Genomic DNA, 142,254 nt, shown 5'->3' with positions numbered 1-142,254 from the left:
TGGGACCTCTTGGCAAGCAGAGTTCCCATGCCCAAGCCCAGGCAGTCAGGAATGGATGAGCATCTTTCCTGCCCTGTCTGCACACCTGATGGAAAGAATCTCCCAAATCTCCAGCAGGAGCTCTTTGGGCACAGCACAGGACCATGTCGGAGCCCACACAGCTCAACCAGTACTACTGTGGCTCATGGTTCAGCGCTGACCCAGCTCACAGTGTCCCATCTTTTAGGGCCTCAACTCAGAGGTCTCTGTAGCTTCACAGGCATTTCAGAAAAGCTTGGAGCACAGGTCATTTTATCACTGTTTCCCTAGATTTCAGGGAAACAGCAGCAAGAATGTAAGGTAGAAGCAGCCCCAAAGAAAGCCCATAAACAATTCTGCAGTCAAAAGCTTTTATGGGAAAAGCGACTTCAAGTTCCTCATTTGCTGGTTTTACGTAAAAAGAGGCAAAATATGCTGAGCAAATAAAAGGCATAATTGTAGAGCCTCACCCCCAGCCTGTTTCCGGCCGTATGCAACAGCACCATGAACTTCTTAAAGAGCAGCGTTTCCTGAACCTCAAGTGCTCGCAGATGGTGTTGTCCTGGAGCACTTTCTGCTGATGTTCCTCGGTTCCCTTTGCCTTGCGTGACTACTCTGCAGCTTTGGTTTATTTATTCCACTTTTTCCTGCTCTTTAGTTACGAGCTAAGGAAGGGAACCAGCCACTTTTGCTAGTTTAATCACTTGCTGGTGCCAGTGCGTGTCCACGGGGATGATTAATGGGGTGTGTCACTACTATTCATGTGAGCAAAGATTGCAAAATCGGGTCCCTTCAGCTTGAGCGCAGGGATGGATGTACCATTGTCAGGGATGAGTCTGTAAATCTTTCGGTCTGAGTGCTTTGGGTTCTGCATGATGAGAAGGGTGAGGATCTGTTATCTGCCTAGGAGTAGGACCAGGCATAGCCAGACTTGGTAGGACACCCTGTCCAGCCAGACCCACAGCCTGGACTCTGAGGTTGCACCTCCAAGCTGGAAGCCGCATCATCACTCGAGCCTATCCGATGTCCAAAGCCACAAACACCACTGACAGCATTGCTAGAACACACACCATGTTGGGTACAGGGATTAGGATGCCTACAGCTTGCAGCAAAAGGATGCGTCTTGCCCAGTATTTTAAAATCAGCCTTAATTATAAAGTCACAAATGCTGTCACAGTTATCATGATACTTCACCTTTCTTCAGAGCCGTCCTCCAGCTCTTCATGGAGGTTGGTAACTCCAGAAGTGCTGCATGTACAAAGGTAGTGTTGTAAAACTTGGGGGTTATGTGGGATTTCCACCTAACGGTGGCTGAAAAAGGTCACTTATCCCAATTGTAAACTTTGAAACAAAGGCAGAGAGCTAGACAAGCTACACAGAAGTGCTGGTGGAAATCCTGAAATTCATTAATTCATCCTCCCGCCTTCACAAAACTAGAAATTCAACAAATGCCCTCAGAATGCCTCCAGCTTCTGCACAATTCTTTTCGAAATAGGAGATCTTGATTATTCTCCCAGAAGTAGCAGTTAAAATATAACTTTGCATTTGTCTGATGCACAAGCTGCACATGAAAAAAAATGAAGGTGTGACTTCAGAAGTCAGGTGAAGTCCCACTGGAAAGGTAGACTGAACAGAGAAAGAAGAGACAGGTGGCAAGTCAAAAGGCTAAAAGGCACTCAAGCTCTCTGAAAAGCTGCAGAAAAGTCAAGGGTAATTGTACCAGGACAGAGACGTGCCTGGGCCAACTCACAACAATTCTGTAAAGAATTTTTCAGTATTGTGAATGGCAGCAGCCAACAAACAGACCCTTCTTGTCACCTTCCTTTCCAGGAGGTAATAACTGATCCTTAGGAAAGTTATTCTACCTTAGCAAGAGGATGCCTTCATGCAGCAGTGTGCTGCACGACTCACTGGACACTTGATACCCCTCTGCTCTCGCACCAAATGACTTCTCCTAGGAAAAGTGCTGAGCTTTTGCAAAGTATTTAATCATAAAAAAATATTAAGAAACAGTAAGGCATCATTCATTGTTGGAAAGAAAGTCCCCCTAAATATTTTTCTTTGGGGGATTTACCGATTTCTGCAAAATCTCTCAAATGTGTCACTGAAAAGGACTTGGAAGAAAAAAAAAATGCAAGAGTTGCCTGATCCACAGCTGGATGCCTCCAATTCAGATTGCTCCTTTGAGCCTATCTTTCACCAGCACTAATATTACCCTTAGTTTTTCTTTCTGCTCCTCCTGAGACAACAGCTAACAGGTGCAATGACTTTCCAATAAATCACATGCAGAAGCAAGAATGTGTGTACAGCAGAAAAGCAGGGAGTACAATTTCTTCCAGTGGTGGCACGTGGGTGGCTTCACCCCTGCCTTCAGGTTTGACTTTCAGGGGTCACCCTTCTGCAGCACATCTGGCTGCGATGCCTTGGCTTCATTCAAGCCTCTGCCTGGCCTTTGACACACACCAAGGCTTTTGCCTTTCCACTTTTCACGTAACGAGGCACAGGGAGCTGCCATCACCCACCTCGCAGCCCTCCCAGCCTGACTCCCCTCCCAAGCCCCAGCACTTGGGGCAGGTCAACTCCCAATCTCTTTCATAAGCCAAGCAAAGAGTGCTCCGAGATTTCCACGATGCTGGAAGAGCACATGTTTTCCAGTACGGCGCTACATGTGTCATCTCTCCTGGGACAAAGCACAGCCCTGCTTTTTCTCTTGCTTTAAATATATTTGCAGAAGGCCACTGGAAAGTAAAAGAATTTTCTAGAAAAGCATCTCTGGCTCTTGTCTTAAGATGTAAATGAGAAAAACCACCACATTAAGCTTCCCGAAACGCAGTATTTCACATTCGACATTTGCTTTTCCAGGCCTTCAGAGGTGCTGCTTTCTTTTTACTGCTCCAACCCAGGAGAGCACTAGTGCTCAGCCGGCACAGGAGCTACCCACCAGCATCAACCCGGCCATGGTCACTAGGCGTCGGTGGGATTTCAGGACTTAGAACACACACTTAGAAGCTGTATTTTTCCTAAATGGATTTCTGCATACATTTAATTATTTTGTTGAACTGCAGCCACTGCAAGTGAAGGAATCATTATTCTAAAAGAGTAAACAAGGGCGGCTGCACATTCCTGCAAATTTTCAATAGAAAAATACTCTTGACTCCAAAGGAGGAAAAAAGCAATATTCTCTTCCAAAAGGCTCTTCTTTGCTCTCAGTTTGGCTCTTTTTGCCCCAGCCCTGAAGAGATTTCCTGCAGAGGACAGCCCAGTTGGAGCTCGTGGTGGCATGCACCCCCACACTCTTGGTTTCAGGTGGAAATCCTCTGACAACGTGAAAAACCAAAAACCACTGGTGCAATATGGTTATGTGCTGAAGACCTCGGTGGTATTTGCCACAAGAAAGCTAATCCTAAACGCTGCTTGTCCCAGGGCTGCCCCAGGTTGTCCACAGCAGCCCAGACCCTCACCCAGCAGCACCTTAATCAGGTTTTGCTCCTTCCTCACCCCCAGCGTGTTGCTGTCTGGAGACTCCTGGAGCTGTGGGGTGGGATGGGGTGGGTACCCAGGGGACCCCCAGCTTCTCCATCCCACCACAGCCCTCAGCTGGGACATCCCTCGGGTTCCCACATCCAGCCAGGCTCGCGGGAGCTCTCAGCCCCTCGGCCAGCACTTCCCCACGGGAGTTATGTTTCTCCTCAGCAACAGCAACTTCCTTCTTCCTTTCACTTCCACCTTCTGTCAAATAAAAAAAACCCTTAAAAAATATTTCTTTAGAAAGTGTCAGACAAGTTTTATATTCCCATCATCTCAGCACTCCTCATTTCCCCATCTTTCAGCTGCTCTCCTCTTGCTTCCTCTGTTTGCTCCCCTTGAAAGCTGAAGCATAACATCTCGCTCCCCTTGGTGGGATGACTGCCAGCACCCACGCTCACTCACTTCACAGGAGTAAGGTACAGGAATGAATATCCAGGAGGGAAAACATCCCCAAAGCATCACTGAATCAAAGCGAGAGATGCAGTCCCTGCTGATCAACTAAAGCAGCTCAACCATTGCCGTTAATCTAAGCCATCTGGGTAACCCTCCCTGAGCACGGTATGGTGAGAAACCAACTTGGAGCAGGGAAAGGGAGGGAATTAAGTCATCTCAAGAGCTTCCACCAACATGAACTGTCATCTGGAGACATCAAAGCTCTGGGGAGCTTCCAAGCAGAGAGCCCATGGGAAGGCGTCCTGGGATGGCTTCCTCGGATGTGGGATCCTGGGGAAATTAGAGAGGCAACACAACAGGGACACCAGCCCTGCATCCGCAGCAGCTCGGAGGATGGAGCAGGCAGCAGGAGGAGCGTGGGAGGGAGCACTGCCAGAGGGCCAGGGAGGATAAGCAATGGGATAAAGCAAAAAGGGAATTGGATTGAGAGGCTAACACGCCTCTATTTGCTGGGACTCGTAAACCTGACGTCCCCATCAAAGCAAGCCTGGCAAAGTCAGGCCATATGCAAAACGCAAAGGAGACCATCGCTGGTCACCACCAGCCCCAGCACCTGCCCATAAACCACACAGTGGAAAGCCAGGCTGTATTCCCAGGGGATGAAACTGGTGCTCTCAACAGATGGGACTTCTTGTAGTTACTAAGCACATCTAAACAAAGTTTCCCCTACTCCCATCTAAAACGGTTTCATTTTGCAAAGAAACACTTAGTCACCTCGCCAGACACCAAGAAGGTACCAGAAAGGGGCACTCACCTAGGTGAGGATCAGATCTACTTTCCACCTTCCCAAGTTGTGAAGGACTTTCTATCACTTAGTAATGAAGCATCAAGGAAAACAAAACAAAACAAAAAAACAAAACCAAAAAAAACCCAGCAAAGCAAAACAAAAAAAGGCAGGCCTCTGCCCTTGCAATTGCACGTGCTACTACTAAGCAAGATGCAAGGGGCTTCCTTCTCTCTCAGGCTTTTGTAGGAGGTACTAATTAATTATTCTAATTACAAAAAGCTGAGCCCCCCCACAGGAGCCAGTCCCCTGATACAACTCCTCTTCCTTAGGCTGCTGGGAATAGGTGGCTCAAAGGGTTCCCCATCACCACTCCAGCCTTAAATAACAGGACTGCATCATGCCAGAAAAATAAAAAGATGAGATGGGAGGTTGGGGAATGGAAATAAAAGAAGAGCTTGATTATTTTTCGCACATTTCTGTTATGCAGATGGCTCAGAGCAACGGGATTTCAATTTGGGCTTTCAAGAGGAGAAAAACTACCAGCATATTTCTCGGCCAGAGCAACCAAAACAACTGGGGTTTTTTGTATTCTGCACTTGAGACACTTTTTCTTTTTTTTTTTTTGCCTCATAATTCTGGGTGCCACCAAGGTAATAACTGCCCAGGGAGTGAGTATAAAGCCCTGATGGGGTGAATAAGTGCTGTCAGCATCATGGCATGGAGCGCTGAGCTCCAGCTGTCGGCGAAGGTGGCTGAGCATCCAGCTGGAAGGATGCGCATGGCTGCCCTGTGCTCCCTGAAGTGCCTGACAGTGACTGCTCGTGAAAGCACAGCTGAAAAATTATGTCAGGCCAGGCTCAGAGAGGAGAAACGCTTTGCCATTCCACTCTTGTAACCATTAGACCTGTTAATACTGATCCGGCCAAATCTGACCTCCCTCCATCCCAGTGCTCAGGTGGTTAAACTGTGCCATCAGGCAATTCAAACCAAAAAAACCCCAAACAAGCATTATCATCACTTGTCATATTTATATTTTTGATTTTATTTTTAATTTTTATTAAAAAAAACAACCATTATTAAAAATGAATCATTTACTGGAAGGCTTCAGCCAGGGAGAACTCTCATTTCAATCTCGTGAACAAAACGCAGCACAGTTAAAACCCAAAGGCATAAACAAAACCCAATAAAAAAAAAAAAAAAAAGAGAACAGTTCAAACCATAGCTTATAATTATGCAGTTTCTTCAATGTCAATAGAGAGGCTTTTGTTCAAAGCCTTCAATTCAGAATTTCATGGAAGACTTTTAAAACAGGGGAAGAAGGAAGCACATGCTTGTTTAAAAAAAAAGCAGGAAAAACAATTGCTTGGGTGATAGTTAATTAATTCAACAAATTTACTTCCTCCAAAGTAATCGCTGTTCGCCCAGCCATACAGTTGGCCCTGGGTGATGTATTTGCTCAGAAAGCTGAACATATCCAATTCCTGCCAAGTCTTTCTGGCCAAAATTTCCCAATTCTGGCACTGGTTTTGAGGGGGTTTTCAGTGAGATCATACCTGGCTCCCTGCTTTGGGAGCCTGGAGTTTGCAGTGCCAGTAGGTACCACTGGGAGCCTGGAAAAGAGGTTTTAATTCAGCCCCTTTCAGTCTCCCCCAGTGAGACAGCACCAAGGTGAGCTCTAAGCATCTCTCTGAGCTCCTGAACCAGGGCGGAATACAGCACCTGCCCTGGTACGTATGTATCAAGCCCAAAACTGGCTATGTTAAAAATTGCAAATTAGTGACTACTTTGTAAAAAACAAAACAAAACAAAACCAAAACCTATCCTTAGTGTGGGAACTTTAAGGTCAAACCCAAATAAAAAATGGTATTAAAATATATACATATATCTATGGCTTTTCCTTTTTCCTATCCATTTCGTTGGAAACAAAAATAAATTTAAGGGTGATATTTGGTTTTTAAAAACAATTCTGTCCTTCTCTTTAGCGGTCAGCCAGAGCGGATGGGATGGAGGCGCTGACTGCGGTTGCTCACGATGCAGCTCAGAATCCACCCGAGTTCTCCTTCATCCTTGCTAGTAACCGGGAGTAGACGGGTGCTGCAAGGAGAAGACCGAGTTGGGTGGGACAGACACACAGCATCTCCCTGTCCCTTCCCCTCCCAGTTATGCTACATCTTGCTTGCAGCAAGACAACAGAATAAACCTCTCCTTAAGGGACAGGGACACACAATGGAGATTAGAAACAAGCTAGAGAAGTTATTTACCTAGTCGAGGATTTCTCTGAGAAACCTGCATGGAAAGAAAATATAAGGTTTGCATAAATGCAACAAATCTCCAACAGCTATAAGGACAGTTTGCATGCCGATATATTTATCCTAGTCTCCAAAAACTATGGATGAATGACTCCTCAGTACCATATACATTATTGGAGGTTGACATATATCGTACCGTGCCAAGGGTACATTCACAGTGCGCTGCAAACTGTAGGCTTCATGTTGTAAAATCTATTACTTCTTATACAATTAAATCATGTAAGAAGAGAGGATTGGTCATTCCATGACACACATACACTCACTCTCTTTGGAAGTAAAAATCTGAATGTGACATTTTCTTCTAGTCATTATTACCAAAATATAATTTCAGTAGTTCTACAGGGAGAGATTTTTTGTCTTTTACCTTGGATAACGCAGATGCCTGTTTGAAGATTTCTAATGCGGGATCTGCAGGCTCGTCACCTCTTTCTTGCGGCCTTGAAGCTAAGGGTGGGACATAGATAGCATTGAAATACTCTTCAAAGCACACAGGCTGCTTCCTTCCATTATTTTGTGTAGAAAATCCCATAACAGACTAATCTTCCTCCTCCTCAAGCAACTGCCATGTGTCACCACTCCCTCCCAAAGCAGCTCTGCTGTAATGGTGTGGCTCTAGGTATTTCTAACCACAGACCTACCCTGCGGCTGTAAGACAGAGTTCACGGCGTAAATCACGCCATTCGTGGCCATGATATCGCTTTCAGCAACAGGCTCCTTGTTGACGTGTATTACGTTGTTTTTCTGTTCAGGAAAAGAAAAAATTTAAAAAAGTAGGAAATGAGAAACTTTTGTCATCAGTGGTTTCTAATTTTATTTAAAAAGCCCTCACTCTGCATTCGTTCATTCATTTACTGGATGGCTGTAGGTGTTTTCATCCCTCTTGCCAATTAAGGAGAACATAAAAACAAATTATAGCCTGAGCAGTTTGTCCTGGAGTGGCTGGCAGGCTTTGGAGCACGGAATTTCTCGCTGCGCTGGCTGGGAACGCCGTCCCGCGGCAGCAGAGCACATCCACCAGCTCGCTGGAGGCAGCGGGCGCTGCTGCTTGTGCCAAGAGGGACGGCTGCGGAGGTGGCATCAGGAGAGGGCAGGTCAGGACTGGACACGGGAAGAGTCTAGCACACAAGTTGGCCAACTCAATGCCCTTGGAAACACTGGCCTTTCCATTTGTGTCCTGCATTTTCGTCCTTATGCACAGAGTGGGTCTTGAGTTATTCATTTTCTGAAATATATCTTTTTCATCAATAAAAGATCCTACCTTTTCTTAATGTAGCGCAGAATTTTTTAAATGAAATTATACATCTAAATAAATCCTGCTGTGTTAAGGGAGCCCATGCAGAGATCATTTTCGTTACACTAAAAAAGATGTGTTAGCTGAACAAGCTATTAATTTAATTTATTTATGCTTTTTCTCCCATGACTCAGGGTTAAATTTATAACAGCTCCTGGAATTCGTTTACAATTGCTGTGGGGAGAAAGCTGAAGCAAACCACATTTCAAGACTGCCAGCTCGTTGAATTGAACGCATGGCAACAGTCCCTCCGCTACAGCCCAGGAAACACTGTTTGGTGGGTCCGTGCGCACATTTAGAAGAGGTTCCCACACCATCCAAATGAGCGAAGACATACTTTGGTCCTCGACATGGACAGCTAAACCCAGCCCACAGCCCTGATGACCGCGAAACCCCATCCAAGGTGACTCACCGTGCTGACTTCCAGTTTATCTCCCTGCATGGACTTCAGCCTCACAAGGGCACTGACTGCGCCGCTCACCAGGATCTCATCAGCCACATGGAACTTGAGGATGTTGGCAAGCTCCTTGGCATTACCTGGGGGAAGAAAACATTTGCAGTTGCAAAACAGCAGCAGCGCTTGCTTCCCGTATTTCATGCGCTGGAATGAAATTACATGGAAAATACCATAATTTCCTGAAAGTGCAAGGAAACAATGTAAAATTGAAAAGACCCAGCAGAAGGAACTTGGTTGGAGCTGGTTAGGACATTGAGGCCATTCCTGCCCAGGCTGGTCAGGGTCCCAGCAAGTCCAGAAGGACACTCTCCCAGTGTCCCACCTTGGTACATACCAATAAATCCCTATCTCTTGGTTTTTCAGTCCCTCATTCTCTCACTGTGCACAGCATGAACCTGCTTCTGTTGCTGCTTTCACTTCCCAAGGAAGTCTGGTGTGGGGGGGAAGACCTATGTGAAATAAGGAAGCAAACAGAGCACTCCGATATTTGCAAATGTCAAAACTTTCGCCAACGCCAGTGTCACTTGGCAATAATCTTCACGGCTGAAACTGCAGGATTCCTGGGTGGGAAGGGGAAAAGTGCAGGAGAAATGTCACTAATGGCTCACAGATTGCTGGCCTGATCCCCACCCCACTGAGTCTCTACTCATCTAGCCATGCTTTGAAACAGATTTTAGGAAGGTAAGAAGCTTCCCCTTCACCATCTATTTTCCAGAAGAGGCAGTGACATGCGCAGCACGGGCCAGCAGCCCCTCTCCATCTTCTCCTTTAGAGGATGCAGTGTCACTGCCAAAACCCACAGAGAACCGATGGGGAACTGCTAGTGCAAAAGATGGCCTCCATCTACAAAACCAGAGCAGCTCCTTCAGCAAGGGTGACTTTTTCTTTCAATGCTCGTATCTGAATACACTGTGAGCTTTTTTTCCATTACAGTTTTTCTAGGGTAGCCACAGTTCACACTGCACGTCCTCACCAGCATGATTCACTTCTTCAACAGGAGCATAAGCTAAATATTTGCGTGAAAAAAGAAGAACATCTGAAGTGTCCACATCTGGGATACTTCATTCCTGCAGCCGTTTACAATAGCTGCAAAACAGTTCTGAAATATTTATATATTAAGCACTAGACTGGATGTGCAGTCTGATATTACCAGTTCCTCATCCCTGCACTTAAAAGGATAACCAGCTACCATGGGCACATGCTTCCCAAATTATGATGTCAATGTTTGGTTGGACTTTAATGACGAGAAGACATTACACTCAAATACCTGACATTGTTTCCAACCACAGCCGGTTTTCGACATGAACAAAATAAAAGATCGTGCTGCTTATCCAGAAGAGCGTTATTAAACATTCCCATGCTTTTTTCCACACCCAGCCTGCACGCCTGTGCTTTTCAGGATATTGGTCTCCGTCTGTGCTAGACTGGAATATTTGTTGTCTTCTCAGAATCAGGCTGGACTTCCTGCTTTGTTCATGTACACATAGATGGAGCAACAGCTCCATCCTTTTACTTCTTAAATTTCATACAGTGTAACTTGAGGCTGAATGTAGACCATGTTTTCTATTTGCAGAACTTACTTTAGACACCCTGATCCTATGTGATTGACAGCCACATTCTCATTTCTTTTGTCCCTGAGAAAGGCAGAGACCTCATTGGTTTCTCTAGAAACACCTTGGAGTTATCTTGCTTACACCAGCCAGCACAGCCAAATTAAAGTCATAGTAAGTTTGTAGCACACACTACAAACAAGTCTTCCAAGCACAAGGAAAGTATAAACCCATGCCCACGCTTTGTGTGAGAGTTCAGTGCCACACTCTGCATCCTCAGCTTTCTGCTGGATAGGACTTAATCCAAACCAGTTGTGTAGGAAGCTTGTGCTTCCAACAGACAGGGTCAAGGAATGAGATATGGCAAAGAAACTTAGCCATTCCTTCCTGTATTATACCAATAACACACAGCAGCTGTTCATCTAAACGCTCTAAAAATGCTCACCCATTAGTTTGTTCAGTTCCCCTTGGGGCATGGCTCGGAAAGCTTCGTTTGTTGGAGCAAACACTGTGAAGGTACCTGGCCTGTTCAAGTTCTCCGTTAGACCTGCAGACTGGATTGCAGCTACCAATGTACTGCAAAACAAACGTACATAAAATGCTTCATTATAAACTACTTCTGCTGGCCTTTGAGCAACTGCATGTTGCGTTCAAAAGACAGCTGTGGAGTTACAATTGCAAAATCCTGCTGGGGTCCAGCAAATCAGTTAACCAAAAAGTTGATTAGGTAGGAAATGAGCTTGTGAGGTCCAACCAGAACATCTGAGAAATGGCAAAGCAACCTGGGCTTGCTGACTCCTTGGGTACCAAATAGTAGTGAGGAGACAGAGAGGTCTGGCCACAGCAGCTCTGCTGGGCAGAGATGGCTTCAGAGCCAGCTTCTTACTGTGTTAAGGGGGACCACACACTCTTGGCTCACAATTCATTGAAGGGTTTTTTGAAGTCTCATTCCCTATAATTTAGGGATGAGACCATGGTTTTGGATGCTCTTTCTATGTTAAAAAAATTATATATAGTCATGACTACAACCCATAACAAATAGAAACTGCTTTGGCAGCTCTTCTGCTCCTAACTAGCACTTAGGAAGAGCAGAAAGGTCACCTGAAGCGATGGTCTGCCTTGAGAACATCCATCACCGAGCCAGACGGTGGAGTCAACATTTTGTCCATGCTAAACAGGGTCCCAAACCGTCCTCTCTTGTCATGGGCAGCAATGCAGGCATTTTCAATGCAAAGGTTCTGCAAACAAAATTGCAGAAAAAAAGACTTTATTAGCATGTGCTTCAAAAAAGAGATTTTTATACTTTCCACAATGTTCGGTTACACTTTTTACATGATAGCCATAACATTACAGACATCGAGCATCATTCAGCCATAGAGAGCACTGCACACTGCAAGAACTTACATTGCGGTACACAAAAACTCTCAATTCCTTGTCACCCAGAGTCTGTAGTTTCTGTCCATGGTAAAGATATTTAGAGGAGAGCTGGTCTCTAACAATGTGGTTCAGAAGCAAGTTTTTCATGTTGCTGTCAACCACGGGGAGTCCATCTGCAGCAAAAAGTATGGAAAGAACCAGTGATTCACTTAAAATGACCACTGAGACACTAAAGAGTCCAAATACAGAGTGTCACGCACTCCGGTTTTTAATGGTAAAGCTAGATGCCACTGCCTATAGCTGAGGCATTTGAGAGAGGATTTGCATACTTGTGCACTGAAACTTGGCTGAAGACTGTTTGAAGGAGATGTGTGGCCCAAACTGATGGAAGAAAGGGATTTACTCCCCAGTTTACCTTTGAAGACATCATTCACTGGGGCAAGGAGGGTCACTCGCTCACTGCCAGTTAGATGAGAACTGAGACCAGCTTGTCTGAAAAAGTCCATAGACTTGGAAACTTCAGATTCTTGTGCCAACTCAAACAGAGTCTTAGCTGAAAAGAAAAGCAACACATAGTAACCTTGCGTTAAAGGCAATCCACCCATCACCACAAAATACCTACACCCTCTAAATCCAGTATTTGCTTGGCAAAACAGACAAAAGAAAGGCAACAGAATGAAAGATGCAGAGAGGCACCAGCACCTGAGTCTGGGATCAGCAGCTCATTAACAAAATGTACAACGCCGTTGGTCGCCAGGACATCCTTGTTGGCAATGATGGGCTTTCCGTTGAGGGTCAGCTCTTCCCCACTGCAGCCCACGTCCAGGGTGGTTCCTTCCAGAGTCTCCATCGTCAGGCCAGCGATGATGGCCTCGGCACACATGGCTGACTTCAGGATGTGGTGGTTCAGCAGGTCTGTAAGAGAGGCAAACGTCTTAGTGAGCTGCAAAAATCAGCTATGAAATTATTGCAGCTTTTAGGGATCCTGGTCACTGGCAAGGGCCTCCTGTACTGTACTGTATGGAGCTCCACTCTAAAAGACGCGCGGTCATTCTAAACCGTGCTGATTTTAATTCAGCAGCCTGTGAAATGAAGTGCCTAAAAAGAGTTATTTTTATACACCTTTGCCAACTTCAAAAGGTTTCAAGTGGTTATTTGACTCATTTGTCAGGGCAAGTTACATCGATTAGATACTAGTTTTCTTGCATCTTGCTGGACTGATAGAAATCACCATCGCATACAGGAGTGCTAAAGGAAAACTCGGAATAGGGACTGCTTCAGCTCCCTCCTCCATATCTGGGTACTGCTGTCTCTGCCACGTCTACATCCAAAGAAGTCTGGGCTGTCCAGCTTAAAAAGCTGGAGTCTGTCAAATCTGTTTACTGCAGCTGTTGTCAGAGTGTATCAAGGAGCCATTCAGACGCCCTTGAGAAGGAATTTAGATGAACTGAAAAATACCCTTCAGTCTCTCAATGGGCTCAGTAAACAAGCACTTACCCCTCAGGGCTTCTGGATCCCCCAGGATCCTGTTCAGTGTTTCTCGTGGGATCTTCTCAAAGGCTTCGTTGGTTGGAGCCAAGAGCGTGTACTGGCCTTCGCTTTCCAGCAAGCTGTTGAGGTCAGAAGCAGCCACAGCAGCCTTCAGAGAAATGAGGAGAGTGGTAAAACACATCCAGCCAGAATACAAAGGTCAGCAACTTTGTCCAGGCACACACTAAGGGCCAGATTTATTAAGGCTTTTATAATTTCAGAGGACTTACAAAAAATCCTGAATAGCTTCTTTCAGCACTTTGGTCCCTTTATAAATTTGACCCGGCCCGATGGTTCTCTTGTGCTCCAGAAATTTGAGTACAAGAGCCCTTTTTTGGCAAGACTGAGAGCTAGTTTGAATACCCTGATATGCCTGGAAAGGGCCACAGTAGTTCCAGTGAATAATTCAGATCAGAACCCACAGCTGGCTAACTGCAAAACCGCTGTGCTTTTTAAGTTATTCCTTAACTTGGCAAATACCAAGGCAAATAAATTGGTACTCATCACATCTGAACAGTTAATATCTCCTAAGGCTAAGACTCCCACAGAAGAGCGAGGAGACAGACTCAGTCTACGTCTCTTTACCAACAGCAAGAGCAGCGTGACAACTATTCTCATAAAACCCTACTTGTGCTGATATCAAACACTTCTCTTCCTAAAGCAAAATAAGCTATATCGGTAGAAGGATTTTATCAGCAGCTTTAGAGTCACAGCACCTGGGCACTGGCAAGCTCTTCAAGAAAATTCACTGGGAGTGGGATGACTGAACACCTTTAAGGAGCCCTGGAGCACACGTGGGGTGGACTCACCCGAAGAGTTTCCAGGCTTTCCTCAGTCTCAATGATGTGCTGAATGCTGTTTGTAGTGGTGGCGATGACTTTGTCGATGACATGAACCACGCCGTTGGTGGCATGGTGGTCAGCCTTCAATAGCCTGGCACAGTTCACAGTCACAATCTGCAGAGGGAAAGAGCCACGGGGCGTTACGGGCGCTAAAACAAGAAGGTAAAGCAGCCTCTGCCGGTTTTCTATTTCAAACGCAGTGAGCGCTGTAATATTGAATCAGCAGGAACAGAAAAGCGGTTTCCTAAAAAAACACCCAAAGAATGAGAATGCTCTATCAAGAATGTTTGAAAATTCCATGTTTAAAGAACTTTGAAAATAATCAGTGGTTTTGTCTACCCTGAATCATCAAGACTAAGAAAACACGCAAGAACCAATACTTAGGCAAGAATACTGTTATACAGCAATGTGGGCAACTTCTCTGCAACAGCATCGATGAAACTATCTGCTTAGAAATATTCTTTTCAAGCTCCTTCTAAATACATATCCTAACTCAATAGTTGTCAACCTAAGCATTACGGAGTCCTGGAGGTCCAAGGACAGTATAGGAGGTGCAAGGCAGCAGAAAAGCAAGCCCGCTGTGGGTAGGTTTAATACAAATGTCTTACCCCATTGGGATAGTGGTGAATCTGGATAGGCAGGTTCTGGTACATTGAGTTAAGTGTTGTTCCATGTTTCAGATCATCTGTGAGAACCCGTTTGTTCACCATGTGGTAGCGAAGGGCATTGAGCAGCTCAATGTTAACATTACTGACTAAGGAATCCAGAGTTTCCTGAAAATCAGAAAAATTCATTTTTCAGTGCTGAGTGCAATTAAGCTGGTTGTTAGCGAAAGCCAGGAGGTCTGGCTGCATCCAAGGTGCTTCCAAAGTGTGTGTACGTGTGTATTAAGTGATGTATTCAGCCTTAAGCCATCTGTCCAAATTAAGAGCTCTAACTTTCATAAATCTTTAGCTCTTGCCTTACAACAGCAGCTAGCAGCTCTGGCACCCCCATCCTTGGCAGACGAAGGGACCATGGCAGCAAGCTCCAGTGTGGGATCACTGAATCGAAATGAGCAGTAAGGCAACAAAAGGCATCACTCAGGGCCAAGGACAAATACATCAGGAGACCTTCCCCAACAGCATCATCCCTGCAAGGGGCTCTGCTGGTGCAGGTTTGGGGTAGAGGTTTCGTAGTGGGAATGGCCAAAAAGATGCCTCCTCCCTGTCCCAATAGTTGTTCTTACATATTTATGGACAAGTGATTTAAATGTGGGATGTAACTGGATAGGAGTTGTACTGGCAGGACTCTCCCCTCTTCACAGAGATGCTCCATGAGGATGGGAGCACCAGCAGGACAGCAGTGACAATTTCAGGAGTGGAAATGCCACAAGACACAGAGTGAGAAAATCAAAACCAATGTAAAGGAAATTTATATGTAATTGAGCATAGGAACACACTGATGCAGGAAGGCTGAAGATTTAACGAGGCTCCAGTTGGGACTGGCTACTTGTAAAACTTACTGAGAATAACCAGAGCAGTAATGTAATGGTCGACAAGAAAAACCGAAAGGGATGGAAAGTCTCTTGCTGTGGGTCTTAACGCAATCTCCAATGGTAAGGGGCAGGGAAAACTGAATGAGGTGATTTCTACATCCACCTGCTGGAGAGCATCCACATCTCTCTAGTGTTGGGCTCTTTCAGAAACAAAGCTCTGAAGCTGATGGACCAGTACAGTGATTCTCATCTTGGAAATTCAGTCCTTCCTGTATCAGGACTGTGCCTATTCTGCCAGAAGAGCTGGATCTCCACTAAAGAAATCCAGAGGAAGAGGAGAAAGAAGAAGAATTATATCTTACAGCAGGCAAGGACGCCCAGGCCTCATTACTTGGGGCAAAAATCGTAAAACTTCCAGGTCCTTCGATTTCTGGCCTTAGGTTAGACCGGTCGGAGTAGAGCTGCGTGGTGGCAGACCCAACAACTCCCAGGGTTTCATAGATGTTTGAAAGCGGCAGCGCTGAAAGAAGAGAAGGTTATGTTCCCAACACATCATTCATCCTTCCCGCGCTGCACTGAATTAAAGGAGAGCTGCTGGTGAGAACGCTTGGGGAAATGAAGCATGTCAGGGAACCCATAGCTGTTCATTAATTAGATAATAAATAATCATAGCCTGACAGCTCCAGCCTCAATTACAGCAGTGTAATCCAGGATCTACTGCATCTCTGCAGGTTTAAATGGAGTTACTCTGGATTTCCATGGATCTGAATTGAGACAAGCAAAGATATTTGTTGCTTTCACCCAATCCTTGTTTGTACTCAGGCTTTTGGTGCTCGGAGCTGGCAGCTCGCCGCTGCTCTTGGTCTCTGCTGACCCATCTGCACCAGCCCACATGATTAACAGGGTGGCATCAAACTTTTGTGGAAGGAAGCGTTCAGAAAGCAAAAGCAGAATATGTCTTTCTTCAATAAACCCAGTTAATTCCCTCCCAATCCCCACCAGCGGCTGAACTGTATTTTCGCCTAAATGCAATTTTGCTAACCTCATGCTTGCCAAAATAAAAATGAGCAGAGATTGGCAGAGCTGTCCGCTACTCTATCATTCCTTTGTATTGCATTTCCAATACAGCTATATTACTTGTTGGAATAAGTAGTTCCCTATGGCTCTCCCATGCTTGATTAAGTTTAATTATATCCAAGGTTTTGAGTTGTCTGGAACATTTTGCATGCTTTGGAGCTGATCTGGCACTCCGCTGGTGCTCTGCTGAGTCCATTTTTGACTTGTTCATGGCAATATTGTGCACAAATTGCAAAAATCAAATCCACTTTGAGTAATTTTATAACATTTCCCTTTACTAGGCAGCTGTACAATTTTAAGAAGTCTAAAAAATGTCAAACATATTTTTACCAGCTGGGCAGCCTTTTTCTCCAGGAACTTTTTCATATCCAGGACAGCACTCATAACTGATTACTCTGGAATAAGAGATGGATACAGCAGATTAACTGATGGCGTCTCACTGCTTTTTCTCTATTTGCTATAGCTTTGTGTCCATCCATATTTGGTGATGTTTCTAAGCAGACTCTTCATTAGAAATATAGACTTGAACAAAAGACAAACCACAATTTTTATCTCCTTCAGGGCTGCATGTTGCCAATTTCCCCACCAAACAAAAGCAGACACAATTTCTTTTCAAAACCACACTTTCCGGGAGACTTTGTACAAACAGTGGATGGAAACCGATGCCACGGTCCCAACAGATAAACCATGCAAGACACCGCAAGTGCCGGTTCATTTGGGCACATTTCCCATGGGATTTAGGGATCTCCCTGGCTGACTGCTGCTGTCATGTCTGATCACTCTTTGGGCAACACGCTGCAACTCCAGTACGGCTGCTTTGCCAAACCAGCCAAGCATTTCCCCTTCATTTCACCCCATTCTTGTCCACCACCAGAAATGATTTGCTTACCTATGGCAAAATCCACAAGACAAGACTCGGAGGGGAAGGAGCACCCCTGGTCTTGGATGCGCTGGCAGAAGGGCTTGGGATAAGCCCTGCAGAGACAAACTTCACCGGTGGTGGCACGTGCATCCCTGGGCACCCCGGGCTGTACCGCAGCACACCCATCTTTGCTAACACGGGGTACGTCCGTGCGAGCACCCTCAGGGCAGCATATCCTTCTGGCTGGCAGCAAACTGCTGCTCTGATTAACCACTATCCCCCAGTAAAACCAAAGGGGCCAGAGACCCCAGCCTGGGGACTCGGGGCTGTCCTGCAGATTTGCAGACCCTAAATAAGCAAGAGCTGCCTGAACGCTGTGTCCATCATCTGCAGCTCAAGGGGAAATAAAAGTCATCCGATTCTCAGAGCTGGCCATTCGAGGGAACGTGTTTTGATATTAATGGGATGGGCGGGGGGAAGGAAAAAAATCAATCCAGAAGTTGCCCTTTTATTTTTCACAAGGGATTCTTTCACCTATTGCTCTTATGTTTGGCGTGAAAGGAGCAAGGCCATCTGATCGATGGGCTAAGGCAGCGAGGGAATAGGTGTTCCTCCCAAAGACGAGCGTTTCCTCTGTGCTCCTGGTCGGATTCGAGACAAGTCGGATGCTGTATCGCCGAGCCTCAGCACACTCACTCAAAGAGAAAGGAAAATCCTCAAGCTCCAGGTATTTGTCATCATTTTTAACACTGTTAACAAACAGTGGAAATGCCTGGGGTTTAAGAGGGAATTCTTCAGGGTAATTAAGAGCCAGTAAGTGAAACAAATACCTGCTTTTCTGTGACAGAAGCAAATAAATTCTGTGTCACGGTTTCCTAAGAGAATTACAAAGCAAACCCAGACTGATTGTCTAGACATTATATATTCCATGTGGGAAAGAGTTTGCCTAAAGCAATCCCTTCCTTTGACTACTGGAGATCTTAACACCCTGCTGCTCCGCTTTCCCCAGCCCCCCCCCCATCTTGCGTTCATTAGAAACACACACTTTCTCGCCCCGCCGCTTCCCTCCCCTACCTCCGATTTTTCTTTTTTTCACCCTGGAAACTAAATCCAGTCTAGACATTTCCCTTGGTTCAGACCTGTAATCAAAGACGAAGAGCTGATTAAAGAGAAATCATTCCAAAGTTCAGCATAAATAATTCCTGAGTGCTGACGTAGGCCTTAAAAGGCTTATTTATAGATCGATCGGAGATTAATGAGCTGTGACGAAGGGGCAGGACGCTGATGCACACAGCCTGCAGCACGCGGGGCTCGCCGGCTCGGGGCTGCCCCGGCACCAGGCGCCTGCCGGGAGGGGAGGGCACTGGGAAGGGATGGAGGAACCGCGCTGCCTGCTTTTCAGCGGGTTTGTGGGCATCTCCAGCACCACCCCACAAGGGAAGCCAATGGCAAGAAGCACCGAGGCCAGTAATGGGGCCAGCTCCAGCCGTGCAGGGGGTCCTTCAAGCCCCCAGTGTCACTCGCCCGCTGAAGGTGACCTACCAGCATCATCTGGTAGGCATTTTGCATGCCAGCATTTTGAGTCGAGTACCAGAAAACTTCTGCAAAGGGCCAGGTGAACACAAAGCTGCTCAGCCAAGTGTTTGCACCTACAAGGAGTCAGAGACTGGGATTGTAAAAAAAAAAAACTTCAGCTTCAGCCATGTGCCCTCACATGCCTGGTGGACTTGGTGGAAGCACAAGACCACCCAGCCCACCCAAAGGCACCGTTCGAGGGGTCGCTTGGGGCTGGGCACAGGGCATTCTCCCAGCTGGTCCTGCAGCTACCTCCGGCCCTCAGGGACAAGCAGCACAGCCGTGGCTGAAGGCTCACTTGCAGGACTCTGCATCTTGATACTACGGTCCCCTACGCATCCATAAAAGAAGAAGGCTGCTCCTTTGACATGTCCTCTTCCAGTTGGGTGGGAGCCGCAGCCTGCTGCCCGCGGAGGAGTATTTCTCTTACGCCATCAGGGGCAAACAGCTCACGGGAGAAAACACTGAACACCTCCTGGCCACCGCACCGCACGGTGGGTTCTGCACAAAAGCCTTCGGAGTTGCCAAGTCCATCCCTATTCCTGGTGTCCGCTCGGCGGCTACAGACCACTACGCTGGGACACGACGGATGCCAGCGACGTGGGTTAAATAAGCAATACCCTCATACAAAGAGCGTTTGTCATCCACTCTGCAACGCTTCTGACCACAATTTCCTGACCTCCTCATTGAGTAATTTTGAGTCAAATCTATAGGTTTTCAGCCTCTGGTTTTGAAGCACTCTATTTCTTAAATGTCTATCTGCGTCTGACTGCAGAAGCAAGGTCCCTGGCTTTTATTAGTCATTGTTTCACTGCTGTTGCATTCTTAAGATCTGAAATTAAATTTTAAGTGCATTTTTCAAGGTAATAAAAATAAGCTTAGGCATATATTAGTGAATAAAGATGCATTTGTAATAATTTCCTGTAATAAAACCCATATGTTTTGTTTTTGTAAAATAAGTGCCAGAGAGTCATTTTTTTTCTTGAACTGAGGAAAGCACATCAGACAAGAAAAGGAAAGTTAATTTAAAAGGAAAAAAAAGGGAACGTATTAAGGGGCAACTTACTGCCACTAGTTATTTCTCAAAAAAATAATCAAAAACCAAATTTATATAAGTTTTCTTTTCATTCTCAAGACAAAAAGGTGTGTGGGGACACATTCAGTTGCAACCCCAATTCTGGAAGAATGAGTCCAGTGCATAAGGGAGGTAGAAAAATATGAAAAACACAGGCACAGCAATGAGAATATACTCTAAGTAAACTATTTCTTTGGCTTTGGAATAACCAACAGTGGAAAATTACCTAATTACCACAACAATCTTGTTTCAGTACTCATTAAAATCAAAGCAGTGTCAGACTTCTTGCCAACTGTCTTATCTCACTTCATCAGCAATGATAGAAAATGTACATAAATCCTCTATCTAACTTCTCCCTAACTGTGTGAGCCAATACTTTAGCAAAGAGAAGAAAAACAAAGAAAAAAAAAAAAAAGCAAGCAGATAGAGGTAAGAGCCCTCTTCCGATGCATGAGCGGAAACTTCCACTGTGCACATCCAGCCCCAGCAGTGCACTCCAGCCCCGTGGACCAGAAGATGCTGCTCAAGAAGCAAGCCTGCAAAGCCTCACCATCAAGCCTCTGCCTTACAGCCGTGACCTATTTGTTTCTGGTAAGAGCTACGGAGCAACTCAGCACGGGGCCCACCGCACCCCAGCACGACCGAGAGCGCTCTCAGCCACGAGCCTGGAGCAGCGACCGAAAGGCGATGCACCTGGAGGCAAGACGAAAGACCGGGCACATCCACGTTTTTCCAGCTGGCTTTCCTTGCTGCTCCAGTCGCTCTGCGTCTCCCGATGCAGGATGTGATCATCCGAGAAGGAGTGAAGTTATGCTACAGGCTCGCAGCAACTTTTCAGCTTTTCCTCACTCGGGGCTGAATTTCTCTGCTCTGAGTCAGCTCCGCAGGAGCTCAGCTTTGCTTCGTTCCAGTGCCTAGTCTCTCACTGACCTCCCTCCCTACTACCTGTTTGAAAGAGTGCTCAGAGCAGGAGAAGAAAAGAAATCAAAGCAGTCAAAACTTTCTTCCTAAAGCCAGGTATTTATACCCGCAACACACATCTAACTTGTGGCACCACTGACCCTTTAAGCAAATAAGGAGGATAACAGCCAGGTCAAATGCGAGGTAGGTGAGACGGGTCAAGCGTCTCCTATCGCAGGACTGCTCTTCTCACCAGTGGGAAAAACCTTTTAGGAGGAGGAGAGAAATCACCATGCTTATCCAGCTCCACCACCACCCCCGGGCTGATGGAGTGGACCCCCCTGCCAACGGAAGGACCAAGCACACAGCTTCGGGAGAGGACTTCTGACTACGGATCGCAAGCAGAGGCTGGATCCACCAAGTTATGCTGACGAACATGCCAAATCCTGGCTCTTCCTGGGATTTAAAGGTATCTGGTATTCTCAAAACCTCTCAGGGACCAGCTCAGTCCCACGCAACGGACCAGTTTCGAGGGTTCATGCTGAGCACTATTAACTGTGCCTACAGACTGATGCACTGAGTACAGCACAGCATCAGGCCCCTGACACTCGTTTAAGAATTTGACTGCCGCAGCATAATGCATCATGTCCTTTATGGCCCAAATGACTCCTGATTGCTTCCATACGCCAGGAACACCACGTCCAGTGGGAGCCATCACCAGCAAACGTTTGTAATCAGAGCTGTCCCAGGGTCCTCCGGAAAATGTGAGTCAAGGCACGTGTCTTTTGTTCTGCACAAGCACTGCTAAAGGGCAAAGTAGGGCCCGGGCTCAAAAATTACTAGGAAGAGAGAAGAAGACAATAACACCCATTGTGGAGATGATGCAAAGCAAAGAATAGTGAGCAAATTCCGTGTATAATGGAAACATTATCTCATAGGTTAACAAGCAGGTTGATGCTCTGTGTGCTTTTCTCTCAGCGATGCATCATTAGATTAGACACTTGGGTAAAAGCAGAGAAAATGAGGTTAGAAGAGATCACCCCGTCTCCTCAAATGAAATCATGAAATACTGCCAGATGCCAGTTGTTTCACCTCTTTCTGGAGATAAGCGGACGAGTTTGTCTCTGCCAAACACAGCTGCACACTTGGGTTACGTGAGGTTAGCTTCTCATTTGCTTCAGAGCTGAAGAAATCCGTGGCTGGATCGCTTTGCCTTTCAGTGACTATAAGAGCAAAGCTTTCCCACATCCACAGCTGAGTCATGTTTTCTTTGGAGACCTACTAAGCTACTCTGTTATCAGAAGAGGCAATGATGATACCATATTGCCATGCCATAATGTTGTCCATTTTACGTCAAAAAAGCCACCATTCGGCCAAGATGAGAGCCTGAACTCTAATCACCCAAATTAAGTCTTCCCAGATTTGGTGGTTTTGTGGGACTGGGGACAGAGGAGGTTGGTTGGTTGTTTTTACAATAGTGCCTCTCCATTTTTTTCTTTTTTTTTTTTTTTCTGTAAAGACAATTGGACGTAAGGGAAACCACTATACATGCTCACTACATGGCACATCCTGCAATATATCCTCCTGAAGTACAGAATTTTCCTCTTTTAGACGAATTCATGGGTCGCGTGATGAAAGGCCAAAAGCCGTGCACAGTGACAACTCCTGTTTTGCCTCCCTCCTCACCATACCAACCCCAGACACGTGAAATGAATCCCAATGGCCAGCCATCACAGCTAAACCAATGAAGGCAACCAAAATAAAAGCCATATAGCTTACCACAGTTCAAGATCTCAAAGTCTGCTGTTGACTACACAAACAGAAGTTATTTATTCTGCAGTAAAGAACAGCGTGTTCCTATAGATCTAATCACAATTTACATTGAGCCGTATCAGAAACACAGGAGAGGATTTTCTGCTCTTTGGTCTTCTTGAGCTTGCAGATCCAGGACCAGACCTGGCCCACAGCTCTGCTCTCCACAGCCAGCACCTTTGCACTGATATGGGGTAACACGGCAGTGCGTGCTAAAGCGTGGGCCAGCAAATGTGTCTGAAAGCCCAGTTTGGCCTACACCAAGGAAAAAGATTCCCCGCTCCTGATCTACAGCCTGGCAGATAGTCAAGCATGCATACCGTTAATTATCTGCTGACTACATCTTTCAAAAGAATGTCCCGAGGCTGCTTACACAGATACTTTATGCAACAGCTACTTGAATATTATTGTTTGCAATTTTAGATGTGGAATTGGCCTGCAAGTCTAATTAACTTTCCTGGTGGAGTCATCAGAGAGTGTTGGCTAAAACTGACACTTCTTTCCCCTTATTTCTGTTTTCCCTTCCAAAGCAAACATGTGTAGATGAATTTTACGTTCCCTCCAATATCCATCAGCTCTGGATTGCCTTTTATTTCTCTCTTTTTTTTTTTTTTTTTTTTTTTGAGCTAGGCAGCATTGAGCCTAGCATGGGGCAAGACACAGCTAAGTACTAGAAAACATCTGGTACACACTTCATTACAGCATTGAGAGCTCTGTAAATATATATAGAAATGCAATTAGAATAAACCATCAGGGTTTGTATTTACATGGTACTTGACATTCTTAACATCTAAGTGTTTTAGGATCATGTTTGCCAATTGAGAAAAACAAGTATTTCTTAGGGACTAAAAGGCTAAAACAATTCTCAACACATATACACATTAAGCCCACACCACCGGCTCTGACATCCCATGTGTGTCACACCACCCGCTTCTCCCACCCAGCACCCACCTCCACAGGGGGGTCTTCAGGGAGACCCTGGCCGGCACTCGGGTACTTACGTTGACTTCCCACAGATCTTCCTCTGGTACCACTGCTTGCAGTTGGTGAAATATTTCCTGTTCGTGCCGATCAGCTTCTGCACCGCGCACACGTTGGGGCTACAGGTAACGACAAAGCAGAAGAGGGTCCGGTAAGCCTCCCTCCTTACGGTGCTGACCCCCAACACGGAGCCAGACCCCACCTGACAGTGCCCGAAAAACCCTGCTGGGGTTGCAAAGAGAGGAAACTTTGACAGCTGCAAGTCAATTTGCTCCATCTGAGTGGATAATGACTATCATGAAGTGGAGGAAGCAGTGAGAGAGATCTCTTTTCACTCTGCCAGGGTATCTTTTTTCTTCACTGAGTGCAAAATCTTGACTTTTTTCCATGTTCCCCCTCTCACCAAAAAATACAGGAATTAAGTTTAAAATAATACTTCGGTCAGTATTTCCATCGTGAACAGCTACTTACAATTTAGGATGCCAGCTAAAACCTGATAAAGTTATGCAATAATTCAAATCCTTCCAAAAAACCCCATTATTTTATTGCTTAGGACAAAGAAGGACAGATATTTATCACCCTATGGACCAACTTGCACCAAAACCAGAACAGGTACTTTTGCTGTATGACAGACTCAGCCGATTCTGGACATGGATGCTGAGCCGCTGATGGGGAAAATGAGCAGTGGGACTGCCCGTTCCAGTGTCAACCCACCAGGAATGACAGCACGGGCTGAGAGTGGCTCTATCAGCCCGTAAGGTACCGAGAGCTCCTTCTCAACCAGAAAAGCAGACGGTTCGCCCTACACATGTGATTAACCCCACTGAGAGCGGACTGCGGCCTTTCAGCTTTCTAAGAAGTGGTATCACTGCGAGCAAAGATGTGGTCAAACTGGAGCTGGGAGTTTACTTGCTGCTGGTTTGGCCAGCACAGCATTTCCCCGCTCAGCCTGGCTCACCATCTCTGTGGTTTGTGGCCAGCAGCCCTGGCCACGGATGTGGGCAACACACGGTCAGTGCGTGAGATATAATTTATGGATCTGGGTTGCGAGGCCACCGACTGCCTCTGGGCTTGAGCCAGAGGTGTAGCAAACGCCCAAGCAAGCTGAGGATGCTCAGCCCAAATGAGACTGGAGTCCCAACACCATGCCCCAGTTGCGGCAGCGGCATCCAAATTATGGGCGGTATTGGCTGCCAGGCAGATAGAGGGAAAACAAATAATTAAGCAAAATACATAAATCACCACTTCGGCCCATCAGAAGCGCTCCGCACTGTCCAAGGCAGAGTTTTCATTTGCGCAAATGAAACTCCAGATGGGGTCTGGAGATGCTGTTGTGAAGGTCTTGTTGATCTGTTTAGGAAAACAGACAGCAGCCTGTTTCATGCTGGGTTTGACCGAGATGCTGCCCGCTCGCCTACCAAAATTAACAAAAGCAGAGTTTGCACCCTGACCGTCACCCAGTCTTCCTGCGGCCGTGCTTGCTTTTCACCGGCGTCCCAAATTCGTCTCTCTCCAAAACGGGCCAGCCTGCCCATCATTAGCATGAATTAATGTGAGGGTCTCCTATATGTTGGCTAACTCCAGCGCCAGTCTCAGCGGGAGCTTGGCTTGCCTTCAATGAGCCTTTGTTGATGTGGCTGCCGCAGGGCCCTGCGGAGGCAGGATCCGACCCTGCGCAGCCTTGGCACCTTCGTCCTGCCCCGAGGGGAAAGTGAGGGCCCGTGGGACCTGGGGGAATTAGGCTCACCGTTTCCCTCGCTACTGCCATATCCAGTAATGGTAGTTTGTTTCTGCATGAAAGCGTTTAATTCCCTTTCTATACATAAGGCAAGTGACAAGGAGAAAGAATCTACTGAAAAAAAGTTAGAAATCGCAAAGCCAAACTTTCAGCTGGTGCAAACTGGCCCGGGCTCAGTAATTTCCACGCCAAATCATCGCTTAGAGAGACGTCTGTGCTCTCTGACTCAGCCCACCTCGGCTACCCCGGCCCCGCCGCGCCGAAATATGGTTCCAATTACATCGAAATTCCAAACCTTGCCTCGATTTCAGCGTCTGGCTGACGGCAGTGGACAATCCCTCTAATATTCGTCTTGACAAGCCTGGCTACTGAAGGACTTGTTTGATCATTTTCCCCGTATCCCCGGGGAAGAGCCTGCCAAGAAAACCCTCGCGCCGTCAGGACAGCGTCAAACCCGGCGCTGCCTCGCTCCCTCCTCCCTGCCTGGGACCGCAGCGCCGCAGGGCTGCTGCTCCCTCCGTGACTTATCGGGGAAAACTTCTTCCCAGTTTTTCCTCCGTGTGGAAAAATCCCCCCCCAGGGCCATGTTATCAATGATTCCCACAGGCAGGCTGTAGTAGCGGCTCCCCGCGGTGCGTGTTCTGGTCCTTTGCCCAGTCTGGCTTAAAATGAATTTGTCAACACTCTCCCCTCTCCTCGTTGGAGTTCATCACCTCTGCCATGCCGTTCCCAGCCAGCCGCGCTGACTCGAGGATAAAACTGCCTATTGTTCCCCTTCAGCTGAAGCCTTCCACTTGGCAGGCAGCAGCTGGGAGCTGCTGGGGCAGGGGCTGCTCTTCGGGAAGGGACAGCGAAGAGCAGGACTTACCGTACGGCCCCAGCTACCTGCCATGACTATGTCCGTGAAGCTCCCCAGCATCACGTCGTGCCCGCAAAGCCGAGTGGGCTTGGGGAGAGCGCTCCTAGGGTTTCATCTTCAAATGTTAATATTCCTTATATACTTCTCAGCTCCTCTCCCAGACTTGAGCCGATTCACTTTAAAAAAAAAAGTTAATTAAGATGTACAAGTTTTGCTGCAGAGCCAAGTTCTGCCACCCAACTTGCTCTTGGCTCAATAGGAGCATTGATGGTGGCGGAGGGATGCTCGCAGCAGAAAGGGTGGCAATCCTGGTTGCACATCCCTCCGGAGCTCCCTCCTGCAAGCAAACCAACACACCTCACATCCAAGATCCTTTTGGCTGGTTTTGTATCTCTTTGGCACGTCATTAGTCAATGTTCAAAATTCAGTTGATGTTTAAAAATTAGCTTGGTATAAATTGCTTTCTCCATCAGAAAGGGACCAGTGAGCAAAATGCTGTGGTCAGCTACCCCGGGTTTATCTCAGCGTCACTTCATCTGGAAACGCTGGCATACTAATTCCTTGCACGTTCCAAAGATCTCAGGCACCAGCATGGACCGCAATCACATCTTAACCCTGCGCCTCTATTGATTGTACAGGGAATAACGGGCTTCTCTCTGCAGAGATGAGTGCACTGATTTACACCAGGACTGCACTAACTTACGGAGTCTGAGCAAACTTCTGCCTCAGGGTTATCAGCATAATTGGATGTTTGCTTAGTTTCAGAGCATGTAGAGATGAAGAACAAGACTCGCTGTATTTGCATGTAAATCACTGTAATTCTTTCATTATTGAGATTTTACAAATAGACAGCAGCTCAGAATTTGTCTGTTGGATTCTGTACCTGATTACACATATAAACAGCATACCCTTTTCATAAATACTGACCTGGATCCCTGCCAGATAACGTATCAAATTGCAATATTTAAGTCTTGGGTTGTTTTAAAAGCATTTCACAACCCTGCCTTCAGCAATCCATTTAAATGGAAGCTACAGTTCAATCAATGTCACCACCCTGAGAGACGGAAGCCAGCTGAAAGGTCTGTCATCCCTTCACCCTTCCTAATTCCCAATAAATTTTAAAAACAGTAGGAACAACTCTTAACATTGGGTTAGTTTTCTACCTATCAATCAAGACTCAAAGTACTCGGTCCATAACGTATTGTCCATCTAGCAAGAGAAGTCTGCATGCATTTTTTTTGCATATCCCTTATCTGGGAAGGTTTATGAGTAAATAAGTGATTACTTCTGTCAAGAAAACTTTCAAGACTTACTGGGGGTTCCAGTCAAAGAGTAAGTTGGTGCTTACTCCACAGAGATGCTCCTCTGCCACCGAACCAGTTTTCTTTCTTTTGCTATAAATTCATGAAAACGAGAGTCCCTTCCACAAAATGTTTAACTGTTCGAAATCTGGGGGGTTTTTTCCCTTTTTCCTTAACGGGGACAGACCGCTAAAGAATCACTGAGGGGTCTAAAAGGACATCTACAACATTAAGCATCCTGAAAGAAAAGGAAGGAAGTTATCCAAAGAAGAAAGAAAAAAAAAAAAGTTACTCGAGGAAGAAAGCAAAACTCGTTCGCGGAGGAAGAAAGCAAAACTCAATTCCCCCAGGAAAAAGGCACCCACCCGGAGCCTCCCCCGAGGGCAGGACCGAGCCGCTCCCCCCGGGATTTGTGCAAAAGTAGGAAAAAAAAAAAAAACAAAAAACAAACAAAATATAAAAACCAGCCCCCAACCAACGTTCCCCGGGGGCGGAGAGCCGCCGCTCTTACCCGTGCTGCCGGCCGCGGAGCCGGCTGTGCTGCAGGACCTGCTGGTACGGGGACTTGGCGGCGGCGGCGAGACCCAGCGCCAGCGCCAGCGCCAGCAGCAGCGGCAGCGGCGGGTGCGCCATGGCCGGGAGCGGACGGGCCGGGCCGGGAGCGGACGGGACGGGCCGGGATCGGACGGGACGGGCCGGCACCGCCGGCGGGGCCCCGTTAAATGGGGCGGCGGCGCGGGGGCGGGCAGCGGCGTGCGCGGCCCCGCGGGGGGAGCGGAGCCGCCGCCCGGCCCGGCGGGAGGGGAGGGAGGGGAAGGGAACCGTCCGCCCACCCGTCCGTCCGTCGGTCGGTGCCCCGCAGCCTCCCGCGGGAGGAGAAAGGGGCCAGGGACGCCCTCCAGCCTCCCTTCCAGCTCAGCGTTTCATCCACAGTCGCTTTTTCTTCTTCTTCTGAACTTTTTGCCGCCGTCCTCTCCCCGGTCAGGGCTCAGAGCGGGGTGGTTGGACTGAGTGACGCCCGCCGGGGGTCCCAGCGATCTCAGCTCCTCTGTGACCCCCACCACCACCACCCCAGGGAGCTTTTCTGGCTGCTGCCCGGCCAGCCCAGCCCTGCCCCACAGCCTGCTTGAATGCCACCCCATGCACTCTCAGTGCCTGCTGCTATCGCCCCCCCATCCCTCCCCCGGGGCCTTCCAGCACTGTCAGGGGTCACACGTGTTGAGAGGTTTCTGGTTTCTTTTAAATCAAAGCAGGAGCAACAAGGCTCCCATCGGCATGGCCCCTTGGCCAGGTTGCTTGTATTACCTACGGCTCTGCGGTGAAGGCCACGGGTGACTTGCAGCGAGCCACATGCCACTCTGAAGGGTCACAGACACAAAGGTGCTGGCCCGCCGTGGCCGGTGGGACAGGCCCCCAGGAGCCAGCCCTGGCATCACAGCCATCGGAACAGCTCACATGGGAAAAACCTCCATTCCAGCTAAGGGCGTTACCTCGTAAAGGTAATGGCAGCAGAGAGGTCAAACCTTCACTTGGGGCTGTCACTGTGCTCATCACCACGGGCTTCCCAGGAGAGAGCCCTTGCAGAAGTCCTGAAGGGGCCAAAATGTGGGTGAAGCACAAACAACTGAGGTTCCCTGTGCAATGCCGTGCACAAAGGGGCAGGGAAGACTCAAGTCACCTGGCCCCCAGTTTATCCGACCTGCCTCACCGCAGCATCCCAGTGTTTGTAACGGATTTCCTCTGGTTGGACTGACACCGAAGTTGAAGGGCTCTTTCCTCCCTAAATCCTCCTGGGAAGCAGAAGGGGTCCTTTGTGGCCACTTGCCCTTAGGGACAGACTTCTGCAAAACCCTCACGCAGCTTCGCAGGCTGGGCAGCGGCCAGAAAGGGCAGCTGCTCGGCAAAGGATGGGAATTGAAACATATCCAGTGAGCAGCCACCGAGCCAAACAGAAGAAGTCTTTAGCAATAATAAACACTTTGAATTTACAAAGATTTTTTTCCCCACAGTAAATAAATCTGATTAGTGTAAACAGCATTAACGCTTCTTGGATAAAAGACAGAAAACCATTCCTCAGTCGGATTTCCTCTCCCCGAGGAGCACCTCATTGGTGCCTCCATCCGAGTAGGTAAATCATGAAGTCTTACCTGCAAAGGCTCATGACTCCAGCCTAAAAGACAAGAAATCGAGGTTTCAGGTCTTCCTGAGAAAAAGGTGAGGTTTTGAACCCTCTTAGGTATTGCCTAATGCAAGCCTTTCTCAGCTGCACCTCTGTAAAATGGAGGTATTTTATGAGTGCCCCCAGTGCTCTGTTTAAAAGGGAGTGATCTACGCTTTCCCCAGAAAGGGCTGACTTGGTTCCCCAGCTCTGGGAAAAGATTTAGGGCTGCGAAGCCTGATCTGATGGGTGTGCATTTTTCTAGGTCAGAGTTAGACCCCTTGGCCCCAGAAGGGAACGAGCCTGAAAATTCACTCCTCCTCTACCAGCTATCGTAATTTATTGCCAGGGAAAGGCTTAAAGCTCCTAAAAAGTGAAACGAAAAGAGGAGGGAGATCACAGCAAAGACATTGCCAACTGCTGAGTCCTCTGAAAACAGCAGCCGGTTGCAATTTCTCTGTGAAGAACAACAGCGAAGATGCCACGTGGTGGCAGGGCCAAGCACCTGGATGTAGGCTCCCGCCTTGTCTCCCTCCGCGCTAGACTGCCGTTTCGGGAATGGCAAGGTCCCTCTCAGGTTTATAAACCTGTGAGCTTCTCTCCGTGACACCCGCAAGGAGCAGGAACCCCAGATCCTCAGAAGAACGTCGTCCCCCAGGAGCACAGGGCTGCCTGTCCTAGGATGAGCTCGCCAGGATCACCACGTTCCTGTTCCGACCTTCCAAAGCGAGGGTTGATGTCCTCGAGACACCAAACCCTGCACTGTAGTCAGCAGAAGTTTGTTGAACCCAAAATGTTGGAAATACACTTGGCAAAGATTTTTCCCAGCGAAGTGTTTTCCCGGAGGCGAAGCAAACGGCGGGTGAGGAGGGACGAGCGGCTGCGAGGGGTCAGGGCTGAGAGCGGGGAGGGATGGGGCAGCCTCGCCGCCTTCCTGCGCCCAGCGCTGGCACGCATCCCGCGTCCCCCGAGCGACACGCCGCTTTTCCTGCCCCAAAAAGTCTGGATTGGTCGTGCCGGGATACACAGAGCAAGGCAAAGGCAGGACGGGAAGGCACTCGGTGTGCAGGCAGGTGGGCAGAGCCGGTGCGTTTGCCATTTGGGGAGCAAAGAGCTCACGTGGAAAAGCATCTCCCGCAAACCCCGCTGGCAAATTCACTGCTTTTATCTGCCACTGCTGGTTTCCTTCCTCCCCACCGCTCCCTCCCAGTCCTGCTGCCTCCTCGTTCTTCTCCAGTGCATCCTTATTCATTATTCCTCTCCAGCAGGACTCTCTGTACTGACTAAGCTTTCAATTAGCTTCTGTCAATCTGTTTGAGAGCGGTTCAACTGTTGCAAAGAAATATTCAAATATACTAGGCTATCAGACTGTGACAAACCTATTTGTGAATGACCATTGCTTTGGTTTGCACTTGTTTTAACCTCTGCTTTCAGACGGATGTTTAGTTTGAAATGAAATCCACGGGCAGTGGACTCTCTGCACACTCATACAAATACTCTAAAATCAATCACGTAGAAAATTGCACTTACACAAATAGACACGTCTATACACATTTCAGAGTAGGCAATAAGCAGAAATAACAGCTGCTCCAACAAAAGGGAGGCATCGCAAGACATACCCTAAGCCAAAACGAAGAAATCTTCAGCAACAATAAACATCTATTATTTAAAAAGCTTTTCCTGTATAAACAAATCTGAAGGCTGAAATTACTGAATCATTAAGACCATAAATATTTTTTACTTTGTTCTGTGAGCTGCACAGAAAAGCCAGAAGAAGAGCTTGTAAAGAAAACCACCTTTCCACCTCTCTAGTAACAGTTTCAGGAGAAATGATCAACAGCATAGAATTAAAAGGGGTTTTGTATTTGCCTGCCATATTAAATTTCTACTATCCTCATAATACTATAAGCAATAATTCCCATAATAAAAAGTTATAGTGACATTTGGTAAAACCCACATCCCTGCAACAGGCTGAATCTCCATTTCATTTCGATCTCTAGTTAATGGTGATTTCATGTTGGAATTTTTTTTTCCCAGACTAGCCTCCGCTTTCATTTTCACAGACTCTGAGCAAAAGCACTGGAAATAAATCTGAGCGTGTTTGCAGTGCTCTTGTTTAAAACTCAGCAGAATTTATTCAGAAGAATAAATAGATGATCCTTCATTCATTTTTCTCTCGGAGCGTTTGTGAAATGCCCGGCGGGTCCATCGCTGCTGCAGCTGGAGGTGCAGCCCTGCACGGGACATGGCAGGACCTGAGTGGCTCCAGCACAAAAGGGGCTGAAACAAACAAAAAATGATCCAGATAGATGGAATCAGAATATTGCAGAAAAATATTCCCTGGCGACAGCAGCACTGACAGCCAGCGGTTCGTGCCTGGCTTGGGTAGGGATTACGGCAGAGAAATGGGTTAATTGGTGAGCAATGACCTTAACCATGAGCCTCTTAATAAATTGGTATAAAATATATCCCAACTCATCCCACACTCCCATTTTGTTATCTGTTTTCACTGTCAGTACTAATATCGAGGGAAAAGATTTCCCTTCTGTGTCTTTTTAGGTCTTTTTTGAACAATTTCTTGGCCCCAAATGCTCCCGCACTCGCCTTTTGGGTCTTCTTTCCATGTCCTATGTGTTAACAATGTGGCAGATGCTCCTTCACACCACGCTCTTGTTTTCACACATCAGTCTTGTAAAAAGATCTCGATAAAGATCACATAATCCTCTTCGTTTCCCATTGTAGACAGCTCCATTTGATGTGTCCAGAGCCTGCTGAAAAAGGAAGAGAACTAATCCCACTTGCCTCCGCCGCACACGGTGGGGAATTCATGGGATTTATGTTCCAGCTCCACTCAAAACTGTGTCCAAAAGGACCTCTGTATCTGTAAAATGTTGTTATTATTATGTACAGTAACATCTAGGTCAGCAATTGGAATAGTGGCAGGCAGCATGAGCTGGTTTTGAAACCTCAGAAGAGCCTGTCCGGCCCTTTAGAGATGTGACATACAGTGGAAATTCAGAATAAAATCAAAATCAGGGTAGCGCCTGCGGGAGGAAGAGTGGAGAAGAACAGAAAGTAGAAAAATGAAACGTGCTTTGGCTATCAAATTTAGTGCGAGGCACTTTCGTTAAAGCCTGAGAAAGTGAAAGAAGCCTCCTGCTCGCGGCTCCGGTGGCACAGCCAACTCCTCCCCGTCAAAAGGCCTGAAACCTTGCCGGTTCCTCAGTTCACAGCATCCCTACGGGGCCTTCATCGCGAGCTGCAGACAATTTGGGTACCCAGCAGCTCACAGAGCACGTGTTTGCCCGGGAGGAGCCGCGATGCTCCGTGCCGAAGCGCAAGCCCAATTCTGACACATCCCCCAAAAAGCTGCTTGAAGGAAATCGGGTACAGGTACTGTTTGGTCTCTCCTTTCTGATGAAGGGCCAAGTTATTGCTGTATGTCTTGTTAGGTCTGGCCAAATTGATCTACTCCCAGCGATGCTAAACTGCCTCCCCACAAGCATTTAAGCAGGGTAGCTGCCCTGAGTTAGCTCGCGAGATTTAAAAGGCACCCCGTCGTCCTGTCCTTAGGGGCCTCGGGGAGCGCTAGCCAGAAATATTCTGCTTCCTTTTAATATATCGTTGTGATGGAAGAAATATGTGCTTTATCTTCTCTGGTATAAACAAAACAATTCTCTTACCTCATCGTATAAGCTTGTAATTATCTTCCCACATTAGATACTTTGAGATAAATCTTTTTAAGAACGCCTCTCTGTTGCTGTTTCTCTCTCGTACGCCGACAGGCACACACACAAAATAAACCCATTGAAGCTCATGAGCAGTGCTATAGGGCCAACCTGATATCCCCTCATCTGTTTTCTATTTTCCCCTCCTTCCCCCTGCACCATATTGCAGATATATGATACAGTAAAATTATAGAGCAGGAAGTCACAAGAAGTAGCAATTCAACTTTCAGGGAATAATTCAGTGTCGCTTAGTCATATTGTCCATATATGAAAAAGAAAAAAGGGAGATAGAAAACAGCTCCCACAAGACATTTCTAGCTCTCACATGTTCTCATTTTATTCCTTATCCTGCAATTTATCTTCTTGTTTTCAGCAAGCCAGCAATGAAGTAGAAAAACCCTAAGAAATCTTATTCTGACATATCTTTCTGGGGAGTATTTGTTTCCATGCATAGCTGCATAAGCCATGGAAAAGTCTGTGCCATCACTGGAGAGCAAACCACTTGACAAGCAGTGTCTACAGACCTTAAAATGGATAAAAGCGAGTTTTTTCTGGCCTGCTTCAACTGATTTAAAGGTCTGATAGACGCCCAACGTCAGTGCGGTAATCGGCTGAGGTTGGCTGTAGGCCATTCTGTAATGCAGGAAAAGAGCAAACGTTTGAGCATCCTGAGCCAAATTACAACAGACTGTTATTTTGGGATGCTAAGCTTTGAAATCTGAATTCATTTAGTTTATTATGATATATTGGAACTTCCTAAAAAAAACCACAAAAAACAAGATACTCATTAACTTCAGTTAAATAGAACAGGCAGAAGAAACCATTGCCTGCCAAAAAGATACACAAACTACATTATGTCAATAGACCATCTCGTAACTGGAGATGCGTAGCCAGAAAGCTGCTTCTGTTAGCCTATAGACTTTGGATGAAATTCAGCTCACTGAAAGCATGACAAAACTCTGACTTCAAGACCAACCTCAAAAAGTCCTTCTGCAGGTCAGCACAATAATTTCTTCAGCTAAATTTTAATATGCTACACCCAACACGACAAGGTGGTCATTACCTACTGATCAGAGGGCCTTTGCACAATCATCTCTCAATACATTTCACGTGGTGTTAATGAAGCAAAGGAAAAGAGACATTAGAGCATGAAAGTGCAAGCACTTTCCCTACTGTATATTTCCCAGCACACTGTCCATATTTCTGAAGTAAACCCGAGGGTTTATATAAACCCTGTGCGCTCTCGCAGTTAGGAGCATATTAAAAATATTTAGAATCACAAAGTGCTGGGAAGTCGAGAAACTGTTTGGAGAACAGCAGAGTATTTCTCAAGGCTGCAATGCCTTGTTTGATTCACACCTGCATCAGCAGGAAGAGATGCTACATTTAAAAGAGGAAAAAGAGCCTTAAATAATAATAATAATTGAAAAATGATTGGTAGCTGTTTCACGTAGCATTTGCACATCACTGATATCCCAGTTCTGCAAAGTTATACAAGTGCTGGGTGTTTTTTTCCTGGTTCCTCCGTTCTTCAGACAACGGCCTCCTCAAGCACCAACGTGAAGCAAGTAGGTAACAAAGAGCAGGACAGAAGAGCAAGTGAGTGGTAATAAACTTTAGGAAAAGTAGGTCCTAATAAGGAAAGGAAGGGAGAACAAACTTCAGTGACACTCAAGAGACATCTCACAACACACCCAGTCGTGCCTTGCTCGAGGCCACCACCGCGGAGGCAGAGCCCTCTCCCACCGCGCATCAGACCAAGCGTTCGGACCCAGCAACCACCCTCCTTCCGTGGGATCTGACATCGGAAAGGGTCTGTACAGCCGGGAAAGAGGAATCTGAGCAACCTCCCCTCCTGCTTTCAGTAACAGCTCAGACAGACGTCTGCTGGGAGGGGAAAGCTCGCGCCGAGCCGGCCCTGGGACTGGGAGATGGACTAGATGACCTGAGCTGTCAGTGTGGATTAGATCCACTTACACACTCCTGGACCAGTTTCTGCTGGGTAAAGTGTGACAAGACGGCTGACTTGCTCCAAAAAGGATGCTCCTCCCTCTCCCACACACCAGCTCTTCTCCTGCCTCCATCAGCCCAGCACGGCGGTCGCAGGCAGCTCCTTTTCCCCCAGTGCAGTGGGACCCACGTTGCAGGTCCAGCTTTCTGCTGGATTCGTGGGCTGAACCGGCTCCCCAGCAGTAAGGCTGTTTCCAGAGGCAGCAGGCAGGATGGGCAGGAGCAGGCACCGGGAAGGGAATGATACCAGCAGTAGCAGGGACTTGTGCGCGGGCTCTGCCTGCCCCAGCTTTCCCGCGCTGGCACCTCCACGGCCATCCCCACGGGGTTGGACCGTGGTAGATACGAGAGCAAAACAACCCCACTCGACATGCTTTCCTGCCCAGCATCACACCGGCAGCAGCAAAAGACCTTCTCAGGCTTTCCTTCGGCTTTGAGACTCTGCGCACTGAAGGTGATTCTATCTCTCATCAGCTCCTTCGTGTCTGGATTTTACCTTTTCCTTCTGCTTCCTCGGGGCTAGAAAACACAGAGACATCCCGTTCACCACTGCCTGCTTTGGGGGGCTGTATGCCGATCACCGGAGCCCGTGATTCCGGAGCATTTCTATCTGCGTACACGCGCACAAACACACACAAAAACCATACGCACACGTACTTCTCGACTAGGTATTGCGAGTTCATCATCACTGTGAGGAATTATAGGGGACATATGGCTTAATTTAGTTGCAGTGGGTTTGTAGTTACAGCTGAGTAGATAACATGACAAGGCTAGTAATCGTTTCTAAGAGAGAATGATTTAGTAATATAGTCTACAGCTCTTGTAAAGGCTCCTTGATAAAGGGCCAGGGAGAGCTGGAACAGTTTGGATCCATTTCCTCACCGCTGCTGAAAATGAATGTTGCAATATGCGTTAGGAAGGTTGAATGGAAAATAATTGCCTTCGTTATGCAAGTTCAATGTACAGACATATGTTCCTGGATGAACCCCTTCTACAACTAGCCAGGTCCACGTAGCCTATTTTCCATAAAATATAAGGAGCAGCATTTTCTACAGGTTTCAGTCAAGTATTTGAAACAGGCATGCGCTGTTTTATCGAGGAAAGCACATGCACGTTTCCGAGGTTCACATGCATGTAGGTTTATTGCTTTTTACAAGAGGTGCAGGTGTGGGAATAGGTCTCGAAGAGGATGTCTGAACATGCAGCAGGACTTTGGCATATCCAAAGCAGAGAGAAACCGGAGACATGGATTTTTATAGGAGGCATAGCACATTGTAAAGCAAGATATCTTGGGCCAAATCCAGTTCTTCCTGTTTAGGCAAACTGACCTCTTGATTTCAGTGGTGCTTCTCACTCAGGGAAGGTAAACAGAAACTCACCGTTGGGCATTTATGGGAAGAATCAGAGAAGTGATTTCTTTAGTGTGATACAATAGGACTTTGTATTAGTGTTAGCCCCAAGTGCCTGGAAATCTGGAATTCAAATGAAGCAAAACCTCACTACAAATAAAGAGCTTCTTAAAACCAAAGTTGTTTCCACCACTACTTTTAAAAAGCAGAGTTGCCAGCTACTGAGAGAGCGAGTAAGTGATGCTCTGGCCTGGGAGGATTCCAGTAGGATTAGTCTGGCAGTTGTAGCGCAATCAAGACAGACTAATTTCTTCATTATTAGTTTTTAATTCTTCTAAGTCTGCTTTATACAATGGTTTGGCACCATCCGCACCCATCGCTCTCTGACTCCGAAGCTGGCAAGCGGACACATTTGCTTTCTTCTTTTATTATAGCGCAGGGATGGGCCAATTTACGCCAGGAGTCCAGCGTGCCTGCGAAGCCGGGAGAAGCGGGAAGGCAACGCTCCCTCGCTCCAGCTGCTGCAGGAGAGAGGTTTCGTCCATGAGCAGGAACAAATATTTATCAGACAGGCTTTCCAGTCATATGGTCCTAATCCTCACAGCAATGTGAAACTCCCAGGATGAGGTCATGGTTGTTTAATCCCAAACTGTACTTTTTTTTCTAGAGGCCAGATCAGGTAGGTAGGAGATGGAGCACGCTTCTCCCTGCCTGGGGCTTGCCGAGAGCAAACCGCAGGGTTTTAGGGACGTGATGTGCAAATACACATGCCCACAAACACACACAAAGACTAGCTCCAGAGCACAACGGGGCTGCCGGGGCGCAACATTAAATTTCCAGCACCGACAGCAGGCACCCGTTGCTCTGAGTTTTCAGAACTTGTCAAAATTCAACTGTCAAACTCTCCGAAAGATCCTTTAAACAAAAACCCTTCTCAAAAGTGAAAAATAAAAAAAGATAAAAGGGTTTTTTAAAAGTCATCAGAAGATCCTCCGAGCCGATTACTGCTGGGAATACTTTTTTAGGTGGTTGAGGTGCCTTTGGTTTGCTCATTAGCCTTTCAGGGGCCTGTGGTGATTTACACTTTAAACTGAAGAACCAGGGAATTCCCTGGCCATTTTCCTCCAGGGACTGTTTGGATCAGGGATTGTCCAAATTAGGAATTGTATCTGAATCCTACCGAGGTCTGAGCTAACGAACTGGCTCATGGCTCCCGTACAGACCCTTATTATTTTAGCCCAGATGGTACTAAAAAAAGACCATCTCAAAACACGAGACATCCAATGGCATATTTTAGGGCTGCGCATTAAACACACGGACCAGCTATATTCCTTCAGTTTTCTCCTTACATAGAGAGGTGTGCCATGCATATGATAATATTCCAAATATTGTGTGATATTAAGTGAAACAACTTACAATGTGTCACTCATCAGTACACAATATATAGCAGCACCAAGTCTAGGGAAGAAGTTATCTCAAGCAGGACTGAACCAAGGGAAAGAGCACAACCAACATATTGTGTGTTGCATTTTCAGCTGGAAGGTTTCCCAAACCTCAGACAAGATGAAGTTTGGGTCACTCCCAGAAGAACCTGACAGCCAAGTAATCAAGGAGGTTGGAAAGTCAGGTCATGTCTTTTATTTTGAACCAGCCTTTGGCTCTGCAATTTTATGTAAGATTGAGTAACTTCTGAGCGTGACTAACCCAGAGCAGCCCGTTTACCTGCAGCCAAGCGCTTCCCGAGAAGGGAGCTGGGCTCTCCCACAGCTCAGGTGAGCCCCAACCACCAGATTTGGCTTTGAGAAATCTCTCTTTCTCTGCAGAGTTTTTTTCCAGAAGTCTTGGGTTTTACATCACACCAAAATGAAACCAACAATTAAAACCTCTGGGTTCCATGTCTCTCCCCGACGTCCGCGGCAGCGGGAGGACTCCCACGTTTGTCTCAGGTCAGCGATGGGCGCTCCTTGGGTCATGCTGCCGAGCAGATGCACAGGGTTGCTGGGCCAAAGGCAAGGTCACAGGCTGAGCCTCCAATGTACTCACAAAATCTGGATCAGTTTGTACCAGGTGGTGGTTTGGGGGTTAGTTAAAGCTCTGCTCACCGCCTCCCCAGGATGAGCATTGCTGAGCCCCACATGCTCAGTCCAAGAGGGGAGGGTGGCCGGGGAGAGTCCCTGAGCCCCCCACTACCCTGCTGAAACCCAGACCCTGCGGGGCTGAGCACATTTTGCTTCCAGCGCGTTGCAGTCAACTCTGATAAAGAACTGGAGAAGGGACAAGCAAGAGAAAGCAGTTGATGGTGCAGAGCTGGGTTGTTTACCCTCTTTCCTGAGCAGGTCTTTTATTTATTTCACATGTGGCAAGAACCAGCCCTTGGATCTTCAGGTTTCTTTTCTCCTTCTACCTCATTCCCTTTGAATCCATCAGCCGGGGAGATTAGCAGTGTCACAGGATCCAGACCTTTCTTCTAAATCCCTTCCAGATGTCCAGAGCCACAAACATGTCAGTCACTGACAAGAGCCTAATGACAAGTTGCTCCCTGTTTGTTAACAGTGGCTACTGTTTCCTGGCAGAAAAGCTTTTTCTTCCCAGCCCCCAAAAAGCTCTGAAAGCGGTTTTTGCAGGGAGGGTTTCTTCTTCCTTCGCCAGGAGCAGGGCTGCTATCTGATGGCTCACGAGATGCTCCCTGGCTCGACTGCCATTGAGAGCTGCTCTCAGCTGCCCCGGCGCTGCCACCAGAAAAACAGGCACAAGCCACCACATCGCAGAGATATTTTAGGATCTGCAGAGAAGAAACAAGTGCCAGACCTGGATACAGCTGGTGGGGTTTGACAGACCTCAGGCCATGAGGTTCTCCAAAAGCTTGGTGGCATTAGACAGTGCTTTTTCTGCGTTGGCATTGCCAGCCCCAAGGAGCCAGGTATGAACTCGACCAGACGCTGAGGTCAGGACGGCTTTGGAAAAAACAAGCAGGTACGAGGGCTTTCTGGCAGCAGTTCAGGATAGAAGAGACGGAAATCATCTGGCTATTTCTTTCTCCTAAGCAAGGAGACCCATGTGGTGATGTTCCTGTCTTGCTACTGGAGAAGGTCAGGAGCTGTGTGTCGAGGGGGGTCTCTCAAGCACAGGATGCAATGGGATTTTGACTCCAAGCCTGGCAGCCAGGTCCTTTCCTTTCTGCTTGCCCAAAGATATGTCATGGTTTTCTCAACCTGTTGCAATACATTAAATTTCACACCCTTCTTCAAGTGCATTTTGACCAGTCTGTGATTGCTATGTTGGATTTGTCTTACACTCCCAGCTCCTTACAAGCTCAGGAGGTACTTTTCCAAGCTAAAAGTATCCTCAGAAAAATCAATACTATTCATTGTGGAGATTCCTGACTTTTGATTTTCCCCTCCTTTCATCTCAGTTAATGAATAGAATTTAAAAAGTGCAGCTGGCCAGGAAAGGCTGTTTCTTCCATGGAAAGTGCCAGTCTCCTCGCTGGGATGGGCAGGCGGGATGGACTGATGCAACATCCTTTGCCATGCTCCCAACCACACCACTGCAAGGAAATGATACTCAGCAGCTCGTCCCACCTTGGCACAGAGGCTGCAGTGAGATGCCAAGCCAAAACTTGTGCTGAAGTCTCTGAGAACTGCTCTTTTAATGTAGCTGCTTATTAACATGACCCTACTTAGGGAGATTTCTTCCTTTATCCTTTGAATTACGAAAAGCATTTCAAAACTTGATCCCCATGAACGTTGGGCATTGTGTCAGCTTTAAGAAGCTGAAAATAGTGATGGGTTCTTTGCAATGAGCAGAAAAACCCACTTGGAGTCTGTCATTTGGATTTATGAATGTAATGTCTGCTCTTTTGACATAATCTTCTTGATTTAAGCTTGTGGATTCCGCACACAGTTTCCATTAAAATTAATGTAAGTCATCTGGGCAAATCTCTCCCAGGTTGACAGGATGAAAGGTTGAGCTCCTAGAGCTTTATTCCTCATTTGTGGGTTCAACACTGACCTGTGCAGGATCCAGCCCACAGCCTGGGTTGGAGCCTCCCATCCCTGCTCAGCAGGACCCTCAGTGATGGGGTACGAAGTGCCTGAGCTGGACACCCAAAGCACCAGGAAAGGTTAGCAAACGCCTCTGGAAACTGTGCTCCTGAGCACAGCCTCAGAGCAAGCACCAGATATTTGCTAGATAAACCAGAAAGTCAGACCTTGCTCACCTCTTTATGTTGCAGAGCTGTTGCGGGTTGAGATGTTCTGCCTGGTGTGAAACCGGCTTCAGCGTCAACATCGCTTCCACAGCAATGTACCGTAAATGGGTGAAGCAGAAAATAAAGCAACTCGGCAAAAACCCCAAACAAGGAGGTTGGTTTGCAAAGCAACACAAATGTGTGCTGTAAAAGAACATACAGATATCTCCTCAAAGATATTAGTGCCTCATTTTAAGTCAAACCCACCAGTTTTGCAGAGAATCGCTCGCATCACATCCATTTGAAAAGCAGCTGGAGGCCGAGTCCTTCCCAGATTCAGGTCATCCATGTGAGCCCACCACAGCCAGCCCACGGGAGCATTGCCTGAGAACCAGTCCTCCAAACTTCCCCAGATAAAACCACTAGAAGATGTTCTAGTTCCCACTAGATGTTCTGTTCAACAGTGAGCCCACAAGTGCTGACTCAGCTCATTGCCTCTCACACAGTTCCCAGTGATGATTTATTTCCTTTTTAATCCACTGCTATCATATCTGTGACCCTAGGAAAGGACCAGTAGCTCTCTCCAAAACAAGACCTCTCTCTCCTTCCCAGCAGATGTTAACACACATTCACTGGGCACTCAGAAGTAGGGTGCTTCATGTTTTCCCCAAGGAAATCTGGAGAAACCCATCTCCCAGAGCCCTCTTCCTCCTCTTCCCACCTGCGAGGTGGGTTCGTTCCTCCATCCCCCAGTCCCCAGCCCTGCCCCATGCTCCCTGCTCCCTTCTGCAATGCCCTGAGGGGGGATGCCTCTCACGGACATCGTTCCTTAAAGCAAGTGGACATAAAAAAAATCTCACCAAAACCCCACAAACCTGCAATATTGGGATCCCCCTGTGCTAATATAACAGCACTTTTCCTTTCCCTTGAGCCCTGTGCATCCCCAAGCCCACATCCACTCAGACCTGCCACGAAATGCCTCCCAGTCGCTCCCTCCTGTACACCTCAGGCTGCCTCCTCCTCCTCCTCTTCCTCCTACAGCTCGTCTCAGTGATGGAAAGCAAACATCTCAGAGCCTGACTACAACCCAGTTTTCTCCCGAGGTGCAGACAAGTATGGTGGAAAACACAAACGTAACCTTATTCCTCCCCATGAAGGACAAAACCACACAATTCTTTTCCAGTAAGTGATACAGTTGGTCCAGAAAACACAGCACACTCCAGGCATTGGCTCCAGTTTGGGGAGTGAGGTGGGATGGAAGGACAGAAAACCAGAGTGAAAAATGAGATAGGTGAAACCACGGAGCAGAGCTCTCTGCAAATGTTTTGCTTTGACGCTTCTAACAGTGGTTATTCATTTTCCAGTAACTTTATACTGCTCTTAACCAAAACAGTCAGTGCAAAAAAATGGCATTACAAGCACTTGAGGATTTACGTGAAGTGTTTATATCAGAGCACCCACGTGTGGGGAGAGTCCTGTGGCGGCTGGGATTGCTCCACAGCCTGGGGACAACCTGCAAACAGGGACCCCTCGTCACCAGGAGCAGCAGCCCTGGGGGAGGTCCTGACCACGGCCCCCCCAGATTTGTACCATGCCTCAGCACGTGCCCAGCACTGAAAACAGGTCTAATAACCTCCACCAAGTAAGTGTTTTGGATTCCTCGGTCATAGCAGCAAGAGCCTGATGTGCCCATATATTCTGATTAATGAACAATGCCATTGATAATTGCCAATCATTATTTTTTAAGAATGATTAATTAAATAAGAATAATTTCCCACCCCCCCCAAACTTTGGAAGGCTCTAAGTAGCCTAAAGGAAGAAAGGGGGATGCGTGGCAATACTGATTCTACTAGGAGGATAAGTCCAATACCCTTTAAGTGACTGAATTTAAACTAAAAATTAGAAAAGGAAGCCGGGTGCATACATACCGTGGGCTATTTATTTCTTGTTGCTCTGGCTTCCCCACTATCCTTCAGCTGTCTTGCCTTTTACATAGCAAACACTGCACTATTGTCTCATAAAAGCCTTAGTTCAGCAAATGAGAAACATATTGCGGAGTCTGACATAATTGCAGGCCATGATTCACCCGCATCCCGGTACCCTCGGCAGACTCCGTGCTGCTGTCGAGGGCTGCTTCTCGTTCCCAGCCGCCGGCAGAGACGTGGAGGGGACCCAAGGCTGCGGCTCTGGGTATTACGTGTGGGAGGATGAAATCATCACGGCTAGCACAAACGGTGAAAGAGAAGGGAAAATATCACAACTGCTTTTTGCCATGCAATATCTGGAATTAGCCTATTACATCAAATTGTCACCTGCAAGCATAGGCCAAGCCTGTGCTCTCCACTACGAGCTGGTTCGCCAGACTATAAATCCCAGCGTAATACCAACACTAATGAACCAGCAGCACCGTGAAATGGATATGTCTCGCTGGTGCTCACCAATTCATACGTACTGATGGTAGCCGAGTGCCTGACCTAAGTGCTGCCTGAGACCCTTGGGCAACTTCATTGAGGATTTTTTCATTTTTTACAGTTAGAGTTTGACTTTCCCATTTTATCTGCCCACTGGGAAATTCTGGCACTGCCTCTTGTTTTGCTTAGACTGTAAAGAGCAGAAAAGGAGGAAGAAAAAGTCCTTCCTATTTAAAGGAAAAGAAAGAAAAGAAAGCTAGAGTGAGAAGTAAACTCAAAAGCATAGAAATTGTGAAATCTGGTCTGTAAGACACTCATCAAGAAAATTTCCTGCTAAGTCATAGCTCAGATTTCTCTTTATCTAGAAAAAACATTTCCCTTTCTTCCAAGGGCTATCACATTTTTCAGGATAAAAAGCAAATGAAGAGCCTAATGTGAGGAATTTGAGATAATATTGTAAACCCTGTAAGCTTTTAAATAATTAGAGACCTTCGTTGGTATTACAAGAAGATAAATGATTCCATATAGTCCAAAGCTGATCTGTACTCCTGCTACGTACTTTAGCCTTGGGTAACTGTAGGAATAAAGAAATATTGCATATAAATCTCTCCATGATCTTTTAATATAGAAAAATAAAGTGCAGTTGGTTTTGAAGAAAATCAATGGAATTGCTGTTTTCTTCTTATTTTATTATGCAAGTATGCCATGTAGGAATTTGGACAACAAGTAGTTTATGAAATGTAAAAAAATACATTCGTTGGCATTAGAGTAATAAGAGGATTTTTGATCAGCGCTAATGTATTATTCTTTCATATATATATATACACACACATACGCGTGCATATACGTTTGCAACATGTTACTATAAATCATGTGAAAACGTAGAGCAGATGTTCTGTAGTAGCTGGGATTATTGTGCCTTGGTTGTGCTTTCATGGGAACTGACCCACAGTGGGCTCAGCAGAACATGCTTTATGTATATAGTAATGGGGCTACTTGAAAAGAATATTTATACATGGGGCTAACCTAGTTTTTTTTAAACATGAGAGGTGACTTGTCTTCTTAGTCTGCTTTTAGATGAGTCAGACTGTATACAGACGGTTTCATTAGAAGAATATTTTCCAGTAATTGGTCATTTGTAATTGTCTACACATCCAGAGGACAGGTTTTCTTAGCCGTTTCCCCAGCCCACACATAGGGATGCCATGAGTTGAACCTCAGCTGGGTTTGAAAGCCTGCTGGACCCAAAAGATAAAAAGCCAGAACAGACCCAGTTAAAAATGACTGGTTGGAACGAGGTTTACAAAACCTCCTGAGGTTTACACCTTTGTTTCTGGTGGGGAACTGCACATCGGGTGGAAACTGGTCCTATTTATCCCCACTGTGCCCAAGCCAAGGGATTTGTGTATCTGTGTCCCCAAAAGGCAGCCTGAGGGAAGATCAAAATAACTTGTTCTTCAGAATAAACTGCTTAAATTATGCTTGGTTGGCTGCCCATATTTCTAAGGACAATGCAGCAACTGCTGCAGAGCTGTATCGCCAGCAGTGTTTCTCTACAGCAGAGGTTAGAGGGACTAAGATCATAATACAGTATATAAATATATGGCAATTTATAAGAAACTAAGGATTATTGCAGCAAAATCCTCAGCAGCACCAAATAAAAGGCAGAAACAAATGCACCTTTAAGCAGCATCAGAGAGAATATACCACACAACAACTTCAACTAAATCAACGAAAGCAGTAACTGGCCCTTGGCAGTATTCCCAGCAACTTTTTCCCCGTATTTGGGGATCTGCCCTCAGAGCATGTGAATTTGGGGCTGCCAAGAGCACACTTCTGCCAGACGGAGGGGGCAGAGGGACACCCCACCACGCAGCACCCACGGTGCAAGGAGAGGCCATCTCGGCAAGGCAAGGCAGGACCGCAAACGAAACGTGGGAGACATTGCAACGCCTCTGCAAATATTTTCCACATCTCGGAGCAGACAGCAATGAATGAAAAATTAGAAATTTCACATGCATACATGCTTTTTTTTAAAAGAAAAAAAAGAAAAAACCCACTAGTTTCTGTGCCGTGCTTGCCAAGGGGCAGCTCTAATTCATCCCCTTGGCCATCTCTGTTGAATTTTCCTCTCTACAATTTGCTAAACAGCCGGATTTCCATGGTTACCAGGGCTTGCTACCGATACGCCTCAAACATACTGTACATTTTTGCCGGGGAGACGCAGACACCAAGTCATTCCCGCACGACTGCCCGGAGCAGCGGGCTGCAGCCGAGCCCCGCGCCGGTCCCTGCCGAGGGCACGAAGGTGATGGCAGGGACTAACGCAGGTGAGGGGCGATGGGAGAGATGGTGCTTCATCCTTGCTTCTCCTTGCTCTGGGGAGGAGACGTCACATAGCCACCACGCACAGCTTTAAACCTTTGGCACTGGCCACAGGATTGTGCCATGGGAACCCCTGGATCCTCTCTTCTGGCCTTACCCCTTGTACACGCACCAGCATCTTCAGCTAAGGAATCCACGTGGCTTTGTGTGGCCAACTCCCAACATCCAAACCTTTTTCCCATTTTGTTTTTGGCACACATGTGCCTGAACGCGCACACACGTATTGCATCGGTGGTGGGTTCATAGGAGGGAATTACTATGTTAAAATCTAACTTTTTTTTTTAAAAAAAAACCCAATGCAATTATTAATTTCCACCAAGAGATCATAATATTTTCCTACTTTTGATGTCTAATAAGCTAATTTCAATCAAGAGGTTGTATAATTTCCTGCTTTTGAAGTCTAATGAGTAAATTGCATGGAAACCTCCATAAAGCACAGAACTCATTAATAAATGTATAGTCTCTTTGTCCAAGAGTTCCAACATTAAATCAAATGCACAACAACCAGATGTTTTTCACATTACTGCATTTCGAGATTTTACTGGAAGTGATCTCATCATACATACTTAATGTAGGTGTCCAACTGTGCATGTTATTCGTATCACGAATCAGACCTTGCAGCTTTAGGACACTGTGTGGCAAACACAACTATTGTTTAAAGTGGATAAAATTTATGTTAAGCTTGCCACAGGGATATGAAGGAGACCAAATTGGATACAATACGCTGATTTTGATGAGTGTCAGAAGTGAGGAAATTATATCATTCAAACATTTGAACTTATTGTTAGGAAACACTGAGCCACTGTTTCTGGGAAAGATATTGAATTTAGCCAATCTAGTAAATCAAAGACTTTTCTGTCTGTCTTTGAAGTAGGAAATTAACTGCAAATGCAAAAGATTGAGACCAGTACAGAGACAAAGCTGAAACGAGATGTGTGTTTTTCAAAGAAAACGAAGGCTCGCTTGCAGGGAGCGGTGGAATAACATTTCAGTAGGAAAACATTGCTTCATCATTTTTGAAGAAAATGTATACAGTTAAATTAGGATTTGAACTTTTTGCTAGGAAGCACGGCGAGCCGGTGGAACGAGGCTTCCTTCCCTGAAGGGATGGAGAGCGCAGGATGCAGCTCAGTCGGCGTGCTTGCACACCACAGTTTCGGCTTGCCTTGGTCATTAAAGAAATACCCGCTATGGACTTCAGCTTACGAGTACTAATTAGTCACCTATTAATTACCAGCAAGAGTTGGCTGAAGGTTATTCAGGACTCTTTATCATCAGAGCTGAGCAGTGGGCAGCCTTTTGCCCGAGGCAAGCTCGCACCTCCAGTTCATTGCAGAAGAGCCCTGGCAATTCCCCTCTTCTTCCCCCCTTGTCTGAGTAAGATTTTGAGTTTCCTCAAGACTGTAAGAAATCTCACAGGAAGGTTTCTCGGGGGCCTTCATACTCTTTTTGGTTCCCTCTCCCACTGGAAACACCATCAGAGCTCAAATCATGCAGAGCATCCCGTGGGGCATTTGCTGAAACGCAGTTGCTGATGCACTCGCACACCCCAGCTCCACTCTGAACCAAGGGGCCGTGGGAGACAAGGAAGAAGGAAAACGAGTGTTTCATTTGAGAAATAGGTGAAATTATCTCATCTTGCCCTCCCCATCAATTCATCCCAACCTGCTTTGATGCCATCTTCCTACAGTGATGAGGTTCCTCCGTACTGCTCTGCCACAGCTTTCTGGGATATTCTCAACAGCAAAGGGAGGGCTCACAGCCTTTCTACAGAGAAATGACCATCAAAAACTAAAATACTGCCACTTCTTATGGGCTCAGCTTTGACTCACAGCACAAGTAATGGGGAAGCAGGAATACTGACCAGCATCTGCCTGGTTTCCTCTTTCAGAGATGTGGGAAGTCCACCCAATTTCTCAGCCCATTCATTGGGAAGGAAAAGAGGAAGCAGAAATGAGTCATTTTCTCTTTCTACCACAAGAAGAGTGTCAAGGAGCTGTTGAATTTGTGCCTTTTACTTGCAGCCGGATCATCTGAGCAGGTCCAGTGGAAGCTGTCCAAGTCCTGGTGTAACAACAAGGATCATGTTGGCACATAGAAACATAAAGAAGCATCACATTTAAATGAGGGAATTGTCTCCTTTCAGAGAAATAATAGGCTTTTCAAATACGTTAGCAAGCCCTTTAACGATGTCTAGAGACAGCTCAAAATAAATAGATATATCAAACAGCCCTGAGCAGGAGAGCACATGGTCCCAGGCTGTACCCAGACCTGAGCTGATGTTGTTGGCATGGCCCTAAGATGCCAGTGGGAGCAGCAGGTCTGAATATGGGAGCTGAATTGCTCGGTGCAGTTCCTGCAGGAATTAGATCACTTTTTGGCCTTCATTAGATTAATGCACATGGCTGTTAGAGCAGCTGAGGCGACGAAGGGTGCTCTGCCTGTGTGCAGCCAGCACACAGCATTGCTGAGGTCTTGGCTCTCCCTTCCTTTGCAAGAGGAATAAATTTGGCACATTGCTCATAACACACTCACCGATATCCCGTCAATAATCTTTGTAATATCTGTAGCTCATTATGAAGAGAATATAGACTTTAATTAGGAGGCTGAATCCAATTAGGCTGAGCTGAATTGCAATGCTCCAGGTCTTAAAGAGACCACGAAAGCCTGATCCCGTTTGAGATGTCCCGTTTACATGCTGGATGCTTGCAAAGAGCAGATTTTGCAAACCCTCAGATCATTTTTGCAGCAGTCCTCATTATCCCCATGCCAATTTCTGTCAATCAGAACTGGCACTATAAAATAAATAAATCCCCATACCGCTACCAAGGCGTTGGGAACCTTCTGGAGACTTGGCACTCGTGTCGCACTGCTTGCCAGTGGGTGAACTCAGCACAAAAGCCCACTGCTATGAGAATAACAAGGCCTTGATCAACTCAGCCTTCAGCATCAAGCCCCGGTCTAATCTAGTGAAATTATCCTCTGTCACTTCTCACCGGGCGCCGGCGTACAAAGGCAGCAGCGTGCCTGGGCAAGCACATAGCGAGGCTGCCCAACTCACACCAGCGCTGCGCCTGCCCAAGAAGGGGCAAAACACCCACTGGCTTTTTGTAGGACCAATGTTTGGGTTTGTTGTTTGGTTTTTTTGGTTGTTTGGGTTTGTTGTTTGTTTTTTTTTTTAAAGAAAAAAAGGTGTCAAAACAGACTTTGCTGGCCAAAGCAACTGCTTGATCCCTGGCAATTCTCCGGTGCTGTCTGGCTGACCCTTGGTGGCAGAGAAATTATTCACAACTGGTTGATAAAAGGATCATAACCAAGCGACTTCTGAACCTGGTCCTACACAGGAGGGCTTCGTAACTGCGGTATTGAGTTCCTCCTGCCCAACTGTGCGTATTGTGTGGACAGTTTTTAAAGCTTGTTATTCCAGGGGAAAAAGCTCATGTCAGTCTATACAGACACTGGAAGGAGCAGCCGTTGAGCACAGGGAGAGCTTTCGTAGCTGATTTAAAGGAGAGCTAATTTTGCACAGTATGTGCATTTTGAAAGCAAGAGTCTAAAGATTCAAATGATCCACAAGGTGATGCTCTCCTAGGGCATCTGTGATACCAAGAACTTGTAACATGGGGAAAGCAATATCCTGCCCTTGCTACAAACACTGGGAACAGTACACCCCCAAAAGCATTACAAAATTTTAACAACCCCGACACAATTTGATACATAAAGGCTTCATAAAAGCATATAAAATTAAATGTAAAAGGACACTTATAAACCTCCCATCCGTTGCCTATTTTCAAATGTTTCACATAGTTGGATACCAGCATGTTTTCTGAATGAACTATAATACTGCTATACTTTTCTCTAAAATTATGTAGTGATTGTTTTTGATATGGGCATTAAATAACTTCAGTTTTCAGGCAGGAAAAGGCCCCTTCAAGCCCTTTCTCCCTTTAAAAAAAAAAAATAAACAGAAGTAAGTGAGGAAGACCTCCTTTCCCTGAAAACCAGCTGTGCAGACATGCAAAGCCACTGCACCCTCTGCCGGGCACTGCCGAGAGGAGACCTTTACACAAACCAGACAAGCTGCATACATTACATGTTGTCCTGTACAAGAGAAATGCATTTTTCCTGAAGATGTCTTTCCAATTGTACAGCACAGATGAAACCACAACATGCCTCAAAGCAGCTCTCATCCCAGTTAGAGATGCCCAGTGGTGCAAATTGTGCTCTGGGTACCAGGAATGATAAACCCAGCATCAGCCATGATTATGAGTGAATGGGCAGCTGACAAGTTTGCTCCCAGCAATAATTAAAATGAAATATCTTTTAGCCTAGGTACCCAAAGCAGCTCAGGGGACAGCCTTGCAGCAGCATCCAGGAGCAAACAGGGGAGATGCATCCAACACTCCTGGTCTGGGCATGTCTGGGTCAGAAACGCCAGAGAGGGGCCAAGCACCCCTCACTGCCCAAGGAGCACCCACCAGCCAGCCAAAACAGCCCAGGGCATCCTCCTCCCTGCACCACATTTTAGGGATCCACAGCCCTGCATGAGCTCGACTCACCCCACAGCTCTTGGTGAGACATGGTCTGCTTCTGAGGGGCAACAGGGCAAAACTGAGAGGCATCATCCAGCTCCTGAGCTGGATTACTGTGGCCTGAGATAAAGCTTTCTGGGTTTTCCATGACAAACCATCCATCCATGAGGCTTTCCAGAGCCACAGGTCTCCTCCATTTCACAATGCAACCAGCTAAACCAAAGCCATGTGTCCAAGAAGGACCTTGCAAACAAGTTTCTTATCAGAGCTGCAGGAGCATGCAGACTACCTGCAGACACTTGATTGTTTCTTAAAAGGAAAAAAAAAAGCTTCCCTAGCCTTCATTGCATCAAAGCAACAAATCCTAGGGAGGTTTTAATTAAACCTCATGCGCCAACGGAAGGAAACGCTTAGCAGGAAAGACTGTTTTCCGAGAGAAGCCATACAGGAAAGTTATCAGCAACCCAAGCAATAAAATACAGGGGCAGGGAATGAGCTGTGGATTTAATGGCATAGGTAGGAGTTATTCACAAACCCTCTCTTCATGGTGAAGCGTAGCTATCAAACCTGAAGCCTGCGTTCAGCAGTGAGGGGCTGATACCACTGGAAGTGGCATTTAAGGTATCGCAAAGCAGCTGCGACACCTCAAAGGCATCAAGGGGGACCCTGGACTTGCTCATATCCTCAACTCTGAGGTTAGTCGCCCAGAAGCAAGAGTTGCTGCTGGATACTCATTGACAGTTTTTAAATTAAATGGGATTCTTTTTCTAGTTTAAACTAGAATTAATTTGGATGACTTCAATAGTCCACTCCAGCTTCACTGTTTGTGGCACTAACGTAGGATGTGTTCTCACTCAGAGGAGCCTGGGCTCATTTTCTGGCTTGTCAGCATAACCACATCACTCCTCTCTCCGTCGTTCCCCCTCTGTTATGTCAAACATGTCGATTCATCCCCATCTCAAGGCTCGTCACAGCTCATCCCTACACTGGCCATCTCCCACATGCTGTCAAGCCATCAGCGCCCACCTCCAATCTGCCAGCATCGCTCACCTTTGCTGCCATAGCAAACTCTCCAGCTGTCCTCTCCCCTGCTTGCCTGCGTGCAGAAGAGCTCTTCTCCATCACCCAACGACCCTCCTCAGATGTCCCCTGGATGTTTGCTCCTCCATGACCCTACGAAAAAGCAGGCTAAGCCCTTCACCCGTGGTGCTGGCCAACATGGTCTCCCTGCTGCTTTCACCCTCCTGCGGGGCCAGCCCGCCAGCCCACTCACCCTGTGCGCAGATCCCCAGTGGGCTTTCACACAGCCCCGAGCATGAGGGACCAGAGTGACATGAGGGAAACCATCAGCCATGACCATGGAGCAATAAATCACCAAACACCCAAACGGGATAACAAATACCGCACAAACTTCCAATTTCTGGCTTTTTTTCTTTGCCGGGTGAGTGACAGTTTAACGATGTCTTCCCATCATTACCAATAGACTTGTGTTAAAAACAAACAAATCAAAGCTCTGGAGCCAGCTCTGCCCCACAGCTGGATTCATGAGCCAGGAACAGCCTCAGCCAAGGCACTGCCTAGGGAAGCAGCTCCTTCGCAGCTTGCCTCCGCTCTGGCAAAAGCAGGTATGTGCAATGGAAGTAGGTAAGAGAAATTATATTTAGACAGATACCTACATTTTAGCAGTAGCAGGCTTTTCTACTCTGAACGTTAATGCAAGCCGGTCTTCCTTCTCCGTGCCTGTACTCCAGGCCCAATCCTCTTCCATGGAAAGGCTTGGGCAGAGGAAGGGAGAGAGGCTTCATCATAACAAACATTTAAGCAAATGGTTAATTTTCCCGAATCAGGACCATAGACTTTAGGAGGCATTACTTGACCTAGAGTCAGCAACTTTTTCCACCAACACTAAAAATACCCTTGAATGAGCCGTGGAAATACGATAGCTTAAACATTTAGCAGCACTTTAGGCTAGACAGTGGTTTATAATTATATGGTTTCCGTTCAGAGACCTGCCAAGGGGCCATTCCCACACAGTCTTTATTTTAGTGAGGGCAGGGCTCTGCCAGCCCAAAGGTGAGGAGGGTAGGCGGTATCTGCCTTTGCCTATCAGCAAAACCAGTCTCAACTCCTGCACCGCATTTTCTGTCTGCAGCTTTTTAAAAACCAACAGCAGCTCCTCTTCAAGTGTAAAAGAAAATCTGCTGACCACAAAAGCGTACCAATCACCACAACAGCTGTATCACTTATTTTTATAGTCATTTTTGTGTGCTTTCATGTTTAAATATCCAGTATATTGCAGTTCTCCATACTGCTAATGCCAAAGTACTGAGAAGTTGTTTAAGGGCTGATCCCAGAGGCTGGGGTACCTGGACAAGGGAGATTTGGGAACCTGGGCAGCACAAGACCTCTTTTGGAATTTTGAATTAAACTATTTGAAGCGAGATAAATGTCTCCCTTCCTTCTTCCAAATGAAAGGAAAGGTGCTGGAGCACAACCTTGGATGGCAGGAGGTGCAGGGACAAAGAGATGTTGCAATGAAGGAAAAGCAAAGCAACTTTTCCATTTCTGCCCACGAAGCTCTGCTAATAGCAGCCACCGGGTCAGCATTTCATGTCAGATGAAGAGCATGTCCCCAGAGGAGGTAAGGGACTCATTCTGCACTACGCACTCCTTCCTCAGCACATGGGCATGGGAGGGATTGTGCACACAAAGCAGAAAAAGAAAGAAAAAAGGGCAGGCAGCAGCTGCACACACCAGTTCATCCCAGTCCCAGTGGGCAGATGCTGATGAGCATCTCCATAAACCCCAGCACTGGGGCTGGGCTTCCCTTAATCAGACAAGGAGCAGTACAGGTGGCAAATATATATATACACACACAGAGAGACATTTTATCTCTGTCTATAAACACAGATATAAAGATCCAAGGAGATAAGGACGGGCTGCTCGGCAGGACTGCAGTCGCCTGCTTTCCATCAGAGGGCAGTGGCAGCTCAGCCACTTTCATCGTCCCCTGCGCAGTCCAGTTCATCTCACAAACACCTTTATGTTCTGGAGGATGAGTGCTGCCCTTCCCTGTTTCTCAGGGTGTCCAAAGCCAAGACCTGGCTGTGATCAGGTTTCCACAGGCTTCTCCTGGATAAAGCCAGCGATGCCAAGAGGAGCTCTTGCTCAATAGTTTTTTTTGGAAGAAAAGAAAAAAACCCCATCCTAAAATACTCCCAAACCCAGCAACAGGGCACGAGCAGAGACAAGGCCACTGATGGAGAATACACAGAGAGTGACCATTTCCCTGGGACACGAGGGACATCTTAGGGCCGATGCACCTCATCCCATCGCACCCTGCCACGCTGTGGGGGACCTGGGACCCCAAAGAAATTTCTTTCCATGAGAGCCAACGGGAAGCTCTGCACAGTAAAACTGCAGGGTTTAAAGCTAACAACGGACTAAATTAAAGGCTGGGTGCCCAGAGTCACAAATGGCACCTTGCCTGGGCTCGGAGGGACATCTCGCGGGACAGCCCGGAGGCAGCTCTCCGTCAGCTAGGGAAGCGCCGGAGAGACAAGGGTGTTCTCATCTCACGCACACGGCATCTTCTGTTGCTCACATTAACTAATAAAAACGACTATGTGTTTCTACAGCAAGGCTTTTTGAGGAACCACAAACCCCTTCTTTTCCACAGGCTGAATGTTTCTAAACTATTTCCCACAAAACTCTGCAATAAAGTCTCTCTCTAATTATACTCATTAGTTAAATTGGGTTTCATTACCATCCTTTCCCTCAGTGCCCACTACACCAGCTGGATGCTGCATTTCAGGAACCCATTACATGCTAACAACAAAAATGTTTCCTCTTACAAAAATAAGAAAAACTAATTAAAAAAAAGACTTTTCGGTGATAAACTAGTTCCTATTTCTTTAAAGGTCCAAGATGTTATCAGAGAAGGGGAGGCAGATGAAACAGCTGCTTTTGGACACCAATGTGCTCTCTAGAATGCTCTGTTCTTCCAATTTATTTTTTTTTAATAAGCATAATTAACAGAAGCAATATGTTGTTATCCGCATAGACAGCTTTTTGATTAATTCAGGCCCTCTTTTATGCACTTGGCAGTCTCTGGGAAACATGGGCAACACAACCCAGCCCAGCAAGAGGGAAAGTGTGCTGGCACATAGGATTACAGCTCATCACCTCCTTGAATGGCTCATGTGTGGTGTTTGCCACCATCAAAAAAAAGAGAAGAAAAATAAGACGTTGATAATAGACATCTGCAGTACCATGCCTCGGGGCTTACTTCCCTTAATTTCATGTTAGAAATTGAACTAGAATCTTGCAAAATCTGGATATTTCCAAAACCTGACATTTAGGTAACCAAACTGCCCTCTCTTCTTCACTGCAATCTACCCATACCCAGGGATTTCACTCTGTTTGAATCTGAAGGTTTTTTAAGCATATTGAGGTGTTTCAGGTTGTACTAACTGGTGAATACAAGAAACTGAGAAGGTTCCTGTCTGTTGGGTTTATATGCTGGGTAATCGTGGTAAAGCAAAAACCAGAGCAGGCTGTGAGCTTCGGCGTATCTTTGTTATCAAAAGCTCAGAATTGAAGGGGTAGAAGCAAAGAGCATTTTTAGCATAAGTTAGTTGGGAATTCACAGCCTTTACAGCATTGCCAACAAACTCAGTCATGCCTTGATACTTGGTAAAACAGAAAGGAAACTATTACAGCTATTTGCATCCCTTCCATAACAGGGGAAAAAAACCCTTCATATTGCTAAGTGACAGGCTGAGTCAAACACTTCCTCTTTAATGAAAACTTTATTAGATCCCAGCATGGTTACAATTTTGGAAATTGCTTTTAGTGAGTTTGATGAGCTTTGGAGCTAGGATTTAAAGTCATTATCTTTTAAATTTAATCTTATTCGAATTACATTTAATTTGATTGCACTGTGGTGCTTACTTGCATACCAGTAGTTTACCATTTTGCTACTTATTCACCCCTTTGCAAGCAAGACACCCACCTCCCCCAGGTGTTACCCCCAAACACAGCACAGTGGGTATTCATAAACCACAGGATGTCCTGCAAAGCCTACAAAGCTGCAGTGTTTGGGGTTTGGGGGTTTGGTTTTTTTTCCCCTCCAGACATACATCCTATCTAGGCTTTGCAGCTACTGTTAAAGAGGATTGCTTATCCCATACGCACATTTTACTTCTATTTCTCCGTGGCTCCAGGCACCACGTGAGACAAGGAAAAGCTCTGTCCTGCCTCACTTACCTCCCACACAGTTTTCACCATCTCCTCCCCAACAAATGAGTCCCACATTGCAAAAGCTCTGCCCTTGGTTTTGCTTCCCCTCTCCTGCTTTAACTCTTCCACACACCTGCCATCAATGCAAAGTTAAGTAACTGCCAATCACTTCCACCTTTCTGCGACTGGTTTTTCTGCAAAGAAAAAAAAAAACAACTTTGGCTACAGCTAGCAATAAGCAAAATGGGAAGGAATTGGTAGGTTGCGTGCGTTGCTTCAGTCCTTGGAATGGTGTTCAGACACAGAATAAGGCTGTAACCCCTGTGAAATGCAGCGTGGTGGGCACAGAGAAGGTGAGCAAAGCATCCGCTTCTCTTGCACAGTTCACACAAAATCTACATTAATCACTCTCTACCTCCCTGATCATTATCTCAGAGTATAATGTAAAATGTCAGCAAATAATTTAGTCTTTACCATGTTTAATTCACTCAATTAGCTCTGTAAAAACTTTTCAACTCAGCAAAATCAAAACAGAGTCAAAAAATGTCACGGAGGGGTACTGGGAGCCATGCCTTGCAGATCTTAACAGTCTTCCCATCCTCCACACACCAGAGGCAGCAAGGCAGTAGTTTATTAAAAGACCCTAGAGAAACCAATATCCAACCTGGGAATCCAGATTTCCAAAAAGCTCTTAACCCAAATTTCCCAGGGTGACCCAAGGGCAGATGCACATTTTCTATAGTCTACGTGGCCAAGTGTATTGGTGACACTGCTAATTTAGGGCGTGAACAGAAGTTAGCTGTTGTGGCTGCTCCCATGAGTCAGGGGAATATCAGAGATGGCATAGGCTGACGGCCAAGAGACTTTACTGTTGTGTTTGAAGAAAGCCCTTGAAGCTGGTGGGTTTTCCTGTTGCGTCTCACCGTGGTACATTTGCCGCTGCTGCACTAAACTGAGCCTGCAACTTGAAACCGGGTGGGCTGTGAAAGTATCTGGCCTTCAGGATATTTATTAGTAACAGATTAGGAAAAAACCTCATTTTCTGAGCTTCTGAGGAAATGCACAGAATTACTTCACTCCTTTTCTCCTGTTTGATCTTGATTGGTAGGTCTCTAACAAAATCAGTAGTTAACAAAATTAATTTAAGAAATGCAATTTTATCTGGAATGGTTTAGCTGAGCCCTGGGCACGAGAAGCATTGCACAGAACGCTAGGTACTGTCATATTTTTTCCTACATACTCTGTCTAAACATATCATTTCAAAATGTTACTGTCAAATAGATTTTTTCCCCTCTCTACACAAAACATCCGATGAGCAGGAAAACAGTAAACCAGGAGTCTTTCTTCTGGTGAAAGAACTCATGCAGGGATTCAAATGGGAGCGTGGGGCATAGGAAGGTGGCAGCAGGTTTAAAACCCCTCGTGTAGCAGGACTGGCACGACTCTCCTCCTCGTCTTGCTCATTTGCAGTGGGCTGTCTGGAGCTGAAACATCTCACGGGGTCTCCACCAGACGATGAAGCCCACTCCAGCCGGGCTTCAGGTGGGTTCAGGTGCTGGCTTTGTCCAAGGCAAGCTGTTACCCTGTCACTGTTACTGTACGACAGACAAAAGTGACACAGTCGGATGACACGTCACTGGGAGAAGGGGAGAGGAGAAGGCAGCACTTGTGTCTCGAAGACATCCTGATGGGATCGCTTTCTTCTCCAGTGAAATACAACTTCTGTGCAGTGGCATCCACCAGCTGCTGATGTTTCCATCTCCGGCAAAGATGGGTTTGAATCCTACGCAGCAGAACTGCTCCTGGTTCTGTTTTGGGATGTAAGGCCAGTCTTCACCCATTCGGTGCCACGCAAGACAGACAGCAAGGGCACAGCATTCCAGCTGAGAGCCCCGACCCAAAGCCATATCCAACCTGGGCTCTCAGTTTTTATTGCACGGGGAAGCAAAACAGTCAGTGGCTCCCAGTGGCACAGGCCGGGTGGCCAAAGAGCCGAGAAGACAAACAACTTCCAGCTCCTGGCTGTAAACCAGGGCATCGCATTCCCTCCCTTCCCAGAAACAACACTCGAGGTAGCCTTGTTCGTGCTCCAGTGTTCTCTTCTTCTTCAATTTCCTGTAATTTTGCTCAGCCACAATATTATAGGGTTCATAACCCTGTTTTCCATTCAGGCACAGGGAAGATTGTAAACATCTGTCTCTCCCCCTGTTAACGTTGAAGGTTCAGCAGCAACAACATGGCAATATCTGGGATGCATTAATGAAGCTAGCAAATAAAAACAGGGTGCAAGGGTCTCATTTCACAGATCGCCTAATCAGATTTTTCCAGTGTGATGCTGGGTGTGATGCGTGGCACAGAGCTGTGTCCACCTGGCTGAACTTCTTTCCATGAAGCAACAGCCATGGTGGGAGGGCAAGGTACCCCTGTGCCCAGATATTTTTGTCAGTTCATTTGAACTCTTTTCCCCTTCTCCACCCAAGTTATCTTGCTAAACATCAGGATTGTGCAACAGGCAGGAATAGTTACAAATTGTCCTTAAAATTTGGGTTTAATATTCCCAGTTTTGTTGTAAACAAAACCACGTAGCTGCTATTGCTAAATAAGTTGGAGCCTCTACACTGCCAATTAGCCAGGCTGGTGGTACACCTCGAGGGCTGCTCTCAGTTCTTGCTGTTGGCCTGAATCTGCAAGCAAATAACTAAGGCCACATCAATTTTATGATTGGCTGGAAAAATTTGGATACAGCCTCTGTTGGGATGTATAAATAGAAGGCAAAGTATTTTAGACCTTTCACTTTGAAAGCAGAGCTCTCAAGGCACATGAAAATGCGCAGAATCACAGCAGTCATACTTGTGATTGCGATCTCCAGTGGTGAGTTAGCTGAATTTTAGTAAACATTGCTCATTGTAGCTTGCCTTCTTTTTCCTTCTCTGTTTTGGTTTTTTTGTTTGTTTTTGGTTGGGGGGGGTTGTCTTTTTTTAATGAAGTGTTTCTGTGAGGATTTAGGAACTGATTTGTTCTCTGCCATTTTTTACTTTTGAAAATAGAGTAGTTTCACTGCAGAGAAACCTCCACAGAAAAATCCTTTTCAGATATGGTAAAGAGTTGTGGCAAAATTTTGCTGGAGTAATAACATTGACTGAATAAGAAAGAATCAGCTGAGGCATATCAATTACTAACAGCATGCATGTTTTCTTAAAAGCCTTTTACTTAAAGATCAGCCCGCCGAGCATAGAGCGTTCCCAGAGATGTTTCTGTGTTTAATGTCATCACCTTTGATTTCACAAAGAATACACAATTCACTAAAAGAAATGAAGACTACCTAGAACAAAGGGCTGTTTTGCTTGAGGAAGGCATTAGAGATTTCCTGCACCCTTTTAGCACCAGACCTTCGGTGCCAGCACATCATTTCCCCTGTTTGTGTATAATCCCAGAGCCCAACCGGGATGGTGCCTGCCGAGCTGCTCACACACGCGAATAAACCTCAACTTGTTTCTTCTTACTAGACCAGCCCCATTCTTGCTAAAGCATCCTATGGGAAACCCTAGTAGTTTTTTGGGGGGGAGCAGGGCTGTTCGAGGCTTGCAGAAGGTACCAAGTCAGGAGTTGCCTTTCCCCCCTTCTCCCCTATCCGTGGGGCCGTAGGGTCAGCATGGGGTTGACTGTGGGTGATGATAGCTGGAGTCTGGAATAAAAAATAGGAGGATGTTACCTTACTGCCTGCTACTTTGAAACAGTAATATAGAAACGCTGGGAGATACAAAACGCAATTAGTTAAAGGTAGATGACAGCTTGTATTTTTGACTGGATCCCACATTAGGGAATAGGAATGGACTCAGTGGGTCTCTCAGCGCTATTTTTTACAGTTACAGTTCAGTACCTCAAGCTCCCGCGTGGCTCAGGTCACGTTCCAGGCAGAGAGATCCCGTAGCTCCAGCCTCACGCCTGCCATGTAAACGCAGCACAACACGTCTGCCCCGGGCAATGGCAGAGGAGTGGGTCACTCCGTGATGTCCCTTCCAGATCTATTTGTTCTGCATTTTTGGTTTGACATCACTGCTTTAAGTACTCTCAAACACCACTGGACAAAGCATAAAACAAAAAAATGCTGTTCCATTGCATCCCTAAAATTAACTTGCATTGAAAGATCAACAACTTTCTAGTTCCCTGAAGCCCGATCCCTGGTTACAGAAAAGTCCAAAGGGACCTTGCTATTGATTAAACTACAGGGGCTGGGAAATTCCCTTTCTAGCTTGTGGGTTTCATCTTCTGTTCTTCTCTTTTCTTCTTTTCTAGCTACTGCAGCACAATGGGCGAAAATCTGCTCAAGTCAACCTGCAAACAAAATCAGAGGCTGTGACTCCCAGGGCTGCGGTGGATACAACGACCCCAGGTCCTGGGCTGCGATGACGGGAGATGGCTGTGCTTGAAACTTTCTTAGACTAGAAATAAGCATGAAAAAATGGGCGAGAGGAGGGTTTCTAGCTGGCAAGGCGCTCTGCCGCGGGCTAACCTGCCTTGCTCTTCTTCTTCAGAGGAGGGAGGAAGCACAGAGGAGTGGACGTGGTGTGCGAGGACGGCTCGGTGGTGTACGCGCCCTTCACGGGGAAGATTGACAAACAAGCCAGGCCCTACGGAAACGGCAATGCCATCGACGACGGAGTCCAGCTTTCAGGATCAGGTACCCGAGCTGAAAGGCATGCGTCTTGCAAAGCCTGATTGCGAAACGCTCCGATTCGTTTATAGAGCGTTAAACTGAGCCAAAAATCATGAACCCAACCCAAACTGCAGTGTGCTTGCCTGTGAATCCAAGTGAAAACTGTAACTTTGAAATCCAGGTTCTGTTAATGCAGGAAAATCGATTGAAAGGATTACAGCATTTCACCTCTATTAAAAAAGGTCAAAGGATGAAGCTGGCCCCTTTGCACATTTTAGATAATTAAAGGAACAGCCTCAGACTTGCTCATCCAGTTTTACCCACCTTAATCCCCTTCCCCACCCTGCTCCATGTTAATTTATTTCTTTTCCTATTCTCTCTTCTTGATGCTATAGGAGCATCACAGCATTTTCTGTAAGTTTTTCTTCTGCTGAATCTCTTGTCATTTTATTGTCGTTTGTATTCTGCTACCGAACATTATGACTTTGCCAGACTTTTAAACCATTTCATAGGAGCAACGGTTTCCCCCTCTTGTCTCTCCCCTGTTAACAGGATTCTGCATTAAGATGTTTTATATCAAACCTGTCAAGTACAGCGGCCCCATCCAGAAGGGAGAGAAAATCGGCGTCCTGCTGCCCATGCAAAGTGTCTACCGAGGAATTACGTCCCATGTCCATATCCAGAACTGCGACTTAACAGATCCTACTCCCAACCTGTAAAGGGGCAGCTGCACAGCAGGGGCAAAGCCTTCAGCCGCCCCCCAGTTGTGTATTCATTAAGTTGCTTGGGCATAGGTAGTCACTCTAGTAAAGTGGAAGCCACTAGCCTCAGGCAGTTGTGCCACCTAAAATGTATCCATGAACAAAATGCTGGTGGTTATCTGAATATAAACAGCCTCAGAGTAAGGTATAACACACGCTCTAAAGCTGCTATCACACCCCACACATCACTACACTCTCAGACGAAGGCTGAAGCAGCGGGGAACGGACGAGCGGCTGGGAGGTGGTGGAATCTCGACGCTCAGCAGCACCGCAGGGAGCTGTGCTGCAGCTCACTCGTCTTGGACTTCTCTGCTCTCTTTGCAGCCAAACATGAAGATTTCTTCAAGAAGCCAGAAATTTCACTTGTGCTTGCATATGGAAAATCACGTTATTAAAGGGCTGCTTCACTACAAATTGCTTTGAATTTCTTTGGTGCTGTCACAGAGTTTGGGCTGGGTTCTGCTTTTTTAATGCAGCTGGGGAGAAAAAAAACCTGTATAAAGCTGAAATCCAAATCTTTCCTGGGGCCCATGACCAAAAACATAAAACAACATTAATGAAGTAACTCATTCCTTTTCCCCAGACTCCTGCTTTAGGATTGCCTTGGCACACCCAGGTTTCTTTTTGTCCAAGTGAGGCATTTCTTTCCATTAGTAAAACAGCTGAAAACTTTCCCGGGACAACAAGTTCTTGTTAACAGGACAGGGCTTTTCAGGCCAAGGCTACCAACATGCTACTGGGAGTCTCAAGGGCTGAAGTGCTCTACAAGTGCAGCAGGCTCACGTATTTATTAATGCAACTGCAGCCGCGGATAAGCAGGGAAGCTGCTTCAGTGGGAGCTGTGTAAGTCCTGAGAGCAGATTTGTTTTTTCTAAGAAACTGCAGAGAGATATTTGCTACATCTCCGAAAAGTGCTTAACTTGCAGATATATTTGCTACATCTCTGAAAAGTGCTTAACTTGCTGTGTTCTGTTCACCTTCCCCAGGAACCACTTTAATTTTGCTATGAGTGAAAAATCAGCATGTCCACATAAATATAGAGTCAAAACCTGCAGGGGCAGATAGCAACCAGACACTGAAGGCGAGTCAATACAATTGAGTTTGCTGTGAAAATAAACTTCTCCTTGTACTGAAAGCAGAAACATTTCAGCAGAAGTCCCCAGTGTTCTCCAGTTTTGACCAATTTTTTAAATTTTCATCATGAAGTTGGTTGCCCGCAGAAAAGAAAGACTCCCACCTAAGTTTCACTTGGTTAAAATCCCAGGTTTAACCCAGTTGTCAACTTCCCACATTTGAAAAGGGAAGGTCCCAATCAAGCCCCACTTTTCCATGCAAATCCTAATGAAAGACTGAGCTGACCTTGCTGACTGAGCAGGGCTCTGAGCCTCCAGCCAACACACCAGCCTCGCTCCTCTACAAATTACATTTTCCTCTGTACATTAATGACAACAGCTCAGCACTTTCCTGGTGTGTCCCCACAGACTGGTTTCACAAACCTCTTCAGGGAGCTATTATTTAATCCGAGTTTTTCCAGCAGCACAAGGTGCAGTGCTTTGGTGCAGGGATGCGGGATGCTCCTGCAGGTGCCCGAGAGAGGTACAGGGCAAATGCTAAAACTTCCAGTTTTAGCTGGGGCTTGTCACCCAGCAGCAGAGAAGAAAAAGTAAATACCACTTTCTGGTTTAGGTTACAGAGCAGTTGGGACAAACAGTATAAGTAAATCCAGCTTTATCTGTTCAGTCTAGTAAAAAAAATAACTGGCTGTAGAGGAAGGAAAAGTACAATTTGTAGCTGACTCTGGGAAGGAAATAAAGGGCTGGTAAAATACACAGTTCTAGAAATATTCAGGGTGAGGGGAAAGGGTGCTGGGGGAAGTAACAGGGGCTACTAGGCTTTTCGGGAAAGAGCTAGCAAACTCAGGCCATGCAGAATTGCTTTGTTTCGGCACCAGTTCTGCAGGGATCCTTTTCCTTGCTATCCCTTTTATTTTATAAGTTTGTACCACAAGGTTCCAGACTAACTGCCTAAGGCTACAACCCAAATCTACACTATACCCATCTATTTCCCCAAGCATTAGAGGACTTTTGGAGGATTCAGCCAGAGCTTTGTCCTCCCCACGAGATAGGACATAGGTAGCAAAAAAGATTTTATTTTGTGTTCCTCAATCCTCCCCATTAAAACTTGCCTAACTCAGGCTTAGCAAGTATGTTAATAAAGGCAAAATAAATTCGAGATGCAGTCTTCAATCAGAATTGTGCACTAGCACAACTTCAGCTTCACCTTCAGCTCATACTTAGCAAAGAAGAAAGCCAACATACTCAGATCTCCTACAGCCTGCTTTCTACTTAAAATTACCTGCCCAACCATGCCTCTTGGCTGATGAGCTAGCGCAACCTGCTGATTTTCCAGCGATACTACAATATAAGCCTTGTGCACAAAGCTTAGTTAATCGTTGAGGCAAAATTCCTCTTACTTCAGCCTTGTCAGTGATCAGAAGGCTGAATAAAGAGTGAGTACAATTTGGTTTACATTGTTCCAGCTTGATTTTCACCATGGAAGCCTGTGCTGCGAATTGCGCAAGTTCTTCTACAGTTAATTTTTAAAACATATTTCGGTTTATGATTAGCACAAAGAATATTATTCATTTTTCAGAGAAAAGCTTTTAAGGTTCTTTAATAACATCTTGTACACAGATCGGCTGGGAGGTGAGTGCTCAGCATTAATATGTTCCCACACTGAACATGCCAGGCTAGCCAAGAAGGACAAAGCCACTTGTTCTATAAGATATATCTAGGAAGAGGATTTACCTTTCCAATTGCCTGCTAACAAGCCTGGCAAACCTACAGTCACGATACTGTGACTTTACCAAGAAATAAGATGTGCAGCTCTCATTTATCCAATTCACTAGGGCTGCAGCCACACAGAAGTTGCAAAGAGGAAGGGCTTTATGGACAAAATCGTCAGGTTTTGGACGTTGGTTGAATCCCACCGAGCTGAAATGTGTGTAAAGGAAAAGATGGAGAAACCAGCCCTCACTTGTGGGCAACCGGAGGAGGATGGCGGTACAGCTGGAGGGAAACCGCAGGCCTTGGCTGGGGGGTTGGATTTGCTCTGGCTCAGGGTTTGGCCCTGGCTTTAGCTGATGTTTCTGCTCAAAGGGTCCACTACCATTGCCAAGGTGTGTGTCTCAGTTTTCTGGCTTTTTTCCTCCAAAAACCTTATTCCATCATTTTACCATCTGACTTTTGTCATTAAGAGATAATGTTATGATAATTAATAGGTTAAGAGGGACTAGTCTAACGTTTGCAAGGTTTATGGACACATGCATGGCAGGTACCATCTATCCAAAAGCCCAGGTAACAGAGTCACAGTATCTTTGGAAATGCTGAATAGCAAAGTAGGGATTTCTCCTGGACAGCATCAGGCTCAACTCATTCCCTGCCTGTTAACATCAGCCCAAACACTCGCATTTGCCTGCCGCACTCTTGCTCAGTCCGTAAAACGACCTCGAAGGGACTTAACCCAGCCAGGGAAGTTACTACTGACATAAAAGGGGCAAACCAGGGAACTCGCACCATTCACGCAAGAGAAAGAAGCCAGCATTTCCCAAGCCAGCCCACTTGCTCTCGGCGTGCTCCTCGCAGCGCTGTACGCTGGCTCCTCTCCATCTCCTTGCCCGTTCCCCACCGCAGGGAAGGAAATGGTGCAACTGCATCTCCCAGGGGCTGTGCAACGCCAGCCGGTTGTTCCATATCCTTCTGTTAGTGTGTGCTAAGCGGCCAGTTCGTGCCTTTCACAACCGCACCTACCAACTGTTATATCAACATCTCCGTTGCCCAACACGGGAATGCCACCAACTTCGGTTCAGAGCTTCCTCATGCCCAAGGTGAGAGGTCTGCACCTTCCAGCTTGCCCAGGAAAGGTGGGGAACACACCGAGAAATCCCAACTGCAATATCATATACTTGAAAACTGTTTTACTAAGAATACTTTACCAGAAGTGCATTAGATATATTATTGTAGCAAATGACATTTTGACACGTTTTAGAAAGAACAGAGCAAGATACAATGCTGTTAAGATCTGTTATGGAGAAAATATAAAAAACATACACAGCTATGAGCAATTTGGAGTCAGCTCTGAGACGGAAAAAAATCGCAAGGAACAGGTACCTTAGAGCCATTTTACAAAGTACCAGACTGCAAAACAGGACTCGCAGAAAAGTTTCTTCAGTGTCTGTGCACCTATAACACAGTTGTACTTCTCTCCTCATGCCTACTAGCTTGGCTGGCTTTACACCCAGCCTTTTCTTCACAAGACTTTGTAGAGTCGACTGAGATGCTGCAGTTCCTTCCTTGGTAAAATTAGGAGCATGTGATTTCACAAAAGTCCGTAAAAACTGTTAGCTTTTCAAGGCAGGTCTGCCCCAGGTAAAATTTATATAATGACATACTTCAAACTCCACTGGTGTAAACTGGCAGTCAGGAATAAATAAAATCTGGTTGAGAGAGATCAATATTGCAGGAACCCCACTGGAGACCCCTCAACTGGGAATGGCCAGGCACCACCCAAATAAAGTCTTTATTTTTAAACGGTTTTGTTTCTAGTAGGAAAAAAAGCTTAGAGCAGCTAGTATCACGCTAGCCAAGCTCAGAAATACTTTACTACCTCTGTGCTATGAAATCTTCATTGAAAGATGCCACCCATACCACCTCCCTTGCTGATTCTCTCTGTGAAGGATTGCTGAAGGGGTTTTGCAGAGAGCTAGTGCCAAATGAAGGCGAGTAAGCCTGGAAAGTTGGAAAGAATATTACACGAGCTCTCCCAGCTTACAGCGACAAAGGCTGTTTCTGACAACGGTCACACAAACCCACCGTCTTTCAGTTCAGGAGTAAGCAACATCACTAAATCCTGAATACCCAATGAGAGCTCTTACCAGCACCTTGTATCATTTGTAAGCCTAGACTCCATTATATCGAGCAAATTTCAACCAAAAGCCCCATCAAAACATTTATATAAATATTTGTTTGGTGGCTGCGAGTATGAAAAACAGCAGTTTTTCTGGCAGGATGGGGGAGAAAGCAGCAGGGGTAAAATCAGCAAAGCTGCTTGTAATAACCCCAGGGAGGGCTAAAAGATTGTTTGGGGGTTAAATATTGGCTGTAAAAAAAAGCTTGGAACCACAAGTGAAAAATTTGTCTCCAGCTGCTTGTTCCGTGGAGATTTTCAGAAAACAGAATGTACAGATGCTCTTTGCAAACTAGAAGTGGGGCAGACACATACGCGTTTCTCCTCTGAATAAAACCTGCAGGACTTCCAGAGGTTTCTGCAACTTGGAATATCAGATAGTTTACGTGAAAGGGCCATGACTCACTTAAATTTCATATTAACTAAGACACATCTGTAAAGAAAATCTAATGTTTTTCTGTAAGCAGTGCAGAAAAATCAAACCGAAGGATTAAGAGAGACACTAAGGAGCCTGCTTAATAGTACAATAGCTGAAGTCAAGCACATACTAAATGTATAGTTTTAAAACCTAGAATCTTTTAACCCTATGTCAGTTATGCCATGCAACTTCAGTATGCAACTGTGTTGTTTCAGAACTTGAAGATGTTTTAGTAAGAATTTAGTTGTCAAAAACTAGGGTTTCAGTGAAAAGACTTCATGGAATAAGTCTAGGCTAGGTGGTAATTTCAGCCAAACAGGAAAAAAGCCATGTTCCCATGCAAAAGGACCTGTATTTCTTAGCCTAACTGAATACTCATGCTATACCAACCCTTACACCTTCATGTGTTCTCTGTCACTGTTAGAAAGCTTTGATGGGCGCATACATCTGGGGAGGAGGTACTGGAATGAGTGGCGAAGGACAAAGTGGTTACATCTATGATGGAGTTTTGCCCATCTTTTCCCTCCAACTCAATCCTCTGGACCGTATTCTTGGTTCCTACCATTTTTGGCCTAAGTGCGCCTTTGCTTCAGGAGGGGGAAGAAAAGGTGTTAAGAAACGGTTCAACCAGAACTTCCTGAAATGTGGGATCGTTCGTTTCCATCTGTTACTGTGTGCTAAGAGACCAATTATTTTATCCGTCTTTCCCAACCAGCTCTTACAACTGTTAGCGTTTGTAGACATCCTCAGTGCCTAATATGGCAACACCATCTGCCTGGAGCTGTAATACTTTGCTCAAGACTGATTGGCCAAGGCAACAGACTTGGACTTTCAAAAACACATAAATACCCCAGGCAGCTACTGCTCAACGTCTTTGATTCGATCAAAGAACACCGGTGGAACAGCCACAAAATGCCAGCGCTCAGTCTGGTCGCTCTGGTCAGCTTGGTGTCCACTGGTGAGTTGAGATTGCTATATTGCAGTTGGTCTTGACTGGTTTTAGGTAGACACTAACGAATTATTGAAATTAGCTCAAACAAATAATGCTAAGTTTTTTTCAATCTAGTTTTATAATGAATTAGGGTAACGTGCACAGTTATGACTATTATAAAATACGGAATTAGGCGGAATTCAGAGCCATATATTGAAGTGTTTATAGAGGTTTCATGAAGAAAGTAGTTTAACTTATTTCACAAACTAATATTAAAAATATTTATCTATAGCTTTACTTTGCTTTTAGCGTATGTACCTTAAAATAAGACCTCAAGAAGGAGGGCTCAAATCTATATAGCCAGTTGTACAATGTTCTTTTACCTACAGTTTCTGAAATTATAAACTCCCATGAGCTCATGTCTTCCACTTTAAACACCCTATTTAGCACCTTAACACTTTCTACTGTACTGTACTAAGGACATGGTTGAATTTTCCCCATTTTCTTCTTTTGCACGTGAAGTTTTCGCCAAGCAGTTGGACGCACATCCGCCCCAACAACAACACAGACACTGGGCACAGATCTGCAGCGGGAATCCCGTCAACAAAATCCGGGGCTGTGATAGATACGGCTGTGGCCATTTTGGTGCCGACAGGTAACGCGGCAGGGCGTCGGGAGTCTGGAGCAGTGGGGTTCGCTGTTGCTTTCCTAAATGAAATGTTCACACGGGAGAAAGAGTTTAACCAGAGCTGGGACTTAGAATGAGAGAAGACTGTTGTCTGTAGGACCTCTTACTCATTTTTGGGATGTTACTTGGCAATCTCGCAGAAGTGCAGTAATACCACTAATACTAACTGATGCGTGGGGGAAGAAGCAAGACCATTACATGAATTAGCAGCCAGAGTAAAGGAAATGGAAAGTATTTCAAGGATTTGTGTCATTTATTCTTGTTGCTTATAGACCAGATATTTAACTTGCATTCAGCAACAGCTTACAGGAAGCTAAGTAGTTTAATTTACACAAGCTAAAGGTCTGCCAGCATCATTGTCTTTAAGTAGGCACCTCATAACAGAACAGGTTATATTTCCCTGAAAAATGCTTTTATATGTAGAATGACTCCTGCCTTCCCTGCATTTTCCTGTCGTCTCCTCTCCCCAGGCACTGTAAGAAGTGTCCATCCTCATCATGCAACTTCCAGATTTCTAAATGAGAAAATGTAAAATAGAATCTTGTGTTTGACACCAGCACAGATGTATTTTGGGGTAGAACAGGGGTACTTTTCTATAGCAGCTAGAGACACCCCATGAACTTGGGGAAAATTAAAAGTATGTTTAATATTTAAAATCTCATTCCCCTTTAAAGAAGGTCAGAGTAATATAAACATTTTGCAATAAAAAAAGACGGATCAAAGCCACTATTTCTTTCCAATTTCATTGCAGATGCAAAAATTGTTAGACAAACTTCAGATACTATACTGTGTTAACTGATCTATCTATACATAATGTTAAGCCTGGCAGACTTCTCTAATTCCATATTTATGCTTTCAGGCACAGTGGTAAAGGAAAGCATGTGGGCGTGGATGTCATCTGTGCTGATGGAGCAATGGTGTACGCTCCTTTTAGCGGCCAGCTCTCCGGACCCATTCGATTCTTTCATAATGGAAATGCCATCGATGATGGAGTCCAAATCAGGGGATCAGGCAAGTAATAACAGCAGATATGTTGAGAGGCACGCGTAACTAACCATTTTATTTACCTGAGTAAGGTTTTTGTGACTCTTCAATTCAAGCAAAGTGTTCATTAGTCTTACACCCTCTCTAGTTTCTACAGCACAACTAGACTGCCAGAAATCAGTAGCAGCAGGAGGTAGTCCTTTTCCTATGCTTTTCTTGGAGAGGAGGGAAGAAGGGAGTTGAAAAACAGGTAGCAGAAAAACAACCACCCCAAATAAAAAAAAGAAACAGAGTATCAGAAATATGCCCTCAATTGTGCTGAGACGATGTATTCCTGATGCTATTTTCCAACTCCCTCTTTTCCTCTTTTCCGCAACAATCCAAATAATTTTGATTTCAGGATTGTCAGTACCTTGACTACATTTCTGCTTCATCATTACAGTCTTCAGTAAGAGGCTAGCACGGAAGGTTTCTTGCTCACCCCAAGAACAGATGCATCTGATGTTTCCTGACCTCGCTTCCTCTCCCGTCTCTTCCAGGTTACTGTGTAAAGCTCGTCTGTATTCACCCCATCCAGTACCACGGCCAAATCCAGAGAGGGCAACACCTCGGGAGAATGCTGCCCATGCAAAAAGTATTTCCTGGCATTATCTCTCACATCCACGTTGAGAACTGCGACCACTCCGATCCTACTCATTTACTTACACCTAGTACACCTGGTAAAAAAAAAAATCCCCACAACCCCCCTTCCCAGAATAAGTAGTATAATGAATGAAAATTAAGTTACTAATTAATTTCAAATAAGGTGAACAATATCAAATAGCAATAGTCCCCTCTGTCTTAGGTTCTCCCTGACAGCAACATCCAAAAGAAAATACGCATTCTAAATACAGCGTAACGGGACTGTAGGCAGTGTTACAGGAAGGAGAATGTATCAGCTTAACAAGTTGTATTTCTTGCCCCCCCATGCCACAGCAGCATCAAGTCTCAGCAATAAACTGAGTCAGACATCTCTTCTGTTTGTACACTTTTAACTACTAGCAATGTTTTCAGTAATGCATCTTAGCAGACTTTAGGATGATTCTTTGTAAATACAAATTACTACAAATAAAAATTGGTAGTAAGGGAGAAGAGGACTTAAGGAGTCCAGTCCCATCAGCCTGGGCATAGAATAAGAAACAAAACTGAGTCTTTTCCCATTCCTCAGATTACACTCTAGGAACCGCAATACTCTCTCGAATTTTTGTCTTTATAGCATGTTCCTTGTATGAGACAACCCTGATTCAGAAACATTATAATCCAGTCTTAGGTCTACATTCTATTTACACTTCCTAACAGATGACAAATTGTGGACAAAACATCCAACTACACACGTGGGATGTAATTCCAGTATGTTCCTACCTAACTAAAATGAAAACATAGTAGTTACAAACATGTAACGCTTAAAACAGAACCTAAAAGTTAACTTTAATGTGCTGTGTTTCTGTATTTCAAAGTTGTTCCACCGTTCCCACAACAAGACTATCACTGGGCAACAGTGTGCTCTGGGAATCCTACAAATGAGATAAGAGGCTGTGATAACTATGGCTGCGGATACTATGGCGCTCCAAGGTACTATTTTACTCTTCCACTGAAATAGAGTTGAAGTCTGTCTAAGCTACTCAAGAATTACAGCTTTGAAAGTTTAGGTTGGACATGAGGTAACGTTTTCACTACAGGGGTAATGCAGCACCAGAACAGGCTGCCCACATTGTTCATAAAACCTCTGTGCTTGGAAGCTTTTATGACTCTAAGCCGTGCCTGACCTGACCTGGTGTTGAGAACAGTCTTGACTCAAGTGGAAGGTTGGACTTCATGTCCTCCACGGGTACCTGGCAAGCAACATTTCTGTGACTCTACAGTTCTATTTAAAGGCTTGGAAGAAAGGCGTGTCTTTTCCCTCCAATTTGCAAAACTGCAACTCTAACAGATCATCAACCCTACATGGCATTACATCATCTACACCAAAACACTTTTATAGGTTCTTCAGCCAGTCAACTATGTCAACACTGTCTCAGTACAAACAACCCACTTGCAGATGTTGCAGCATGCTAACTCATCATCTATCTCTACATAATGTTAGGCCTGACAAGAGACTACTTTAATTACGTATTTGTTTTCAGACGCAACGGTAAAGGAAAGCACACGGGTGTGGATGTCATCTGTGCTGATGGAGCAACAGTGTATGCTCCCTTTTCTGGCGAGCTCTCTGGACCCATTAAATTTTTCCACAATGGAAATGCCATTGATGATGGAGTCCAAATCAGGGGATCAGGTAAATAGCTATTTTTCACTTAATATTTCTTTATCTTGAGGTCATATAGGATGTATTACCTTGCAGCTAGCCAAGTAGTTAAGCAAGGTACATGTTTTGAAACACTGCATCTTCTATCTATTTACATGCAGAACTTTTTGCTTCTATGTTAGAATGTAAATAATTGAGTTCTGTAGAATGTCTTCAAGCTCTTGTCTTTACTGAAGCAGAAATTCCCACCTTTTCCCTGCCTCCCATCTTCCCTCCTCCACCAAGCCAAGAACTCCAACCGCTATCTCTATTTTTTATGACCACAGTGTCTTTGCTATTTTGGTATTTCCACTGTTGCTATCTCAGTGGAAATGACAAGGCAGAAAATGTTAGTATTTCTGAAATAGTACAGAAAAACAAGTGCTTCCTCAGCCATCTGATGTTTTACCTCCTCTTATTTTCACCAGGCTTCTGTGTAAAACTCGTCTGCATCCATCCCATCAGATACCACGGTAGAATTTCTAAGGGACAAGTCCTTGGGAGAATGTTGCCAATGCAAAGAGTATTTCCTGGGATCACCTCTCATATTCATGTTGAGAACTGCGATCGCTCAGATCCTACTAGCAATCTCGAAAGGGGGAAAGGGCAAAGAGTGTGAAATGGAAGTGTAGTAAATTCCAAATAAATTCATCTCAGCATCCAAAAGTTGTTTTTTCTTCTCATGCACAACAGTTTATGTTACTACTGATTCAATACTTTGAGCCTTACATAATATTGCAAGGTGCTAACATTAATATACATTCCAGGTACCAATTAGGTACTGTTAAATTTTAAGTACCTGTAGTTGTTGTGAACATTGTATCTTAGCCTAATTGACGAACTTCACTACACCTTGGAAAACAAGATTACTTTAGATTTTGAAGGCACCTGAACTGCAGAAAACTAGAGGGAAATTTACTGAAACACTCCACAAGGTGTATAAGATGCTGTTTGGAGTTGTCATGCCAGAACAACCGGTGTCTTTACTGGATGGCAAAAGGGACTCCGCACACGGAAAAAAGACTGAGTTTTTGTTGGAATTTGCACTTACAAGAGAATAAGGAAGTAAGCAATGACTAATTATAAGCTTTTTCAAAAGAGTCTGAAAAATCAGCAAGCATGAAAACTAACTCACCCCCTCCTGTGGCAGAAGAGGTGCATTACTGTTAACTTCTCACTGAAACATGGACTTTTTAGTGATCCTACAAATCTCCTCAGCATATTGGGTGTAAATTCTGTACCTTGAGGGTTTAGTTACTGTATCATTGCCTTATATGCTTCAGGGATGGGGTTTTAGAAAGCCTTTGCAGGGCAGTAAACTAGGAAAAGCCAATAAAATAGACAAAACTTGCCTTAGCTAGGGCGAGGCAGAGCTCTGAAGTAGAGGCTACTCAAGGGATAGGAGGAAGTACAGGCAGCAGGCAGCCATCTATAGGTTCTTGCCAAACACAATACCCTCCACTGCAGTCATTCAAGAAAACCTACTTAAGAAGGAAAAGAAGAATTCATGATAATTTACACAGGACAGTGTTTTGACACTCCTCCCCAAGGCACAATGCATACACCATAGCACCAACACATGACACTAAACAAATCTAACACTAAAACTATAAAATTCAACATTAACCAAACGTCAGAAGTTACCTTTCAATTAAAATTAGCTTCCCTCACTATCAGTGAAGAATTGGTCTCAATGTGAAATACTGATTTATAAATTTTGCTGGCATCTAGTTATAAACTCAAGTATCAATAAGTCTTACTTAAGATCAGTTAGCAGAGCAAATGCACAAAAAAAAATCATTGCATCAAAAATCACATCATCAATAAATGCAGGCCCATTTTTCTAGAAGCTTAGACCTGGAGCAAGCTAACATTCATGGCTTCACTGAAAAGCTGCTTTAGTAAGAGGGACAGAGAAAGGGACAATATTCAAAGAAGCATTTTAACAGTTTCCTCCTGAACTGTATTTCTCTATATAGCCACTAGCATTTGATACTTCATTAACACTGTTACATTGGCTAATGTGAGACATGAAGGACTCTAGGACTTACCAACCATCTACAAGATTTGTCCACATTCCATTTTACAGTTTTAGCATGTCAAAAATCCTCAAGTTTGAGGCACAAACATGAAATGACAATGACTAACTTTCTATAATCCAGGAGTTAAACATTTCTACTGCATCTCCCCAGGTTTGTCAAGTATACGGTTTCTAACAGGACAGAACCCTGCCTAACAGGAGGACATGGTGCAACAGATTGGTAAGAGTCTAATATCAGTGCACATATTAGATCACTTTATTATGTTTACATTTAAAGCAAACCACACATCTTAAACCAAATACTGTTTAGAAATATTTCAGTCTTTTGTTTAAGAAACAATTATAATCCCCTTAATTATGGAAGCAAGTGCTTGGGTAACAGGTGCTAGTAACCAGAGTCAAATGCTTCTTAACTGCGCAACAGGCAATAATGCATTACTGATTCAGACAGGCATTACATGTTATCTTAAAGCCTTTAGCTTGCAACTGGGAACAAGTCTGTCCAAGACAATGGTGGTTTAACCCGTTAGCTGTTATTTTTGCAGTAAAGAAGTATAAGTGTGGAAGAAACTGCCATTTTATCTGATGTGACATATACCACCATCAAATCAAATGTAGACTTCTCATTATAAATAGGAAGACAGAACAACTACAGCATGAAAATAATTACAGCAAAATTTGTATACAATGCATTTGAGTTTACAGTGCGCAAAATGTCAACACAAAAACACTCTAATTCACATCAACTCACCATTCCTTTCCCCTTTAAACAAAATCAAGAAATAAAATAAAATCTTCTTACTCAAAAACCAATTAATAGCAACAAGTATTAAACAGTCCTGAATTAAAAATTTCAGGATCACCTCCAGCAACCCTTACTCTAGGAACTGGGGCTTACAGCACAGCTCTGTGAGATACAGGCAAGATTACTACAGGCTATTTTGGCCTCTTAACTGACAAAGAATTTATTTATTAAGTGCTCTAAATCCTTAATTCCAGATAGAAAGCAATCAAAGACAACTGTACTCCATTTGATCCTTCCTTCTCACTAGCCACATTTATGAGATTCTTCTTATCTCTTAAATATGAAAGCATGGAACAGCATTCAGACATCAATCTTTGTAATCAAAGACTTGAACTCTCCCAAATCCAGAAGCTATTCCTTATACTCCACAGTTTCCAAAGTGCTTTGTCATTCACCCAATCAATCTAGATCCAAACTTTTAAATCCATTAATTTTAACAAGGTCTCTTTCCCATCAATTTAATGCGTAAGACAGAAAAACAACATACTGTACAATGTAGTCTCTACAGTGTAGCTAATCTGACAAAATTATTTAAAGTGCAATTTAAAACTGGAAAAGTTTTTTGTAATCATAAGCTTATTTACCACAACATTTTAATACACTGCCATGAGTTTAAGCTAGATTATATTTGAGTAACCTGGGCTAGTGTATTTTAATGTACAAGCTTTTACATTTATAACATGAATATTTTGAAAAATAGCTGCATAGAACATCATGACAAATACTACTGAACTCAAAGTTGTATCCAGCTTCCCATAAAGATGGATTTGCTTAAGGAAAAAAGTTTCTCTAGTCCTCTTCTAAATACATCAGAAAGACTAAACAAAGACATTAAAAAAATGCCAAAAAACCCAACCAACTTTAATGTGAATGGAATATTTAAACTGAAGCTCAGAGAAGCCCAAGTTCACTGAAGTTTGAAGCACCTGTAAACCACAGACATACTTTCAGAAGTGTTAAGTACACTTAATCTATTTTGTATTTCAATATACCATTAACATTCTAGAATGTTTTGCTGTTACACTACTAGAGGTTCTCATGGTAGAAAAACTCAAATCTGGAAATAAGTTTTCACATTTCATTTTTAAATTTTTTATTTGCATAGAAAGCAACACCCTGATTCTACCATTTTACCGAAAAATGCAGAGAATTTACCACGTTGGCATCATATCAGGAAACCACATTCTTCCAAGGTGTTTGGAGACTTCCAAATGAAGGCGATCTAAGCTATAATCGCTATCTGGAATCAGTACCTCCTCCATTATAGAAAGCTGGGTAAGCCTGCCCCCACACATCTTTACAAATTCAATAAAACCTCTGCAAGTTACTTCACATTCACCAAGTCCCATTGCTGTTAAGTTCTTACAGCGCTCAGCAATCCGAATAAGTTCGTCGTCCAAAGGTTGAAGTCCATTAGCACACACAACCAACTCAATTAACCTTGGGCAATTCATGCCAATACGACCTAACATTGCTTTGCTTACTGCACGACCAAAGTAAAGGTGTGTCACAGGGGTTTCCTCTCTGAAGAAAGCATCAAATTCTTCTTCATATAAGAAGAAATACATCACGATGTTGACTTTGGGGGAGTGTTTAACAAAAGCATCCCAGCTTTGCTTTTTAATAGTGTGAAATTGAACTTGTCCAGGATTTTCACTCACAACATCTATGCGAAGGTGTTCAAGATCAACATGTTTTTCACTTGAAAGAGCCAGCAGCAGTTCATCACTTAATATGTAGTAGTTCAAAGCCAGCTCCTTAAGTCCATGACACTGGTCAGCAACACAAAGAATTCCTGAGGAACAAAAAAAAAAATTACTCTGTAAAATGAAAAATTAATATAAGCACAGTTGTTTGCTGTAAAGCTCAAGCAAGTAATCATTCTATTGGCTTGAATATTCATGCCTATATCAAAAACCCATGAAATATCAGAAAGTTCTAGATATTCACATCCTTTTATGGGGTTTTGGCCATAAACACTTATCAGTAAAAGCAGCAAGTCTAACTAGTTGCATTCATCTTGGATCCGCATATCTTTCTTCCTCTTTGCCCTTCCCTGTGCAGAATTTCCTCAACTTTGAAGAAGCAACAAAAGTCAGGTAAGATTCAACTGAAGCTGCCACTGTTCCCTTCCCCAATACTCCTTCCTTCAGCATTCATCTAAGCATTCTATTTAAATGATCACCAGCAACCTAGTTTAAGAGCTACATTAAAACAGACCCTTCCCTGAATTAAGACATAAACACCATAATTCCTCTTGATCTGTTGGAATACAAAGTACACAGATTAAATCACCTTTTGTCGACTCTGGAAAAGAATATAGGAAAGAGACCAGACCAGGATTCCCTTTCCCTAGCACCAAGGAGAAAGGTAAGTGAGAAGGGACCCAAAAGCCCTCTGAACTTTCTGGCAAGCCTGTATTTTGACAGGAGTGAGCCCTTCACCCACCAATGCTAAAATGAGCAAGTTAATACTACCACATCTGGACACACGAGGGCACTACAGAAACTGAAAGGCTCTCAGCCTTACACGGCTTGTTTTTGAAATGTGTACACATCCATTTTTTTTAATATAACTTTGAAGTACTAACACTTTTGATCAGTAATTTAAGCTCCCAGCATCTTGTGAAACAGTTATTGACAACTGCTTTCATCTCCTTTTTCCCACCAACCAGTAGTTGATTCATGGGTTGGGGATTTTCCCACACATTCTGTGTTCCCACAGAATGTCAGTTAGTTAAGTTTACAAAATGACACACATTAAGCAGCATACATTTGGTTACTGTTACACAGAACTGGCAAAGAACATCAAGTCCTTGGAACATGCGTTAAAATACTTGCACTAATTTTGGAGGCTTTTCCTCCTCAAGGCCTATCAGAGGTACTGAAGCAGCTGAGAAGAATGTAAAAAAAATCCCCAGGATTCTAGAAGACACAGTCAAGCGAGGAGCACCTCCACCTTCATTAATACGACTCATTCAGTTACACAAAGACATTATTCTCCTTCCCCTTGCAACTGTCCAAAGCCAAGACTAGGTCAACAAAAGGCCTCTGCTAAAAGACTTAGAAGAGCACTAGAAGTTTTATGAATAACTTGTTTCAAACTAAGTCTTGACTATTGTTTTATGATACTTTACTACTACATTTTTCATATATATTCACTACTCACCAGCAGGTGATACATGAGGACAGCTGCTCATTTTTAGCAGTTTTAGAGTATCACTATTGTTAGCAACAAGAACCTTCAAGGAAGGATCATCAAGTGGTGTGTCATCTACCTTGATTGATGATAATGACTTGGAGTTTACAAAAACTACTGTCAGTGCTGAAGCAAAATGGGCCTGTTTGGAGAAATTGAGGGAGGGGAAAAAAAGATCTTATGAAAAGATAGGCAGACCTTCAGCATCTAAACCTCAGGTTTTACACACACAGAAACTACAAAAATAATCACTTCTTAGGCATCCTCTTTCTTGTGTAACAAAGAAATGCTTATTTGAACATGAACATAGAAAATCTTCGTTTAAAAATGTGCTGCTGCAAGTGACAAAAATTAACCTTACACTCAGTAAACTCCATCCACTCTGATTTTTTTTTTTCCACTACAATAAACTTTCACAGGGGTAAGCGGACATAGTGATGAGCCTGAAGTATCTAGAATTTATGTGCAGAAAAAAGGAAATGGCATTTATTTTATTTTCCAGAAAGTAACTCTGCCATGACCTATAGAGTCAAAGAAAAAAATCTCCCAAATATTTTAACAATATGCTGCAGCACGTGGTCATTGTATCTTTTAATCTAGAAATAAGGAAACTCAAGCCTTCTAAATTATTCCCCATCTCTATGCCACAAAGTATCAACACTACTAAATTTAATTAATGGAATCAATATTTTATTATTTTCCTAATACTAATGGATGCCACAAATTAAAGAAGATATGCCAATAAATACAGACTGTTTCATAAAAATTACTGTCAACTGAATAACACAATAAGAAAGCTAAAGTGGTTTAAGAGTGAATTAAGGCACCCTAGTTACAGTTTGGAGAACATTACCTTAGAGACATTCATGAAGCTTGGTTTTGCTGTAGAAATCAAACCCAGTGTCTTGATAGAACAGTTCACCAACTGAGAAAGGATGTCACAGGCTGCTTCTGCTGACTCAGTACTGCTATCAACCTATAAAAGCAATTTAAAAATCATGAAGTCGTTCTTTATTATTATTTAGAAAACAGCATTAGGGATAAACAAGACTGCAAGGTCCACACCCACTCAGCCGTACTGCACCAGACGGTAGCAGGACAAACCCAACATTAATTAGAAATTTCAAAACAAGAAATTGAGTTCAGGAAAGTTACTATTTGAAAACTTTCCCGAGTATGACTGCTGGTATTTCCAATATGAACAGAGAGCTTAAACCTAAGCCTTCTCTTCAAATAACCTCATACCTTCCTAAACAACTGTAATTAGTATTGGTGTTATGATAGACAGTGGTATGTATGCACCTTTTTTTAAAATGCCAATTCTAAACTCTTAGAGCAGAAAAAAAAGACTTCATAAAGCCTAGATATACTCCAGCAAACTAACCCATTTTACCTGCAGGGACAACACCTTTGCATCTTGAATAATGAACTGATTCTCAATTCGTCATCAACTGATTCTCAATTCATCTCAATTCATTCAAAGCCTGCTGACTAACTTTGGACAAATCACTACTTCATGTCACCTTCCTCCTCTGTAGTAGCTGAGATGATAAAAAAGAGTAGTTGAAAAAGCATAAAAGTTGCATTAAGACATTACAATGCCAATTCATTGTAATCAGTTATATGAAGTGCAGAAGTTACAGGTATTTTATAACTGATTATCCATGAACTGCTCTGTGACCCAATCACAGTATCTCCCAATGTAAAACTGCTACCAGTGCTGAGAAAAAGAAGCTTCTGATTTTCATCCTAGCTTTAGTATCAATCCCTTCTTCTGCTTTTCCTTCACAGCTAAGAACTATGACTTCCTCTACGGAGAAGTGACTGCCAAAAGTGAACAAAGCACCTGTAATTCCAACTACGATCTTCTCAGATAAATAGAGTGAACTGTACCAAGCATTCAAATGAAAGAAGTCCGAATTCATGCAATCCTGAGACTACAAACATAGCTCGCATTTAAGTCAAGTTTACTGTTACTTAATTATGTCCTTATGTGTCAATCACCTGGATATACAGGCACAGCATCTTCTTCCCTTACTCACACTTTTTCAAAGCAGGTTCTAAAATTTCAAGACATTCTTCTCTGTATAGCTCTATTTTGCAAGTAAATTATACACACAAGACAAACTTATTTCCTCAAATGCTTCCCTGTGTGAGAAATATTTATCTGCACAATAATCTGTGGAGTACTCAGACTGCCACTAACAGACTCACACAAGCTACGTATTCTGCATATTCTGAAAACATGTAATTCAATCTTCAGCACTGTATTGCATAACTTTAGCTCCTTCTTTACTTTGTAGAGATCAGAGTGCAGAAACTGAAAGGAAACAGCGTGCATGTGTGGAAATAAATTGTTGCAGTTGTTGCATTTTTAAATATAAGACTTTCCAGGTTCAACACTTGAGCCAACCGACATAGAGAAGCTACATACATTACGCATGGTAGCGTGACAGAACAAGCCTCCATTCATCCAAGAGTTACCTTGAAGCTGACGTACTGCAGATGATCAGCATGCCTCTTGATAATCTGCTGAATGAGATCAGGATGTGTAGACTTTAAGTAAGAAGTAGCTGGCTGGCTAAGTTCAAATTCAAATCTCCTCCAGAGATCTGGGATGTGAAAAATTTCATTCCACCTTCGACAAACAGAAGATGCCCTGGCTCGATCTACTAAAGGTAGAAACTGAAAAATACGCAGAACAACATGGTGCGGAAGGCCTCCCCAGTCCATTGAGGCGTGCAAGTTAGATTCACCAAACACTGAGCCGTATAAACAAGTTTTCTGTTTTTTGCTTTTCTGTGATGTTTGAGGAGCTTCATTTTCAACCACAACCGTCTGCCTAGCTCTCTTCATCATGAAAGTTTCAGATACTGGAACGATTTGATGTATTCAAACTGCACAGTTTCCTGAAAGGTCTCACGTACAGTAGGTCCCTAGAAAAATAGAGAAGATTAGGGGAGGAAGGGAGACAAGGCAGTGGAAACACAGTAAGAGATAACAAGTTAGTAAAATTTAAATATTGCATGCTACTATGAAAAAAGGTATGTCCATATGTCAATATCCAGTGCACAGACATCAGCAAGGACCTTCTTTCTCGATACCTTTTATTTTGTATAACTTGATTTGAACCTGGAGAACTTGGGTTTGTTAATTTACCAAGTGTAGTTTCATGTGTTAGTACTTAATAGTATATAAAGCACTTTGCAGAAAAAAAAGAAAGTATTTAACAGCAATGTAGTTTAGCAGTAACAAATTGTGTATGTTTAAGTTTAAACTCAGCAGACAAACTACAGAATCTACTCACGATTTCTAGAAGAATTTTATCAACTACAGAACCCAATTCATAAACTCCCTTTTCAAACACTGATGAACTTGGAATAAACGTGTTCAGAAGAGTCAGATTCAAAAGTTTTGCCTGCCTGCCCTACTGCTTTGCTTTGTTTTGGTTTTTTTAAATCATGCCAGGCAGATGAAGAATGTTGGTACAACTAACCACAAAAAACTTCAGAGGCCACTTATCAAAACAGGGCAAAGTAAGTAAGGTTCCCATGCTGTTTTTCAGCAGGAGAAAAAGCACAGTGACCCTGGAGTACAGCAAACTGCATGAATCTACTTCACTGAGGAACATTTGCCCCATGAGCCAGAGTTCAGAAAAGAGCAGCATAAGGAAAAGCTCTGCTTTCACATGCTGAAGCAGTACAGTCTACTCAAGTCCATTCTAGACTGAATTCTGTTATTCAGTCAATTCTCAACAACTGTCTTAACTGTTTCAAATGTCACTTCATTTTACAGTGGGATGAGGCCCCTTCTCAAATGTCCTACTAATTAGATGTTCAGCCAGACCTTTTCTCTTCCCAACCAGTCTGAAGCTAAAATTTTCAAAGCAACCATGCATTCTTGAAGAACAAACAGAAGACATTATCTATTTTTACTGAACAACCTTCCATGGCAACCCTCACAGCACACTTTTTCCAGACCAAAAATTTTCCACAGTATCTTCATTATAGGAGGAAAAAAAAATTAAAATCCAGAAACAACTGCCAAAATATAGACTATCCTATCACAAACTTATCTGGCATTTTCCCCAACTTATAAAACCTGATCTGTATGGCTGATGAGGTAGCTGACACACAAGCGTAACTCCATTTTTACGAAAAGAAAGCACGTGCATTCTTTGAGAAGTGGGAAAGAACAACCTAGCCAGTCAATCAATAGCTGTTCGTATGACCAGCTTCACTACTGTTTGTTCTCCTGACACATAATCTCAACGACCAAGGAATTTATTCTAGCAGTCGTTAGAAATCTTCACTCAGTCTCTTTAAAGTTCCATTTATTATAGTGATAGGTAATATATGCAGAAGGATAAACTAGCAACACTCTTTAAATTATATTTAATAACAGAAGTTTTTCTTCCCTGAATAGACGCATGTGCCTTACCTTAACAAGCAAAGGCAGCAAGTCAACAAGAACGAACAATATGCTCCAAAACAAAGCAGTATTTCTAAACAATACGTTAGTGTTACTAACGTAATGAAGATGCAAGCTCAGCATCAATAAACATTTTGCTACTAGACCATTTTATCAAATTATCATCCACAAGACCGTGTTTTATGACTTTTCAGTGCTTTAAGTCACAAAATGAATGGGCATTCTAAAGCATTATGTGTGGATGTAGTAATTAACCATTACATAACACTCTCTTCCAGTTGCTCATAGCTTTGCTAAATTTAGCAATGGCTAAATACCTTTTGAGTCAAGTACCTGCTTTCTTTTTTTTCTTCCTCCTCCCTCCTTGGGAGGAATTTAGCTGTTTCCAAAACTAGAAGTCCAGAACAAAAAATGAAATAAATAAACACTGTTGCCTGAGAACCTTCTCTATGCTTTTGCTATTCTCATGCAAATCTGCAACATCTCGGTAAAATGTAAGTTTCTGATAAAAATGGAAATTTTCACTTTCTTATCTGAAACTTATTTGAGCTTCATGGGTGCTGCTTTGGCTCCCACAAAGTTTGGGCATCTGAGAACTACCAGAAGGGCATTCCCTTAAACCACAGGCCAGGCTATAGACCAGATGCAGCACACCGAGTCCAGACATATGAAGAGATGTGACAAGACATGCATGGCGTACATAGTATCTACACTAATGGAACGTGGCCATAACTTGTTTTTGTTGCTACATCCCTTTAAAACTGATAACTCTAGAATTTCTATTTTTAGTATTCTAAATTGCAGTACTTTAAATCTAGCAAAATTACATTGTATTACACACTGCGGCATTCAAAGCCAGAAAAAGGTTCCGTCGGTTATATAACATGAAGTTTTTACCAAACATGAAGCCCTAATATTTACTGTGAAAACGTGAATGCTTATTTCGTTCTGAATACTTAAACTACGAACAGTATATTTTAAAACACAACTGAAGTTAACTAAATTACAGTTCCATGTGATACAATCCAGGTAGTATTCAATGAGAGGTTTACATGCACACATACCTCCAAAGAATGTGGAAGTTCCTGTCAAGTTACCAGCACCTTTCTGGTATCTGAACATCCATCCCTCTGTTGAGTCATCCTGTATGTGTGCATAGATTCCTTAACCAGAAGGCAGGGATGGGTCCCAGAAGATGAACTGACCTGTGAAGCCACCAACCAAAGAAAAACTCTTCTGCAACATCTGGGAGACCCACAGGAGGGACTAAACTCAGTTTTAGAACAAAGACTGAGATTAAATGTACACTGTGCCGCAAGTCAGTCGTGGAAACAGAACAACAGAATGTGACAAGCAAATTAGTTTTACCAAATGTTGTTATCCGAAAACTATCATTTAACTAATGGGCGGGTGTAAGTGTTGGCACAAACCTAGTTTTTGCATTATCTACAATTTTAATCACAACAGTACTCATGCAACACAAGGTATGCCTCTGGATTCTTGAACATTAGAGAAAGTAAGAACCTAAATAAGAAGCATTAATTTTTTTTTCAGTTCACTCTATACCAAACCCACATGAATCAAGTAGTTATACTTAAAGATATGACTTCTAATATTTTAAAATTTAAGGGACTCTTGGGTTTAAACATTACTCACTTTTACTCCAAAAGTATGCTTACCGCATCACAATAATCTTGACAGTAAACAAACTATTTTAGCTAATTAAACTCTAGCTGGAAAAAAGATAGCGATGATGTACGAATATGCTCCCATATACTAATATGAAAAAAACTACCCTGTATCTTAGTATGAAAGAGTATCTTGGTCTGCTGTAAGAAAGTATACCCAAAACCTCCAAATTCAGTTAGCCATTTTACATTATTTGAAGATGGTCTAATGGAAAGCTATAGGAACAGCTACACACATCTTACTAAATTATGACAGATTTGAAATGAAAAAGTAGATTTAGAAACTGAAGATGTTTACAAAGTATCATGTTCAACCAGTAATAAAATCTTTAGAAACCTTCTAATGCTGAACTTTATTTGTCTTTAAGATAGGAGACATGAGGCTTTAGATTCTCCCAGGTCATATCATCATCTTTTGAAAAACTACCCAGTTAGTATCAGCTTTATAGTTGTACAGTACCTGTGTTATTTATGAATACGACGAGAGAAGCAGCCCCCATCTCCTAAGCAAAATCAAACTCAAGCACTGAAATCTGTGCAAGTAATGCTGTTGCTCATCTCACACATGAGAAAATCTAAGAGCTGCATAGCCATGCTTGTCTATAAGAAAGTTGATACACATTAGTAACTCCGTTTGTAGACAGCATCTGAAGAAGTTTGTAATTTATGGTGGCCTTGTATTGCACAGTCTGCAAGTATTACATGTTCTTCTGTGAAGTGAGCAGACTGTCCTTTTGCTAACTCTGCACGGCACGTAAAATTAATTCGCAAAAACTGCTGTCAGTTTCTAACCCATAAAAGGTAGATTTCTAGTGACATGTGCAAACAAAACACATAAATAACATTATAATTGAGAGCGCAAAACACTGAGATACAATTTAAAGATTCAACACAGAAGTATATTAGGTGTAAGTTTATAAACCGCACAACATAGTTTGAAGTGGCTTTCTTACCTAAAGAATGATTCCAAGTTACAATAGGCAATAAATGAATGAACTGAGGCAGCTGCAGCCATGGGGCACCCAAAAGCATCTGTCTGCTTTCCCCTCCTGTTCAGATAAAATGCCACAAAAACCTTTATTACCCTTGTATTAAATCCCACGCAAAAATGATAGGAAAATACATTGACATCAATTTATACTTTTTCTTGCTTTAGTGAAGGAGCTTGAGGGCATCATCTTAACACAAGGTAGCTTATCCCAAATTGCAAATACTGTGTCAGCAATAGAAACGGAAGGTCAGATTAAGTATAAAACTGATGGGAAACAAGTGTTGCAACTGCATTCACGTTGTATTGGCCACCAGTACAATATAAACAGTAAATTATTGAATATTTGCATTATCATTACCATTAGTAGTGAAGTTTGGTAAACACCACTGACTATCACTACTAATGTAATCTAAGAGTCATGGAAAACCTAGGGGAAAAAAAAAACAAAATGTTTTTTCCTGCTTTTTTCCCTTTATTGGCAAGGCTGTCTATTGGCCTAGGGAGCTACGTGACAGACGATCAAAACACAGAGGCCACATGGCACAGCGTCCTACCACCAAATGTGCAGCAGCCTTAAGTCACCACCCGGTACAGCGTCACACGGCAAGGAGCAAGACGGGAGCTGCGGTTCATCTATCAACAACAAACCGCCCAGCCTGCAGCCTCCTCCCTGTTTACAAGCTCCCAGAAACCAGATGACAGTCTGTGCAGCCTGGGAGCTGCATACAAACTACCACATCAAGGGGGCTTAGACTAAAGGTCCCCTACCTGCCTCCACACTATTTTCTTTTAATACTACATTAGAGGTAAGCTTGCGTTTCAGGGTCTTCCATCAAAAGTAATTATCCAAAGCTTTACCCCCAAGAATATCACTAAGTTTGCTTTTATAAAAACACACCAAATAAAGTATCATGAGGAAGATTTCAGTTATGTGCCTATCGTGATGGGGGGAGTATACCCTTCCATCTGTTCTAAACTCAAGATTTCAGTATTCTTCCCAACACTTCTCAGTGTGGCTGCAAGCAAAATAATTGTTAATAGTAAAATAACATCTGAAAATTAAGAAAAGGACAGTAATATCCTTTTACAGGAAGAAACGTATCAAATATAGTTCTATTAATGTAGTCGATAAAGACTAGCTACAATGTTCAGCAGGCTTCTGAACTTCACAAAGGTTTGGACTGGTTACCTGTAACATCTGAACACTCCCTCCTAACTACAGACTACCTCCTGATGAAGTGAGCTTCTCTTTCACAGACCTGTCCTAGAACCCCTCAATGCAGAAGGAAGTTTATACTTTTGCATTGCAGATAAAAGTAGCAAAATTTTAGATACTACATTTAAACACAAAGTTACTGAAAGTTTTTGTTAACAACAACAACAAAAAAAAAAGGTTAGGTGTACAGTCTAATGATGCTTCCTTTAAGTGTCCAAGGCCACAAGAACCATCCAAAGCAGCTCAAACCATGTCAGCTCATGTAAGCAGAAATGTTTATAATAAAAAAATAACTAGTTACCAGAGATGCAATCAAATACAGGCTTGTTATGTAAATAAGAGTGAATTGTTAGTCTAAGGTAGAGTTACCCAAATTATTATCAAAGATAAAACAGCAGCAACACAGTCATTGAAATGAAACACTTTGATAACCGATAAGGTTTATCAAATCTATTCATATTCTCATTCATGTAGAACAAAGTATCAAATATTGATGCACTACCCTATACAGCTGTTTTCCTCTATAAACTCTTTGACCTCAATGTCCTGTGATCAAGTATTTTGTACAGCTGCATGTTATCCTACTCAAACAAACTCAAATCCACAAAACCCAACAGGGATCCAGAAAAATTCAAGTTAAATAACTGTTTCTGCAGCTTATCCTGGTAATGGAACCGTAAACTTCTTCCACAATCAAGATATTAAAATCTCTGCCATGACATGGGGTCTCAGCGGGGGATTCTGAGAAGTGGTCAGCAGTGGCTCAGTTGAGCTAGCAGCTGTTCACTACTTCCCATGCTACAACGTCAGTTGCAAAACAGAGGTTTTATCACTATAACCCAACATATCACAGATTCAAGCCACAAAGAAATAACTGCTTCCTCTGATTTTCAGATTCTGCTTTTCACTTCTCAACACCAGGACTCAGCAGGAATTAATAAAACACCATAAAATCAGGTTTCTAATAGAGACAATAAAAAAAACCAAAACAAAACAAAAGAAATTCAGCAGAAACGAAGTTCCTGAGAAAGAAAAAACCTTTCAAATAACTAAGCTTGGAAATCCACTGGGATAAAGCAGGCGGCATAATTAAGCTTTAACTTTCTAACAGTTGGAAATTAATGTTTCTGGATCTGCCTTTAACAGCTGAAGTACTTGTCCCAGTGTCTTTAAGAAAGTGCAGTTCAGTGATAATATCAAGGTCACCCACTCACAACGTTAAGGAATCCAGAGCCTGTGTCTGGGGAGCCAGAGCAGCAGATACAGCACACAAGAAATGTAGTGTTGGAAAGCTGTTGCAACTGCTGATGCAGCCTCAAATTCAAGTGCTGCGTATGTTTCAAAACATAGATCAAAAATGCATTTTAAGCTTAAGTCTCAAAAGATCTAGTCCTTCAGTATGATGAGCTCCAAGATTAAGCTTTTCCTTCATTTAGGACACGGCAATCTTTTAATGGGTGGCATTTTTGCTTCTGAACAGGATTTTTTTTTTTTTAATCAGTCCTCGTTTTTCTCAAAACTAAGCCGCTGAGCCTCTCTCTCAAGGGATTTATCACATTTTTAAGGTTTATGACAAAACCTCAGAGACCTAAAAATAACAGCATTCAGCTGAACATCTTAATGCTTGCGTTAGTTTTAACCGAAGAAATACAAACACACTGCCACTTTTAGTGTTACTTAGGTGACAAAATTTAGCTGTTCTTGTTCTACTGATGCACTATTTTTAGAAGAAAGCCACCCCCACCAGAATAGCCTTTTTAGACTATGAACAACACCCGAGGCTCCCCTTGTTTTACTAAAGGACGCATCTGAAGCTCCACAGCTCTTTACGAGTTCTCCTGAGGGCTTACCCAAACATTACACGGCAGAAAAAAATACTCCGAAACACTCTTTCTACAGGCTTTCTAGAAACGTTTCGACCCGACTTTCATGCCGTTCAAGCTCTTTACGTTGGAAAAAACCCTTCTTTTCCAAGCCGAGCATCCCCAGCACCCCGCTCCCAACGCTCTCGGTCGCACATCCAGCCCGCCGGGTCCCTCTCCAGTGATTTTGCCTGCGTGGGGACAGGCGGGTGACTTCAGAGAGGGTACAAGCCGACGAGAAAGCACGTCAACCCCTTCCTGCGCCGAGAGGTTTTGCATTTCTGTTTTCACCTCAACCCTCAGCACAAGGCGGCTCGGAGCAGGGCATTACCTTTCCCGGAGGTCTCCTCCGCAGCTTCTCCTTGAGGGGAGGGAGCGCGGCCGGGTGCCTGACCGCGGCGGTGACCTCCCCTCAGGCCTAGGGCGGTAAGGGGGGGGGGGGGGGGGAGGGAGCTGCTTACGAACGCCACACGTCCGCGGGAGCCCTGCTGAGGTCAGGTCTCCTCAGGGAGAATTCAGGTCTCCAGGCGCGGCGTTGCGTCTGCCCGCCCGGCCCCGCGTTGCCCTCCCGGGCCGCCACCGGGGACCGCCACCACCGCCGCCTCTCCCCCGCCTGCCCGGCCGCTCACCGCCGCCTCCGCGCGGTTCCCTCGCAGCAGCGGCCGGGCCGAGGCCAGCCGCAGAGGAGAGGCGGGGAGACGCCGCCAAGAGCCCCGAAGCCAGCCGGCCCACCGAGCTCCCTGGCCACGCCGCCGCCCGCGGAGGGGAAGGGAGGAGCGGGCGGCGCCCCGTCGCGGCCCCGCCGTCCCAGCGCGCAGGCGCCGTGCGGGGCTAGGCGGCGGCGGGCGCCATTTCGCGCCCAGGCGGACCTCGCCCCGCGGCTAAAATGGGGAGGTCGGGCACTGGGGTGTCCCGCCCCGCTCCGGAGCCGGCCGTGCTCCCCTGCCGGGCAGGGAGGGATCCTGCCCCTGGTCGCCTGGCTTCTGCTTTCCCTTCCCCGGAGCAGCAGGGGTGGTTGCTCCTCCTCGGGCCCTCGCTGCAGGCTCTGCCTCCCACTCGTTTTCTGCTCTGTGAATTTTGCATCCCTCCCTTGCGTGAAGTACCTGTCACGCCGTATCTCCCTTGAGGCGAGGCAGTCTGCCCCACGAGCCTCTTCTGTTTCTTCAGGCAAGGCCCTCCTGTTCAAGCCAGGCCTCTGGGAAGCAGCTCTGTGGCACTGCAGGGTCGGAGCTCGGTCCTTTCAGCCTGGAAGCCCAAAAATCGATGTGGGAGCAACACCCCATCTCCACTGCCTTGCATTTCTGCTCCCCCCCCCCCCCCCAAAGGGAAGCCTCAGCCAGCCGAGGCTTACACCAGCTCAATGCTTCAAAAGAAGATGGAGTACAAGCAGCTTCTACTGATTTCTTCAAAAGAAGATGGAGTACAAGCAGCTTCTACTGATTTCTTCAAAGTAAGATGGAGTACAAGCAGCTTCTACCGATTTCTTCAAAAGAAGATGGAGTACAAGCAGCTTCTACTGATTTTTAGCTACCTGTTGGCCAAAAAGGGCCCCGTTCTGAACAGCAAAGCCTTCCCCACTTGCTGTGCATATCCTCGCTGCCTGCCTCTTCAAGACACCCTGCCAAGGACACAGGGCTGAGTAGTGTCTTGTACATCCAAACTGGAGATGCCAAAAGTATACCTCTTAATTTACTACCTAAAGCATAATAAAAAAAAAAAGCAGATTTTATCTATGCAGACATACTGCGTAACAGCTCATCACTAGTCAGTGTTTCTTTACGATTCTAGTTATATCTGAGCAATTGAGTTATTACCAACTGCTACAAAACACTCACAACCACAGTTTTCCTGGCTCTTGCATATAGCTATAATTAACCAATAACAAGCCTTTATAGCATCTTTTTATGAAGAGGTAATACTAAACATGTGAAGCATTTCAGTGGTAGATTATATCCACCCTATATAAAAGCAAAGCTGGCAAAATGCAACTGACATCAGACTATGGTTTCTTTACACAGATCTGAAAAGTTGGAAAATGAGCATCTTGAAGGGCTTATGAAACAAACTGAAAGGAATATTTATCATACAGTGACTGTGATATCCATCAAAGCACACAATTTCCTCAAAACAGAATGACAAAATACACTGCACACTTAAAATGAATTTAGTTTAGAAACTCCACCAAAACCACTCTTACTTGTATGGTTCTCAACTGATTTATTCAGACCCTAAAGGAAGTAGGAGATTAAGTTCTAGGTAATTTTTTCAAGTCTTTTGTTCCTACTAAATGTTTTTAAATTGATTTTTCAGTAAATGCTGCTACAAAAAGCAGCTTTATCTTAGGAGGTACTATCTGTAGACAGTAATAGACTGTAAACAGATTAATGCAGATTTGCAGCTAGTATCTAAATCCACCAGTCATGGGTTTGTTTGGTGCATTGCCAATAATCTTTGGGCTGCTGTACAGGAAGAGGTTCAAATGTACTTTAGAAAGACTCATAGACTAATCTCTGAGGCTTTCTGTATAGAAGAGTTTCTTCTTTTGATCTAGTGTAGCAGAGACATATTGTATACCTAACTCAAAATGGAGGAAGTATAGAATAGTACAGAAGAATTCTGTGTACTTTATAGCTATACTCATTATTCCTGTAAAATGCTTACAGGTATATATGAACAACAACAACAAAAAAATCAGCTACGGATTTGTCGGTACTGGAAGGAAATAAGCACAAACATGAGCACACACCAGGAGCTTCTGTCTTCTACTTATCTTCCAGGTATCAAATAGGTGCCTGGCACAGAACTCCTGCTTGTGTCTCCAGATCCTTCATCTCGTACACAAGAGACAAAGAGCTGAAGGCAAACTGTACCCCTGGGTCTAGGCCCTCCTGATCTAACCCATTACTATGGGCCGCCCACATCATCCAGCCACTCAAAGTCAAGCTTAGCCTTCCTCCTGTGATTGTCTCTCCCAGAGACAGATTTACAGAAAGAGATATTCTACTTGCACCTCATTTATGGTGGTTACAGGAATATTTTGCATAATATTTCGCACAGGTTTCCTTATATAGTCTTTCTGTACTTTGATCAAGAGTGATATTTGCATTTTTTATTATTGGGCTTTAAAGTAGTAATCAAGAAAAACAATTTGAGTAAACCCATGAGTTAATTAGTATAAGAAAGCTTTCAGGAAATCAAAAAGTTTCCTGAGACTGAAGAATGAATGTGTGTCAATTCAGAATCAGTATGCCATGCACTCGGAAGATTTACAATAACTGTGTGAAAAGTTAAAGACAAGTCTCTTGAGATTATTGGCTATTTCTTAACTAGTTTTTAACAGAAGGAGTCCAGAAGTGAGAGGAGAGAGTTGGAGAAGAAAAAAAAAAAAGAAAAGAAGGAAAGTCAAAGACATTTATTGTCAGATCAAGTCTGAAACCATGCAGTATATTGTGCTGTACAACAACAGTTCATACAGATAGCTCTCACAAAGAAATGACTACCAGCTTTTTTGGTACGCTAACTTTGGCATAACTGAATATCATAGCAGGACTTCTACATTTTAATGCAAGCCCAGCTTGATTTTTGTCATGACCATGATTCTGACAAATCCACATAACCAAAGGCTACTCAAGGTTGCACGCTTGCTATCTTGAACTCTTGAAGGATGACAATGGAGGCCAGTGGTGCTGGGCTTTGGCTGAAGTTTCACACAGGCACCATCACTTCCATGCTGAACAATACTCAGAGTCGGTCTAGCTTCTCTCTCAAAGTAGCTTCATTTGTATCAATGTGCTAAGCCAAGTAAGTACTATGTTTTAGCTTCTCCTTTTAAAAAGCTTAATTTTAGAAAGAACCATGTATTTCACAAACAGTATTGAAAACACAGTGACATACTGTCATTCTTAATTTAAAACCCAACTACTCAAACTTTGTGATCAAACACCGCAGCTTTAACAATTTAAAACTTAACTGACTAGAGTAGCAAACGACGATCATGCCCAGAAAGCAGGTTAGTATGTTATGTTTGCTGCAGGCTTGTAAGCTGCTCTGCTAGACACCAGCTGCTGCACAGGCAGGCAACAAGAAACAACTTGTTTTAGGAATAGAAATTACACAAGTCCTCTCGTAAAACTTTTTATAATCCACACTGAATCTGAAATAAAATTAGTGAAAATAATAGCTTGCTTACATGCCTGTTTGCAAATGCCTTCCCTTATAAGAAAGAATTAAAACATGGGTTTATATGATGATATTAAGCTTTTAGAAATGCAATAGCAGTCTAATATTATCTCTCCAGAGAGAAGTATGAATCACTAAAGGGAATAACTCCAAGTATGTTGTAATCCTATCCTTTTGTTTGATGGTGTGAGTATGATATAAGATGGTATATTGCAGTTGGTTTATATATATGCTAGACATGTCTTTCAGACAAATTTTATAATAGTTACAGTTAACAGTGGCCATTAAACTGCAAAACAAGTATAAGAAAGTTATTGATACAGATGCTGTTTGTACTTTCTGTGGAAAGAGCCACCACAAAGGCATATCAATAGTTCTTAAACTGTCTAAAAATAAATTACGTAGAGATACTGTATTCCTGTGGTATACTGTAGGCATGTTATTAAAATCCCATTGGACCAACGTGTTCTAATCTCTAAATTAAAAAAACCAAAACGTATGTCATCTCTAACTAGCAGAGACCAGATTTTCAATCATTACCTTTTTCATTAAGTTTTCAGTCAGGGCATCAGAAGGGCTGGCTGGGAGCGGGGGGGGTACCGCAGCCAGCTGGGCAGGGGCCTCACCGACCGGCTCAGCGAGGCAGGTCCAGAGATGGCAGCCAGCTTCAACCGAGGGTTCACATCATCGGGCAAGTCCCTGGTGATGAGGCAGGTCCAAGGCCGAGGCAGGTCACGGTCCCTGGCCAGGCACAGGGGTGGCAGTGGCTGCAGACCAGCACTCCTCCAGCATTGCGCAGGGAAGGGTGGAAGGGCCAGGGCTGAGCTTAAATGGGCACCTGGGGCCCTGGGACGAGGGTGTGGGTGAGGCCCCAGGTGAGGCTGCTCAGGGCCATTAATACCTATTACAGTATTAATGTATAAGTGCCCTGACACTTTCGATAGGTAACTCTGCCCACTAATCCATAAAACACAGGTTATTTGATCCTCTGATTGAATATTATCTGAGCAGCGTTAAAAATAAATTGCCAGCTAATTCAACTTCTGTTTACTGGTGTTGATATACAGATTATCGTTTTTGGGAAAAGGAAGAAAAAAAAAGATTGTCTGATTCAGAGTTTTTATGTCATTAGCTATTTGGTAAATACCACAGTGTAGCTGACTTGAGTAATGAAATCCTCAGAAGTGGGCGTATCCACTTAGGTTCTGATAAATGTCTTTGAGTTCAGCACACAATAAATTGTCTTTAAGATGTTATCTGTAATAACTGTGGTTTTGATTACCTGCTTTAACAAATAGATTCCCTCCACACTGAACAAAAGACAAACCTTAGAGGACTCAGGCTGTCCCAAGTAGGCAGCTGAAGATTTGATCTAATCAGAAAAATAGCTGATAATAGAAATAACTGTTAATAAGTTAGCAGCTGATGTAGCAGCAAACATTTTGACTTTTAATACTAGAAAAAGCTTTGTAGTTTTATAGCTGAGTTATAGCTCAGAAAGGCTACCTATGGAAGCTGCAGAACCCTCTTTGGAACTTTTCAGACCAAGGAAGCAAAATTTTGGTCAAGGATGGTCTAGACATACAAAACTGCTTCAGATCAGAGGAAGGGATTCAATGACCATTTAAGTTCCCCTTCAGTCCTATGTTTCAATCATTCATGCTCTTTTTATGTCCATATCACCTTTTTCTGCTACTGGCAAGTGGCCATTTTTTTCACAGATTTGAGAAAATCTGTTCACCCAGTTGGCAGGAGGAAGAAGTGGATTTGTTGCCGTTCCTCTGCCAGGAAGAAAAACTGTAACAACGATAAAGCTAATAAAAGGGGGTTTGCCCAGTTTCTTCCACCCACTTTGGATTTTGTCTGTGGGGCCTAGGATTCATTTTAGCTGTAGCAACCTTATCTTCCTTTTTGATTCATACCTGTGACAGTCTTGTCCAGAGACATGTTTCTGTTAATTCCTTTCTGTACTATGCACAGATGGTGTAATTTCTTTTAAAAACGTTAGATCAATGGCCAGTGAACAAAAAAATGCAGAACTGACATGTTCTGTGCAATTTGAATGGTTTCTTTGCTCTCTAAAGGTCTGTTTTTTTAAATACGTATTTTGTGTTTACTTTCAAATGTTGCAATAACATCACTTGGTCACAAGAGGGAACTCGCATATCAGTCTCTATGTTTTATTTTTTATTTAAAAACTCTGAGGACTCTGCAAACTAATAAAGAGAATATGTTAGGATATGCATGTGTGTGAGACATGTAAGTGTGCATATATAAGTCTGCATATATTTATATACCCGTGCTTTTTACCTGTTACCAAAGAAGGGAAGCCATTCACAGAAATAAGGAACAATAACCCTAGCAGTCATGAAAGCAGAAAAGAGCCTTAGAATGGCCCAGAAATAACTTTCTTATACTCGTGGGTATATGCTTGTGGGTTGTGGCTTATCTCTGTTCCCACACTGCAGTTCTGTAAATCTCAAAACTAATACTAACTTACAGTATCAGGACACAGACAGAGCAGAACATGCTCTCTCCCAGCAGAGCCTGACCAGCAGGGATTACTCTTACCAGTAGTTTTCAGCAGCCCCTAGTTTTAACTTTCTGTTTGGACCCCAGGATTGCCTTTCACCTTCGCCGAGAGTCCTTTGCCGGCCCAAACTTGACTGTACTTGGCATCTGTCCCAGAATTCATAGTATTGAATGTACACGTATATTGTTTGATTGTTAACTGTTCATTAAAGGAGAAGACTGAAATACTAATTAGTTTACAATTTCTGCTAGATGTCAGTAGCAGCAGCATGGATTGTATCCAATCTGCTCAAGGCTCATTCTTCTAAAATAAACCTATAAATCCAGAGCTTTCTAACCTGAGAATTAACATTGTCTTCATAATTTGGTGTCACACATCTTCCTACACTGATGTTCCCACTCGTCAAGCAATTGGCCAGCAATCCTGTTAATATATTTGCAAGTTCTTTCAAGAAAACACATACATTCCCCTAAAAACCTGCGCACAGTATGGGAACTTTTCTTGGAAACCTTGCTGCTGTTTCTGTCTAACTGCTAGAGAAGACAGCCCATGCACATCTTACAAGATAACCCCTGACAGTTCCATAGCTGGCTTTGGGTCTGTTTTTGTTGATACTTGAGTTGGAGATGCTCAGGGTGCTTGGCTTCCTAGGAATCGGTAGCAACCTTCCTGTGTGAAAGTGAACTACCTTGTCTCACCCCTGGGGTGTGTCTGGACCTTCACACAGATTCATTAAGCACTGCTGTCTTGAGCACAAATTGTAGTGGCCCTTCAGCTTATTCCATGGCTGTGAAGCAGCGCAAACCCACTGCACTATGCCAGCATGAGCTACATAATAGGGTAATAGTTGCAGCATGCAGTCCTGATTGGTTTGTCTTTCAGATGTATCATGTTCATTTTGCACATTTTCTGTTTTGTCCTCTGACCTTGTGAGTTCCTTAGTTCCCTTCAAGTTTTCTTTCTGTACAACTGCTACCCTTCAAATACAGCATCATGAAGAACATCCCCACCGTGGCTGGTGGCACTGCTACATATGCAGTGGATGTTGGGCCACACGTTGGTGATGTGTTGCAATGAATTTGGGGCCCTTGAGAAAAGAGGTGGTGTCCTGCGCCATAGGGCTGATTCCTAGAAGAACTATTATGTATTTTGTTTGCAGTCTGGGAGTAGATGTTTGGAGAGATGTGCAAGTTTCAAGAAGCACAGAGTGGATTCTGTTAAGCTGATTCTTGTTTATGCAATGAAAGACACTGTAGATGGGAGAAGGCAGCTTTCCTAACCTGAGCTTGCTTACCGAACTACGCATCATGTGGATATCTGTCAGTTTTGATAGATGGTAGGGCTGCTGTTCTTGAAACTTATAAGAGAAGATTATGCGTAACTACTCATTATCTGTAATCTGCACATCTGATCTATTAAACAATCTAATTATTAATTTAATTGCACCACACCTGCATACCATTGTTCTGTTTGTTTAACTTGGTGGGATAAGAAAGTTTGCACAATCTAGTGTTGAACATCTTAAAAGACTGGGATTAGTCCAAGAAAATGACAAATAATAAAGTTACACCTCAAGCCAGATGTACAGTCATGAACATGTCTCATGCTGTTAGGACTTACCACGTGGTACTGCAACCTGGATGTAAGCACAAACACACTGTCAGAAAGGTGAAGACCCTCTCAAGGCTGCATCTTTTAACTGATACATTTTTTGTGCTGTTGCTGATTCTGAACTTGGTTTGTGTCTTGATATACTTTTAGATGCCCTTTACTAGTGTATATGTGTCTTTTTGTAATAAATATAGCCAAATTACAGGACTGGATGGTCCTCCTTGGAAAAGAGTATGTGATAGGATACTGTTGTTACTCTGTGAGTCTGGGCTCTAGCCAATCTAAGCCTTGTTGATTAATCTGCAATAACTGGTCTTCCAGCTTGATCAGGAATTTTAGTAGGGATGACTGCAAATACATAATTACCAAAGTGTGAAGTAAAACCAAAGCATGGCGATAACTGAACTTCATTTCATAATGGAGCTGGAAGAGTGCCAACTGTAGAACCGTGTGGCAGAACCATGCCGGAAGGCAACCATTTCTTGGTTGATTCCAAGAAACTGAGGAAAAAATGAGTGGGAACAAAAAACATTAAGTCTTCATTATTAATTCTCCTAAGGTTTTCTCAGAAGACCTCATTCAAAAATAGTTTTTCCTTAGTTTTCAGTTGCTGAAAATGAAAACCATTTCCATAAGTTTTCCAGTGAGAATATGAATAGCCAGATTCTCCTTGAAAATATTTCTGTTTTCAGGACACAGACATTTAGATCTTACATTTAGTATGAAAAAGATTCAGTTAGATCTTGTAAGAATTCATTATAGATCCATCCATTATATTTTCCATGTCAGACAAGACTTGCAAGGAGTCATAGTTATGCCAGGTTTCCTTTCATTATTGGTAAAGCTGAAGAGGGTGAAGCATGTTGTCACAAGTCCTTACCTGGGTGTTGATTGAAAAGATACTTTTAATGAATGCACTTAGAATTGGCCTTTGTGAACAAAAAAACTGACAACTTGTCCAAGTACAATTTCATGGTGTGCCTAAACTTACTTAACTGAACGCACCTCATGTGGGTACAGTCCCATTCTTCTTCGCCCTCTGCCAGCTGTATGAAGAAAATGAAGTCAGATGGAAAATGAAGGATTACTTCTAGGTTGGACAGTTTTCCACCCCACACAGCCCCCTGATTCCTGCGTAGGGAACTGTTTAGCACAGCAAGGCTGTTCCAAAGGCCCACATATTTTCTAGTCGCTGGATCACCTCCTGGGGACAGCAGGTAGCAAAGCTGTCAGCACTGGTCAGGATCTTCTAACCACCACTTCCCTGGAGAATTTTTGCACCTTCTATTGATATTATAGTTCGTCTACTTGCCAATAACTTCAGTTACTTTGTTTATGGCAGGAATTCTGTCTGTATTTTGACTCAGTACATTTTAAGTGTCTTCACAAAGGATTTGTATTCAAGATAATGACCTTTGCTAGGACATGTCATTTTGATAAATGTCTCTAGTGTCAAACAAGTATCAGACTAGGCTTCCATATGCCTCTGCTGACACCTTCCTGATGCATCTCTCATGTATGCATTCAGACAGAGGTTTTCCTCATTCATTTTTTCATAGTTCCTCTTCCTTATATCACATCAGTATAAAATAAGAGTAAGATAAAATCCTCTGTTCATTTCTGTAGCTGGTATTGCCTTGCTCTCTGCAGTCGTGGGGCTGGCAGCAGAGCATTCCTGCAATACGTACCTCTTGCCCCTGCTTCTCCACACTGCTCCAGTTCCCTGGTGGTTTCCCCTCATGCAAGGGGATTTCTCAGTTTACTGCCTGGGAAACTCTGGTTCCCCATAAGCAGGTTGTTCCAATGCCCAAGCATTTTCTACCTGCTGGACCCCTCCAGGAGGCAATTAGCAGGGAACAAAATTTTCAGCAGTCATCGGGATCTCCTGATCTTCTAGACTGTCCCAAGGTTTGACACAAAGCTAAGCTGGTGCAGGGTGGCAAGAACAGCTCCAACAGCAACACTGAGCAGCAGCTCCCACCTAACCCAAGAAGTCTGCTAGATTCTTGCCAGTTCTTTTTTTCTCATCTTTGTGCCCCATGTAAATGGGGGCATTATATTGAAATATGCAGAATGTGTGCTGTGTACACATAGCTTTTCTTAATTGCACATAGCTTCATAAGAGGATTTTTGGAACGATGAAAGCTGCATTAAATTATCCTTCGCCTGCCCATCTTGTCCTCCATGGCCCATCAATATCACAGAATTTGCAAGGAGCAGGGAGACCATACTTTAAAACACCTAAATTTCCCTTCCTTCTTCCCCAGAACTGTTCCACAAATTTTGCTGCCTCAGTCAGCCACCAATGAAGGGGATCATTGGGTCCTAAACGCCTGTTTTCTTAAATCATTGTGAGATGTGCTGAAGGAACTAGTCTTTAGGGGTGCTTGCCTCTAAATAGGTGATAACAGTTAAATGCATTTTTGCGCTTTTTCTTTCTTGTGAACACCATAGCCTTTATTTCTAATTGCACTATGTTGCTGAAAATACCTTGTGGTCAGTGGGGATCTTTAAGTCTTCATGCTTTCCTTTCTATTATGTTTTACTTAATATTATGATGTCAGGTGTATGGAAGCATGACAAAATTAGAGTGAGAAACTTTTTCTGCCACCGTGGAACAATCTTATATCTCAATGGCTGATTTATATCCTGCCTGAAGGTGATGTCGGGCAGAACATCTCTCTTCTCTCCCACAGGCTGCTTGCAAAGTCAGAAGTAAGCTGATCATTATCTGCATCTCTTAAGTCATGATTTCCCTCTTATTTTTCTCTTTTACAATTCCAATTTTGTGGGGAGTCAGGGGAAACTCCCCTCACTCCTGGGCTTTTTGTTGACCTATTACCCCTGGAAAATACTTATTTAGTCTGAAAGTTATCAAATAAAAAACTAGCAATATGAACGCAATAAACAAATCAGGGGCATCTGTTTTCTTGTGAAGCCTCTTGATGACGCTGTTTCTGACATGAGTAAAAAGAAATCTCACTGTTAGGGAGGTGATTCTCCCCCTCTACTCGGCTCTCGTGAGACCCCACCTGCAGTACTGCGTTCAGCTCTGGGGCCCCGATATCAGCAGGACATGGACCTGTTGGAGTGGGTCCAGAGGAAGGGCACAAAAACGATCAGAGGGCTGGAGCACCTCTGCTATGAGGACAGGCTGAGAGAGTTGCGGTGGTTCAGCCTGGAGAAGAGAAGGCTCTGGGCAGACCTTAGGGCAGCCTTCCAGTACCTAAAGGGGACCTACAAGAAAGCCGGAGAGGGACTTTGTACAAGGGCGTGTAGTGATGGGACAAGGGGTAATGGATTTAAACTGAAAGAGGGTAGATTTAGATCAGATGTAAGGAAGAAGTTCTTCACTGTGAGGGTGGTGAGGCACTGGCACAGGTTGCCCAGAGAGGCTGTGGATGCCCCATCCCTGGCAGTGTTCAAGGCCAGGTTGGATGGGGCTTTGAGCAACCTGGTCTAGTGGAAGGTGTCCCTGCCCGTGGCAGGGGGGCTGGAACTAGATGGTCTTTAAGGTCCCTTCCAACCCAAACCATTCTGTGATTCTATGATTTTACATGGAAAAATATCTTTAATGTAGTTTCTTACTTACTATCACTTTTTTCTAGATTATAACCTGATATAAGTTTAGGATTGTTTCATGTATTACTATACTACTAGATTTAAGATAGCAGAAACAATTCAGACACATTGCTCATTTGTAAGCATCTTTGATTTTTAAAGCCTGTATATGAATCAGGAAAAAAGACCATTATGGTAATTTAGGTGTTGTGTTAGTGAAGCATTCGGCCTTCTCTTTCCAGCCCTTTCACTCCTTTGGTTGCCTGATCTGTGCTGCTGCTGCTGAGCTATAATACATTCAGTTTCTCAACAGGAAGAAGACAACATTTATCTTGTATCTCATAACAGTGGTGTAAACATTCAGGATTATTTACAGAAGTTCATATAAGGTGACAAAAGATTACTGTTTGAACTGGTGGTTAGTGTGCAACTTACACTACAGTGTGTGTGTCCATGAAGATGCTGTAATTTATAGATCACCATGGTTGCTTCCATGAGAGATGCATATAAAAGTCCTGTGAAATTTTAGTTCTAACTTTAGGATATTTTTTAGCTGATTGAATCAAAAGTGGGAGACCAATAGAGAAGATGGGAAGGGAGCTATAACCAGCTGTTGCCAGGTATAGGCTTATCTGGGGGGAAAACAGACTGGAAATGGTAGTTACTTTGGCTTTAGTCTTCCCAGTGGCACCACCTGATATTATGTGTGCTGTCATTTGTGCCCTGGCAATGTTAAACCGTGGTGTGTGTTTTGCTCTGCAAGCAAACACTATCAGTCTTCAGGCAATTGTAAAATGCAGAGTGTTGGGTAGAAATGAGTTCTCCATCTCACCAAACTCTTGTTTCCTTACTTTTCTGTAAGACTAGAAGGGTGAGGCTTGTCCACATGCCTCAGGAGGGTGTTGTGAGGATCAGCCAGATAAGATCAACTTTCTTACACAAATATGTAAAACTGCTTTTAAATATCGAGTGTGATTTACGACTGGGAAGCATTTGAATGGCAGCCTAGTGCCTCTCCTTCCCATAGCATGGCATATACCAGACTTGTTCTTACAGGGGTGCAAGAGACTCAGGAACAAACAAGAACATGCCAGATGCACTGGGGCAGTTCTAGTCCCTCCAAAAATACCGTCTAAACCAGTGTTCACCTAGATGTCATTGGAGACAGCTTCTTATTAGGTTGTTGATGCTGCTTAGGGCTTGGGCTTCTCCTGCAGGAGGTCATGGAGTTACGTAAAATCAGGGATAGCGGACTGGAGCACAAGAACTTTGGCTCTGCTGCTGTACCTCTGCCTTGATAAGGATCATAGCAGAGACTCAAGCATAAAAAGCTGTCCTAGCCAGGTTTCTGAAGACAACACTAGAAGTTTTGTAATAGCCATGCTACTAAGTGGATGCCAGCACTAAGAAAATACTGCTGTGGAACTGCGGATCTTGTGAATGGGTTTCTGGCTGACTGCTGTCAGCAGCAAAAACTTTCAAAGAAAGGGTTGTGTGCTCGCTGGTGTACCAGGACTGGGAGAATTCTTCCTTGCTGAAAAGTAGAGTAGCTTCTCAAGTGCCTTTGGATCACTCATAGCATACAGTTTAGCATTACTTCATGCTAATGGAGAAAATCATATAGTTGTGGTGGTACGTGGTATGGAATTTGTCTGCACATTCCCAGCACTTAACTCTCGTGAGACAGACATTCCTGAAGAAAGAGGTGCTATGTACAGAGATTATGGTGTTACTTTCCAGTTTGCGGAAAGTAGCCACTCCTGCCCTGCATCCTCAGATATCAAGGGTTTCTGTCTCAGAAATCATAAAGTAAATAGTGTTCAGAGCCTTCTTTTCCTGATGTGAGTCATAGAAGCAAGGCAACTGTACATACTTGAAAACGACCACACACCTTGCTGTGGACACCTGGACAGGTTTGAAGGGTTGGAAGAAGGGCTCTTTCCTAAAATCATGGTTGATTATCAATTCCCCGTTGTAAATCTATTCCACAATATGACTGACTTGTACAGGCAGGTCATCTTGTATACTGAATGTCTGACCTTCTTCACCTCCTCTGTCCTGCCTGCCCTATGCCACATCGTCTCCATCAGAGCATAGTATGACACGTCCTGCTAGAGAGCTGCTAGAGCAAGATAATTGACATAAGAGGAAAAGGTACTTGTTAGAGTAATTAAGTAACTCAATGGATTAGTTTCCTCTTGTTTTCATCTGGCAGTTTCACAATCTTATTGTGAACCAAACTCGAGAGAGAGAAGAGGCCCAAGAGCATTGGCTGGGGCCCACATCTGCTCAGGGGCTGGCCCAGGGCTGGCTGAAGGGACGTTTGGTCCTGCCAAGAGACATCCAGCCCTTCCCACAGGGCTGCCCTGGGACTTGCAAAGCCCCGCAGGACGTAGGAGTCCCAATGAGAAGATCTGAATGTGCCAGTGGGGTGGCAGAGGGCTAAAATACACAACGATGGAGGACTACCACGTTTTCTGGACTCTAGATCACAGAGGTTTGGGGGAGGTCACCAGTGCAAGCAAACACTTCGCATCAGCTCACAGATGCAAGGGGTACTACAGTGACAGACAGCAGTGGAGGCACTTATTTCAGGTTGCACAAATCTGCACTGAATGCTTTGAGCACACAACAATTATTTCTGTCACGCAGATTGCAAACCGAGGCATCAGATGAGTAGATATTTTGCAGATCTATCTTCTTCAGTTTAGTAAGTTGGGTTCGTTTTTGAAATTCTGTGCAAGAGTGTGCTACTACTTGCAGAAGTGATGTGACTGGAAGCTGACTGCATTTGACTCTTGCCAGCTTATGTTAGGTAGAACTGAATTTATGTGTCTTTTGCTTGTGTCACGACTTCACAATTACTGTATCTATTTCATAAATCTAATGAAGTAATTTGGGGAGTAAAAGTATTAGACAAAGAATTTTCTTTTTCCTTGCAGCTGCTGAAAACATAGGTTAGAATAGCTGTCTGCAGTCCTGGGACCTGAGAATTCTTTTGCTCTTCTATAAAAATGAATCAACATTTTTCAGATTTTATGCTTGCTACAGATTGTGACAAGACAAAATGCTGATGAGCTGCACACACAAAGATACAAAAAGCAAAGCATCATGGAAACACTGAAATAGCTTGGACTTGCACTTGGGAAATATTAACAAGACTGAATATCAGTATTTGGTGAGGTGATATTTGGAAATTTGAGATCTGACATGATAGGTTCAATAAATTCTATGGATGTTAATGAGCCTTTTTCTTCTGTTCAAGGCCAGGAGCATGTGTGTGCATTCTGCTGATTTGTCAGAAATGTGGATGAGTTTTCTTTGCACTAGAATCCAAAAAAATGGTTATTTAGGAGAAAGCTGTCTGAGCTGAACTTGGAGTAGAAAATGTAGGAAGATGCGAAAATGTGAGAAAGGCGAAGTCGTCGTTTTATTTCTTGGTTTCATCTGCGTAGGCGTTACCACAGAAATAGTCTTTTGTATTTTAATATTTATTATTTTCTTATTATATTTGAAGCAGGTAGCAGAAACACATCAAGAAATGCATTTGATATGATATATATTACATAAGTTTAACTCCTTTTATATAGTGGCATCAGATGTTTTTTCTATAATCTAGTTCTGTCTTTTCCCCCAAGCCCATATTAATGGAAATCTTAAGAATAATAGTGTAGTTGATTAGCATTTCCATCATACTTTTGATCCTAGAAATATGTTCATCCCATCAATATCACACTTTATGCTGAAAAAAAGAAAGGGAATTATGAGCCTGTGTCTGTTCCTTGAAGTCTGAAAAATCCACCATACTCCGGTGGAGATGGTGAAGAAGTGATGTCATTGGAGGTCTTTTAACATCCTCCATCTCAAAGGCCAGCCCTGTTACAATGTCTCATGGCTTTTGTTCCTCTCTGAGGCACAAAGGAGATGAAATCTGACCTTCTCTCACCTGTTTGGGATTTTCCCTTGTGTGAAGAGATCTAAGAAACTATTAGTAAGGCTGGAATAGGTGGCTGAGATAAGTGTCTCCCCTTATATAGGGTTTTTTTTTCCAGCAAAGCTCCCTTTTTACCCTTTTGTTTCCATTGAGCTGAGTGGAGAGGTGCTAGAGAAGCGTATCTGAGCTCATGGCACTATAGAAAGATCTTCTTCAAAGCCAGTGTTAAATACATCCTGAGAAAGAAACACGTTCCAAATACACAAGCCCATTAAGAACTTGTAATTAACCCTGGGTATAGTTTTGCTTTTGTATGTTAAGATGTTCATGAGTTCTCTACTACTGAATATTTAGAAGAAAAAAGTGGCTATGGCCAGGAAAATGTGCAACCTTGCAAGAAAGAAGTTAAGTGACTTATTCATGGTGTGTAGATATTACCAAAAAATAAAAGTGATGCAGAAAGAAAACACAGAATTTCTGTTTGAATCTCAAGTCCATAAATATTTCTGGTGCGATACAGTGGTCAGTGTGCATTTTGCTGTAGCATCTCACATGAGTGAAATTGTTGGACCGGAGCTTTGCAGAAGCATTTTGGCACCCACTCTTAAGAAAACAGGATGTTCAAACCTTTCACCAAGTACAAAACATATGAAGTGAAGACACTTTTGGTGCTCAGGTAAATTGCAGTTTTATTGGTTTAGCAGTCGTTATTTCTACCCTTTATATTTCAGGTGGACAATAAATACAATAAATAACTTTTCTGTTCCCTCTTCTTATCGAGAGTTTTGGGTTTTTAAAAATTTTTTTTTTAAGCTCTAGGTTTATTGATTGCTTGATAGGTTCTCAGGATTTTATTCAAAAATTCCTTCACATTTCCCTTGGTCTTGTACTGGCATTGATCTCCGCGTGCCAGGCTCTGTGATGGAAGAAAGAGCAAACATTGGGTTACCAAAGATTTTATAAAAAATAAAGGATTTAGATGAAACAGTTAAAACATACATTCTTTGGAGCTAAGCAAGGATTTCAAAGACAATTCCTAAAGAATTGTTCCTTCAGCAGTGAGTGTAAGAGTGGCTTTTCATGGTGACTAAGAAGGTGACAGCTGGACTGTCATATAGTTACAGCTGAAGTAATTTAAACGAGGCTGTTTCAACCCGGAAAACAGGGCAGATGGAGCAGTATGAGAAGCTGGGTAAGACTAGGGCGGTGGGTCTGCTGGGTCTTGCAATGCCATTCTAACAATATTCCCCCTTGCAAGTTTGACGCTAACTTAAAGGAGCTTGAGACACTGCAAAATCAGCATCTTCCATGTCTCATTGAATTACACAAATGTTTTGCTCAGTATGTAAATAAAGGAGGTTTCACTGCCTCAGAAAAGGCATCTGGGGATCCAGGAGTCTTCCTGAGCATCATCACAATTTGAAGATGCTGCAGGTCACAGCAGTATTTCATGCCCAAGCATCCTTGAAGAAACTGCAGCTTAGGTAGAATTAATGCTCCAGAAGAGAGGGATGCCTCTGCCTGCCTGTCCCCAGCCATGCAGCTTCTGTATATCTACTGTCTGGTTTTATATCATTACTATTTAGTGTAGAAACACATTTTGAGAAAGGAGAATAGAAAAGCAATTTAAATAAAGCTCCTCTCCCAGAGATCTATGTTTAAAGGTCCTCATGCTAAAGGGGTTTGGAGAAGGGAAGGGGCACAGAGGGGACAACCCATCTCCCTGATTCCTCTGTCAATTTTAGCAGCTTTCCATTGCCTCACGCATGTTGCATCTATCATACCTGGCTCCTGCATTAAACGAGTATTTAAAACACATTTATTTGAAAGTAATCAAACAGCTACAAATGTTTAAATTATAAAAAATCCTTTCTTTTGTAAAAGATAGACAAAAATCTATAGAAAAGGAAGAAAAGTCTTACCTCACAGAGGTTTCTACCCAGCTGAGTCTGAAAGGCTAGATTAAGCCTTGCAATTATTACTTTTGAACAGATGTTGTTTTTCAGCATGTATTCAGTTCCTTCCACAAAGCATGCCAATTCGTGGCCCGGCTGTTAAATGAAGAAGGCATTAGAAAAAGCTAGAATGCATTTTGTGTTTATCTACAGAAAGAAGAAATATGTATTCGTAAACGTGGCAGCATGTCACAATTACATGTAAGATATTTTGCATTCTATTGAAAACTGGTACAAGAACTTTGGGGGGGTTGTAAAACACCGAATCATCATGCATGCCGCAAGAAACACCTGTCACATCTCTCAGAAAACCTCAAACCATAAAAGTAACCTCTTTGAAGTATAGCTTCAGCTAATGCCGGGTTTCACCATATCTGAGGAGGCTTACAAAAATGAAATGGTGTTGGATACACCTAGAGCTGAGCATCTGAAGCCTGACATCTCTGGCCCAGGTTCACTCAGTTTTTAGGCACCTAACCATAAAACAAGGTCTTGCAGAGATTTTCAAAGCAAGAGCCTGTATCTTTTGATTTGTAAGTCAAACCCACAAAGGACTTTTGCCTGACTCTGGGCTTGGTTCTGATTGCACTGATAATGGGAGGACGTCTGCTTCCCTCCCCACCACTATTCATCAAGCTCAGTTTTGCTGCTACTAGCATATTAAAATCTTCCTCATAACCGAAAGCAAAAGTTATATAAGGAGCAAAGTGAACAAACTGAAACTCAGTTAATACTGAACTTCAACAACTACAATAGCTTAAAAAAAAAATAGGCTTACCTCAGCGATGGGAAGACATGAACATGACTGAAAATGAAAAGAGTGAGCGTTAAAATCGAGCAGCGCTAGCATTCGACACACAAGTACATTTTTTAGTTTCCTGATACTCTCAAAAGTGATATACTCACACTGACAGCTGTCTCCCTACATGGGCAACTTACAGAACTTTCCTCCTGAAAGAATAATAAGTGAGAAATCAGTATTTATTATCATCTACTTCACAAGCATGTATTTTTACAGAATTAAGGTGCTAAACAGCCACTTACAAGCAGATGCTTTGTATACCGGATAATTTCACCGACACTGCAATTCTGTGCTTGCACAGAGAGCAGCAAACAAGAGAAGAGTATGTATGACAGCATGCTGGCATTCATGTGCAACTCAGTCTGATGGCTGACAGAAGAACAGGAGGACACTCCTTTTAATTGAGTCTTCATAAAATTCCCATTCTAATATGGAAAACCCCAATTATAAAACTGATACCAGGTGCCCACTATTTTTTCCCACTAGCTTGGACAGCATTTTAGAGAAATCAAACGTGGAATTGAGTCACCTACTGCAGTGACTTTTCTTTAGTACTGTGGAAATTCACAAATGCTCCTCAGAAGTGATTAATTTGTACATTATAATATCACACCCCAACAGGAAACAATAGTTAAAAATCTACGAAAGCATTTTTTTTTCAGATGTGGGTTTTGTCTCCTGCACTTCTGTAAATTATAGTTCCATGAAAGTGAAGAGACAATAATGTTCAGCATTGCCAGAGTTCCCGAGAAAACAAACTAACAGGCTGTGAGCTGGCTTCCCCCTGGATTCAAAGCAGGACCTTTCTCAAAGAAAGTTGGTAACGCTGCAGGGGTCTGTGGATCAGACAGACAGACAGAGTCGTGGAGAAGCCTGGAGAAGTTGTCACGCTGAATTACAGCTGCTGCATCTGGAGAGGGATCCCATAGTCCTGGACCGTGATCCCACCTCTGCCGAGTGCAAGCACACCAGTGTGCAGATAAGGATTGGGCCCTCAGCGTGCAAACACTGACCGTATTGTCACATCCCACCCGTTCCCTTTTAAACAGAAACGAGTGGATGCAAAAATAGTCCTAGTGACCGGAACGGTGTTAACTTGGAAATTCTCTCAGATGGAGTCTCCGAATCAGGTTGAATGTCTGTTAGAGCTTTCTCTGGCCACAGAGGTTTCCTTTTTTCAAGTTGCACACCTTGGAAGAACAAGTGGTAGCCCTTCAGATTTCTTTTAGATCCCCAGGGTGGACTTTTAAGCTTCCCTGCTGTTATGCCTTAAATCCTGTCATGCCTCAAAGATCTTCTCCAAAAGCTTGAGCCTTCTGCTGGTCAGTCTGGCTGAACGATGGGCACGATCCCTCCGGAAACTGTGCTGGAAAGAGAAAACATCAGGTTGCAATTTGCTGGTTTTTCTCTGGCATTTGCCTACCGGCAAGGGATTCATCTGGCTGAGCGTGGCTCCGCCGCCTGCCCACATGCCAAGGGGAGCGGAGGAGAACCTGCCTGTTGCTCCTGCCCTTGCCTTGCTGCCTGCACACCCAGCACCAGCTCTGGGCTGGGGCGGATGCTCCCTGCCTTTTCTTTGAAGTTCACCCTTAGATAATTTTTGTGTGGGAAGTGTACATCCCATTAGGCAGCTACAGCTTTCACACAGGCCCCAGGGAATACCTAGAAAAAGCCAGTGCCCTCCCTTGGCAAGTTAAAGCTGGCAGCAGGCTACGTTATGATAAGCTGATACACAAAAGTCTATCGTGGGGAGGGATGGCGCTCATGAGCCAGGCAGTGGCATCTTTCAAGGCACTGGGCTGTTAGAGAGGGGCTAAAATCACTGATTTATGATTGAGAGCCTGTGATTCCCTGAAAAGCAATAAAGAGACTTCTGTGGCAGGCGGGTGTCCCTTGAGGAAACAGCTTTTTGCTCAAGCAAAGCAATGGGCGTGCTGCTCCCTGTTTCTCCAGCCAGTAAAGCCCCACGGCAAGAGCTAGAACAATTAGTTCAAAGCATAAATCCCTGAAGGAAATAAATGATGTGTAATATTTGTGGGATGCTTGGTTTCTCAGGTGGTTGAAAAAATGATTTTACATGGTTTTAAAGGAAAGAATTTGCAAGCATCTTTGATTTAGCCAAGGTTGTGCAAGGAATATGGTAACAAGCCATGGGGAGAGAGGGGCAAGGGGCTCTTCGTGACAGCCAGGAGTTTCTCCTGCTTCTTGTTTTTAAGGAAAATATGTTCATTAGAAATCCCATTTTGCCCGGTAGCTGCTACTTTCTGTCTTTGCAAGGATTTTACAAAATCTGATATACTTAGCTGGGTTTCTAGGGCCTTTTCACCTAAGGACTGATGTCTCAATGCAACTGCCGCGCTCTGTAAGTGAAAGCGATTGGTGGCATAAATTGTATGCAGGATACATAATTAGGACCTTTCCATCCATGAGATGTAATTATGTTCACTGGCAGTGAGCAGATCAGATAACTTATTCCCAGGCCTATAGCCCAATATGACAAGATCTGTATTTTTGTTACTAGTTGAAAATTGGAATGGCAGAGCTTCCAGAGTTGCTCCTGAGCTGTTCCCTGAGCCTGCAGTTCCTTCTCACAGTCTCTGTCTGCCAGCAGTCCCAGCACTATCTCTGCATCTTTTCATTTCTATTTGATTGCTTAGTGAGATCTGTCTCATGCTGTTGTTGCTCCAGGGCAAATAGGTATTTCATATATATCAGAGAAGCTGTCTTCAATTTAAAGTGAATCAGAAATCACCAGTAGACAAACTGGCACAGAAAGAACTTTCCATGTATTTGTTAGAGCAGCAGTGGATTGAGCACAGAAGCGAGTGGCACTAGTTATGGCTTCTCTTTGGAGAGTTTAGGCTCTATTCCAGCATTTAGAGGCTGACCCAAAGACCATGGAAATTAATATTTGCTGCCATCCCAGCAAAAAGACCAGCTTTTTTATATAATCTTTAAACATTTAGTTTTGATATTTTAGAAGTCTTCATTTTGATGACCAGCTGTGGCAACGTATTTTCACAACTATGTTGTCATTTGTGTGTTAAATACGATCAGCAGTTTATTTTCTGTCCTCACGTCTAGGGATCTGATCTCCCTCTGTTCCTCTCCCTTAATCTCTCTTTCAGCAACACAGGCCAAAATGTAGAGAGGAAGTAGAGGTTTTTCAACCATCGCTCAAAAAACCTGAAACATTCGTAATAAATTCAGTAGCCAAAGTGCAGTATGTAGGAAGGTGACCGTGCGAGTCCACTTCCCCCCAAGGTCACAAATCCACAAGCCTCAAAAGGGCAGTTGTCAAAGTGGGGAGCCACCAATGCCAGATCTGGTCTTTCCGAGGTTTTTTGTTCCCTTTTAAGATTTCTGGCTGGAAAAATCAGAAACAAAACGAAGAACTGAAACCCAGGATTTTTAATAAAGATCACCAAACTCAAAGGTAGTGGGTGCATTAGCCCATAGAAACATCCCCTACATTGCTATTGGGAGACCTGAGAGGGGAAACTCGCTGTGGTCAGCCCAGGGCAGGACCATCCACGAGCCGATCGTGTATCCCCGTACCTCCTATCACTTCCCTGCCCACCAAAGGATGCAGTGGAGAGGCAGAGTAAAGAAGGAGGCAGAGAGCTCCGTCAGCCGATGTACCGCCAGCACGAGGGCAGCACATCGGCTGGGTGTGCCTGGTTCGCGATCACAACTTTCGCCTGACGGGATTGTACGATTCCAGCCCAGAACAGATATTTGGAAAAGGTGAACACACAAAACTCTCCCAATATATTTCTGTGGTCTCTTACAGGCTGCTCCCTCTGGCTCCTTTGAAAATCCTCATCTAATGTACTGTACATTTTTGGTTTATGCATAAATCCTTTGGGATATATTCTCTTTTAATGCACCTATTTCGATGATAGGTTGATTGACTGAAAATGCTGCACAAACATCCAATTTCCAGATCAGTATTTTAACGTGGTTAGCATAAACCTCCAGATCTTCTCAATTCTCATGGGAGAATTTGCATCCCACTGTAGTGTTTCCAAGAAACTCTGTACAGTTTGGGTTTTTTTAATGTAGGAAAAAAGATTCCCTGTAGACGAAACAAACCAAGATAACATACCAGCTTCTTTTACATTTGCTGTGTACACTGATCAAGATGTAAGAGCTTGCAAAGACTGCAGATAAAGAGATACTATTGATAGTTTCATTTTCCAGAGATAAGGTGGCTTGCAGTATTTTTTTTTCCTTTCTTTTAGATAAAGATGACATATACTAGTGTAGAAATAAAGGAAAATAGGGTCATTCTAATTCCTCCACACAAGGGTAAACCATAGCACAGTAATAGCAAGATTGCCTATGACGGAAAGGTGTAAAATCCAGATGAATTCAGGGAATATTTTATGTGCCAGCTTGAAGAGGGTGGTGGCACCTTCTGCTAGCCACACACTCTGCCCTGTCCTAGCAGACAGACCACGGGACGTCCTCAGGACTCACATTAGCTTCTGTAGGTAATGGAGCTCCCATTACTTTCAGAAGAGTTGTAATTAATTTGAAACCATTTAAACTAACCAAAACCAGTGGTGCTTGGGAGCTGTGAGATGGGAGAGCACACCTGAGAGGGACCTTCAGAGCTGGAAGTCATCTTTGTTTCATACAATAGTACAGTCACCGGAGCTTTCCTGGGTTCTTTAGCAGGGGAGCCAAGCTTTCCATGTTGCAATGATATTTAGCAAGAGCTGAGGCATCTAAAAGCAAAAAGCCATGACAGCAACATGCCAGCCATGCTGGGCTTTGAACATATTGCAAGTGCATCTCACAACCAACAGTCTCCAGAAATCAGCAGAAGAAATCAGGAATTGTCCACAAAGGTCACCAGTTCTCTTGGATTTTAAGGTTTTCCTGATGACATTGCTCTCACTTCAGTGTCCTTTTTTGTGCGCCTGACCGCTTTCACACCGGGAAAGAGAAATATTGCAGAGCTCTCAGATCACAAGTCCACTCACCCTTCCTTGCTTGTCCGACTGTGAAATGACTCTGGGTGCTGGATTTCCCTCTCAGCACAGCATGTAGAGGAAGGTTGAACATGCAGGACAGACAGACAGCACAAGGCGATCACTCTGTGGCTGCGTTAGAGTCCTTCACCAGCCAGACCCACATTGCAGCTTGCTTTTCATGCTGGAAGCATTGAAAAGCCACCTGCAGACTGCTTGATTGAAACATGGCAACCACAATTTAATAAGCACGGATATTTGTTCACACCTAGTTGCATGAGTAAGAATAGGCTGGCCCTCTTCCAAAAGAGTTGGCAAGATTTTCTATACTATGTGTAAAATAGGCTATGTTAGTGCTAAAATGTTTTGAAACATGGGGGAATAGACCATGAGCCGGTCCAATCCATGAAGATGAGCTATGTTATTCCTGGTGCTTTTACAGCAGGCGAGGCCGTGTAGGTGCCAGGCTTGAAGCACTGGGTGTTGGCAGCAGGGCAGTCTCAGCCTGTGCTACCCCAGTTGCAAGGTTCTTGTTTCTCCAAATGTTTCACCTTGTGACCCAAGGTTATCCATTGCTTTCTCCATCACTCAAGAGGACCTTCGTATTTTCAGAGATTTGGTGTTCTGCAGTCCAGTAGCCTTTTTATTTCACCTATACTAAGAAAAGATTTCTTGATGTATCCAGCGTTTTATATCTTACAGTGAAACATCATATGGGACCTCAGAGACCCCCTTAAAAAGATAGTCTCCTTCTGCTGCATGTATGGCTCTGAACAGATTGGTTGTTCCACCAGTGTCTGATTCTGGAGCTGGATCTACAGTTTAGGAAAACTGCTTTGAAAATCAGTGTAACTACTTAAATCTCCCCTCACAGCATGGCTTAATTCTTTTTGGAGCTTATCTCTGGAAAGATACTTTACATACTACTTACCTAAGTTGTCAGTGATCAGTCTATGCAACACTATAGGAGCATATATAGGAAGAAGATGGCTTTAGAGAAAGGAAGCTGTTCTTGTGCAGTTTCTATTCAATTTAGCAACTTGAACTTCTTCCCACTTGTCTCCTTGGATCTCACCATTTCTTCTGACTCCACACTTGACCTTTTTCTTTACGGGTACAAGACAGGCATTGGCCTTCTTGGCTTACATGAATGCAATGTCTAGGACAGAAATCTCTACTGTAAAAACCTCTATGACAAAACAAAGAACTTCAGATAAACCAAAGAGATATAATATATCTTAATGCCTGCAAAGATGTGACCTACTCCTCTGTCTCAGAAAAAGAGAAACAGAAAAAGAGAAACCGAGATGAGGACTGTGATCTCGCCTTCCCCTGATGTGCAGACACACCAGGCAGGGACTCCCGAGGCATGAGAAAATCTCAGCCTGGCCTGGAGCCATCACAGGCAGGGCTTCAGCAGGCACTAAAACCGCTGGGGGTGAGCTCCTGCACGGGATGTCAGCTGCACCCTGCCTGGGAGAAGGACTCAAGGACATTATAGGTGCCCAGCAGCAGTGGGGATGCAGAAACAGGGAGGTGAGGTGACCCCCCTCCTTGCCCCCTGGCCAGAGGGCAGCCCCAGCCTGCTCCCACCTCACGCCCCGTGGGCATCACGAAACTTCACCCGGCACCAAAGACCTTCCTCCAGGTCAGGACTATTTTCCAGAAGAATAGCTTTTCACAGGGAAATTTGTTCCTGTTTGTTCGGGTTTTTTTCAAATGGGGAAATAAACTGCTGTTACCTGTTCTTCCTTCCATAGCACTACATAGCGTATAAACTGGGAAAAACAGCTACACAGCCAGCATCTCATTAAGTAATATAGAGTGTTGTAAGAGCTGGAACACCACCAGCAACATGAAAGTCAGGCAATTACAGATTTATTTGAGGCATGACAGGTCTGAGTATGCTTTCATATTCCAGGCAAGAAAAGCATAAAAGTAGGTAGCCCTGGTCCTTCTGTCTCCCTTCTCATTTTTTACCAGTTTCAGGATTTACTGCATTTATCTCAGAAATGTGGTGCTCTGTGAGCATCTGTGAACAAGCTATCAAGCAGATGGCTTCTCCCACTCCAGCGTGCATGGTGCTGGGGAACGTGCCACCGACGGCAGGTCACTATGGCCACAGCACTGACGGAGGAGCAGGTCCGTATCCTGAGTTCTGTTGACACGGGGCATTTTTCCTTTGTGTAATTCAGGGAAGAAATCACCAACATATGCAATCAGTGCCCCATACAAGGGATTTGAATCAGCTGTATGTATGGCTGTTTGCCTGCCAGGCAAGGCACTGTTTTAAATTCCCATCATCAGGTCCCCGAAGAGGATTCCCTAGAGATCCTAATTTCTATCAATGGATAATGATATTGATATTAACTCTAAAAATTAATGCATTTGCTATATCATAAAGAAAATAATTCACAAGACACAGACCTGTCAAGTCTCTGTGTGCATAAATTGTAATTGCCATCCCTCATCTTTGAGACATGGAGCTCACCCCCTGCAGTGTCACCCAACCCCAACGCTGGACCTTTTTTCTCGGTGACACAGCCACGCACTCACTACTTCAAAAGCAAGACTAAATTATTTATCAAGATCCGTGTGCAGGGATCTGCTGTGATCGATCACAGCAATGGGTACAACCATACCACAAAGTGCTGTGCCTCAAAAGCTGCTTGTCCCAACCCTGCTGTGCCTGACCCAGTGTCACCCCAAAATCACCTGCACGCTGCCCAGTTTGGGGCTGCCTGTTGGGAAGGGAGCATGTACCAGTCTGGCAGCAAATCTGGACTCAGAGTTGAATGGAGCAAGACAGAAGATTGCCTGGCAGCTCCAGCAAGCGGCACATGGCCGTGGACGAGGATGCCATCATGTGGCTGAAACTTTTTATTCACTTCCCACTTGCTTTGCATTTTTTTATATCAAAAGCTTTCTGCCCTCTGCTCCCTTTCTACACCACATAGTCCACAGCTCTCCCTGACAGCTCCTTCTGGCAGGTGTGTGTTACACGAGAGTTTTGTCCAAGTAAATCCTGGGCATCCGTCTCAAAACTGAATTGGATGAAGAATATCAGGAAAAATCACCATGCAACTCCAATGTGGGTCTCAGGGCTTTACGCCCAGGGAAGCACTGAACAGACCAAACCTGGGCACCGTGAAGGCAGGATCATTCACTTACACAGCTTGTTGCAAACCTCATCATTTTAATTATTCATGGTCCATTTTACATAATGCAGGCAGATAAGCAACACCATTTATTTGCACTGAAAAAACAGTCTCCCAAGCATTATCCCTGGAGACATCTGATATTTTGTATCTAAAGAACATATTTTATGTATATGCCTTAAAATAGGTAACACGGAAAGGATGAATCCTTAAATGCAGCCAGCAACAAATACTTGTGTGAAGGCTCATCAATTTTATCCATACTGTTTATCAAAAACAGTTCCCTGTGTTCTTGCCAAGCTCAAAGGCACTGTGAGCCTCCACACCTGCAAGTCCTGAGATGAAGCAACACCAGCTGTTTCCCCCACTTTTTAAGGCCAGTTTTGGGGGGAAGCCACACGCCTGGTTTTAATTTGGGCCCCAGTGAAGAGGAGCCCAAAGTTGGGGACCCCATTTCTGAGTACTGCTCCAGACCCGAGTTTTCAGGCACTTTCCGCTAAGGTCTTCAAGTCTTGTTGCCAATTCCTCCATTCATCCAGGGAAGAGGATGTAGGAGTTTCTCTTTCCTTCTCCTCCTTTTACGGAGGAAAGCTGGACAGCTGCTCCAGGTTGTCTTCAGAAACCTTTACTGAGGGCATCTACTAAAACTGCCATTGCTGGGCTTTTTTCCCCAGAGCTCTTCTCCTCCAGAGGAAGATGGGGAGGAACCATACATTTCCCAGAGGACAGTGTTGTCTCAGACTGCTCCCCCATGCCACATGTCCCTTTGCATGTGAGGCTGTTACCCCTCAGCCTCTCCTGCCAGTGCCACCAGAGTCCTCGTGTCCCAGCAGAGCTGGTTCTTCTTGGGTTTTGGCATCAGAAGCTCCATGCTTAGAAAACAAAGCATGGAGATATTTAACAGCATAAACAGAAATAATCATGATGTAAAAGATCTTGGAATAATTGAAAGGCTGAGGTAGACCAAAGAGAGACCTGGGTCTGCCCCAGCTGTCTCAGTGGGATTGCAGCAAAGAGCTGGAGGTCTGAAGCCAGCCCATGTATTTTAATGAATAGTTTGGGGTAAACTCTGCATCCCTTGAAGAGACTTCCTTTGGTGATGGTCTCTCAAGGCTGCAAAGTGATGGCTGCAGGGTTCGGCAGTTGGCAAGCTGGACTATCATGTCAGGGAGATCAGAAGGTCTAACAAGATACCTCTAGTAGGTCCCTGGAGGGCTACACAAGGCAAGTTAGGTAAATTAATAGGCAGCCATCTATAGGAAATGCAGAATTGTTTTATTGTTTTCTGAAGAAAAAGAGCAGCTTAGTCTCTGAATTTTAACATCCTCCTGTATCCCAATTCTGTTTATACCTTGGATAACAAACTGAAGCTGTTGAAGCCCTTTGCATTTTTTTCATGATAATGTGTTAAATTGTGCCAAACTGGAGAGTTCTGTGATGTAAAATACGAGTATCCGTTCATACGGGTGGAGTCATGCATTTCTTTGATCGTGAAAGCAAGCTAGGATTTGGTGGGAATCTAGACCTTCCTACACAAAAAGCACCTGCACACTCACAACACCTCCTCCTTTCCTTGTTCACAAGAAAGATGAGCTTTATATGCAGTGTTGTACAAAAGACGCTTCGTCGGCTGGTGTTGGGTGGGCTGGGTTTGGGTGTATCATCTCATTCGTGTGGGTAAGGGAAGTAAGTTGTTCCCTTGGCTCAATGGGAAAAATGTCATCAGTGAAAAAGCCCAACCACGGGAATTATTAAGGTGCTCTTAGACAACAGAGTGAAAGATTCGATAAGAAAATAGTCTTTGGATTTGATTGAGCTGGTGCAGTTTTCGGAGTCCTCCAGGGACTAAGTCTGTGGCAGAAGAGAAAGCAGATGCTGTAGGTACAGGACAGGAGTCTTCGGTCAGAGCAGCTGAGCCCTCACCAACACCACACTGCTGATTTGGCTCAGGAAAGTAGGAGACTTTCAGGTCTTCTTGGCAACACTTTTGAAATAAGAAAGAAGGAGGTTTATGAAGTACTGTAGAAAACAGCAAAGACTGCCAAGAATAATTTTGAGTATTTAAATGCTAAAAAAGTTTCTTTAATCAGATATTTTTAATGCTGCTCCTTTATGCAACCCTCGGTTTATGAGGGAAAGAGTAAAACTGTGAGCTGATAGTCAAGACACTTTGAAAGGGCTTAATTTCAGGTCTTTGTGGATGGATCAAGGGAGGAAAGGATACTGTGCAGGGACTTTAGTGAGAATGGTATTTCAAAACTTATAAAACGTTGGAGAATATTCTCCTTTCAAATTTTCTTTTCTGATTCATACTAATCAAAACAATCACAACAATCAGAACAGATTGCAGTGAAATTCCAGATCTGGAATGAAACCAAAATCCATCGGCACATCTATTGTCTGCTCCAGATCCCACAGACCCAAATTTGAAAAGTGTTTGACTATTCAGATGTAGGTACCCATGTGAGTTATCTGACTTTCAGAGGATCCATACAATTGTGACTCCATTTGATTCAAAGATTAATTCTCTAATTTTAATAAAGCTAGAGGGTCTTTATGTGCTGACCTGGAAGTTAAGGATTGGTCTCAGTTTGGTCTCTTTTCATTGCTTTGAGGGAAAGTTCATAGCCAAGAAACATGGCTGAACTCACTGGGAATCCTCGCACTGTATTGACCGTGATGCCCCTAAAAAAGACCTGTTGGGGATGGAGAAAGGTTAGAGCACAGGAATATACTGGCTATTTTAAGAAGAAGAAGAAAACATTGAATGAAGTCATGGTGGGATTCTGAAGAACCAAATCTTGGTTTGCTCAGAAGGTATGCTCTCACTGCTGGTCTTTGCTGAAGTCTGCGCTGGAGAATGGAAACTCAATGGCAAAAGTCACTGGTTTGGTATTATTGTGCTCCATGCTCCCTGTGGACCCCCATCAGTATCCGCTGGCAAGAGCTACAAGAGGGAAAGGGTAAAAAAATGGCCTCCTGCCAGTGGTGTAGAGCAGAAAGCAAGAAACCTAAACCATCTTCTAGTGTTGTCCTACCTAGCTACAGTCCCTCCTTCCCTTTGCATACCTAAGCATGCGGGGATCGTGCAAACCCCACAGTAGAACTAGAAGGCTGTTGCTTTCATGCAGCAAATGCTCTGACTCCCAGGCCTGGGTCTATGGGCGCAGAAGACTTTTGGAAAGTGGAGAGGGAGCGGTGTGGCTGCAAGCCAGCCCAGCCAATGTGGGCACTGTGCCACGTGGACTATTTTGCAGGTTTCACCTTTAAGCATAAAAAGAATTTCTCAATCAACAGAAAACTAGACTTACTCTGTACCTTGCTGAGAACTAGCTCTCACCACTGGCTTTGGGAAAAATATTCAATAGAAGCTGATATTTTCACATGTGGGTTCCTAAGGTCAAGTTTTGGTGCCCATATGTATCCTAGCGTTTTCTTTCATTAAGATAATAAATATCCACAGCCAGGCTTCCTCATTCTGCTCAATATATATTTTTTTAAAAGATGCTGGGACTTACAAGAGTGAAAGAACCTCTGCCTCTTAAGTGCTTGAACAGTAAAGTGCTTTCTGGAAAGTGGAGAGGGGTCTTTGTCGCTCCTTGCTCCTCGTATTGGCTTGTCTCCCTTTGAAACCCCCCCTCGCTACAAACACTGTTGCCTGGTATGTGCAAGGGTGTGCACAAACCACTCGCGCTGGGGTGAGCCTATTTACAAAATGATGGTTGCAGGGAGTATCTCTGCTGTCCTGTTTCTCACAAAATCGCTCCATTACCCACCCAGGCTAATCACTGTGGTCACTAATCTAAACACCAGAAGTTCAGAATAGACATGAAAACTAACATCAGCAAAGCAAGCCCTCTTCCAAGCTTTACAATGGCAAAGCTCCCACGGCTACTGTACGAAAGCGTGGGAGATCTTGTCTCCAAGACCAGAAGCCCATAGATTTAAGTGTCTAACCAGGATTTCCCCTGAAATACTGAGCTCTGCTAAACAGCACCGTATCTTGTGTCCAGTAAATCCAGTGCACGGTGCTGACTTGTACGAGACAGAATCAAAATATGCTCACATAGTTTAGCATGGAGTTTGCAACGTGAAATTGCAATATTGGGATATTTAGGATATTACTCGATTTATTGGGGTGTTTTATTTTGTTAGGAAAGAGAGAATTTTCTGGGAGGAAATTCAAACTTTTGCAGCATCCATAAAGTTACACTAGAGTGCCAGGTTAAATAATAATGAAGATTTATGAAGAAAAGCACAGAGGCATAAATTTTTCTCATCAGAATGAACACACCTGACTATGGAGAAAGAAGAGGGCTATATTTACTTTTTTGTGTGTACATCAGGCAATTATTTTCAGCACTGCAAATATTGTTCCTTTGTCCCAGAATGAAAACATCCAGACCTGGGTTTGCTATTTACCAGTTGCGTGTCTCCCAACTTATAAAAAGATTTTCCTTATAAGAGAAGGATCTAGTCTTATCAACTATTACTCAATCCTGTTGCTGGCTTTGGTCCGCGTGCCAGGCGTGATAGCAGAAAAACTGCAAGCAGCTCAATCTCAAACAAAAAAACCTAAGTGCCTGAATTAGTTGTGAATATTCATGCAGGACAAGGAGGGTGGGGAGTGAGGATGAGGACGGAGAGAGAAGGGAAAACACACGGAAATTCCCTTTTCAGCTACCCTATGTTTTAGCGTGAAACTGCATGCCAAACTGAACGCGCAGGGCAGGGAGCCTGCGTAGAGCCTGGGGCACCCTGACCCTCCTCTGACCATCCGAGCGCGGTCTTTAGCATCTCTCCGGGTGCCTGTGCTTCCTAGGACTGTGACTTTCTTCACTCAATTGCAAAAACCGAACCAGACTGCAGGGTCCTGTGACGGCTGGCATAACATAGTGGCATGTTGGCAAATATTTAAATCACACTGACTTGTGATTTTGCAGGTTATTTTTCTTTTTGCTACTTGTTACTTTTCCCTCGGAATGTGAAAATTAACACTTTGGAGCTAAGAGCCCACATGATGTTTTGACGACAACTTAAATACAGATTTATTTCAATATCAGAAGATGTTGCTTTTCATAACCATGTATTGGCAGTGCAATAAAGCTGCAAACCCTGGTTCTCTGCCATTCACATTTAACTGAGGCAAAGTTTGCAGGTAGAACAAACATCTTTTATTACACTAATAGACAAAGTCAGAAAAAGGAGATAAGGGCTTTTTGGCACTCAGCCCTTCTTCACGTTTGAAACCAAAGCAATTCTGATTTAAGAACATTTTCAATCAACTCTATCTTGGTGCAAAATGAGGATGGGCAGTGCAAAACGCAGCATCAGTTCCATCAAAGCATTGCCCAAGGCAACCAAACGCACCTGGGGTGCCAGCACGGTCCCACTGGAATCAGTTCCCACTGACTTTGATGTCAATGGGAAATATTTGACCTCTGCATTTTGTAGAAGTAATCACAGAGGCAAGATTTTCTACCTCTGATTTATAATAAGTCAAATCATGTTCACAATTAAATGCACTGACATGAAGTGTTATTTTCAGTTAATTACACCAGCAGACTGTGACCCCCAGTCATTCATTTTTTCATTGCTGTAAAGCACATTATTACTCTCACTATTATGATTTAGAAAGAATCTGCCCTGTAATTACCTGCTGTCATTATTATAATTTAGCAGTAATTGGCTTTAGCTGTCTCTCAACCCTGCAGATAGGTTTGTAACAGCCATTATATTTCCCAATTGAAAATTAAATGTCTAATACCCAGATTTTACTTCAAATATCACTTACTTTTAAGCCCTCGTTCTGGTAGCTCTGCAAGATACAGTCAAGGGTCCCTTTGTACTTGTTTAAATAAACTCCATCTGCCTGAAGTCGACTCTTCACAACATCCATTGGAGTAGCAGTCCCCCAGGAAATGGCTCCTAGAAAAATGCAGAAGTATTTGAACAATTTCTTCGCTATATTTCCTTGGCCGCAGGTCAGTGAACTCAGAAATTCACCTCTCATCTACCGCATCATACTCATGGGATTTTCGTTTCAGGGCATTCACCCTGCTCAGGTACAGCAATGGTATTTCTGGGAGCAAAGTTCCCTGTTTCTGAAGAAGCATTGGGATTTTGGGGGTTACGCTGGTAGTCAAATGCAGGCAGCCCAGAAGGTGCTCCCCCAGGTGCAAATACATCTTCTGCCATGCTTCTGGTGGGGCATGAACACGCCGTGAGGAGAACCCGAGCTGCAGGCAGCTGCCACTTGGGGCGATTTCAGAAAAACTGGAGTCCTCGGATAATACTGTTGAAAAGCAAAGTTTGAGCTGAGAATGCAAATAAGAGGCAGGTCCTTCTTATGCAACCAGGATTAGGCTCCACACAGCTGAGATACATCATCATTCCAATAATAAACCCATCTATTTACATTGATTACCCTGCTGCTGAGTGGGATCTTTTGCCTCTCTGAAAAGGTCAGCATGTGACTGCAATACATGTCCCAGTTGGACAGACAAGAGTTTGTTTGGAACTATGTGAGTGTTGGGGCATACTAGAGAAGCTGCCCAGATGGGCCAGGGCTCTGTCTATTTGCAGGCGAAATGGAGACAGCATTTTGTAATCATTACCTGAGCTAAGGATTGATCTGCATTTAGGGGTCTGCAATTTAGAAATGGCCAAGAAATGGGGAGCGGGCGTAGGGATGACCTTACACAGGTAAGCATGGTGGGGGATGCGCACACCAGTCTTACTGCCAGGTGTACACGGGGAAAAAAAAGAAGAAGATCAGTAACAGTCAACTCTGCTTCTGCTGCGCACGGGTAGGGTGCACACCCTCCTGGTGGGCAGCCAACAGGTTGAAGTCCTCTCCTGGAGGCATCTTGGCTGCCGCGTATCGCTGGCAATGTGATACACAGCCTGCTGTGAGACATCCAGGGAGATGAAGGCACTGGGTGTTTTCCTTCTTGCTGACATTGAGCCCAATGAAGGTCTGATAATGCGACTTCCATAAAGTTTGGCAAGTCGTAAAGTGCAGCCGTGGTGCTAGGGAACTTGGTCATGGGGGAGGAAGGTTGTTCAGCCCCATGTTCTTTCCTGGTGACCAGGAGGATGTGGTGGCCCCTGAGCCACCCCCGTAATCTGCCCTGGGAACCTTCCCATCCTTGTTTTCCAGTGTTGTTGGAAAAAAAGGTGCTTACCTGCTACACCCCCTGCCAGCCAGATGGAGGAGGGATTAGGGGAAATGCATCCGTCGGGGGTAATCCAGCCACAGAAAAATGTGTAAGGGATGAAATAGAGGCAGTACCCAGGAACATCCCTCAGAAGCATTGCGCCCGCACCTCGGTATATTCCTGCTATCCCCTCTTTCTGTAGAACTGTCCTAAAGCAGTGAATTGGGCCTCGGTACACAGGAAATCCAGGAACTGTGGGCTTTAGTTTAATGTTTGCTGCAAAAAAAAAGATACAACCGTTACAATAGATATATTGCTGCAGAACTCCTCCCAAAACCCCACCGCCCTTGAACAGAAATCACTGCCATCCATTTTCTTCTGCTGGGATCAATATGTAGTGTGGGAAAAAAAGTTTTAAGAAAGAGGACTTAGGTCCATTTTTGAAAGATATTTTAGATACTTCAGGACAGATTTTTCTTAAATGCATTGCATGCCTCCCAATAGGTATGTGCCCAGTGAGATTTCCAAACGAATTTAAGGCTATGTGCCCAATTTTCATGGATTTTAACCACCTCTGGTGCCAAGCTGCATCTCTGAAAGCCTCGACATCTTCAGAGTCTGGCCCTTGCCACGTAGACCAAATTGCTTTTGGAAAGGGCATTAGGTTGCTAAACTGCATGGAGGCTTTTAAAAATGGACATAATATTATTTTATCAAAGCAATACAAAAATGTCAGTATTTCAGAGTTAAACACCACGACTGTAATCATGAGAAAGGTGTTTCTAAAACTGCTGAAATCCAAGCTGTTCAGCTCTGAAGCTGTGCCGTCTCGTCCTTCAGCTCTGCGTATGCTCCGGTGGGGTTTGCTCCGTGCTGGCAGCCTGCAATGAAATTCAGCTGCCATCTCGAGCAGAAGCAGCTCCTTCTGCCTGCAGGTTCTGGAGAGGTTACAGCTGCCCACTGCCATCCTGCCTGTGTCCCCTCCTGACCCGTCTTACCTGCGCCTGGGTACCTGTAACCCTGCCGCGAATAAACCAGCGGTTTTCAGACAGACATGTGTAATTTCTGCTTTTGAACAGAGGAGGGTGGAATAACAGAGAGGGGTTTATGGGCGAATATATGTGGGACTGAGAGTGTGCAACGGGAGATGGGGGGCTGGTGTCACCACTGGCAGCCGTGGTGTTGCTGGTGGGATCTCCAGGGGACTCGACAGCCCAGGGACTCGCTAGCCCAGGGACTCGCTAGCCCGGGGACTCGCTGTTCCTGCCCCACAGCCGTGTGGGGAAGGTGGCTCCCACAGCTCCTGGTCCTGAACAGACCTGTCCCTGTGTTCATTACGGAACCCAATCAGCTGGAAAGGACAGCGGAGATCTGATCAATGTCATTGATAAAAACCCTCCCCTTGAGCTGAGCAGGATGGGGTCCATCCTGAGGCAGAAGGAAGCATTTTTAGCTCAATTGCAGTGGCCCAAGGCAGCAGAGAGTTGGGCCTTGAAGCAAAGTTGTCCTAAAGCTCTCAGTAAACACCAAGAACTGGGAGACAAATGAGGGAGAAACTCTTGCTTCCTACCTTCAATGTACGGCTGCGTTTGCATCTGTAGCCTTATCTTTACCAGGTCGACAGGAGTGCCGATGCCCGCGGAGACGAACCCTGCCACAGTGCTGGCTAGAGCCATGTCTGCGAGCTCCGGCGTGCGAGATGTGTCTCCGTGGCGGAGCTGGCTGAGGAGCCGTTGCGTGTTGCTGAAGACGCCGAACACCACGGAGCTGTAGACGGCGATGCTGGCCAGCGGGAAGGACATGCCTTTGAAGAAGCCAGCCACCTACCCAGGGAAGGGAGCAGGAGTTAAGAGAGCAAACAGGACTGAGCAGTGTAAACCCCAACTTGTCTATCAGGCCAGAAATGCGAATCCAAGTACCAGATGTCTCCTGGAACCAACCGTTTGCACATGCTGAGCAAATTAAAATTAATTCATACTCCTAAAGACTTGCAAAGATTGTGCAGAATACAGGATATGCTGAAAGTACAGGAACCCACAAAAAAGTCCCTCTTATGGCCAGCTTCTGTCCTGGAATCACTGAAGTCAGCAAAATACCGCCGGTAGAGCTTTGCCAGCAGGTACGGGCAAAAGAGGCACTGTGGATGTAACACCCTGACCCATGTGGCAGTGTTATTTATCACTCCATGCCAGGGATATGTCTTTTCCCTATAGGAGTAGCCAAGAGAGTTACCTTAGAGTTAAGCAAGAGAAGGCTGTAGGGATTTGCAGGCTTAATTGCACTGACTTTATTGGTCTTCATGTAACTGCTGGTGTCAACAGTGATTTTGTATAATTGCTTTATGTATTTATATAGTTATCTATTTGTTGCATTTTCTACCAGCACATTTTAAGTAAGGTAAAGTACTTACAGACTCATTTCTGTACACAGTGAGAACGCAGTTGAGTGTATTTCCATACCCTTGTCCAGCTTGCAAACGAGTCTGCAAAATACATTCATGAAATGCAGTTAAAATCCCATGCTTCCAGCCCAGTGAAAGCTCATGCTACGTAAACAATGTGTATTTTGCTTTGAGAGTGAATCTTTCCTTAGTTGTAAAGAAAACAGAGCAATAAAATAAGATATATATGCATCCACCCCCCCTTGAACTTTGCCAGAAGCAGGGCTAAAGGGGACCTCAGAGGTCTGAAGCTTTCTGCAACATCTGGAATCGATGACTGTCAGATTGTTCTCGAGACCAGACCAGCTACCCTGGCCCAGCACAGCAGACTGCTGGTGTGCGGTGCTATCATTGGCAAGTTCATGATTTATGTGGAAATTGGAGAGTGATGTGGTCTCCTCCGTTTGGGGACTCGCAGTGGAGGTTGGGATGCATTGCTGAAGGATGGAAAGGAGAGATCCCCTGGGAGGCTTCCAGGGTCCTTCTGATCCAAGGTGGATTCTAAGACATAGAAATACTAAACGGAGCCAAAGTAATTCAGCTCCATCTCAGAAATTCTCCATGCTTCGCTCAAAAATCCATTTTTACATCATTTCCAACAACGACGTTTTGTTTCTGGAAAGCAATAGTTATACGCCTTCCAAAAAATGCCTACAACAGCTGTAAGAAATGGCGTTTAAGTCACGACAAAGCCTGTATGATTCAACATACTTTCCCCTTCTCACAGATATATATATATATACCCCCACATATATTTAGATCATCTTTCGTTCAAGCTGCTCACAAGTTTGCACTAAAAACATCCTAACAAGGGATGCATTTTTTGTTCGGGCTTAGAGGTACGTGAGGAAACGGAAACCCCATTCGGTTTGCAGGACCTGGGGCTGATCTTGGCTGAGGCCAGAGCTCATTTTTTGTAGGAAGACACTCACACATAGTCTGTCAGGGATGTTTTTAGGGAATGGGGACAGCATTTCTGGTCATATCCATCAGCAATGCTGCTAGCAGGAATGACGAAGCTTGGAGGGGACAGTGCCAACCTGCTCTGGAGGGACAGTGCTCAGTCCCCTCCGGTGGCTCAGCCCCGACTTACACCAGGGTGAAGCAGGAATTTTATTTGGGAATTTTAAGCCCAAAGGAGCGCATGGCCTCCAGAGTTTGTGCCTGGGGAGAGCTTTTGGACAGCAAATAGCAGGTTGAATGACCCGATCACTTGGCCCAGAGCCCTGCAAGAGGCTGGCCGGTGGGGTGGCATGGTGGGACCCTGACCGGGGAGTGGGAAGGACCGAAACCCGGGCTCAACCCCTCACCCCGGGGCTGCTCCGTGCAGCTGTCTGCATGCACCGAGCACCGCTGCTCCGCTCCACACCTGGCTGGAGGCCATGGAGAAGGCGGCAGCAAAAGCAGAATATGTACTGAGCCCTTAGAAACAAGCTGGTACGTGAAGATGCCGGCTACAGCTTATGCAGCAAACGTTGTGCAACACAGGCAGGCCCCGGCCGTGGGTGCAGACCGGTGCACGCCATGACTCACGCCGGGGGTAACGGGGCCGGGGGGGGGACTGGCGGGGAGGGTGGCTGCAGCCCGAGCAGCCCAGGACAGGGCGACCACGGTGCGCAGTCCCGCATTCCTTCCTGGCTTCATTTGCACGCTTAGTCTAGACGTTTCCATTTGGCCTCCATGGGCTTGTTTTTTTTTTCTTTTACACAGTAACCAGGTATTTAGACGTTCAAGTTAATGCATTTTTTGAGTAACTGAGGGCAACCGAGTGTCCTCACAAACTGCTCCTCGCACACGTGCCCCTTAGCTAAGCTGTTAACAGCCAGCACTGAAATCCCTGCTGGCATCTCTGTCAAAGTCAACTGACACCAGTATGGATATTCCTCAGGAAAATTCTCCTTTTTGTCACATTTTGATTAGATAGGGCTCTTGGGTGACACCCAGAAACTGAAGAAAGTTCTGGGGAAATGAATGCAATGTGGAAGATGAAAAGTGAGTAAATGTAAAACCATTTAGAGTTCCGCGAGGCCGTGGAAAAAAACAGCTGCTTGGGTTTGATGGAAGCTGCGACGCTGGGAAGGGGCCAGCTGAAGGAGGAGACCTGCTTGGTGGGAACCGCGGTGTGGATACCACATACCCCACCCAACCTTTCGTTCAGTCCTGTCCCCTCCTCCAGGTGGGGAAGGATCCCCCCATCCCCAGAGGTTGCCAGTGCTGCTGAGCTGCCCCTTCGCTGGCTTAGTGCCATGTAAAAACTCTCCTTTCCACTTCCCTTCCCCTAAATTTGGAAAGAAAACAAGTCTGCCTACTTGGTATTCCCAGGCAATGTCCAAAGCAAAGGACAACAGAGGGGTCAGCCTGACAGTTGTCTTTATAAGCACTGAAGGATGGGCTCACTCTTTCTTGGCATCCAGAAACTCGATGTTTCCCAGCAGGATCCTCTCTCAGTTGTTGCCAAACTCCCCCAAACCTGGCAGCGATGCCCTGATGGCCAGCCTGAGATGAGGATTGCCTTGGCAACCCTAGGCAGAGCCTGCCTGTGCTGCCCGTGCCCTGGCCCTACCCATCGCTGGGATGGTGTGGGCAGCCGTGCGGCTCCTCCAGCATGGGGTCTGCGCCCATCCTCCTGCGGCGATGCTCCCAGGGCTGATATCACCTTAGCAGCTCAGAAAGGATAGGGCTGGCAGGCCATCTCCTGATCCCAGGAGAGGCGGCTGTCAGGCAAGGGGATGGCTGTGGTGGCTGGGGAAGGGATGTGGCGTGGGCTGCGCTGGACCCTGCCTCCTCCCCATTGCCCTCCAAGGGTCTCTAAGGTGCAAACAGGACCACTGGCTCTTGGGTTTGCCACATCTGACAGCCCTGCCTGGTGCCAGGAACAAGGCTTGAACCAGATCAGAGTGCGTGGGCAGAGCAGCTGAAGCAATGAAAGCTGGCCAGAGATGCCTATCGCACTGTACAAGAAGAGAAAGGAACAGGATCATCTTCTATATCTCTGCATCAGTACGGACGGTCAACTTGGTTGGGCCAGGCTGTATAGGTGTGTGCATGGGCTTGTCTGCATCGTGCTAGCAAATATCTTCTGACGTCTCTAAATCCTTCCCTCTGAGGAATAATTGTCTTGCAGGAATAGTAAATACTGCATCTTATAGCCCTGGGATAAAATCTCAGCACTCTGCCCTTCCAGCTTTGCCAACACTAGGAAAACATAAAAATGCGCCTGCAGCAAAACAAATATAGTTCCCCTGTTGCCCTTTGAATACCTGTCTGTGGCAAAGTTCAATAAAACATTGGCAGAACTGTTCGGTAAACTGTTAGGTAAACCACACATTAAGTAAGGCCAGATTTAATTTTCAGCATTAATCCTCACTAGAGGAACTCGCATGTATCAGCCAGTTCTTTTAGTTTCTTGTTCAAAATGAGCATTGGAGAGGAAGAAAGTCTATGAAAACATTTCTACTTAGGCTAAATTCCTCCTTGGGGTGACAGGGGAAGTGAAGGGCTTTTGAAGTGTCATCTAGAGAGAGGCCACCTTCCCATCAGTGGGGTTTTGGGTGGTGATGGGAGAGCACGGTTCAAAAGTGTTTTACCTTGATCGTGTCCAGGGGGTGGCCCACAACCACGCTGGCGGCTCCTGGGGATGAAAGCAAAGTATTACGCAAAACATTGAAGAAGGTTCTGTGACGGGACAGGAAGCAATGGGTTTATAGGGGAGGAGGAGAGATTTCCATAGGAACAGTTGTATTGGGCCAAGCCAGAGCAATCCCCAGCACAGCGCCCCGTCTCTGACAACAGGTAAAAGCTGGGCAGAAACACTTGCACGTCTGTCCTTGAATACTCTCCTGGACTCCATCAACTTTACTTCTCAAAGGCATCTGAGCAAGAGGAGGAGGTGTTGTATTTGTACGTCCTGTCTACGAACAACCCCTCTCGCACTCTTGTAGGCTCATGCAAAGTTTTAGCCTCAAAATGGTGAGATTTAGGTTAGACACGAGGAAATGCATTTTCCTTCCTTAGATAGAGATGCTCTAGTGCTGACTGCTGACAGGGACTGTGAACCCCCATCCTTTGCTGTTTTAAGAGCAGTTTATAGAGATACCTGTCAGAGATGATTCAGGTAAAGAGGATCCTGCTCTGTATTGATCCCTACAGTCCCATCCAGCCTCATTCCCCATGGTTCTCTGGGAGAAACTGGCCCATTCCACCTTACCATCCTGCCCACCTACTCGTGCCGCTCACTGCCAGAAAGGAGCCCCCATGGCAGGGCAGAGCACAGCTTGGTTTCCCCCTTCTCCGGGAGGACAGAGCAACCCACGTGCCACGGCCAGGATATGGGTTTGTGTGCTTGTTGCAAACAACACCGGCAGTTTTTAGGGTGTTTGTGGAGATGGTGGGTAATTTGTGCTGCTTCCCCATTTGCAAGTCTCTGTGCAAACCGTTGTCCCCAAGTGCTTTAGAGACTACATGAAATTTCCCGCTTGTAGTGGATTAGGACTGAAAATAGCATCATGTCCTTGGTCAACACGTTATGACTTTACTCAAAAATGTATTATAAAACATCCCCTCTCCTCCTGGACCTTAACCCGAGACCACCCGCGGTCCAGTGCTATGCATGAAAACTGTCTGCTGCCACCGACACTGAGTGCTGGTGGTTATTCACCCCCTTGGACATCCCGTCCCACTCCTGGGGGTGTGTGGCAATAGCACAGGGTCAGAGGGGCAGAGAGAGCGACTGCATGCTGCACAGCCTCTGCAGGCTGCAAAGATCCAAAAATCAGCTGCTCGCATAACCTTTTGGCAGACGTTCTGGGTTTTTTAGAGTTGGCTAACCTATTAACCTCGTCTGGCTGGTCAGGATCCATGAGCCCCTTCCTGAGCCTGGCGTGAGCAGTAGCCTGGGCAGAGCTCTGGTCTGCGGCGGTCAGTGCCACGCTTGACCCTCTGCCCTGCCGCTCCTGCAGCCCACCCGGGGAAGCAGGACAGCTTAGCTGTGCACCTTATCAGCTGTTAAACCCAGTGGGAACTCTCAGTTCTGGAAGACATACTACATTACTGGTGCCTCCACACATCCTCACTTTTCCTTTTCTTGCTGGTATCTGTTTTCCCGGTGTTTGCAATCAGCATTTTCAGCAGACCGGATCAATACCCCTCTCTGCCAGCACCGCCGCCCCAGCCATCAGCCTGTTTGCCCTGGTGGGATGGCGGGGGGGGGGCGAAGCCGGGCCGTGGCCTCTCCCGGGGGTGTGTGCGCCGGGGGGACCCCGGGTTGGTTGTTGCGAGCCCCCGGCTGCTCCCCCCCGAGCCCGGCGGGGCTTCCAGCCGTGACAGCAAGGAAAAGAGAGCCGGTGGGTGTCGGGGACGTGCCGGGGTGGCTTTGGCAGCCACCCCCCCACACACACGCACACACCCCTCCCTGGGAGGGCAACAGCATCACACGTCCCGATACTTGAATTTTAAGTATCCCGCCCGTGGAAATGGGATCAAACCGCAGTTCTGAGTCAAAGCAAAGCAAAGCAAACCGCGCATCCGCCGGTGGTACCAGCACGCCGGTCGGAGGCACAGACCGTAGGTGACACGGGAGGATTTTATTCCCACGCACGCTCCTGTCCCCCCATCGCCGCCTTCCCCCCCACCCACTCCCCCCACCCGGAGCCCACGGCACCACTTACCGCCCACCCAGCCCGCCGCGAAGTCCTGCAGCTGAAGGCTGCCCATGCTGCGCTGCCGACCCCCTCCCGACGGCGGGGGCGGGGGGGTCCCCACCGGGCAGGGGGGTTCACCGGGCAAGGGGGTCTCAGTGGGTAGGGGGTCCCCGCCGGGCGGGGGGTCCCCACCGGGCAAGGGGGTCTCAGTGGGTAGGGGGTCCCCGCCGGGCAGGGGGTCCCCGCCGGGTAGAGAGTCTCGCCGGGCAGGGGGTCCCCAGCGGACTGGGGTTCTCGCCGGGCAAAGGGGTCCCCAGCGGGCAGGGGGTCCCCCGCGGGCCGCGCTCCCCGCGGCAGCCCCGCCGCCCAGTGTCTCCCAGTCGCAGTGACATCACGCAGCGGAGCTTAAAGGCGCCGCGCAGGGGCCGGCGGCGGGGAGACACCCTCCCGGGCTGGGGAGGGTCTCGGTCAGGCGTGGGGACGGGGGTGGGCGGTGGGGACAGCGCGGGTGCTTCCCGTGGGACTGATGCTGGCGGCTGTCAGGTAATAGGGGGCAGAGCAGGCTCCTCTGTGCCCGGGGGCTGGTCGCATGGAGGAGCGGGGAAGAGCAGCATCGCCCCTTCGGCCAGGCAAAAGGGGCGGGGGGGTCTGTATGAAGGGGTAAAAACAGGGGATTGGGGGAAGAAAGTCTTGAATTGAAGATGTAAGTCCTGAGAGAAAGAGTGTAACTCGCACAGCCTCGCTCAACTGAAAAACGTCTCCATTTGCTTCATTGAAATCACGCTGCCTCATCTTTTCAGGAGATGCCCCCAATTTCTGTATTACCTTTTCAGGAGGTATCCCCAATTTCCGTATTTTGGCAAGCAATGAACAATTGCTTTCCACCTCCTTCCTTCTCCATAGCATTCATAATCTTCTTGTACCTCTATTACCTTCTTCTCCCTCAGTCCTGTCTTTCCCAGAGTCAAGAGCCCAGCTCTGTTTAGTTCCCCTTTCATGCCAGATGCTCCTTTTCACCCTCCTCAGTCTTTTTTTTCTTTTTTTTAAGTTTTTGAACTGGGCAGCCAGAGCGACAAGTGTTAGGAACGAACCAGGCACTCAGCAGTGTGAGGATATTTTCTGTTTTGATTTCAAACCCTTTTCTGGCAATTCCTAACAAGCCTTTCTGATTGGCACTGAAGACTGGGCTCTCTTTCTCAAATGGTAAATACCTGATTTCGAGCCCAGCCTGGCCATTGTGCCTCCTGTGTGGCACTTTCAATTAGTAAATCTAATGTCTTACTCCTGAATAGCACCCAGCCACTCAATAGCAGGACATCGTTCTGGTCCTTAACCAGATCACTGATATCCTTGTGCCCACCAACTCCATCAGAAAAGTCCTCTTGGACTCCAGGGGCATGACTGGGCTCTGCAAAAGCTGCCTTGGCACTTCACCACCGTACGTATACATATACATTTGTCTCATCTGGCTGTGGTTTACTATAGCCCAAAGCGAATTTTGTTCTATAGAGGTCAGATTTCTGCAGATAGCAGCTCCTTGGATCAGTTTTGGAAGCTTTCTAAAAAGATTGGCATCGGGTTTGCTACATTGCCGTCTTGGAATACCAGACTGGGTTTTGCTGAAATGTATTTTGTCTACATATTCTGGTGACTATGGAAAATGTTGATAGTTCATAAACAAGAAATCCCGAATCCTGAAAATACTGGCTGAAAATATAAACATTTAAAATTTTTGCTTAAATAATTAGTACTTTAGTTTCCATTAATAAATGAATATTTTCCACAAAAAGACCTTAAAACAATGTCCCCTTATGTGCATGCACATATATGCAAGAAACCTTATCACCGAGTTGGCTGAAGGGAGCTTTTGTCTAGAAGTTGCTTACAGAAATTTGATATTAGGTGCATGGTTATCAGCTCAGATAATCTACACCTGAAACTTTAGATTTTTCAATGTATATAACAATGCACGTTCTCCATGAGGAGGGTTTTCCTCAAGCATCAAGTCTCTAATGGTGCAGAGCGGGTTTCAGGGGGACTGTGGTCCTGGATAAATGTTGGAGACAACATGCGTGCACAAGCACTGTGGAAACTTGTCAGTTATTTGTTTTCTCAAATAAAGTTGCTGTCTTCTTTTCAGAAGAAATGTGATTCATATATACAGTAATACAGAAAGAGGATGTTGTCCTCATTTTTCACGCATATTTTCTTGCAAAGCCAGAAGAAAAGCTGGCTGAATGAGGTAATTGTTCAGACAGCAGCATTAATCATTAATCATATGAATTGTCTTTAACTGTAACATTTCCACACCAAATTCAGAACATCTGCTAACTCAGGGAGAATACTGGAAATGGTCTTTGTGCAATGTTGAACCAAGAGTCGAAACTAAATGTTACAGAGACTTTATTGTGAACAACTCCTAGCCTAGAAGAGGAAGGTAGAGAAGCTAGGGTGGATGCAGAAGGTGAACTGAGATGCCCTTGCAGCTGTACCTGTGGGCACCCTCGCCTGTGGGTTAAGGACCAGAAGGATGTCCTGCTATTGAGTGGCTGGGTGCTATTCAGGAGTAAGACATTAGATTTACTAATTGAAAGTGCCACACAGGAGGCACAACAGCCAGGCTGGGCTCAAAACCTGTGGTGCACACAGGGGTGCAGGATATTTACGGCTCTTGCCATCGGCTGCTGTTAGCAATGCCCACAAACCTGCAAATCAGCCCCAGAGCAGGCAGAGACCTGTGCGCAGTCTCGCAGTGGTTGATATTAGTTTGGCCTCTCCGTGCCCTGCTCCTCTGTGGTTTACGAGGGTGCGTTTGCCCCTGAAGTGAAGTGGTTGCAACTCATAAAGAGGTTATCATAACTGTCAGCTATGGATTGTGAGCAGATGAGCCATTTCCACACAGGCTGCAGCACCTCTCAGCAGTTATGCACAAGTAAACTTGGGCCACTGCTGGTCTGTCTGCAGGTATTTTGCCAATCTGCTGTTACACTGGAGTGAACTGGGACCCATTAAAGCAAAGCAGAACTCCCCTGCTTTGGGCAGTGGTGCTAGCAGCTGCATCTTTGCACTCAAAAATACTTTCCAGCACGCTGTCAAGTCTTGCCCATGGGCTGAGAAGCTCATGGCTTTTATCTTCAGCCAACAGGGTCGGGTACACTGCTGTTTGTTGAGACCTGTGCATACACCTCCGTCTCCCAGCTGATGGAGGATCTCCTTTCACTGATAACAGGCAGCAGTGCCGTATGGAGAACTGGGAAGGGATCCATCCTTTCTGCTGCTCTGAATCCCAGCCTGGGCTTGTAGCCACTCACAACAAGTGCTGGTCAGAGGGAGATGAGTGTGGTTTCAGTTAGGATTGAGGAATCCTCTTCCTCCTGCCAAGAGGGGGAACAGGGAGATTGTGTCATCCTGAACGCTCTTGATTCTGCCTCCTTCTCAACCACAAACCCATTGTTTTTCACCATACCCCACTCATTTGACGAGCTTACATACATTCCACAACAGGTTTATAATGCTACTGATAAAAGGGAAGAAATTTCCCACCATCTTACCAGGAGCCGTATATTTTCTCTGGGCGAGTGCTGCAGTGCAGGGACTGGGGCAGACTCAGTAACTTGTGGTAGATTCACACTTAACTGCTCTGGGAATTAAAAAAATGACTCAGCAGGGACAGAGTCTGTTAGAGATGAAAATGGATTATAAATTTCTTGTCCAGCTGTAAAAGATTTCTGGGCTGGATGCATTTCTGGAAATACAGCTAATCCAGGGATAAATTCCCTTTAAATATTAACCTATTAATAGCATATAATGGCTTAAGCTGCTGGGCAAGATACGAGTAAAACAACATTAAACCTCGCTGCTGCAGCCAGCATCACTGGTCATCAGGGTCTAATGCTTGGTGTCTCTTTGAGAAGCTGAGTCCCATGAGCAGAGGCTAGTAAATTAAAAAGCAATGTACACAAACATCCTGAAGCAATGTGCAAGCAGTGATAAGAAGACAACTTCACTGGCTACAGGAATCAGACAGATCCAGGCAGCGGGAAGACATGTCAAGGGCCACATAGCAGAAATAGCTATCCCCTCCAGGAGCTACCAAACAAGCTCATTTCTGTGGGCAGCGAAACATGAGTGCTTTGTCTGCAGGAATGTGCGTGGAAGACGGATTAGGGACTACGAAGACACCAGAAACAGGCATGGAGGGCCCCACTATGAATGGCTGCAAAGCTCTTCTCTGCCCTTCCTTGCCCGGGACCTGGGTAGGTTTTACTGGAGGAATAGTGCCCCGGGAAGAACTAGGCAGTGAAGGGTATCCTCTGGTCTTTTCATGACCCATTTGCTTATGCTATTATACAGGGAACACCTCTGAAACATGCTTGAAGTAGCTGATGTCCCATGAGAAGGTATGTCTCCAGACAAGATTCAGCTGATGCAATTGCGTAGTGCTGGAGCAGACCTCCTGGGACAGGCTGCCCTCAGCCTAGAGGGACCAGGAGATTTCCCAGTTGCATCCAACATATCCCCATAGATCACACCCTGGCTAAGCACCAGCCAGCAGTCAGGGCAAGTGTTCCACAAGCAGCCCCCTAACACCATCCAACATCTTTGCTTGAGGACCACGAACAGCCCTCTCCGGCATACCGAGGTCTTCCTCTGCCACCATTTCTGGAGAGCAGGAGAAGCAGCAGCATCTGGAGCCTGGCGAGCTGCAGCCACACTCCCACCCAGGCAAGGCTGACCTTTCCGCAAGCCGGGGAGGTTTTGGCTGAGATGATCTGGCTCCGTAGGGACATGCTTGAAGCTGAGAGCGGAGCAATGCTGCAACAGGCATCTAAAGTATGGAAGGAAAGGCATTTTTCTCCGTCCTGTCAGGAGGAGATGGCCAGCTGTGACTCAGGCTCCCTGCTCCCATCCCCCAGGTTCATTTTCGACACAGCAGCTATTGATAAGACATTGAAAGAGCAGGAAGTTTCCCTGGCAGAGGCGGCTGGACGGGCAACGTGTGGTTATACTGCTAATGAGCCTAAGTGGAGCACTTTGCTCAAAGGCATGAACAAGTTTCCAAGTGTTGACTGTATCATCAACAGCCGCCTGCTCGCAGTGCTGAACTCAGCCCCACCACACTTCATGGTCAAAGGGACACTTTCACCAGCACCACCATTATATAAGTTTTATTATAGGCAGAGAGGAGAGAGGGCTGCCAAAGAGGAGATCAGGGGACGGGTTGATGTTCAACCAGAGCAGAATTTAATAGCACAGGCTGTGCTGTGTGCAATAGCAATGTGACGGTCATGGGAAAAATACTTTCCCAGATCTCTCTAGGAAATGTCAACTCCCGTGACCTGCTCTCCTACGTGTCAAACCCTCCACACTCTCACAGAGGGAATTGGACCATGTAGAAAGAGTAGTTGAGCAAGGAGGAGATTTTCTCCAAGGTTAGAGACAGGAATGTCTCTGGAGGCTGCAAGCAAGTTGCAAGCTCAGGGGGCTTCATGCTCCGTCAGCCAAGCATCTGCAACAGCCACCCCAAAGTACTTAGACTGCAAGCAGCTGCAGGAGAGATCGTGCATTTGCTGCCATCCAGCCTGCTGTGGTTGAGAGGCAAAGCCCTGACCAGGCTGCCCAAACTCTTTTTCTAAACCCCAAAATACTTCAAATATGACCATCACATGTTATGCCCCTGACAGTGACTTCCTGATGGACAAAAGTCCTTGTAAAATGCCCTTGGAAGTTCACCAGGCTCTCTGTGTTGTCATTTCTTGGGCAATGGTTAATGTTTCAAGCAGAAAACCAAGTTATTTTGCTCAAACACATGAATGAGAAAATATGAGCCTCAGCAAATTTTACTGGAAAACAACAGCAGAAACATGGAAAAAGCTTTGAAAGAAGTGTCTAGCCCTGTGTCAGCTGTGATGGTTGTCCTGCCCTCTCTGACGGTGGAGGGGAGCCGAGAGGGCTGGAGCCAAAGCAGGGCCTGTGGGGGTGGGCAGGAGCAGAAGCAAAGGGGAGCAGAAGAGAAGGTGGAGGCAGGCACAGGTCTGCAGGGCTGGGAGAGGAGAAGGTCCCAGAGAAAGGGATGGTGGTGGAGAGGAATCTTCTCAACATTTGGGACAGGATTTGTCCCTTTGAACTTTACGTTTCCCTTCTGCAGTTGTCTGCCCGAGCTGGTCATCTCAGCAGCATTAGGCATCTAAGATGAGCTGTGGCTTGTGATCCAGTGGGAACCTAAGCTCAGATATACACATTTCCACAACAGAAATCCACATTTAGGTAAAATAATTCCCACTCTTGGCTTTCAGGTCTTGTGTCAAGCCAGACACCAGACAGAGACTCACCAGGTGAGATGAGCTCCATTTGAGCTCCAGCTTCATGTGACCAAACCCCTCCTGCTTATATGCATATGCTAAATAAATACCACATCTGTTACAGCAGCCCATGAATGCACAGTTCCTCACACAAACCCCACTGGCAATTGAAAATTAGAATAAACCATTCTTTTCATCTTGTGGAAGCTGGATATCTAACTCTCTAGAAAAATAAATGGCAATTTGGAGCTTGGCTTTTGTAAATTGCCTTGAAAAATCTCAGTAATTGTGAGTCATTGAAGTATCTAGTCCTAAAATATAGTTTAAATGGGGTTTTGTGTGCGTGTGTGTGATTGTCTTCAGCTAAATAGTTTCCTCCATGTTCACCCCTCCAAACATCCTTCCACCCTTTTTTCTATTATTCTCATGTAGGCAAGGGATTTTGTTAGGTTGCCAAGCCCAGCTGGGCTGAGGTAGAAGCTCATCAGCGGGGGAAGAACAGCAGGCTAATTTTACAAGGTGAACACTCCTATTTGCATGGAAACATCTCTGCAATCAATAAAAGCAGGAAGAATAATGGCAAAGATGACAGTTAAACTGAGATCTTCGAAGTTGCAAATACTAATCAGAGTGCTTGAAAGCTGCAGGAAAATTTACATGAGAGGAGCAAACACCACTTCTTTGTGGGCAACGATTTGATTAGACAAGCACAATGAGACAGTTTCTCATTTGTGTTAATGGAGAAGCATCCTTTGTTCATGTTCAGTCCCACTGTTTCCCTGCTCACAATGTCCTATTTAAGCTCCATTAATTCACTGTGGAGACTATAGGAAGAATTCGTGTTCATCCTTGCTGGAAGGACTCACAGCATCACTGCTAGTGAAAGGAAAAATCAAGACAGCAGATGAGAAGGGCTCGGATATGAAAAATCGGCAGAGTGAAAACTCCAAAGTGAGGAGTGGAGCCTTGGGTCTGCTGAAGAAACCCTGGTGGTTGTGCCTGAGCCAGGAATTTACCCTTTGCGAACCTCTTCATGTCAATTATCCAACCTTATAAATCAGGACTCCTCTAGAAGGTCCCTCTGGAGGCTCCTCAAAGGCCAGTAAGGCAGGGAAGAATGCTGCACCTTTAGCTGGGGCTGGATGCATCCTTGTGCGTTTTGGCTCCGTGAGGTATTAAAGATGAGAAACGCCTCAAACACTAATGCCTGCATGTGACCCCTTTCCCTCGGACACGTGTGGGACCTGCCCTGGTCCTCAGTGCGAGGCTCTGCGATTAAGTAAGAGCTGCCCATCTCCAGCTGCCTGGATAAACAGGGGAAGCAAATACTCTGGAGCAAAGTGGCAGGCCTTCTGCTGACCTTTAACAGGGTGAAGCTGTAACAAGTATTTCAAAGAAATAAATAAAGTCAAGGTAATGCTGGCAAATCCAATTGCTCATCACACATGCTCACATTTGCATCCAGGCAGTTGGGTCTCAGCAGCCGGGGTGCCGTGAAGGGTCACCTCCCTGCGTGACAGCATCTCGCGCTGGTTTTTGGTGCTGCCATGGGACGCGGGGCTGTCTCAGCACCCATCTCCCCATGCTGGGCTCCACATACGTAAGGCTGATGGGCCTTACAGCAGGGGCTGGGTCTTTGTGTGGATGCTTTTCCCTCTAGAAGTACATGGTTCAGAGCCCAGATGTGATCCAAGTGGTGCTTTTGTGGCATCTATCCAAAGCTCAAGGAAATGCTTATTCTTCAAAATGTATTATTTCTGCACATGGCTCATTACTGTGCATCCTTGCTGTCATTCCAGGCTCCCCATTGGTGTGACCACTACCAAAAGGAAGTTATGCACAAAAACTTCAGGTCCAGCGTGGACCAGGTTTTGCCCAGTGGATATTTATTGCTGTTGCAATGCTGACTAATTACTTAATTGCATGGATCAACACCTTTCCTCCAAAACCTGTGGAAACAACAGAAACAATTTGCTGCAATATATTTCCCCCAGCAGCAAAAGCCACATTTTGGTACCTGGAGGAAGCCAGACGCCCAGGGAGGGATTGCTGATGATTTGATAATATTTGGGCAGACAGTGCCACCAAAAGGAATCGTGGTAAACTGCCCAGCTTAAAAATGCCTTTTGCCGGTGCTTTTCGAGCAGTTGCCATGACTACCCTCCCTCCACAGACCTCTGCTTTGTTCAAATGGTGCTTCGGTGCATCCATCTCTATCAGAACCACACACAGCCCTCCTGAGGTACCAGCCTTGAGAAATCAATGTTTTTAGTCGTTCAGCTAAGGGAAAGTCTCTTTTTAGCCTAGCAGCTAAAGATTTTTCCAGCCCCATACAGCACAATCTTATAAAATCACTTGAAAACTAAATTGCAATGCATGGAGAAATCCTATTCTTTGAGAGTTTTTAGATAACATATTCCCCTATATCCTGCAAAACAACACTTTATTTGCTTGTGATTAACTGGAATACTTTTCTCATTTTATTTCAAAGCAGGCACTACCAACAAGAAATTAAATATATTAGAGTTTGCCTGGATCTTTAAAGTACCCATTGCTGTAGCTGACATCGCTCTGGGATGCAGCTCAGAGGCTGAGCCTGGTCCTGGTCCATGGCCTGACTCTGGCCACTGCCGCTGGAGCATCGCGGTCTCATCATCACAGGTGAGACCCACCTGAAGTCTGGATCTGTCAGATGGGGAAGAGGGAGTTCACATCTGATGCACTTTACACCAAGCTGATACCACAACTGCAAGTTTCTCTTAAATTAATGAGAAGCCTGTCGTGGTTTAACCCCAGCTGGTAACTAAGCACCATGCAGCTGCACACTCACTTCCCCCCCACGCAGTGGGATGGGGAGAGAATCGGAAGGAAAAAGGTAAAACTTGTGGGTTGACATAAGAACAGTTGAATAGAACAGAAAGGAAGAAACTAATAATGATAGTAATAACAATAATAAAATGACAATAATAATAAAAGGATTGGAATATACAAAACAAGTGATGCACAATGCAATTGCTCACCACTCCCTGACCAATGCCCAGTTAGTTCCCCAGCAGCGATCACCCCCAGCCCCACACGCCCCAGTTTATATACTGGGCATGATGTCCCATGGTATGGAATACCCCTTTGGGTCAGCTGCCCTGGTTGTGTCCCCTCCCAACTCCTTGTGCCCCTCCAGCTTTCTCGCTGGCTGGGCATGAGAAGCTGAAAAATCCTTGACTTAGTATAAACACTACTTAACAACAACTGAAACCATCAGTGTGTTATCAACATTCTTCTCATACTGAACCCAAAACATAACACTATACCAGCTACTAGAAAGAAAATTAACTCTATCCCAGCCAAAACAAGGACTAAGCCAAAATAACATCTCCATTTATATGGCAAGATGGATTAAAATACTTCTCCGAGGCTGGTTTTCCCCAGCTTTCGCTGCCGGGGTGGCTGCAGAGGGTGCTGTTAACCTGCATACACCAGCACCGAAACGGGGACTCCACCGAGCAGGACAGACCCTGCGGGCTGCTGCAGGCGGTGTGTGCATTCAGGGGGAGATATTAAAGAATTTTACTGTTAGGATATCAATTCAGGCTCTGCACAGACCTGTCTGCTACAACCCCACCTGAAGAATTTAATTGAATATGACCGAGAAAGGCTGGGTCCTGTTGGCACATCCCACTGAGCCGCCTTGAGTTTGTATCTTGGAAAAAACATTTGTCCTCTGTTTTGATATTGAGTGTCGCAGGATCTTGCAGCTCCCTGCTGGGTCTTGGCATGCCCTGGGTGTCCCCAGACCGGTGTGTTTGAGGGGGACAAAGCTGGTGAAGGGGGTTCGGTGAGACCAGGCTAATTGCTTGGAGCAGAGCAGAAAGGATCAATGAGCTTTGCACAATTTGTATTTTCTTTGCTGGTGGGGGAGGATGTATATCCGTATTTCTTTTTAATCTGATAATGAGGAAACCATGGCTTGGCCTCCCTGCACTGCTGCAGTATAAAAATAGTCCTTTATCACCGTCCTAAGGATCCTTGTCCCTTCCCAACACTTGAATTTCATTATCAATGACAACACCAGTTGTTATTTATTTTACCAGTCTGAAAATGCCCCATTTGTTCATGGGGAATGGGCTGGGCACAGTTGGGCTGCATCAGTCCTGTCCTCAGGGCTGAAAGCCGGAGCCTTCCCACAGCATCACCTCTCGGGAGGCAGTAAAAATTATTTCACTCCTTTGGTATGATTCAAACCTTCATCTTCTGTTTTCAAAGGCATCTTCTTGCCCTAAGTAATGATAAAACCAGGCTGTGCTCCCACCACTAAACACTGTCTTCTGCCCTTTCCTTTGATTTTCCCCAATTTGGAGGAGACTGCCGCCGGGCTGAGAGCATGCTGCAGGTTTCACTGCGGAGCTTGCAGGGGCCACCAGGACGGGGCAAGGATGAGGACACAGATGTGGGTGGCAGGTGATGGCGGGGGCCGTGAGCCCCCTCCAGCCGCTGGACATCCTGGAGGAGCTTTCACGGGACTCAGCAGCTGAGATCATTTTTTCATGATGGCTTTTAAATCCATTTCATTTCAGCATTAAATGCATATGCCTTGCTCATCATCAACTATGCGATGGTTTAAAAAGCTGGGTTTTTTCCCTTAAAAATCCTGCCATGGTTTTGCTCCTGGTTGCTCTTGGGTTTCCTCTAATCCTGCCGCTCTAGCGAAGGCGGCTACAGCTCTCCCATGCGTCCGCTCTGACGCAGACCACCTTCAGGACCATGATTTTCAGCATTTGGCTCACCACCTATGCAATTATTTTCCATTCAGTGAGTACACACAGGTGCCAGCTAGCAGATGCAGCTGACAGACTGGCATGAACAGGCCAAGGGTGGTGAGTGCCCTTTTGAGTTGGGACTGTGACATTTTTACATATGGAATATTGTTAGCTTCTCAGGTTTTCTGCTTTATTTTGGGGTTTGGTTTTTGTTGGGGTTTTTTTTCCCATATATTTCCCATAAATAATAGTTTCAGCATAATTTCTCTGGCTTTCTGCCTATCCCTATCAGGAAGAGTAATGTCAGAGGAGTCAGTCCAAAGCTGATTGAATTTTTGTTACTGCTGCTGTGTGAGGATGGGGGGAGCAATAGACACTGGAGAGTGAGGATCCTCCCAAGGGCAGGCTGGGGCTGTGCGAGGAGGAGGCAGAAAGCTCCTGTTTCCAGCCTCAGCACCCCTCAGACAGGGCATGTGGTACCCAGCCCGCTCAGCCCTACCTTTCAAACCACAGGCATTTTGATTGCGAACAGGCAGAGAAAACAAGAGGGAGAAAAATGCTCACAGTGAGGGACTTACAGCAAACATCAGAAAACCAGTTCCCAAATTATCCCAAGATCATCCCAATCCATCCAATGCTGCTGCTCAGTGGAAAACCAGTGAAAAATCATATAAAAAAACTAGCCCAGAACTGCTGTGCATGAAGGCAAACAGAAACTTTCAGCTTGTTTTATTACCCTATAGCTGCTTGCTGCTGCACGATGTTTTCTTTAGTCTGTGTGACCCAAACCTCAAAGCTGCACCTGTAGGCACCATGTCTGGACGTGCTGTGACTTCGTCCCCGTCACTTCTCAGGTATCGCAGCTCCATCAGCAGAGCTGCTCCGGCAGCGAAGGTCCTGGGGAGCCTGGAGGGAAATACCTGCAGCAGGTAGTGCTGCGGCTGCTTGCTGTGAGCCCTGAAGTTGTACAGTTAGTGCAATTAGTGCAATTAGCAGCGTTAGTGCTGTTAGCACACACACATGCTGGGGCCAGGATTGAGCCACCTGAGCTGCTGCTGCTCCTGCCAGCTCACCTGCAGCCGGGCTTCTCGCCTGTGTTGTCTCCTTTCCTTTTCCTTATATATGTTTTTACGTTTTATTAAACTTCAGAGTTCTTTGATGGTCCATAAGAAGCATCATCCTGGTCTCTGTCCCTTCCTTCCCCCATGAGACAGCAGCAGTGATTGCTGAAAAAAAAAAAGCCATTTGTGTTTTTGTACCCAACTATTTCCTTGCTGGTGATTCAAGAGTGCCGTGATTTCCCTTAGGCTCCTCCAGAGTTTTCAGTAGTTCCTTCTCCTGTCCATTTTCTGTGATAACTCAGTTTGAGAAACATCTGCACCCCATTAGGAGCAGCTTTGGGTACATAAAGCTGAATACAAAGGGTAAAAAAATGTTTGATGGCCGAGTCACGCTCTCATCCAGGAAGCAATCTGGAGATCAACACAGGGTCCCTGGGGTACCCAAGCTGAAAAACAGGCTCGACCCTTATTTCTAGCACATCACT

The 142,254-nt window shown here is 44.9% G+C and overlaps 5 protein-coding genes across 14 annotated transcripts; 2 read left to right on the top strand and 3 right to left on the bottom strand.

The window, feature by feature from the left end:
- Positions 1-5,744: 5,744 nt before the first annotated feature.
- On the bottom strand, positions 5,745-28,402 carry TGFBI (transforming growth factor beta induced). Of its 2 annotated transcripts, XM_052771918.1 has the most exons (17): positions 28,251-28,402; positions 23,862-23,960; positions 16,967-17,031; positions 15,922-16,079; positions 14,691-14,855; positions 14,050-14,196; positions 13,208-13,349; positions 12,413-12,625; positions 12,126-12,263; positions 11,738-11,883; positions 11,435-11,571; positions 10,779-10,909; positions 8,739-8,863; positions 7,674-7,776; positions 7,400-7,479; positions 6,988-7,012; positions 5,745-6,820 (listed from the first exon to the last, which is right to left on the bottom strand). In XM_052771918.1, the coding sequence occupies exons 1-17, from the start codon at positions 28,370-28,372 to the stop codon at positions 6,765-6,767; spliced, it is 2,052 nt and encodes a 683-aa protein (XP_052627878.1). In that variant the 5' UTR covers positions 28,373-28,402; the 3' UTR covers positions 5,745-6,764. The 2 variants fall into 2 exon arrangements, with proteins under 2 accessions (XP_052627878.1, XP_052627877.1); XM_052771917.1 differs by lacking the exon at positions 28,251-28,402 and having other exon boundaries at positions 23,862-27,920.
- Positions 28,403-58,486: 30,084 nt separating this feature from the next.
- On the top strand, positions 58,487-61,574 carry LOC128134471 (leukocyte cell-derived chemotaxin-2-like). Its single transcript, XM_052772180.1, has 4 exons — positions 58,487-58,613; positions 60,039-60,135; positions 60,278-60,423; positions 60,952-61,574. Exons 1-4 carry the CDS (start codon positions 58,562-58,564, stop codon positions 61,116-61,118), a joined length of 462 nt encoding a protein of 153 aa, XP_052628140.1. The 5' UTR covers positions 58,487-58,561; the 3' UTR covers positions 61,119-61,574.
- A 5,810-nt stretch (positions 61,575-67,384) lies between these two features.
- Positions 67,385-72,135, top strand: LOC128134447 (myeloid protein 1). The gene is made up of 7 exons (XM_052772135.1): positions 67,385-67,501; positions 67,997-68,129; positions 69,022-69,173; positions 69,686-69,865; positions 70,643-70,757; positions 71,309-71,460; positions 71,898-72,135. The coding sequence occupies exons 1-7, from the start codon at positions 67,456-67,458 to the stop codon at positions 72,086-72,088; spliced, it is 969 nt and encodes a 322-aa protein (XP_052628095.1). The 5' UTR covers positions 67,385-67,455; the 3' UTR covers positions 72,089-72,135.
- A 1,609-nt stretch (positions 72,136-73,744) lies between these two features.
- On the bottom strand, positions 73,745-130,496 carry LOC128154986 (F-box/LRR-repeat protein 21-like). Of its 6 annotated transcripts, none has more exons than XM_052816367.1 (7): positions 130,478-130,496; positions 84,586-84,681; positions 83,009-83,149; positions 79,998-80,449; positions 78,367-78,489; positions 77,484-77,655; positions 73,745-76,110 (listed from the first exon to the last, which is right to left on the bottom strand). In XM_052816367.1, the coding sequence occupies exons 4-7, from the start codon at positions 80,370-80,372 to the stop codon at positions 75,467-75,469; spliced, it is 1,314 nt and encodes a 437-aa protein (XP_052672327.1). In that variant the 5' UTR covers positions 80,373-80,449; positions 83,009-83,149; positions 84,586-84,681; positions 130,478-130,496; the 3' UTR covers positions 73,745-75,466. The 6 variants fall into 6 exon arrangements, with proteins under 6 accessions (XP_052672327.1, XP_052672325.1, XP_052672326.1 ...); XM_052816365.1 differs by lacking the exon at positions 130,478-130,496 and adding an exon at positions 88,331-88,474; XM_052816366.1 differs by lacking the exon at positions 130,478-130,496 and adding an exon at positions 88,033-88,302.
- Positions 106,549-129,772, bottom strand: SLC25A48 (solute carrier family 25 member 48). Of its 4 annotated transcripts, XM_052816373.1 has the most exons (8): positions 129,680-129,772; positions 127,601-127,644; positions 123,984-124,055; positions 123,144-123,396; positions 121,601-121,849; positions 120,208-120,341; positions 116,980-117,109; positions 116,291-116,397 (listed from the first exon to the last, which is right to left on the bottom strand). In XM_052816373.1, exons 1-7 carry the CDS (start codon positions 129,723-129,725, stop codon positions 116,987-116,989), a joined length of 921 nt encoding a protein of 306 aa, XP_052672333.1. In that variant the 5' UTR covers positions 129,726-129,772; the 3' UTR covers positions 116,291-116,397; positions 116,980-116,986. The 4 variants fall into 4 exon arrangements, with proteins under 4 accessions (XP_052672334.1, XP_052672332.1, XP_052672335.1 ...); XM_052816374.1 differs by lacking the exons at positions 116,291-116,397; positions 116,980-117,109 and adding an exon at positions 106,549-107,642; XM_052816372.1 differs by lacking the exon at positions 116,980-117,109 and having other exon boundaries at positions 114,535-116,397.
- Positions 130,497-142,254: the final 11,758 nt, after the last annotated feature.

The sequence above is a fragment of the Harpia harpyja genome, chromosome 20 (genome assembly GCF_026419915.1).
Source record: "Harpia harpyja isolate bHarHar1 chromosome 20, bHarHar1 primary haplotype, whole genome shotgun sequence".
NCBI lineage: Eukaryota > Metazoa > Chordata > Aves > Accipitriformes > Accipitridae > Harpia > Harpia harpyja.
The sequence above is the reverse complement of the archived record's forward strand: the minus strand, read 5'-3'. Positions and strand labels throughout refer to the sequence as shown.

Bases quoted from the DNA above. Each gene is read 5' to 3' on its own strand.
- TGFBI (XM_052771917.1), bottom strand. From the start codon at position 24,118: ATGGAGCAAATTGACTTGCAGCTGTCAAAGTTTCCTCTCTTTGCAACC. The intron at 17,032-23,861 runs GTAAGTACCCGA...CTCTTATTCCAG, and splicing joins AAGATCTGTGGGAAGTCAAC to AGTAATCAGTTATGAGTGCT. The intron at 11,884-12,125 runs GTAAACTGGGGA...TTTTTGCTGCAG, and splicing joins AGTGAATGATGTCTTCAAAG to ATGGACTCCCCGTGGTTGAC.
- LOC128134471 (XM_052772180.1), top strand. From the start codon at position 58,562: ATGAAAATGCGCAGAATCACAGCAGTCATACTTGTGATTGCGATCTCC. The intron at 58,614-60,038 runs GTGAGTTAGCTG...CTTCTTTTCTAG, and splicing joins TGTGATTGCGATCTCCAGTG to CTACTGCAGCACAATGGGCG. The intron at 60,136-60,277 runs GTCCTGGGCTGC...CTTCTTCTTCAG, and splicing joins GGTGGATACAACGACCCCAG to AGGAGGGAGGAAGCACAGAG.
- LOC128134447 (XM_052772135.1), top strand. From the start codon at position 67,456: ATGCCAGCGCTCAGTCTGGTCGCTCTGGTCAGCTTGGTGTCCACTG. The intron at 68,130-69,021 runs GTAACGCGGCAG...TTATGCTTTCAG, and splicing joins GGCCATTTTGGTGCCGACAG to GCACAGTGGTAAAGGAAAGC. The intron at 69,174-69,685 runs GCAAGTAATAAC...CGTCTCTTCCAG, and splicing joins AGTCCAAATCAGGGGATCAG to GTTACTGTGTAAAGCTCGTC.
- LOC128154986 (XM_052816367.1), bottom strand. From the start codon at position 80,372: ATGATGAAGAGAGCTAGGCAGACGGTTGTGGTTGAAAATGAAGCTCCT. The intron at 78,490-79,997 runs GTAACTCTTGGA...TTGCTTTTATAG, and splicing joins TGCAGTACGTCAGCTTCAAG to GTTGATAGCAGTACTGAGTC. The intron at 77,656-78,366 runs GTAATGTTCTCC...TTCTCCAAACAG, and splicing joins GCTTCATGAATGTCTCTAAG to GCCCATTTTGCTTCAGCACT.
- SLC25A48 (XM_052816372.1), bottom strand. From the start codon at position 129,725: ATGGGCAGCCTTCAGCTGCAGGACTTCGCGGCGGGCTGGGTGGGCG. The intron at 127,645-129,679 runs GTAAGTGGTGCC...TTTCATCCCCAG, and splicing joins CGCGGCGGGCTGGGTGGGCG to GAGCCGCCAGCGTGGTTGTG. The intron at 121,850-123,143 runs GTAGGAAGCAAG...TTTTTTTTGCAG, and splicing joins AACGCAGCCGTACATTGAAG to CAAACATTAAACTAAAGCCC.